At 48.4% G+C, this 144179-nt stretch overlaps 1 protein-coding gene across 1 annotated transcript; it reads left to right on the top strand.

The window, feature by feature from the left end:
* Positions 1–67521: 67521 nt before the first annotated feature.
* LOC100285792 (uncharacterized) lies at positions 67522–68947 on the top strand. The gene is given in 1 exon segment (NM_001158682.2): positions 67522–68947. A coding segment is annotated over 1 exon segment (1218 nt). The 5' UTR covers positions 67522–67650; the 3' UTR covers positions 68869–68947.
* Positions 68948–144179: the final 75232 nt, after the last annotated feature.

Genomic DNA, 144179 nt, shown 5'->3' with positions numbered 1-144179 from the left:
TTGTTGCAACAGTGCATGGCAATGTTGTCCTCCTTCGCCTGACGAAGCTCTTCAACATTCTTTTGAACTCTCAGCCGTTCGGTATCAGATATCTCACGTTTTGCCTGTTCGACATTGAAGTTTTCGGTGATTTCATCAAGCTTTTTCTCCAATCCTTCTACTTCGGATCTATGCAATCCCACTTGAATAGATAGAGAGCATATTCTAAATTAGCAATACGCTTCGCATCTGCTTCTTTCTTCTTTTCAAATTTCTCTATTTTTGCTCCACTTCAGAAAGACTAGACAATCTAGCTTCGCTAGACTTTAACCTTTCAACTAAAGAAAGCAGAATTTTGTCCTTCTCAAGGGCCTCATTCCAAAGTGATATAACTTTCGAGCGTAGGTTTCCAAAGGCTACCCGAGTGCTTTCATCTTCGGCATCTTTCTAGGCCTTCAAAGCCTTGCTAAGGATAAGACCCTAGCAAACAAAAAACATACAAATAATAATAATAATAAGTATTACCACAAACCGATTACCACAAAACCTGCCTAACAAAAATCAATAAATACAAAAATAAAAATATGTAAACCTTCAAGTTGTTATAAGCAAGGTTGTCTGCGAGTTGGTCCTTCGGCATTGCAGACAAACCAAGTTCAAGCTTCGGATAGCCCATTTTATCCATCATTTTCCTGCAAACATCTATCTCTTTGTTATCCGGTAGGCAATAAAGGAAATCATCTTTGTCATTTCCTCCGTATACTAAGGATCATCAGGGATATTTCACGTCCTTTACATAGTATTGCACTTCGGCAATTTGCTCTTCCGATAATTTTTCCCTGAAGCATGGCGAACAATGTATCCAAAATCATCTTGAGAAGACGCTTCGGGTATAGGTGATGTTAGCTTTTCTAGAAGACTATCCTTTGCTTACTCCACTGACTTAGATCTCGAAGGTCCAGCTTCAGCGCTGGTAGGAGAAGCACTTGCAGCAGCTACTTCAATCTTGTCCTCGGAAGCCTTAGTAGAAACAGGAGTTGGCACCTTCAAAGATTTCATAATAGCGTCCAGAACGCTGGCCATTTCCTTCCTTTCCTAGGAGTTGCTGCTGGAGTAGGAACTAACTTTGACAACCCCGTCATGGTTGGGGGACTCTGCAGTTTCTGATGCTCCTCTGTCTTCGAGCTCTTTGCTTCTATTTCTTCTACCGGAGCGACAGTAGCTTCAGCACTCGTAGCAGGTATTATCTCGAAGTCAAGGGGGTAGCTTTGGCACATTCAACAATTTCCATGTTGTCTGTACCAGGCACTTGAGCAGTCTTCTCTAAAGAGTGCAGCTTCGACCTACGAGTCAAAACTTTAGCTCTTTTTAGCTTTGACGAGGTGGAAGAGGTCGTAGTTGCGATTTTCCTATTTGCTCCTTGTTTCCGAGCGAGAAAGCTGTAATCAGGATAAATAAATCCAATCACATCAAAAACTATGTTCAGTCTCCTTTTGCCTCGAGCACCGAAAGCAGTGTTCATGGCTTCGTCCTCTGCCTTCGTATAAGCCCCCAAAAGCTCATCACTGGTCGCCTCAATGGCTTCAAGCCAGTCATCATTTGGCTCGTCAAACTGACTTCTATAATGATAGGTGTATTTCAAGTAAACCAGGCCACCTTTGTTGGAGCCAGCAGCGGTCTCCTTCAACATTTCTCAATCATTAACAAGAGGCCATACCTTAAAAGCAATGTGCTCCTGAACCAAATCTCTAGTGCCAATGTAGGTGCATACTGTGTTGAAAGCCATCAAACTTTCTTGTGTTTCATTTCCACCCGCGATCGAAGGCCTCCTGATACCGAAGCGTGATCGTATGGGGCGTTGGATTATGCCCTTCACATGCTCTCTCCCACTCAGATCATTTTTGACATAAAACCAATGCTTCATCCATGAGCCCGACCATTTTTTCAAAATGTTGGCACATGACACTTCACATCAGATCGATACACGAAGCTATAACATTCAAAGTTGTTATGATATTGCTCTTTCCCAACCGCCTTCGTCTAGTAGGACAATTCGTGAATATTGCAGAAGCAGTTGGCGTCTGGCTCTAGCCCTTAGCTCCTCATAGCCCAAATGAAAACTCCAACTTTAATCAAAGCCTCGGGAGTAAGCTAATTAAGTTATATTTCAAATGTCTTCAGTACTTCGACCAACATCTTATGCAAGGGAAAGCGAAGCCCAGCCTTCATAAAACTTTTAAATACCACCACTTCGTCTGCTTCAGGAAGAGGAACATTACTCTCTTTTCTGGCCCTCACTATAGATATATCATGGAAATATTTGCCCTTCATTGCTTCAATTTGCTCTTGCTTAACAGTGGATTTCCCAAAAACAACATGACTTGGCCTCCATGGCCGATCTTCGGCATCTTCGTTCTCACTCTCAACATCAAAACTCTCGCTGTCGCTTGAGTCCCCAGACAACCCAACTAACATTTTATCAATGATTTTCTCAACGCTGGTCCTCTCCATGGCTCCATAAAAACCAGCAAGCGCGGGGTCCACGCTCTTATTCTCTTCGGGCATTTCAGCGATGATTACAACAAAAAGCCGAAGCTCAAAAAACAATTGCGAGCGTAGAGGTAGAAAACTAAAACGACAAACACAACACAAAGCTTGATAGCACGAAAAATATTTTCAGCACAAGCCCTTGTATATATGCAAAGCACCACTGAGCGGTGGGGCCCGCAATGCAAAATGTTTCGCTATTCTAGCAAAGGGAAGGTGTTTTTTTGGACTTTCGGCTAAAGGCCTTCGTTCTTTTCGCAGTCTGAATTTGTTACAAAGAACCAAATTAATACTGCGAGGGGCTACTGTTGGGGGCCTTTCTCTTTCAAAGGTCCTCAAAAACACGGCTAACCATTTGCTTTCAGCATACTACTGAATATCACAGAGGCTTCGTCATCTGAAAAGCTTCGGTACAACACGAGAGGAGCGAAGCAAACTTCGTCTGACAAGCTTCATCATAGTGAAACAGGTAGACAACGTGGCTTCGGCACAACAAAAAGGAGGTACAATGAAGCATGCTTCATCAAGCAGGCTTCATCACGACGAAGCAATGAGACAATGCAAGGAGAAGGTGTTGTTCAAGTTATTAAATACAAATGGCGATGTTACCTTTGTGACATTATGTAAACTCTGTATGTAATCGTTGAGGGCATAAATGTAATAGCGTACGAACCCTTACGGTTGCCTATAAATAGATGAACAGTATCCATGTACTGTTCACGCTGATTGGTAATTGTGCTCGTGTCAGCACCTTCAAACAAACTGAAGGTATCAATGTAATATAAATTCTGTTAATGTTCATATGTATATCTTGAAATAAATATGTGAATGAATGAACGGATGGCATATATTGCCTCTATGAACTCTTATTCTCATGAATGATGAAGGTATGTCCTTCATGACCATCATCTGAAGATCGTTATATCCGAAAGGAGATAATGCTTCGAAAGACGAAGGTCCTTAATCTGTAACAATCGTGTTGCCTTGTTCTTGATTGACAACATTTGAGAACAAGTGACCAACAATCTCCTTCCTCACTAATTATAGTACCAAAGGCACATCTCATATACTCGGTTTTGGTCCTACTAATTCTAAATCCTTTTGACTCTAGTGTCTGACGCCATAACTCTAGCTTTCTATTTACTCCTTCCCAGTTTTCATCTACTAGAACTACATCATCAGTGAAAATACACCAAGGGATATCTCGTTGTATACCCCTCGTGACCTCATCTACCACTAAGGAAAATAGATAAGGGCTCAAAGCTGAACCTTGATGTAGTCCTATGTTAATCGAGAAAACATTTGTATCACCATCACTTGTTCGGACGCTAGTCACAACCTTGTCATACAAGTCCTTGATGAGCGTAACAAACTTTGTTGGGACTTTATGCTTATCCAATGCCCACCACATAATATTCCTAGGTATTTTATCATAGGCCTTTTCCAAGTCGATAAAAACCATGTGCAAGTCCTTCTTCTGCTCCTTATATCGCCCCATGACCTGTCTTATTAAGAAAATTGCTTCCATGGTTGACCTTCCAGGCATGAATCCAAATTGGTTCATGGTGACATGCGTCATTCCTCTCAGGCGATGCTCAATAACTCTCTCCCATAACTTCATAGTGTGGCTCATGAGCTTAATCCCTCGATAGTTGATACAATTTTGAATATCTCCCTTGTTCTTAAAGATTGGCACTAATGTACTCCTCCTCTACTCATCAGGCATCTTGTTTGATCTAAAAATATGGTTGAACAACTTGGTTAGCCAAATGATAGCAATATATTTAAGGCATTTCCACACCTCTATTGGGATACCATCTGGGCCCATTGTCTTGCCCCGTTTTGTCCTCTTTAAAGCTTCTTTGACCTTTGATTATTGGATCCTACGTACAAAACATCTATTTAAATCATCAAAGGAGTCATCCAATTGGGTGTCCAAGAATCAATTCATAAAAATGCCCAAGCAACTATTGTCTTTTTAGCTTCTTTATGCAAGGAGGAGTATATCAAAGTATGTGGTTCGAACAATACCAAAGAAATTTGGGATACATTAAAGATCGCTCATGAAGGCAATGACATGACCTTGATCACCAAGATGGAGCTTATTGAAGGAGAACTAGGGAGGTTCACCATGAAGAGAGGAGAAGAGCCACAAGAGATATATAACAAGCTCAAGACATTGGTGAACCAAGTGCGAAACTATGGAAGCACGAGATGGACGTCGTTTTCTAGTTTAGATCCTAACCTCGTAAACTTAATCTATGAGAACCCTAGGTACCACAAAATGATGCCCAAGGAAGTCCTTGGCAAGTTAGTGAGTCAACAAAAGATGGCCATGGAAGCAAGGTACATCGATGTCGCCACAAATGGGAGCCCCCACAACAACGAGCTGCAACCTATCGCCCTCAAAGCGACGAACAAAAAGGAGGCGCTCCCAAGCAATATGGCGCAAGTTGAGGCGGTCGGCCTCAACGAATAGGAGATAGCGCTTGTAATCAAGCGCTTCAAGACCGCACTCAAGGGGTGCAAGGACTTCTCTAACTAAGGAAAATCAAGGGGAAGTGCACCTGCTTCAAATGCGGTAAGAGTGATCATTTCATAGCCAACTGTCTTGATAATGATGACCAAGATCAAAGCAAGAACGCCAAGGGGAAAGAGAAGTCCTACAAGAATAAGAAGGGTGATGCACACATCGACAAGGAATGGGACTCAGATTGCTCTTCACCCGTCTCCGACGACGAGGGACTCGTTGCCTCCGCCTTTAACAAATCAACTCTCTTCCCCAACGAGCGTCACACCTATCTCATACCTAAGGAGAAGTAGGTATTTACTCGAGACACACCTAAGTATACTTATTCTAGCGATGAGGAATTCGATGATGTTGTAGATTATAGTTAGTTGTTCAAAGGACTAGATAAAATTAAAATTACTAAAATCAATGAGTTGATTGATGCTTTGAATGAAAAGAATAGATTAATTGAAAAGCAAGAGGATTTGCTTTTTGAGGAACATGATAAGGTTGTAGAAGTAGAAAAATCCCTTGCTTTAAAATTAAAGAAGAATGAAGTGCTTTCAAATGAGTTATCTTCTTGTGATTCATCTATTTATAGCTTTAAGACTGTAAATGATGATTTGAATGCTAGAATAGAAAAATTGAATGTTCAAGTTAAAAATGCTAATGATAAACTAAATAGAATAAATTTTGCTAGGGATGCCTACACCATTGGTAGACATCCCTCCATTAAGGATGGTCTTGGCTTCCAAAAGGGAGCCAAAGACAAAAAAATGCCATGAGGCCCCCAATTTCATTAAGAAAAAGGGGAAAGCGCCTATGGCTAGTAGCTCACATTCTTCTCATTTTAGCAAGAACCATGCTTACATTTATGCTAATGTTAGGAATGTTCGAGATGTGCACCATAATGGTGATGATGTTATGCATCATAATGATGTTTATGCTTCTCATGCCATGATTGCCTCTTCTAGTTCATCCAATGCTCATGGTAGAAGTAGATCCAATGTTTCTCATATGCTTAAGGCTAGGAATGCTTCCTATGTTCTTTATTGCAAGTCTGGTAGAGTAGTTGCTGCAAATGTGAGACTTAAATGCAAGAATGGTAAGAGTTGCATTTGGGTGCCAAAATAATATGTGACTAACCTGACAAGACCCAACTCTAGATGGGTACCTAAATCCCAAGCCTAATTCATTTTACAGGTTTATGCATCAAGGGGCTCAAGCTAGATCATTGATAGCGGATGGACAAACCACATGGTGGTACTTAAGTGCACAATACAAACCTACAAGAAATAATTGCAGTAAAATAGCATATATAACAATGATGCATAAAACCAGGGCTTGCCTTCAAGTGCTGGTGCTGCGGGGAGATCTTCTGTGGCTGGCTCGGGAGCAGGTTCCTGGACTTCCTCTAGCTCAACTCCTTGCTCCGGAATCAGCATCTATTCTCCACCAGCGAGGTTGCAATCTAACAAATGCAATATATATATATATATATATATATATATATATATATATGCTCATGATATGCAAAATGTTTATTGAGGATGCATGGTGAAGTGACACTAAGTTACTTAGCAAAAGTGAGGGTTTATACTTATTAGAATGAGCCTTTAAAGGAGTTTGCATTTTGGGGTCCATATTAAGTTTGACCAAAGGGAAAAGGATGGATTAATACTTATACTATTTTCCTTAAAATTTAGTTGAGGCTCAGATGGGTTTGGCTGAAATCACTTAATTAATATTAGTTAACCATTAATCCTCTTTTTCTTTTTTTCTATTTAAGCTTCTAAAGGGGTGATTTGAACATCAACCTTGTTTTAGAAAATTCCAAAACTTCTAAAAAATTATAGTGACTTCCTACTGGTTAAATTATGTTTTCCTAGGAATTTGGGGTCAAAAGAAATAAGGGTATACTCTAAACAAAAATATCAAATTCTAGGGCAGAGGGGGCACATTGCACTATAACCCCTATCTAGATGTAGCTACTGCCCTAATGGTTATTTTTCTTGGTATCTAGGTGCAATAATAGAGACTTAAGCCAACTTTCACCAAGTGATACTTAGAGGTATTTTATCTAGGGTTTTTCAAAGTTTAAAATTAAAAAGGCACTTATAACTAGCCTGCCGTCTGAAAAGTGTCAAACAACAAATTTAGGAATTTTCCTAGTTCTATATTAGCACAAGAGCAGCCATTCCCATAGTTGGGGTTGATTCTTCTCTAGATTTGTTTTCTCTGATTTTCTAAAGGTTTCTTAGTTTTACTTAATTAAATGGTGGTTCTACATTTATCCACTAGACTAGGGCTTACTATATTTTTCTCTGGTGCTACATCATCTAGGTATCCTAGGAAAAATATATTTGCTCTCTGTTTCTTATTTTATCTCTCTTTTTCATTTTCTAAAAGAATGGGAAGAAACATATTTTGGAGGATAAACCCTACTTAAACTTTTGAACTAGGGTGCTTAATATTTTTAGATGATGTAACTGTTAAACAAATACCTACTCAAGTTTTCTTAACCTTAGTGCAACAAGTTTTCCATTTTTCTCCCTTTCTTCTTATTTTAGGCAGTTTATTTGATTAAATCAAAGTCCCAAGAAAAGTATTGAATCATGGTGTTTAGTATTTTTTTGTTTGGAAGTTTACATTATAGAGAGCCTAACAAAATTGGTTTCACCCAATTTGGGTTAATATTTTTCAAGTTGAAGTTATCTTAAGAATAAATAATTTGTTTAATTTAACAGGAAAAAGGAAATCCAAATTGCGTCTAGGCCCCTTACTAAAGCTTAAACTCTTCCCACACAAACAGGTCCTCGGCGCACTATTCCTATGAGTCATGGTATTTGCAGATAACCTCCTGGACTTATGAACTATCCAACATGTGCTCCTCTTCTTCACCAGAACAGTGAGAGGCAAAGAAAGAGACGGCGAGGCTCACGGGTGGCGGTAGATCTCCGGCGAATGGTCGGGTGAGGCCGAGGGAGTCACGGTGAACACGTCGATGGTTGGCTTGTCGCCGGTGGTGACCAGAGGCGAGCTGTCCATGTGCGCGGGCAGAATGGCTCATCTGCGGCGCCTGCTCCGGCCGATCAGTGGCAGTAGAGCTCGACCCAATGGGTCGACGAGCTCCACGGGGTGTCGGTGAGGCCGAGGGCGCGAGGAATTGGACTGGGATGCTCCGTGCCGCTCGGACCACGATCGCCGGTGGGATCTCCCACTCTTGCGAGGTCGATTCCATGGCTCCGGTGCGGTACAACATCGGCTCAAGTGTGGGGAAGCTTCACGGGCTCTGGGGAAGGTGGTAGTGAGCTCAGGCTGAGCTGGGGGTTACTGGAATCGGCTGGCCACAGTGGCTGGCTTCTGGTGACGTCGGTGGGTGGCAGAGCTCCGTGTTCTAGAGCGCTCGTCGGTGGATAAGGCTCGGGATCGGTTGACAGACATGTAAGGGACGTGACTGAGGGGTGGTGTTGGCCTTATAGGCGTGGGGTGCGGGCGATCAAGGCAGTGGCCGACTGTCACACTTGGATTTAAGGGCGAACCCGGGTGCGTCTCAAATGTGTGCTAGGATCAAGTCTCACACATATGATTGCTCATGATTCATAAATCAATGTGACATCTTTACTATATAATAAGGGTTCTGTACAAAATAGCTAAATAATTACATCATACGATGACAACGATCCTCCGCAACCATAGTTGACTGGGACACGACGACCTAGACCTCTCACGAATTCATCGCGGTATCCTTCATGCTCCTCACCTTGGCGGTACCTGTCCTTGACCTGGGGGTGAGTACAACAAGAGTGAGATCACATACATTCATCGCTCAACAATTTGTCGGGAATAATGTGCATGGGCTCACTTATGGTGGGGCTCATGTGAAGTGTAAGGCTTTTAATAAGTTGGTCAAAATTTGGTCAAAGACATGTATTAAGTATAAGTGATGAGGACATCACTTCTATACACACAATGTATGGACCGATAACACGATTGCGTGCACGACAGCTAAATTTCCAGGTACATTCTACTCTAGTTAATTGTGTTTCAGAGCTTACGCTTGGGGCACTGGATGTTTTGATGATTTGGATCCTTGGAGAGGACCAGCAAGGATTTGGAAAAGGCTAAGGTGTTGAGGACCAGCAAGGGCGTCCACAACAGGAAGGAGATCAATTCCGACTCGGCTGCGACTCCATTACGGGTTTTAGGACCAATCTGTACTAAAATGGATGCCCAGGACGCATCCGGACTCCGATTGTGATGGACTTAATATGATTGGAAAGATAAAGAGATTATCTAACCAACCCAACTGGCCCCACCTTACAATAAGTCCAGAGTCAACGGGAATCATCAAAACAATTCAGCATTTAGATTCTGGTTTGATGCTACGACACCGTCTGTTGGCCCGTGTATCGTGTCGGAGCCCATTAGGGGCGAGACCAGGGGTCACACATGCCCTAATGCTCTATTCAATCAGCAACCGCTGCCACATTAGGGTGGGTTTTTCTTAGATTATTCCGTCATCGAACAGTATTGTCGTAATCGTCTTATGAGACCCCATCTCGTAATCAACACAGTTTTGGTTGCATTCTTCCTATTCTTGCTTGTGTTCTTGATTGCGCTTGCAGGGATAAGCCTTCGTAGCGAGGTCACTTGTGTGTCACGGGTGATAACCAACAGAGCAATGGTGTAGTAATTGCGTGGAACCATTTGTGAGAGCGTTGGATTATCAACGTCAAGATATCCACCCAATCAAGTTATCGTATCTCACGAAATATCGAGCCTCGTCCTCTATCAAGTGGTATCAAGATTCAGGTTACCCATAATGTATAATCTTACCTTTCGGTTCGTTTGTTCGTCTTATAACCCACAAAAAAACAAAAAACAATTACGATCTATTTATCCAGACCTAAAACCATCGCCTTAGCCTTTGCATAATTCAGTTTTGGAGTCCGCAGTTCTGAGTTCATGTCCTAGGTCAAGGTCTTGTTACTGGTTTAGATTTGTTTTGGGTCAATTTGGTCATTACCATCCGCTGCCACCCCACAAATTCAATCTTAATAAACCAATCCATCCACAAAACCGACCCCATTCACCCTTCATTTGCCTTGCTAACAACCCTAATTAGGTTGCTGGTTTAGATTTGTGGGTCAGTTTGGTCATCACCATCCACTATCATTCCACAAACTCAATCTCGATAAACCGACTCAATCACACAAACTGACTATACCCACAAAACCGATCCCCACCCTTCCAGCGCCTCGCCAGAAACCTTGATTCAGAGTCCAAACTTAAAATGGCCATAACTTTCACCTCAGAACTCGATTCAGGCCCATTTTTTCAAATCACACATAATTAAATCTTGCATTTGATTCTTTCCGGCTTCATCGGACTCGCCATTTCTAAAATCTCCAAATTCGGCTTGGAAATAGGAGTTCTCATTTTCCAAACATTTAATCGGATTTTAGGCCAAACTTGCAGAAATTCTAGAGGACACGTCTTTGTGCAAAAAAATCTAAAACTTGGTGTGTTTTCTTCTTATGTGCTGCTGCAAAATAGAAAAAATATTTAAAAAGGAAAAATTGCAAAAACGACTAGAGAAAAAATGAGTGAAAATAGAAAAAGAGAGCAGAAATACCAATGTTCTATGCACCTCTGTGATTATTTTGCTCCCAACTTGTTTTCTTGTTGTACCTAGATACTTGTTCCTCCTTCCTTGTGCCTTGGTTCAACTGTTCTAATACATTTTCTATTCCAGCAACTAGGACGAGTACTTGGAACACTTATTCAGCATTGCTATCTGTTACTGACTTGTTCAGTATTGCTATATTTAGTCAACCTTCCCAAAGCTTCACCTTTCTGTCGAGCTAAACAGGTACTCCTTTGCAATCACACTCATGCTCTTTGGACAGTCACACATGCTACGTTTTGCTATCTACAGTGCTGGTAAGAACCTTGTAAGAGCGGGGTGTAATACCCAAAAGTGTAAAATGAAAATATAGTTGATTTAAATATATGTTTTTGCTTCTATTTATTATAACATGTGAACAATCACATCAAAAATTATTAATTTACTAATGACACCTAAAGTAATTGGTGCATCATGTTGGAATTTATTTGTGTGTGCATATAATAATAAAAATCTTTAGAAAAACATCAATGTGCAAATTTGGGAAAATTTAAACCTAAATTTAGAAACTCTAGAATTTAGAGGAAGAGAAGAAAACCACTACACAAAATAGAGAAATAAATTTATAAACACATGAAGTCCTTCCCATACTAGTATATTCAATCAGTACATTTAAAATGGGTATAAGTTCACAATTAAAATTGAATTCAAATTTGAATTCTAGAAATTAAAGGAAATAAAACAAAACAAATAAAAAAAAGGAAAGAGAGAACTCCCGTATTGGGCCGAATCCTCGGAAACAGTCCACTACTTATTCCCTGCGTAGCCCAGCTCCCTCACCGCGGCACCGACAGGCGGGCCCATTTTGTCATTCACTTGTGGGCGTAACTCACAGCCACCGTGCGCTTGCGCCGACTTGTGGACCACTCTGGCAGACACCGTTGCAACAACGCCTTCACTGATCTGTGGGCCATGCTGTCATTACCTTCCTCACCGAGGGCATCTCGCAATAACCACGCGCAGCATGACCTGCGGATCTCGCGTGCGGAGTTTGGATGGTGGGTCAATCCCACGCCGACTTCGTGGGCGTGGGTGGCTATAAGTCACAACCTCGCAGAGCCGCTCCCCGTTTCTCCACCGCGCCTGAACACCGTCGTCCATACCTCTGGGAGAAAGAGAGTGCCAAGCGTCGCCTCGAGTGGATCCACCGTGCGTCGGAGCCAGGGTGTCTACGCGTCTGCCACCGGTGAGATTCATGTCCTCCGTGCCCCCCTTCCTCCCTTGATCATGTTCCGTCAGGTCAGATTCGTAGTCACCCAAACCGTGGCCCAAAATTTGTCGCCGGACTTGTGCTTCCACCACGCACCGCGGGTAGCGTCGTTCGGTGTTCATCTCCAGTAAGTAAACCTAGGGCTGGGAAAAAAGCTCGGGCTCGACGAGCTGGCTCGAGCTCGGCCAGGTTCGGCTCGGCTCGGGTCGGCTCGCGAGCCTTTGTCGAGCCGAGCCGAGCCGCATTTTTCAGCTCGGGAAACGACCGAGCCGAGCCGAGCCAGCTCGTGCGAGCTCGCGAGCCGCTCGCGAGCCGGCCACCTGGATTGGAACATGCCCGGCCGAACGGGCCTGTCAGCCGCCCAGCCCAATTTCGAAAGCCAGTCACTAAGGCCCAATGCCCTCCACTGGCCGAATTGAGAGCCAAGCAGCAGACCTACCGTGCCCCACCGCGTCTTGCTTCCTACAGCCGCCGAGCGTCTATCTCTCGCGTCCTGCGCCGCCGAGCGTCTCTCTCTTGCTTCCTGCGCCGCCGAGCTTCTCTCTTGTTCTTGCTTCCTGCCGCCCGCCAAGTCTTGCGTCCTGTCGCCGCCGGCCGGTGGTGGCCGACCCCAACTGCTCGACACCAAGTCCCCGACCTCTCTCATTCTTGCTTCCTACCGTAGCCGAGCAGGCGAGCACCGACGGGCGGTGGCCGACCCCCGACTCCGACTGCTCGATGTCGTCTCCTGGACGGCCCACCGACCCCGAGCCCCAACACCTCCGGCCTCTGCCCTCTACAGTGTTGTCGGCACGGCAGTCGCGCGACGCTCGGCCTTCACCCTCTGCATACTGCAGGCACTGTACGGTGGGCGTAGCAGGCTCGCGAGCCGGCTCGAGCCAGCTCGCGAGCCTCCATCGAGCCGAGCCGAGCCAGTTTCTCAAGCTCGTCAAATAATCGAGCCGAGCCAGGCTCGGCTCGTCACAACACCAAGCCGTACCGAGCCGAGCCGAGCCTAGCTCGGCTCGGCTCGTTTCCACCCCTAAGTAAACCCCAAGCCATGTTCACTTGTCACCCGCGATTGCGTAGCGCCCACTAGATTTGAGTTTAGGACGTTAGAGCACAGATTTCGGGAACCCGGCGATGGCGTCCGTCGTGGCACGGCGTGCGCCACCGTGTTCCTCCATCGGAGGTGGGGGAATGTGCTTTGCGCCGTTGGATCTTTTCGTAGCGGCTCAGATCGATCCTGGCGTACCGATTCGAGCCAAGGATGTCGGGACCGTTGATTTTTGATCGGGCGATCACCAGTTGACCCTCATTCACGTATGTTAGGATCTAATCGGGGCCATCGGATATTAATCGGACAGCTCTGGGTGAAGGATACCCCTTCGGGCAAGATAATTTGTAAAGAGCCCCTCTATTTTTGGCATATCAACCCGCGGTCCTGAAACGGTGTGCCTGAGTCTTGGGATTCTTTCGCCGAAGCCCCTGCATTTCCTAGTAATTGGCGCGCAGTACAGGGAGTTAGTGAAATCAGAGAAAATGATTTGGAAATGGAATTTTAATATAAAAATAATTGCTAGAATTTGTTTAATCCATAAAAAATTCATATTAAGTCCAAATTAGTCCATTCTAGATTATATAATTTTGTAATAATATTGTGCATCACATGGTGTCTCTGTTTTGACATGAAAATCGTATTAAAAAAATTTATCTCTTAATTAATCTTGTATCAAATACATAAAACCTTTGGAAATTCATAACTTAAAATCCATAACTCCAAAATTAATGATTCCTGTTCCTATGATCTTATTTTAACATGTAGATTATTAATATGTATTTTGTATACATGTTTGGTGTGATGTTAATTTCCTCTTTATATTGTGCTTGTTTTGTAATGTGGCGAGTAGAAGAGCCAGTGGCTGAGGATCTGGGTGTTCAACAGATAGAAGTTGCTGAGTAGGAGCTCACTGAAGGCAAGTTGTGCCCTTGACCACTTTTATTACCCAATAATGTCCTTTACAATCATTTATTCCTGTATATGTTTAATTTTGATGGGACCCAATAGGTCACCCTAGACTGTTTATCCTTTTACCTTGTTTATCCCTAATTCATTTGGGTAGTTTTGCTATTGCTTTATATGGTTTTGGGTTAATATTTCATTATATCCATGTTCCAATTATTCTGTTATTTTATTTATTTTCATGTCAAGATCATTATCTTTAATTGGAATATGGATCTTAACTTGAGAAACACGTGCCACCACAAGGGCGGAATGGGACGCCCTTGGCTGACTAACTAGGAAAGCTAGTGGAGGACTACCTTACCCGATAGGGGCAAGGGCAGTAGGGGAGTAGGCGTGTAAGGAGGTTCCGGGTTGATTTTGCTGCGATGGCGGTCAGACGGGGGATTCCTGCATTGCTCTTCCTAGAAACTGTAGCGGGTTTTCTAAAGCTAGTGGAACTAGGTAAAGGCCTCGTAGTGTTACCCTGCCTCGCTTCCTTGGTAGAGGTGTATGGGGCCTGCACAATCCCGTGTTAGATGGGTAACATGACTTGTGGGTACATGATACAACCTCTGTAGAGTGTAAAACTATATACTAGCAGTGCTCGCGGTCATTAGCAGCTCAGGACTCTCGCATGATTAAACTAAGTAACTAAATTCAATTTGACATTGGCATTGTATGGGATTATTTATTATTTTTCTTCTATTATTTCTATTATGGTTTGGTATTTACTTACATTTAGTAATTTTAATATAATTGAACAAACTTAATAAAAGCAATGCTCAGGTTTAACCCCTATTGTTGATCAGCCTTATACATAACATGAACTCCCACCTTTGGTGAGTTCATGCACATTATTTCCCACAACTTGTTGAGCAATGAACATATGTGAGCTCACCCTACTGCCTCACACCCCCCATAGGAGAAGAATATGTGGCCTAGGAGGAGCCGCACAACGAGGAGTTCGACTTGATCTAGATGGCATCTCCCAATCGACTTTATGGCGCCAAGGATGGACTTTAGATCGTTTTATATTTATCTTTTCTTTTGTAAGACTTCCGCTATGTAATAAGTACTTTTATGATATTGTGACATTTATCTCTATACACTCTGTTATTATATGTGTTGTCTTCTTTGGCGCATATATGAGATGCACCCGACTTTATCCCTTAAATCTGGGTGTGACAAAAGTGGTATCAGAGGAAATGTTGACTGTAGGATGAAACCTAGATAGAAATGGACAAAATCATTACCTACTTACCTTACTCTGATTCTTTCTATACTTATCGTGATCTTGTCTCACCTTTTGCTATTCTACTCTGATTATCCTTACCTTTTCTACTCTTAAGACAAGATGAATTTCACACCTTGGAATCCTACATTTATGAGCTTTTTAAGAGATAGGAGACCTAAGACAAAAATTAAAACTATTTTCTCTATTATAAAATGTTGGTTGATTATTGTGATGATAAATGCTTGATTTGCTTCTTTGAATGATTGAAATAGTATAGTTGGGCATCTTAACATGTACCACCATAAGGTAATGTATTAGCTTTAGTAGGTGACACACTAATCTACTTAGCTCATAAAACCCCCAAAGTAACATGCCTTGTAATTACCTACCTTGTCTACAATTCTTTCTTCCTTACCATGTGTTTCTAACTCAGATGGCCAATACCAGGAAGGGAGGAGGAATTGATCTACCCCCCAATCAACACAACCGGAGGGTACTTAGACAACAACAACAAGCAGAGATGGATCCTCCAAATCCTCCACCAACCGGGGCTCATCCAGCAGTTGCAGCCCAGATGCGGATAATGCAATAGATGTCTGATACTATGGTGGATATGCACACGCAGATGCGGTAGGAACGCCAAGAGATGCGCCAAGAGAGAGAAGAGATGCGGCAAGAGCGAAGAGTGCAACAGCAGCAAGCACCACTACCACCACCACCACCAGTTCCACCCCGGGACAAGCACCGGGAGTTCATGAGCCACAAGTCACCGACGTTCGCCAGCTCTCCAGATACTCTACAAGCTGATGATTGGTTGAAGTCTATGGAGAAGATGTTGATTATTGTACAGTGCTCTGACCAGGAGAAGGTTCTCTATGCTTCTGGTCGTCTTACTGGTCCTGCTGCTGATTGGTGGGATTCTTATGTTGCTGCCCACGATGCTGCTGATACTATCACATGGGCGGAATTTGCTACTCAGTTCAGGAACTATCACATACCTGTTGGACTGATGAAGATAAAGAAGAAAGAGTTTCTGTCGCTGAAGTAGGGGAGCATGTCAGTCAGTGAGTACAGCGACAGATTCATTCAGATATCCAGATATGCACCGGATGAAGTGGCTAAAGATGAGAGAAAGCAATAACACTTCATCGAAGGACTCAATGTGCCACTATAGTATGCACTGGTTGCTCATACATTTCCATCATTCCAGAGGCTGCTCGACAAGGCCCTAGCCATTGAACACAAGTGTGTTCAGCTGGGGGACATGAAGGGGAAGGCGATATCCCAAGGTTAGGGGAGCAGCAGCGTTCGCCCTCGCTACGTTCTACCCCAGGGTACACTAGTCCGCACTGGAGGAGGCCAGCGTCTAGCTCAGTACACACCACAGGGGACTCCACCGACTCGTCAGGCTGCCCCCACTGGCACCCCGGCAAAATTCTCAGGACAGAGTGCAGACACCACATGCTACAAGTGTGGTAAGGCAGAGCATTATGCTAATGTGTGTCCGCAGAGGATTGCTACTACACCCGTGCAGAACAAGCAACAGACTCCAGGATCTGGCAAGGGATTCTCTATTGCCAGGGTTAATCAAGTTAGTGCTGATGCTACTATTGAAGGAGCTGACATCACACTTGGTATGTTTTATATTAATGCAATTCCTGCAGCAATATTATTTGATTCTGGTGCTACACATTCATTTATGTTTGCTCGATATGCCAACACAAATGAGTTACCACTGCAAATTATGAAAACACCAATGGTAGTAATTACACCTAAAGGGCCTGTTGAGGCAAATTATATGACACATAGATTGACATTGACAATTATGGGAAGAGAATTTTGGGCTACCTCTATAGTGTTAGAGGAAAGCAGTATAGATCTGATCCTTGGTATGTCATGGTTAAGAAAGGCAAAGGTCGTTATACATTGTGCTAGGGGTACTATAGAACTCACCAGCTCTAAAGGAGAAAGATTTGAAGTAGAAATTACAGTAACTGCCTCTATCAGACCTGCTGTATTCCTAGTAGATGGGAAGTTTGTTGGCGACAACATCCGTGTGGTTAGGATTTTCTTGATGTCTTTCCAGAGGAGTTACCCGGGATGCCACCAGATAGGGAAGTTGAGTTTGTCATTGATCTCTTACCTAGGGCTGCTCCTATTTCTAAACGACCATACAGGATGTCCATAGAAGAGTTAAAAGAACTTAAGAAGCAGTTAACAGAATTACAGGAGGCTAGGTACATTTGATCGAGTTCCTCACCTTGGGGAGCATCAGTTCTGTTTGTACAAAAGAAAGATGGATCGCAAAGGATGTGTGTGGATTATAGATCCCTTAATGATGTTACTGTGAAGAACAAGTATATGTTACCCCGCATTGAGGATTTATTTGATCAGATGAGAGGTGCTAGGGTGTTCTCGAAGATTGATCTCCGATCGGGTTATCACCAAATGAAGATTAGGCCATCTGATATTCCCAAGACAGGTTTCTCAACCCGATATGGTTTATATGAATTCACCGTTATGTCATTTGGACTAACTAATGCACCAGCCTATTTTATGAATCTAATGAATAAGGTGTTCATGGAGTATCTTGACAGATTCATCATAGTATTCATCGACAACATTCTTATTTATTCCAAGAGTGATAGTGATCATGAGGAACATCTGAGATTGGTGCTACAAAAGCTACGTGATAATCAACTCTATGCCAAGTATAGCAAATGCGAGTTCTAGATTGATGAGGTGCCATTCCTTGGACATATCATTTCTAATGGTGGGATATCAGTGGATCCTGCTAAAGTCAAGGAGATAGTGGAGTGGAGCATACCCAGTACAGTACTGAAGTCCAGAGTTTCTTGGGACTTGCAGGCTATTATCGGCGATTTATTGAAGGGTTCTCTAAGATTGCTAAGCCTATGACCTCACTTCTGGAGAAGGGGAGAGAGTTTAATTGGGACTGAAAGTGCCAAGATAGCTTTAATCAACTGAAGTTGAGATTGATGTCACCCCCAGTGTTGGTTATGCTAGATCTACAAAAGGGATTTGATATCTATTATGATGCGAGCGGCCAAGGCTTGGGATGTGTTCTTATGCAATAAGGACATGTGATTGCCTACGCGTCTCGTCAGTTGCGGAAACATGAGTTGAACTACCCCACTCATGACTTAGAACTGGCAGCCGTAGTGCATGCGCTTAAGATATGGAGACATTATATTATGGGAACCAAGTGCCCAGTGTACACCGATCACAAGGGTTTGAAGTACATATTCACTCAGAAGGATCTCAACCTTAGGCAACGCCGATGGTTTGAACTCATAAAGGATTATGATTTGGAGATTCACTATCATTCGGGCAAGGCGAATCTGGTTGCGGATGCCTTGAGTCGGAAGGAACACGTCCATTCAGCTATTGTTGCCCAGCTACCCGATGAGATTGTTGAGGATTTCAGGAGACTCAACCTAAAAATTGTTGCACACACTGAAGGAGTCACCATTGAAGTGGAACCTACCTTGGAGCAAGAAATCCGCAAGGGTCAGATTGGTGATGCTAAAATACAAGAAATCAAAGATCTTATTACTAAAGGTAGAGTTCTAGAATTCATGGAGGATGAGCAAGGCACAATATGGTTCAAGAACCGGATATGTGTTCCGGAGATTGACATCCTTCGTGAGACTATATTGCAGGAGGCCCATGATTCTAATTACTCTATCCATCCTGATAGCACTAAGATGTATCAGGATTTGAAGCAGAAGTACTGGTGGTATGGGCTGAAGAGAGATGTGGTTGCACATGTGGCTATGTGTGATGTGTGTCAAAGAGTCAAGGCTGAACATCAAAGACCAGCTGGACTATTGCACCCGTTAAAGATACCCGAATGGAAGTGGGAAGAGATTGGTATGGATTTCATTGTCAGGATGCCTCGCACCCCGAAAGGATATGATTCCATATGGGTGATTGTGGATAGACTGACCAATGTGGCTCACTTCATTCCGGTCAAGACTACTTATAAAGGCTCTCAGCTAGCAGAGTTATACATGGCTCAGATTGTGTGTTTACATGGAGTACCAAAGAAGATCGTTTCGGATAGAGGATCATAGTTTACCTCTAGATTTTGGAAAAGCTTTCATGAGAATATGGATACAAGGTTGAGTTTTAGTTCGGCCTATCATCCTCAAATGGCTTCACTAGCCATGCTGACGGTGGATCGACGAGCTCCGGTGAGATGTACCAGGGTTTCAAGCGCGGTAGGGTTCAATCCAAGGTCACTACGAGTATCAGTAATGCATAAGGCATACAATCCTCACCTAGGTTTGTCTAGAGGAGCTATGGGTTGGTCGGTCGACGTGGACACTGCCTTCGGCGACGATCACCGAACGACACGACAGTGTTCCCGTTAATCCTGTGCCGTAGAGTTCAAGCGGGCAAGCGCATGAGCTTCACCATGATCTATAGACTGCAAAACACGAGTAAAACAACAATGACTGACCTTAGGAAAGGCTGACCACGCGGTTACACTGCTCGATGGCGCTGGTGACCACCGATGGGGAAAACCGGTGTTCTTGGCTATCGATGGTGGAACGACGGAAACAAAGGGTGGCTTGAGTGCGTAACGGAGAGGCGAGACTGAGCACAGGCTCAATTTAAAGGAAGTCACCACGACGGTGGGCAATTTGGTCGCTGACTCACGGCAGCGGTGACAGCCCGAGAAGCTCCACGTTAGCCTCAACGGTGTCCATAGGCCAGTAACGTGGCGGACTTACCACGAACCCTTTGCGGCGGTTCATTACGCGAGCTCCCAACCAGATGCGTGGATGGTCAGAGCGTCCGGTGGCTTACTACGACGGCGGTGGATGATTCACGGTGAGGACACGTGGTGTCCGTGGCTAGAGCGGTAATTCGATCATCGAATCCGAGCTGGAGATCTTTTTACCACGCATTGATCCACGTCTCGGCGGCACCAATCGAGGCACGACCTCGAATCACGGCGGCGGGACATTGGTGGCGAGCACACGGCACTTAGGATCTTCTTCAGTGTACTGTACCATAGCGATGTCCATTCCGCGCGCCTGATAGAGCGATTTGAGGATCATTTCTCTTCGGTTTTTGTTCAACAACTTATCAAGCCGACTATAGCAAAGTTGTTGTCCATCATATCAGCTTTAACTTTGTTATAGAGCTCTTATTCATACCTCCACTCGATCAAGCACAATTCAGCTCTAAAGTTTATCTAATGCCACTGTCAGTCTAACCTTCAGGCCAACATCCGATTGACAGCCCAACTTCTAGGCTATTTTACTCCAATTTATGTACAGCTCTAGGGCTTAATCACTTTATCAAACTTGAACTACGTACAATAGCTCTACAAATTTGTTGCAATGACCCATGACAAAATCTCCATAGATCAAAAGATACAGAGGTCTAAAGTCAACACCAAATTACTGTTTTTTAGAGTTAAACACTTGGGTGCCCTTGGGACTTATTTTGAATTTACTCCAATTTGTTCCATAGTACATGGAAATCTCTAAATACAAAAATTTCCTAGTTTTTGTTACTCTACAACTTTGATATATGCACTTTGGTCCAAAAGTGCCTAGAAATTTGAATTACCTCATAAAGCACTTAATTAGGGTTTTTAGGGTTCATATTAGGGTTGTAGTGTTCTAGGGTTTATGTGTCACTCCAAGTTTAGTATCTTTTGAACATTTCCACTAATCTATGAGTTCATACTCAAAATGCTATCTCACACACCCACATGATTCTAGTCCTTGGGTAAGCACCCTACCCTAGGGTTGAGGATCAAATTCAAGGCATCATATCACAACTTGTTTTGAAATTTCTACCTAGTGGATGCACTCTAGGTGTACCATACATAATGAAATGCTAGTGCAAATGATATCATGCCAAAGTTTTAGTTTTGGTAACACCAGGGGTGTTACAGTTAATAATACGAAAGCAACCGTTATGGAAGTAGAATCTACATTGGAGCAAGAGGTTTGTAAAGGACAGGAATCCGTTGAGAAAATTAAGGAAAATAAAACATAGATTAATTTGGGAAAAGCTCCTGACTTCACAAAAGATGAACAAGACATAGTTTGGTTTAAAAAGAGGATTTGTGTACCAGAAGTTGAACATCTATGCCAACTCGTTTTGAGAGAAGCTCATGATTCAACTTATTCTATACACCCTGGAAGTACTAAGATGTACCAGGACCTAAAAGAAAAATATTGGTGGTATGGTTTGAAAATAGATGTTGCTAGTTATGTTGCACTATGTGATGTATGTCAACGAGTTAAGGCAGAACATCAAATACTAGCAGGTTTGCTACAACCCATTAAAGTACCTGGATGGAAATGGGAAGAAATTGGTATGGATTTTATAGTTGGATTACCCCGTACCCGTGATGGTTATGATTCCATATGTGTTATTGTAGATAGGTTGACTAAGGTTGCATATTTCATACCTGTGAAGACCACATACTCAGGAGCCCAGTTAGCAGAACTGTACATGTCAAGAATTGTATGTTTATATGGTGCACCCAAGAAAACTGTATAAAATAGAGGAACCCAATTTACCTCACATTTTTGGAAAAGGTTACATGAGTCTATGGATACTAAATTAAATTTCAGCTCAGCTTATCATCCACAGACAGATGGGCAAACAGAAAGAACAAATCAAGTGTTAGAGGATATTGTCGGTACCCTGAAACTAGGGTACCCCTTACTACTGTATAAAGACGCAGTACCCACGCAGCTATCCTTAGTCGCATGGTAAAGGAGCTGTATGTGGGACCAGGCCATGACTCGCCCTAGCCTCGGGCGACTACTCTGGGCCAGCAACAACGCCTGACCCCACCACATGGGCGGGTCCGGGGCCGCCACGTGTCCAGAGAAAGTAATATACTCCAAGACATCAACAGTGAGTCCGGACCCCCATGGGAAAGTGCCGGACCCCTAGATATACAATCCGGACCTCCAAGTTTGGTCCAGGACCCCCACGTGTATGGACTGGACCCCTAGAATGGGATTCAGACCCCCTCATATGGGGTCCGGGCCGCCTATAGTAGGGTCCCAAGGTTTCAGGACAGAACACACCCAGGCCTTAATCAGGGCTCAGGCGGGGGTCCGGTGCCGACACGTGTCCAGACCTGGTCTGGTGGGATCCGGACCTATCCGCATACACTCCTGCTCCCCTCTCAGGCGGAGACCCGATGCTGCCACGTGGCATACTGCGCGCGGCATAAGCCAACGGGCGGAACCTGGCAAGACGCCTCTGGGCTACGCGTGCCTTCACATTCATTACGGATAAGACGTGCGCCTGTCCATTCCACTGACAGGCGGCGTGCTCAGTCCACGATACGTGGGTCGTGCAGTTACTCACACGTTACCATATCGAGGGCAATGACTCACCATTACTTGTACGTTTTCGAGAAAAGGGTTACTGCCTATCAATGCTGCATGGACTGCAGTCATCATGACTCCCGCTGATTACTCATGTGTTACTCTGTCAACATTAGTTATTCACATAATGTATTTCTTCCATTATGCTCCTGGGCCCACATGTCGGGGCTCAGGATCCTTGTATGTGCCTCCCTTAAACTATAAAAGGGAAGGCACACAGCGTTACAGGGACACACTCAATACAACTTACACATAGTGGAGGTAGGGTATTACGCTCTGGCGGCCTGAACCACTATAATCCCTCAAGTCCTCTTGTGTTCATCCGAAATTCACCATCCACCAGACAGGGAAAACGCTTAGGCCCCCTCCTCATCTTAGGATTAGGGTGGGTGCATTCCGGCACCTGCTGGAGGATTTTCCCTCCGACATTTGGCGCGCCAGGTAGGGGGCTTTGGCTTTAGGTTTTTCGCCTGTTTTTCTTGCTCGACACGATGGTTCAGATCGTCAAGCACCGCGACTTGTCTCCCGAGGACTTCCTGATGGAGGAAGGGGCAGCATCTTCCATGCCACGAGGCTCCAACCGCCCTGCGCCTGGTGCTGCTGCTATGCACGCTGCGCGGCAACACACGCCCATGCAGACATCTAGGACTCCATCAAGGGCTGCTCCTAGTCGGGCGTTGTCTACGGCTAGGGAGTTGCTGCGTAACCCTCCAAGTTCCACGGCATCGCCGGGGGCCATGAGGCAATGGCGCGAAGATGTCGACCGACTCCTCGGCATGGCTCATCCTAGCTCGGCCAGGTCTAGGCCTCGATCATTCCGGCGTCAACGCAAGGCGTCGACATCTGTGCGCTCACCCTCAGTGAGGGGTGCGCAGACTGACGACCTGCAAGCAGAACTCAACCGCAGGCGTGCGGGCGAGGATGCTCGAATCTCTCTGGAGAGGGCGCGTGAGCGCCGGTAAAACTTCGAGGGTCGCAACCTCAACCAAGACTTCACTGCGAGGGACGCCCGAATCCAGGCGTGTGTCCCATTGGTCGGTGTGGGCTATGCCGCATTAGCAGATCATCTCCACGTGGCGACTTGGCCACCCAAGTTCTGGCCACACCTGCCGGAGAAGTATGACGGTACGTCGAACCCGTCGGAATTCTTGCAGGTATACGTCACCACCATTACGGCAGCTGGTGGAAACACCGTTGTGATGGCAAGCTACTTCCATGTAGCCATGACCGGGCCGACCTGGACCTGGCTCATGAACCTTACCCCGAGGTCGATCTACTCCTAGGAAGAGCTCTATATGCATGGCTCACAGCGAACTTCACCAGTGCTTATCAGCAGCATGGCGTGGAGGCTCATCTTCATGCAGTGAGGCAGGAACCCGGGGAGACTCTCTGGGCTTTCATCTCTCATTTCACCAAGGTACGGGGGACTATACCTCGCATCTCCGATGCCTCCATTATTACTGCTTTCCGATAGGGGGTGCGTGATAAGAAGATGTTGGAGAAGTTGGCTACGCATGACGTGGAAACCGTCACTACGCTCTTCACTCTGGCCGACAAATGTGCCAGAGCTGCTGAGGGTCGTGCATGGCACTCGGCACCGCAGACCGGAGTTACCCAGACGAGCGGCTCAGGTGCCACCATGGCACTCAGCGCCGCAGACCAGAGTTACCCAGACGGGCGGCTCAGGTGCCACCACCCAGGGCGGTGGTAAGAAAAAGAAGAAGAACTGCGGTCACGATAGGCCACAGTCTGGTGCTCCAGTCGCTGTAGCTGTGGCTAGGGGCCAGGACGAGCGCAGCAAGCGCCCACGACAATAGGGAAGTGACTGTGGGTCATGCCCTGTCCACCCAACAGTCGCCAAGCGCCTCGGAATGCCGAGAGATCCTGAAGCTCGCAAAGCACATCAGCGAGCGGCGCGAGAAGGCCTCTAAGGATGGCTCGCCACCTCGACGTCGGCCTGGCAAGGAGAAGGTCAACGAAGGTGACGTAGCCGTGGGAGAACGGGACCTCGGGTATCAGGCCCCTGAGCAAGTCCTCAAGGACATCCTCACTGGAGACTCCGACTCCGGTGATGACAACTACCGCCGCAAGAAGCTGTACGTTATGTATGGCGGAAGCTAGGAGCTCACCTCCCGTAGGAACGCGAAGTCCCTATGCCGTGAGGTCCTTTCGGCGACCCCAGGGGTCCCGAAGGCAGCCCCACATCAACGGTGGCGGAGCACCACTATCTCCTTCGGGGCATCCGACTGCCCCGAAAACATGGCAGGGGCTGGTATACTACCAGTCATCACCGCCCCTGTCATCGCCAATATGAAGCTGCATCATGTGCTGATTGATGGTGGGGGTGGGCTCAACGTCATCAGCCACGCTGCGTTCAAGCAGCTGTAGATCCCAGGATCCCGACTGGGACCCTCTCGCCCATTCTCCGGAGTGGGCCCTCAACCGGTGTATCCCCTTGGGAGCATCGCACTCCCGGTAACATTCGGGACTGAGGAAAACTTCCGCACTAAGAACGTCCAGTTCGACGTTGCGGAGGTTAACCTCCCTTTCAATGCCATCATTGGCAGGCTGGCCCTATACCGGTTCATGGCCATTGCCCATTACGGGTACTTGGTCCTCAAGATGCCATCCCCTACTGGGGTCCTCACCGTGCGGGACGACCGCCCCGCTGCGCTTGCAGCTGTCGAGAAGTTGCACGCCCTAGCGGCAGAAGCCGCTCGCCCAGATGACGGGGGGAGGGACCCCTCGACTTCCTGTACCAAGACGCCTACCAAGGTGCCTAAGGTGCAACCATCTAGGGCAGACGACGTCCCCGTCAAGACCATCCGGTTTAGCGGGGATTCCTCCCAGACCACTCGCATCGCGAGCGATCTGGAGGAGCAATAGGAAATCGCGCTCATCGCCTTCCTCCAGGCAAATGCCGACGTATTTGCATGGGAACCGTCACAGGTGCCTGGGATCCCTAGGGAGGTGATCGAGCACCATCTGAAGATCCACCCTAACGCCAAACCGGTGAGTCAAAAACCTCGGAGACAGTCCATTGAGCGGCATGATTTCATCCGTAAGGAGGTCCGGAAGCTGCTGGACGCTGGCTTCATCGAAGAGGTCCATCACCCAGTATGACTGGCCAATCCAGTCATCGTTCCCAAGGCCAACGGGAAGCTTCGGATGTGCATCGACTACACCAACCTCAATAAGGCTTGTCCCAAGGACCCATATCCACTGCCACGAATATATCAAATCGTGGATTCTACTTCCGGGTGCGACCTTTTGTCCTTCCTAGATGCTTACTATGGTTTCCATCAGATCTAGATGTCTAGGCAAGATAGGAAGCATACCGCTTTTGTAACAGTAGATGGGCTTTACTATTATGTTGTAATGTCTTACGGTCTGAAAAACGCCTTACCAACATTTGTGCGGGCGATGAGTAAGACTTTTGGTGACCTGATTAGGGGTAGGGTAGAGGTATACGTTGATGACATCATGGTCAAGACTAAGAGAGGGTCGACCCTAGTGGAAGACTTAACCCTGGTCTTTGACAAGCTGCGGGCAACACGCACGAAGCTGAACCCGGACTAGTGCGTCTTTGGTGTCTCCGCAGGGAAGTTGCTGGGATTCCTGGTTTTGCACCGGGGCATTGAAGCAAACCCAGAGAAGATCAAGGCAATTGAGGCAATGAGGCCTCCGGCCCGCATCAAGGATGTCCAGAAGCTTACGGGGTCACTGGCCGCCCTTAGCTGCTTCATCTCAAGACTGGCTGAGAGGGCGCTACCTTTCTTCAAGCTATTGCGGAAGTCCAGGTCATTCTCTTGGACTGAAGAGGCAGAACGAGCCTTTCAAGAGTTGAAGCAGCACCTTGTGTCCCTACCAATACTGGTAGCTCCAGAGCCAGGGGAACCGTTGTACTTATATATTGCAGTGGCTTCAGAGGCGGTGAGCATGGTGCTGGTCGCCGAAAGGACGACACAACATCCCCAGGGAAGTCAGAAAGTTCCCCTAGGAGAAGGTGGTGGTCCGACCACCACGATATTGACGGAAGGCCAGGAGGTTGCGGACTCGGGACCAACTGCAGGGGTCCGAACCATCCAGAAGCCAGTCTACTACGTCAGCAAAGTCCTCCATGAGGCAAAGGCCAGGTACCTTGAGACGCACAAGCTTATCTATGCTATACTTGTTGCGTCCAGGAAGTTGCGCCACTATTTTCAGGCACACAGAGTTGTGGTGGTGACCTCCTTCCCATTAAGGGCCATTCTCCACAACTCTAATGCCACAGGCAACATCGCCAAGTGGGCCGCGGAGCTTGCTGAGTTCCAACTGGACTTCCAGCCTCGCCACGCTATCAAGAGCCAGGTCCTGGCTGACTTCATCGTGGAATGGACCCCTTCCCCGAGCGCTCATGGGGGTCCGGATCCCGATTCAAACCCCACACCTATGGAGCCTAGGGCTTCGGTCTTCACCGAGCCCCACTAGATGCTCTTCTTCGACGGATCTGCCTGCCAGCAGGGTGGTGGCGCTGGAGTGGTCCTCGTCGACCCAAGCGGAGATCAAGTGAAGTACATGGTGCACCTTGAGTTCAAGGCCACCAACAACATGGCAGAGTATGAGGCACTGATCTTCGGTTTGTCTGCGGCCCTATCCCTAGGGATCCGCCAGCTCCTCGTGAAGGGGGACTCCCAGCTGATTATCAAGCAGGTCCACGGAGAATGTAGCTGCAACGAGCCCAGGCTCGCAGCTTACCTCCTCCACGTAAGGAAGCTGGAAAAGGACTTCATTGCCCTGGAACTGCAACATGTTCCTCGGGCAAATAACTCAGTGGCAGATGAACTCTCCACGAGGGCATCAACTTGGGCACCTGTGCCCGAGGGCATCTTCGAAAGATAGCTGCTGAGACCTACCACCCAGCCTGCCGAACCGGGTGAAGGGGGCGAGACTAGCACCTCGAAGCTAGCGGTCCCGGTGGTGTTCCATCCGCAGAACCCACCAAGGATTTTGTGTGCTACAGAGGGTCCTGCCAACCTCTTAGCGCCACAACCAGTGGCTCAGAGTGGTCTCGATGCATGGATCTCTGAGATCCGGGACTACCTGAAAGAAAATATCCTTCCTGAAGACTATGTGACCGCAGAGAGCATAGTGCGGTTGGCTAAGTGATACACGATGGTAGAAGGGGATCTATACCACCGTGGCGCCAACGACATTCTCATGCGGTGCATCACCCAGGAGGAGGGCTGTGAGCTACTCGCGGAGATCCATGGAGGAGAGTGCGGAAGTCATTCATCATCCCGCACACTGGTTGGTAAGGCCTTCCGGCACGGCTTCTACTGGCCAACTACTCTCTAGGATGCAGTTGAGTTGGTAAAGTCATGCGAAGCATGTCAGTTCCATGCAAAGCAAATACACACACCAGCTCAGGCTCTACAAATGACTCCACCCTCCTGGCCATTCGTCATATGGGGGGTGGATATCTTGGGGCCATTCCCCAGGGCTGTCGGTGGGTACCGTTTTCTCTTCGTCGCTATCGACAAATTCACAAAGTGGCCAGAGGCTACCCCTGTAGTCAGTATCACCCAAGGTGCTACTGTTGCCTTCCTCAAGTCGATTGTCTGTAGATTTGGGGTCCCGAGCCATATCATTACGGACAACGGGACCTAGTTCAAAAGTCGGCTCTTCCAAGAGTATTACGATGGCATTGGTACCCAACTCTGCTTTGTGTCTGTAGCTCATCCCAAGAGCAACGACCAAGCTGAGAGGGCAAACACAGAAATCCTAAGGGGACTCAAGACACGCACCTATGACTGCTTAAAAAAGCATGGTGCAAATTGGGTCAACGAGCTCCCGTGCGTACTATGGGGGAACCGGACCACACCCAGCCGAGCTACCGGGGAGACCCCGTTCTTCCTGGTCTACGGGGCTGAAGCCTGCCTTCCCCCAGAAATCATTATGGGCTCCCCACGGGTCCAATCTTTCGATGAATCTATGCAGGAACAACTACGGCGTGAGGATGTGGACTTCATCGATGAACGTAGATGGCGAGCGGCGATCCGAAATGCACGGTACAACCAAGCGCTCAGGCGCTACCACCAGCGGTTTGTGCATAGTAGGGAGCTCAAGGTCGGGGACCTGGTCCTAAGGCGAGTACTGAACCGACAAGGGCTCCATAAACTCTCCCTCAGTTGGGAAGCACCCTTCAAGGTGATGGAAATATGACGACCCGGGTGTGTCCCCTTGCCACAACAGAAGGAGTACCTCTTCCCAATCCATGGAATATAGAGCATCTCCGTAAGTTCTACACATAAAAGCAAAACTGGGTGTTGGAACTTGCTCTCAATCGCAAGGAGGCCAACAAGGGTGAACAGTGGTGACGACAGGGTTACGTGCTAGAAGGCAATAGCTCTGTTAATCTGGCCTCTCACGGGCACTGTACAGGGGTATTTATAGGTACCTGAGCGCCCAGCGCCTTGTGCTAAGGACGCATGTGCCCTCAGCTACCTAGGTTATCCCTAGAATATTCCCATAAAGCGGGGTTACAGACTGTAATTACAGGGGTGCCTTTACAGGTTAGGCCCGTAACCGGCGGCGGCCACGCAGGGCCCGTTATAATGGGCCGGAACGCACGTGGGCCTCTGAACTGGATGAGGCCGCACTGTGGGATGACTTCGTCGACGGTCTTCGTCTGGTGCCGGTCAAGCGAAGGGTGTCCCTGCTTGTTCTGTCTGTGACCAGCGGTTATCAGCGAAGACTTCAAGCGAGGGGTGGCGCCTTTGCCTTCGCCCCAACATTTGCCCTCCGAGGGACCAGTTCGACAAAGTCACCTGGTGCCGAAGACGTCGCTAGATGGCGGAGACGCTGCCCTCGCTCGAAGTGGTTCCGCGGGGGTTTTTGATGTGACCGTTGATGGACGGCGTACTGTTGGATTGCGGGTTCCCCGAAGCGCCGCGCCCTGTCGGATTGCGGGTTTCCTGAAGAGCCACGCCCTGTCGGATTGCGGGTTTCCCGAAGAGTCGCGCCCTGCCTATAAAAGGGGGCGGGGGTCGGCGCTTTTTGAACTTCGCCTTTCGCGCTCCGTGAAAACCCTAGCCGCCCGCCGTCTTGCTGCTCGTCTGCCCGCCGTGCTCTTGTTCGCCGGAGATCTGGCTCGAGTGAAGCAGACCGCCCGCCGCCGCCGACGGTACGTAGCGATGTCGTCCTCTTCTTCTTCCGCTGCCGCTACGCCGCCGGCCGATTCCTCGCCGCCGGCCGCCGCCTCGTCTGAGGAGACGTTGAGTAGTTTGATGGCGGAGGAGTTGCACGCTGGCGATTCTGTTGATTTTGGCGTGTCGCGGATGACGTCAGCCCGCATTCAAGATATGCAGCGATTGGGCTACTTTGGCGGCGGAGTTGCTCGTGCTCCGGGGACGGAGGAAGTCCCCGAGCCGGAGGGTGAGTTGGTCGTTTTCGAGGCGTTCTTCGCCGCCGGTCTCCGCTTGCCTGCGCACCGGTTTGTTGGCAAAGTCCTGCGTAGATTCAACGTTCAAATACATCAGCTGACACCGAATGCCGTGGTGGCGCTGTCGAAGTATGTCTGGGCGACGACTTCGTACGGCGGACAGCCATCTGTTGAAGTTTTTGCGAAGTATTATTGCTTGCACTGGCAGAAGAGGATGATTGGGGACGAAGTTGCTCAGTTTGGGTCATGCACATTCACGCCGAAGACCGGCAAGACCACAATGCAAGTGGTGGAGTTCGTTCCATGCGCCCGCAACAAGTGGGGCAACTGGAATGAATTTTGGTTTTACGTTGCTGAGGGTACCGTCGAAGGCCATGAGGGACTTCCCGTGTCCGAGATGTGCTCTCATTTTTACTCAGCGTACCCGGCCTTTGAAGTGGCAGAGGAGGATGTGGACGAAGGGGCCCTTCGGTGCGCCGCCGGCCAGAGCAGTGGGCGCGATTTAGTTGAAGAGTTCGTGGCGTACAGGGTGTGGCCCTTGGCGCATGGCTGGGCGTTGGGCGAAGTGTGCCCTCGCCAGATGCCTTTTCACGGTGGAAGGGAGGTGCGGAGTCCTGCCTTCGCACTGAATCTGCGAAACCGCGACCCGGCCGCCTTTGTGCGTGATGCGGAGGATGGGGCGGTGCGGCTCGTGGGACGTTACGTGCCGAGGACGGAAGGCCAGCGCAGCTTTGATATCCGCGGGTCAAATGACCGTTTGAACAGGGTTTTCGAATTAAATCAATTGCCGTACGACGGCTATCCTGGGCAAGACGACGCGGACCGCCGTGGAAAGAAACCGGTGGTGGAGACTGGAGACGACCCTGCGCCGGCGGCCGCCCCTTCCTCCTAAGAGAGAAAATTAGGTACTGCTATGGGAGGACTTGGGGTGTCTGATAGTTTTGCTAGAGAGTTGATGAGGACGTGCGCGGCCCCGGGGGGAAGGATGTCTTCGCCCGAGCTCCGGGAGTCTTCGGCTCGGATGCTGAGGGTTACCGGGGGTTGCTGGCCTAGGAATGTTCCTATCCCCCGCGCGGCTGGCGAGGACTGTTTTACATCTCGCATGGCTCGTGAGTGGAGAGTTTTTCCTTACGGGCGGAATATTGCTGCTGTTGTGTCGGCAGTGATGGACAAGGATCGCCAAGGGGCAGCGCAAAAACGCCAGGCGGCTGTCAGGCTGCATGAAGCTAGGCCGAAGAGGCAGCGGGGGGCTGCGAAGGCTGCGGCCTCCGGCGGAGGCAAGCCACCGCTGGCAGCGAAGTCGGGCGCCTCTGCATCTAGCAAGGCGCCGGAGGCAACAGCGGGCGCCGGAGGCTCCAAATCGACGAAGGTGGTGCCGCCGGCCAGCGGAGTGGCGGAGGCTGCGAGGGCGGCCCGAGCGTTGCCGTTGTCGGGCAAACGTGTTGCCGACTTCGGCACCGACATTAATGTGGACGACTATCTTGGTGGTAAGTCGTTGGCTTGTTTTTTTTAATTCGTTGATGCGTTGCAGGGTCGGACGAGGGCCAGCTTGCTATAGTTGCGCCTGCCGCAGCGATCGCGACGGCTGCCATATTGCCGAAGGCGAGGGGCGAGGCCCTTGGCGCCAGAGGCGAGGTGTCAGCCATCGCGGTTGTCAGGGATGAGGCGGGCGCAGCGACCCGCCGGCTGAAGGAGGTGACGGAGGCGCTGAGTCAGGTCCGCTGAGCTATACTCTCTCCCTTACGTTTTTTGGGCAACGGCCTTACGTGTGCTCTGCAGGTGGCTGACTTCGCCAGCCGTACTGCGTCGGGGGCCCTCACGGCAGCTGTGTCTGCCGAAGTCGAGAGACTTCGGACGCAACATGCTGACGCTGTCCGTGAAAAATCGGCCTCCGACAGCAAGTGCCGTAAACTGACGGACAAGGTGGCCGCGCTGGAGAGGGAGAAGGCTGACCTCCGGCGCCAACTGGCGGAGGAGAGGAGGGAGGCCAACGAGGCCGTCGCCAAGGAGCAGGCTGCGCAGGCGGAGGCCAGGCTGGCGCGGGCGGAAGGCAATCTTGCCAGGGAGCGCGCCGAACATCTGCAGGAGCGGCTCACCGCCCTGGAGAGCCGCGTGAAGGGGGCCGAGGCCGCGATGCGTGCGGAGGCCGATCGGACGCGCACACAGCTGATGGATACATATCGTGAGCTGGGTGCGCGGACCGGTGACTTCGAGGTGCCGGACCGAGAGCCCGGGCTTCGCTGTCTGGAATGGGTGCGGGAGGAGCTGCAGGAACTCCCCACTGTCGTGGGGGGTTTATGTCGTACGCCTCCCTGGTCACCTGCGAGGGGGCGATGAACGCACTCTCCCGCGAAGGGTGCCGGCACTTTGAGGTCTTCGACCAGGCAGATGAAGATTTTGAGCGAGATGTCTATAAGGTCGAAGACCCCGTAGTGAAGGAATCCGCCGGGGCCCTCTATGACCGGATGTGGGGTCCGCACGGTCGTGAGGTGGTCAGGGAGCGGGCCGAGACTGTGAGGGCTCAGGTAACGTTGTCGTTTGTTTGGCGTTTTGTGGGCTGTGCGTGTGTTTGCTGAATTTTGTGTGTTTTGTCTTAGGCGGCGCGTGGCGAGCGGGTGGACGACTTCGGGGCGTTGAACAGCGCGCTGCCTGACCCGGAGCCGACCCCCGCGGAGGCCGTGCCTGGGGTCGCCCTGGAGCCAACCCCGGAGACCGCGGAAGGCGCACCGGATGCCCCCGCAGCTGCTGTGCCGAGCGCTGAAGATCCCGCAGAAACAACGGCGGAAGCAGCGGCGGAGCCAACGGCGGAGGCTCCCACAGCGTCAGGGCCTTCGCAGGTGGCGTAGTGGGTGTATAGGGTTGGGGAATTTTGGATAAGTTGCTGAATTTTGGTTGCTGCGCAGGTTCAAGATTTTGGGCCTGCGCACGCAACCGCTACTACTGAATTTTTGGCGGCTTCGACCGCGGAAGGTGGTAATGAATATGGTGGATCTGCATCTGAGTTTTTTGATTTTACTGACTCTGGGAGTTCGGTTGAGTGGACTGAGGAGTCGTCGGAGGAGGACTTGGACTATTTTGCGGCCTTGGACGTGGCTGCGGCGGAGGCTTCGCCACGCGCCGCGGACGCGCAAGATGTGCCAGGTCCTAGCACCGGGCGCCGACGACGAAGGGCGGTTGCAAAGCGTAGGGTTAGCACGGAGGAAGGGGCTCGGCTTCGTGTGAGTAGGGCTGGTCGGCAGGAACTGTTGTCTTTGCCGGCCGCCACGAGTACAGGGGAAGGGGAACTGCGAAGTCTTTTTGCGGGTGAGGAGCTTAGGATAATGTTATTTAATTATAGGGAGATGGGAATTATTCCTAAGGTTGAGCCGATGTAGAGTGTGGCGCCCTCGCTTGTATATGTGTAAAGGCTTGTTATGATGTAGTTGTGTGCCCTCGCTTGCCTGTGCCTGCGAAGGCGTTGTGTACTTTGTCTGGTATGTTTTGTTATGCTGTGCTGGTGCGACAGTATTCGCGGTAGACTTCGGCTTTTCCGTATTTGTTGTGCTTAATCCGGCTGCGCCCTTAGGCGACTTTTGCGTGGATAGTCTTCGCTGTAGACTTCGGTCTTCTCGCACTTGTTGTGCTAGTTTGGCTGCACCCTTAGGCGACTTCTGCACGGATAGTCCTCGCGGTGGACTTCGATTTTTTGCGCACTTGTTGTGCTAGTCCGGCTGCACCCTTAGGCGACTTCTGCACGGATAGTCCTTGCTGTGGACTTCGATTTTTTGCGCACTTGTTGTGCTTGTCCGGCTGCACCCTTAGGTGACTTCTGCACGGATAGTCCTCGCGGTGGACTTCGATTTTTTGCGCACTTGTTGTGCTAGTCTGGCTGCACCCTTAGGCGACTTCTGCACGGATAGTCCTCGCGGTGGACTTCGATTTTTTGCGCACTTGTTGTGCTAGTCCGGCTGCACCCTTAGGCGACTTCTGCACGGATAGTCCTCGCGGTGGACTTCGGTTTTTTGCGCACTTGTTGTGCTAGTCCGGCTGCACCCTTAGGCGACTTCTGCGCGGATTTGTCGCACGCGAGGGTGGCTAGCGCTTAGCCTCGCGGTGACCTCGAATTGGTCGAATGCCGAAGACCGTTGTCGTGGTCTTTTTTCGACACATGTTTTTGCGGGGGATTTTTCACACATATATTACATGGCTCCGCCTCGTTAAAAACCTCACCCCCCGGGAGGAAAAGAGTGCGGGCCGGTACAAGATTGTTTTTGGCGAATTACAAGGGCAGAATCGGCCCTGATGAGTCAAACAAAAAATTTGCGGAGGTTGTCGATGTTCCAGGAGTGCTCCAGGTCCTCGCCGTTTGGCGTTGTGAGCCTGTAAGCGCTGGGGGAAGCTTTCGTCTTGACTATAAAGGGGCCCTCCCACTTGGGCTCCAGCTTGCCCTTAGACTCCGTCCGAGCTGTTCGGACGAGTACGAGGTCCCCTTCGCTGAACTCCCTCGGGATGACTGTGTGGTCGCGCCATGCTTTGGTTTGGGCTTGGTATTTGTTTAGGACCTGTAGGGCGAAGACTCGGTCTCCGTCAATGAGGTCCTTTGAAGTTGGCTCATCCACGTCGGGGACGGCTGACGGAACTGTTCGCGGGGACCCATGCTTTATTTCTTGCGGGGTCATGGCCTCTGATCCGTATAGAAGGCGGAAGGGAGTAAACCCGGTCGCTCTGCACTCAGTCGTGTTTAGTGCCCAGACTGCCTCAGGTAACAAATCAGTCCATTTCCCCTTTTTTTCATCAAGGAGCATCTTCTTGACAGCTATGAAGATTTTCCCGTTGGCGCGTTCCACGACCCCGTTGGACTGCGGATGATAAACAGAAGCGAAGGCAAGCTTGGTGCCGATGGAAAAACAAAAATCCTTGAAGTCTTGGTTGTCAAACTGCTTGCCGTTGTCGACTGTTAGTTCGGACGGCACTCCGAAGCGGCAAACGATGTTTTGCCAGAAAAATTTCTGGGCAGTCTTTGACGTTATTGTAGAAACAGCCCTCGCCTCGATCCATTTGGTGAAGTATTCGACGGCGACGAAGGCGAACTTAAGGTTCCCCTGAGCGGTGGGCAGGGGCCCGACGATGTCCAGGCCCCAGCGCTGGAGAGGCCATGTATGGGCGATCAGCTTTGTATACTGCGAGGGGCTGCCTGACCGAGGAGAAAATTTCTGGCAGGCTTCGCAGGACCTTGAGACCCGGTTTGCGGCGCAGATCATTGCGGGCCAGTAAAAACCCTGGCGGATCACTTTGGCGGCCAAGGCCCTTGGCCCAGCGTGTGAGCCGCACGTGCCACTGTGGACTTCACGTAGGATCTGCATGCCTTCGTTTTCGGTGACGCACTTAAGCATTGGCTGACTGACCCCTTTCTTGTAGAGTTGGCCTTCAATCAGTGCGAAGTCCCAGCTTCGATGTCTGAGGCGCTTGGCCTCGCTGACGTCGGTTGGATGATAGTACCCTTGCAGGAACAGGGTTATTGGTGCCCGCCAATCCTCAGTCATGATTAGGTTGACTATGCGGTGGCCCTCGCTATCATTAGTTATTTGGAGCCCTTCGGGGCTCCGGACGGCTGGCGTGCCGATGATGTGAAAGAACACGTCGGAGGGCAAGGACTCGCCCCTGGCAGCGGCCTTGGCCAATGCTTCGGCCTCCTCGTTTTTGGCCCTATCCACATGCTGCAAAGTGAATCCCTTGAACTGTCTCTCGAGACTTCGGATGGCCGCGAGGTATTGCATGAGCGCGGGGTCTTTTGCTGCATAGTCTTTCTCAACCTGGCCGGCAACTATCTTGGAGTTTGTTTTGATGATACATGTGGTGACTCCGAGGGCCCTTAGCTTGCGGAGGCCGAGGATAACCGCTTCATACTCTGCTATATTGTTTGTGCATCTGTCGGATTCCAGAGCGAAGCTGAGGCGTGCTGCATATCTGTGTTTGACTCCGGCTGGTGAGGTGACGACTGCAGCGACGCCTGCCCCCGCATGGCACCATGCGCCGTCGCAATGGATAGTCCAAACCTTCTCTGTGGACGGGTCTGGCTGTGTTATTGGCCCAGTCCAGTCGACGACGAAGTCTGCCAGGACTTGTGACTTGATGGCTGTCCTGGGCTCGAAGCTGATGTGGTAGCCGGATAGTTCGGCTGCCCACTTGGCAATCCTCACCGATGCCTCCGGGTTTCTGAAGAGTTCGTCGAGTCCCCTGTCTGAGGTGACTCGGACCTTGAATGCTTCAAAGTAATGGCGCAGTTTGCGCGAGGACATAACGACTGCGTAGGCGATCTTCTCCAGCTCTGTCATGTTGCACTTGGACGGTGTCAGTACCTCGGAGACATAGTAAACAGGGCACTGTCTGACCGCACCCTCAATTGTCTGCTCCTGCACTAGTGCCGCGCTGACCGCGTGCGGCGAAGCCGCGACATAGAGCAGTAGGGGGAGCGAGGAGTCGGGGCTTGTGAGGATGGCCAGCTCCGACAGGTACTGTTTTAGTGAGGCGAAGGCCGCTGCTTGCTCCGGTCCCCAGGCGAAGTCTTTTGCACCGCGAAGTGTTTTGAGGAAGGGGAGACTTCGCTCGGCGGACCTGGAGATGAATCTGTTGAGGGCGGCCAATCTGCCTGTCAGACGCTGGACGTCCCTGGCGGACTGCGGAGGCGACATGTCTACGATGGCCTGGATCTTTGTTGGGTTGGCCTCGATGCCGCGGTGTGACACCAGGTAGCCCAATATCTTGCCCTGGCGAACACCGAAGACGCACTTTTACGGGTTTAGGCGGAGTCGTGCATCTCGCATGTTCGCGAATGTCTCGGCGAGGTCGGCGAGATGGTCCTCCTTATTCTTGTTGGCGACGACGATGTCGTCCACATATGTAAATATATTTCTGCCAACTGCCCTTCAAGTACTGTTTTGGTGAGTCCGGAGAAGGTGGACCCGGCATTCTTGAGTCCCTCCGGCATTCTGATGAAGCAATAAGTGCCGAAGGGTGTTATAAAGCTGGTGCTAGCCTTGTCTTCCTCCATGTATATCTGGTGATAGCCGGAGAAACAGTCGAGGAGTGACATGACCTCGCATCCGGCCGCGCTATCGACTATTTTGTCGATCCGTGGCAACGGGAAATTGTCCTTTGGGCAGGCCTTATTGAGACTGGTGAAGTCTATGCACATTCGCCATTTCCCGCTTTTTTCTGCACCATTACAACATTGGAGAGCCACGTGGGGTAAGCCACTGGCTCGATGAATTTAGCCTCTAGGAGGCGGTGCACCTCCGCCTTGGCGGCCTCTGTCTTTTCGTCGGACATTTTGCGAAGCCTTTGCTTTTTTGGTCGCACCGAAGGGTCAATTCCCAAGCTGTGCTCAATTATGGATCGGCTGACTCCGACCAGGTCGAGGGCGGACCAGGCGAAGACATCTTTATTCTTGGCCAGGCAGCAGAGAAGCTTCTCTTCTTCATGTGAGGTAAGGTCTTCGCTGATAGTGACTGTCTGCTTGGGCGTGGCCTGATCGAGGGAGACAGTCTTGGTCCCGTCTTGGCTCTGCAACTGTGCCTTGTCGTGCTGTTTATCGGTTGGGCTGGCGGGCGCGGGGACCTCGCGCTGGGTCGTGAGACAGTGCACGTTCCTCTGACCAGGCACGAAGTCCCGCTCTATGTTGCGCGCCGTCTGCTGGTTGCCGTAGATCGTAATAGCGCCTAGCGGACCTGGTATCTTCATACATAGGTACAGTCCGTGGATGGCAGCTTCGAACTTATTGATGGAGCCCCGGCCCATGATGGCGTTGTATGGATATACCATATCGACAATATCGAAGGTTACTTGCTCACTTCGGGCATTGGGTGCTACACCGAAGGAGAGGGGCAACTCTATTTTGCCAACGGGAAAGGTGCCCTTGCCGCCGAAGCCATACAACGGGTTGTCCGAAGGCTTGAGCAGGTTGTGGCTTATACCCATGCGGTCGAAGGCGTGGAGGAAGATGATGTCCGCCTGACTGCCGTTGTCGACTAGGACTTTGTGTAAGTCCCAGCCTGCCACGCTGCAATTGATGACCATAGCGTCGATGTGGGGGGCGCTGCGCAGGTCGACGTCTCGTGCGTCGAAGGTTAGCGGTATGTGGGACCACTTTGTCTGCACGACTGGGCCAGTGACGGCGACATGGTTGATGCTGCGGTAGTGGTCCCGCTTCTGCCGCTTGGTGTCGAAGTCAGTGCTGGACCCCCCTGTTATCATGTGAATGACTCCGCGATATGGTTGATCGGCGAAGTCTTCCTGCTTTGGGGCATGGGGGATGTTTTGATGTTGCTGGTGAGGTGGTGGGGGTGGAGGAGGTACGATTTGTACTTCCTGATGGTGTTGGTAAGCGTGGTGCGGTGGATGCGGGGCGGGAGCGTGGATATATGGCGGAGGGGGTGGCTGGTAATTATGCGCGACAATTCTGGGATTGTCGGTTGGCTGCGCCCTCGCCATTCTGTCTCTGGTGGCCTTCGTTTCGGGGCAGTCTTTGGTTTGGTGGGCGCAGTCTTCGCCGTGGAAAAGGCAGTAGAATCGGCACGGCGGCTGCGCGCGCCCTCGGCCCTTGCCACGAGTTCCATTTCCGCGGCCCTTGGGGGATATTCCTGGCGACGAGGGGGGTCAGCAGCGGGATGCTGGTTGGCGATGTTGTGCACTTGCTGCTGACTGCGGCCGTCTCGACCGGAGTCTGGCTGCGGAGTCCTCGTCCACGTGCGGCTGGACTGTGGGGCATCTTTGGGTTTCCGCTGTGACTCAACCTTGCGCTGGTGGAGCTCTTCGGATTTGGCATATTTTTCAAAGAGCTGATATAGCTCCTGGAGGTTCTTGGGTGGATCTCTGATACAGTGGCTGTAGAGGACGCCGGCACGAAGGCCACTGATGGCGTAGTGGATAGCGATCTGATCATCGACGGAGGGCAGCTGTGACTTGAGTGTTAAGAATTTGTGGTAATACTCCCGCAGAGTCTCCTTTTCCAACTGCTTGCAAAGCGATAGCTCGGCCAAGGCATCGGTGTCTGGGTGGTATCCTTGGAAGTTGAGCAGGAACTTGTCCCTGAGACTTCTCCATGAATCAATGGACAGCGGAGGCAGTCTGGTGAACCAGGTGAGTGCTGGGCCCTCTAGGGCGATGATGAAAGACTTCGCCATTGTGGCGTCGTCCCCTCCGGCGGATGCAACGGCGACCTGATAACTCATTATGTATTGCGCTGGGTCGGTGCTGCCGTTGTACATGGGATAGGTCCCTGCTCGGAAGTTAGTTGGCCAAGGCGTCACTTGCAGGTGTGGCGCCAGGGGACTTCGCTCGTCGAGGTAGTTGATCCCTTGGAATGGCGCGCCGTGCTGGAAGGTGTAGTCATGCTGGGGGAAACGCGGGTCTTCATGCTGTGCGCGCTGCTGGAGGGGTGGCTCTTGCTGCAGGCCAAGGTGGCCTTCGCGCTGCATCAGCGCGATCTCACGCTTGAGGTCTTGGGCCTTCTGCTCCTCGTCGCGTATCATTTGCCGCACTTTGGCTAGTGCGGACACACGCTGGCGCTTGGTCTCCAGTATCTCTTTCTGCCTCTGGAGATTGCGGTTCTTGAGGCGTAGGGCGCGCAGCTGTAGTTGTTCTGCCGCTGAGACGCCGAGGACTTCACCATCCTCGGTGAGGTCCGCGCCTTCCAGTGGGGCGAAGCCTGGGGGCGGCTGCGATTATCCTTCGGGCCCACAGGTGCGGATTGGGTGAGGGCGAGGGCCTTGCCCTTTCTTGCGGCGAGCAGTGCTGCCTTCGCAGCCTCGTCAGCCTTCGGGTTAGCTCTCTTGGGTGCCATCGCGGGTGGTTTTATCGTAGCCCGAACGGTGGGCGCCAAATGTTGGAACTTGCTCTCAATCGCAAGGAGGCCAACAAGGGTGAACAGTGGTGACGACAGGGTTACGTGCTAGAAGGCAATAACTCTGTTAATCTGGCCTCTCACGGGCACTGTACAGGGGTATTTATAGGTACCTGAGTGCCCAGCGCCTTGTGCTAAGGACGCATGTGCCCTCAGCTACCTAGGTTATCCCTAGAATATTCCCTTAAAGCGGGGTTACAGACTGTAATTATAGGGGTGCCTTTACAGGTTAGGCCCGTAACCGGCGGCGGCCACGCAGGGCCCGTTATAATGGGCCGGAACGCACGTGGGCCTCTGAACTGGACGAGGCCGCACTGTGGGATGACTTTGTCGACGGTCTTCGTCTGGTGCCGGTCAAGCGAAGGGTGTCCCTACTTGTTCTGTCTGTGACCTGCGGTTATCAGCGAAGACTTCGAGCGAGGGGTGGCGCCTTTGCCTTCGCCCCAACACTGGGAGGGTTGAGTTTTCTTCCTTTGTAACTAGGTTGCGCATATGTGTACGTCAATCCGGTGAGGTCCGCCCTCATAAGCCCGGTCTGTTGGTCTACACCCATGTATATCAAGTTATAAGGAAATGATTTACCCCCCAGATGTGCTTTTGTGATGGTTTTATTCTACTTCAGTTTATAAGCATTATCTTTTATCTAACCCACCCATACAGTTTCCCACCCTTGCTGGTATGATGACATCCGAATTGAGTAGCCAGGCTTGCAGTTCAAGACCCCTTTACTGCTACAGGGGGTCCGACAACCTGTGGACCAGTTCTAGAGAATGGGCGCTTGCCTCCTGGAGGGGTCCGAAGTTGTGTAGCCGCTTAGCATGGTTCTGTACCCTAAGCCTACACGCTCCACCACTCTGCAACGGGCACCCTAGTATTTGTAACTGTGATCCTGTGGGTCCGGTCATATGGCTTGGCTTCCCAGGCTAAATCCTGCAGGTCCTGTTGCATGAATCAAAGGATGGCAAATACCAGACGATGGGTCCTAAGGGTGTGCTCCTAACACTTCAAAGCCGAAGCTGTGTGTAGGTCCAGGTCCCAGTCCAGTAGTAGGTAGTCTCAAACTGTAGAGACTACCTCCTAGGGGCCAGACCACCAATTTTATCTTTGGTATACTGGTATCCAGCCTCGACACGTCGAGCCTACCTCCCAGGGGGCCAAGTACCAAGGGGAAGTTGATGACGCTACACACAGCAAGGACAAATAACATACAGATAAGTTTAAGTTCCAATGCTACCTCATTAGCGGTTCTTAGAATATCTTACAAAATCAAAAGTTATTACACCCGCTTCCTAGCGGAACCCTTGCTTTGTCTCTATAGATCGTCAGCAGGGTCGCGGTGGAAGCGCTCGGCCACCAGCTCCACGACGTCTTGTACACTCTCCCGGGCGACGTCTTCTGTGGCGGCTACCGGACCAGCGATAACCGGCGCCAAGGATATGGCGGGGTCGTGACTCCGGAAGCACGTCAGGACGTATTCAACCACCGCCCGGCAGAGCTTGCTGCCCTCTGCCTCTAGGCGGGCCCCGAGGATCTGATCCAGGCGCCAGAGGTGATCAGCGGTAGAGTCCAGCACCGGGAGCGCATCGGAGATCGACGCTGGCAGCTCCGACACTGGGATGGGGCTCATCCCTAGTGGCACCAGTGTCGTGCTTGCCTCGTCGGCCCACGCGGCAATATGCTAGACCCCGGCGTGGTGCTTCGCTTGGAGATCTTCAAGGGCCTTCCTGGTCGCCTCCATCGCCTGGGGACCCGGCGCCGCCTGCGCTGCTTTGAACTGGCGGATCTGCTCCTCCAGCTTCCTCTCCTTCTCCTTGGCTTTGAGCTCGTGCTCGGCTATCAGCTCGCCTTGCCAGTTGAGCATTTCTTCCCTGAAGGCGAGATCCGTCTCTCGCCTGGCGAGGTCTGTCTCCCACCTGCCCAAGGACTGCTCCTTCGCCTTAAGGTTCTCCTCGGCGAGGGCGGCATCGCTGTCCTTGCCCTCAAGCTCTTGCTGCCACTTTTGTAGCCTCTCCACAGCATTGACCTGCTGGGCCCGCTGGGCTTCCAGAGTCTGGTCCAGGGCACTCAGCTTCGTCTGATACTCTGTCATGATGGCCTCCCGCTGGGTCACGCCCTCCTCCCTCCTTGCCACCTTCTTTTCCCTCCGGGACGCCTCCAGCTCCCTGGTGCACGACTTCTGGAGGTCCCTGTTGTACTCCTTGTGGTCTCGCTCGAGTTGGGACCGCTCGGAGATGAACTGGCGGGACGCCGTCTTGGTGCGCTCCTCCAGTTGGGTGCGTCAGTCACTGAGGCGCTGGTGCTCAACCTCAAGCGCCTCCCACTCCCGCAAGATTGCTGCCCCAGTGTCACTAAGGACCTGGTGGGCATGCGACAGCATACGGGGGAGGGGGACTGGCGCAGCTTCTTGCTCGGCACACGACCGGAGTCGTCGCCCGAACACCACCTCCCTCTCCTCCGGAGCAGGCGAGGGGTTCGAGCTGGACGCGCCTCCTGCGTCACCCCCAGTGTTGGGAGTGGGCGCGGATCCCCCAGCTGGGACCTCCTCCGCCACTGTGATGCCGCCTGACGCTAGCGCCGCTACCGCCGGACCCCCGGCTGGGGCATGAGAAGCCGCTGACGCTGTCTTGGCAGCAGCTGGGGGCGGACTGCCAGCACCACTCTCAGCAGATTCCTGCTGCTGAGAGCCAGACCCGTCGGTGGGCCTGGTATCTGGCGAAGGGGGCGTGGCCTTGGGAGCAGCGGAGGAAGAAGCCCTGGAAAACAGACGATGGGTTAAGACTTGTCGGCATGATGATTAGGCTCAAAGAAAAAGGGACTACACTTACTTGGGGCCCTGGACCTTCCAGTGACCCTGGAAGCGAGGCGATCGCCGCTCCAACTGCTGTTGTTGTTGCTGCTGCTGGTGTCCCTGGGGGTGATCACCCCCAGATGGTGGTGGTGGCGGTGGGACCGGAGGACTGACGCGCCTCTTCGCGCCGTGGGCCTAGGAGCTGGCCTCCTTGGCCCCACCTGCAGTCCTCTAGCGCTTCTAGGGGGGCTCCAAAACGGGCGACCCGTCAGCGTGACGCATCCTGCGTCGCCTCTCCTCCTCCGACCCCCGGAGCTACCTAGGGCGGAGGCACCTCTTGCAACCCCTTTGCCCTTGTCCAAGGGACTAAGGGCCATGGCGGGATTGGCGCTGTGAGCCACACCGGCGGGCTAGGGACCTCCAACTGGTGCATCGAAGATCCGGATCCCACAGTGGGGGTCCCAGCCTCCGGTCTGGCGAACCGCCACGCCGCTGTCGTCAAGGGTCGGCAGCGTGGCCAAGATCGCCGTCCTTAGGCCTGGGTCGTCGCAGAGTGCTGGGATGTTCTGGGGGAGTATCAGGGACTCAGGGATAAAAGTTTCCCCAATAATCCCTCTCACCAGGACTGCCAGCTCGTCCTAGGAAAGATCGGTGCCCGGCCCGCGCTGGATCCTGCCGATGTCGTTTGGGCCGGTGAACCAGCAGCACAAGCGTAGTCTCTTCTGCAGTAGCGCGATCCGGCGCTTCAGGAGATCGCCGACCACGTGCATCGATGTCAGGCCGCCCGTAGCCAAGCCCTTGATCCTGTCCAATACGGGCAGGAAATCTGGCGAGAGGGACGGCTTGGTCCTCCACTGCTTGCGGTCGAGCGCTGGCCCATCGCTCGGCAGGATGAGGCGGTCGTTGGCCTCAGCGCTGGCAATCACCCAGTCGCTGCGCTAGTTTTCCCACCTCGCGCCGCCAAAGGTGGGGATGTAGACGACGGCTGGATCTAGCCTCATCTGGAAGTAGTAGGCACCGATGTGGTCCCTAGTCTTCCCGGACATGACTAGCACGAAGAAGTAGCGGAAGAGGGAAGTGCAGGGGGCCACACCTACGAACATCTCGCAGAGGTGGACGAAGATGGCTGCCTAGAGGACGGAGTGGGGCGTGAGGTGTTGAAGCTGAAGCCCGAACTCCTCCAACAGCAGTAGAAAGAAGGGCGAAATCGGCAGTGCCAACCCGCTGGAGATGTAGGAGGTGAACAACACGAACTCCCCGGCGGCGAGATCGCCGAGGGGGGCAGCGCCGGCACGGATTCTTCCGGCGAGCCCTGGCGCGCTCCACCCAAGCAGGCCACACACCAGGTTAAGCACTTCCTCAGACTGAAAGCGGTCAGGGTGACCAAACGAAGCCATAGCGTGTGCGGCGGCGCTGGCGTGGAGCAGAGGAGCACGAAGGCAAAGGGGCGCAGGCGATGGGAGAGAATGCGAAAAGGTAACTACGTCACGCGGGGTGAATCCTTTTTCAATGAAACCTAAGTCCTTGTTCAGGGAAACCCTTCCGTGCGCCCCTGAATTGCCATAGGAAATCTCGCTCGATGGGTATCTAGGACCCAGGCAGCCCAATCTATGACATGGGGGCCCGGGTCCACAAGTCATACAGTTTGTGTGCCAGATTTTGGGTGCGGAAAGAGCGAACCGCCGCACGCGTCTGTAGTGCGCCTCCATGGGGCCGCTGCAGAAGACAAAAGCTAATATTTTAAACCAATGCAGCAGCAACGAGGCGCCCCGCGCATGGCCCGACAAAACCACCAGGCGTGGGGGCTCGTGGGTCAGTCAATCGCGGGGACAGATATGGCAGTTGGTGTGACCGAAGGTGGATTGACAGTGGGTGCGTCGGCAGGCGCACTAAAACGACGCGTCAATCACCAATCAGGCCATGTTGAGGCAAAGTACAAGCTTTGGCCCCACCTGCAGGCTCGCATCCTCCCCTGAGGTGGGCCCGGGGGCCACTGTTGGTACCCTGAAACTAGGGTACCCCATACTACTGTATAAAGACACAGTACCCACGCGGCTATCCTTAGTCGCGTGGTAAAGGAGCTGTATGTGGGACCATGCCATGACTCGCCCCAGCCTCGGGCGACTACTCTGGGTCAGCAACAACGCTTGACCCCACCACATGGGCGGGTCCGGGGCCGCCATGTGTCCAGAGAAAGTAATATACTCCAAGACATCAACAGTGAGTCTGGACCCCCATGGGAAAGTGCCGGACCCCTGGATATATAGTCCGGACCTCCAAGTTTGGTCCAGGACCCCCACGTGTACGGACCGGACCCCTATAATGTGATCCAGACCCCCCATATGGGGTCCGGGCCGCCCACAGTAGGGTCCCAAGGTTCCAGGACAGAACACACTCGGGCCTTAATCAAGGCCTAGGCGGGGGTCCGGTGCCGACACGTGTCCAGACCTGGTCTGGTGGGATCTGGACCTATCCGCATACACTCCTGCTCCCCGCTCAGGCGGAGACCCGATGCTGCCACGTGGCATACTGCACGCGACATAAAGCAACAGGCGGAACCTGGCATGACGCCTTTGGGCTACGCGCGCCTTCACATTCATTATGGATAAGACGTGCGCTTGTCCATTCCACTGACAGGCGGCATGCTCAGTCCACGATACGTGGGACGTGTAGTTACTCACACGTTACCATATCGAGGGCAATGACTCACCATTACTCGTACGTTTCCGAGAAAAGGGTTACTGCCTATCAATGCTGCATGGACTGCAGCCATCATGACTCCCGCTGATTACTCATGCGTTACTCTGTCAACATTAGTTATTCACATAATGTATTTCTTCCATTATGCTCATGGGCCCACATGTCGGGGCTCAGCATCCTTGTATGTGCCTCCCTTAAACTATAAAAGGGAAGGCACACAGCGTTACAGGGACACGCTCAATTACACTCAATACAACTTACACACAGTGGAGGTAGGGTATTACGCTCCGGTGACCTGAACCACTATAATCCCTCGAGTCCTCTTGTGTTCATCCGAAATTCACCATCCACCAGACTGGGAAAACGCTTAGGCCCCCTCCTCATCTTAGGATTAGGGCGAGTGCATTCCGCCACCCGGCCGGAGGATTTTCCCTCCGACATATATGCTAAGAGCTTGTGCTTTAAAATATGGTAAAAATTGGGATAAGAGTTTGCCCTATGTAGAGTTTTCTTATAACAATAGTTACCAAGCAAGTTTAAAGATGGCACCTTTTGAAGCACACTATGGAAGGAAATGCAGAACTCTACTATATTGGAATCAAACTGGAGAAAGTCAAGTGTTTGGTCCAGAAATTCTCCAAGAAGCATAAAAGCAAGTACAACTTGTTAGAGAAAATCTGAAAACAACTCAATCAAGGCAGAAAAGCTATACTGACAATAGAAGAAGAGAATTAACCTTTGAAGTTAGAGACTTTGTGTATCTTAAGGTTTCCCCAATGAGAGGAATGAGAAGATTTAAAGTTAAAGGCAAATTATCTCCCCGATATATTGGTCCATTCAAGATCTTGAAAAGGAAAGGAGAAGTAGCATATCAGTTGGAACTACCTGACATTTTATCAGATGTACATGATGTGTTCCATGTGTCAAAACTCAAGAAATTTTTAAGAGTACCAGAAGAACAGTTACCCATGGAAGAACTGAACGTTAACGAGGACTTAACGTATTCTGATTATCTAGTTAGAATTTTGGAAACGTCACGAAGAATTACTTGGAGTAAGGTTATCAATATGTGCAAGGTTCAATGGAGTCATCATTCAGAAGATGAGGCAACTTGGGAAACAGAAGATGAACTCAGAGCAGAATTTCCCCAGCTATTTTTAGAAGTTCCTTAATCTCGAGGACGAGATTTGTTTTAGGGGACAGGTTTTATAACACCTCATATCCCTCAATTAAAATAATACATTAGTAGTCATTTAAAACTTAGTAGAGAGTAAAATAAAAAAAAATTAAATCAAGTTCTTGATCTCATTTGTCTTTAGAGAATAATTTTTTTGCTCATAATTGATTACTGATTCTATTTATAAAATCCCTTTAATGTGAAACCCAAATTATTAATATTTTGGACTATTGATCTAAAAATAAATATTTTAGTTATAAACAATTCTGGTATAATTATTATGATTTTTGGAAATATTAAAAATATATTTATTTATATTTCTAATGAATAACTTATTGTTTTTTAAAAAAGGACAAAAAGAAAAAGAATTCGAAACACTAACTGCGCTGGCCTAACCATCCCATTAGCAGCCCAATCGTCCGCCTCCCCCACTTCCCCCCTTTTCCTCACTTACAGGTGGGCCCCACCCGCGGCTCCTCTCCCAGCCGCCACTCGGGCGCGGGCGTGCCCGAACGAGCGTGTGCTGGTGCACGGTGCCACCACCGCCCCAACTTGTCCCGGTCGCTCGCCTCCCCGCCCCGGCTCGGTCATCGGCCACTCGCCTCCCCACGAACCAGAAATGGTCGTGCTTCCCCTTCCCCACTCCCTCTCCCCCATTCACTCCGAGAAACGGCGGGCGCCATTAATAGCGACCTCTAGCTCTCCCTCTTCCCCCAGTGCCCTCCCTCCTCCCTCTCCCTATAAAATCTAACCCCAAGCCCATGGAACCGGCCCCTTGCCGCCGAGCTCGCCCCTCTCCCTTGCTTGATGCCACCGTTGTTGTCCACTTGTTCTCAAATGCTGTGAATCAAGAACAAGGCAACACAATTGTTAAAGACTAAGGACCTTCGTCCTCCGAAGCATTATCTCCTCCTGGATATAATGATCTTCAGATGAAGGTCATGAAGGACATGCCTTAGTGATTTATAATAATCCATATAGATGATATATGTAATCTAATCATTCATACATATATGTATTTCGTGATATACACATGAACATTAATAGAAATTATATTACATTGATACCTTTGGCTTGTTCAAAGGTGTTGACGCGAGAGCAATTACAATCCAGCATGAACTGTACGGGGGTATTGTTCACCTATTTATAGGCACGGGATGTAGCCTAGGTAAAATTACATTTATAACCCTAATACACACACATGATCATAACATAAACTATTAGGGATTGACTAGTATTTTCTTCCTTGACCCATCACCATGTTTTAACCTTCGTCATGAATTTAAGCCAAAGTTATTGATCTTCGATGGTAACTTCGGCAATCGTTGTTATAGCTGTCAGATAGTATCTTCATCTCAAGGACCTTCTGCGGATAGAAGACCCTTAACAACTTTCATCATGTATCTTTGTTTATGACGAAGCTCCTGTAATAATCAACATTATACTAGAAACAAATGGTTAGTTATGTTTTTGAGGACCTTCAGAAGAGGAAGGCCCCCAACAGTAGCCCCTCACAGTATTAATTTGTTTCTTTACAACGAATTCAGACTTCGATATGAATGAAGGCCTTTAGCCGAAGGTCCAATAAAACACATTCTCTTCACTAGAATAGCGAATTGTTCTGAATCGTGGGACCCACCGATCAATGGAGCTCTGGGTATATATATTGAGGCATGCGCTGTGAATATTTTCCGTGCCATCTAGCTCTTTGTGCTGTGATTGCCATTTTAGCCTTCTTCTTTTGCGAGCGCAATTGTTTTTTGATCTTCAACATTTTCTGTGATCATCATCGAAATGGCTGGAGAAAAGCATATTGTAGACCCCACACCTGCTGGTTTTTATGAAGCAATGGCAAAGACCAACGTTGAAAAAAATCACCAATGAGATGCTGGCTGGGCTATCTGGGGATTCCAGTGACAGTGATAGCTTTGATGTGGAGGGTGGAAATGAAGATGCCGAAGATCGACCGTGGAGGCCAAGTCATGTTGTTTTTGGAAAGTCCAGTGTTAAACAAGGACATATTGAAGGGATGAAGGGAAAGTATTTTCACGATATATCCATTGTGAGAGCTGGAAAAGAAAGCATTGTTCCTCTTCTCGAAGCAGATGAAGTAGTGGTTTTTAAAAGCTTCATGAAGGCTGGGCTTCGTTTTCCAATACACAAGATGCTGGTTGAAGTACTGAAGATGTTTGAAATATACTTTTATCAAATTACTCCCGAAGCTTTGATTAAAGTGGGAGTTTTCATTTGGGCTATGAGGAGCCAAGGGCTAGAGCCAGATGCCAGGTGATTCTGTAATATTCATGAATTATCTTATCAGACAAAGGCAATTGGGAAGGAGCAGCACTATAATAACTTCGGGTGTTACAACTTCATGCCCCACTCTGAGGCAAGTTATCCAGTGCCAACATTTCAAAAGAAATGGTCAGGCTCTTGGATGAAACAATGGTTCTATGTGAAGGTGAGAGAGAAGATGTGAGGGGCATTATTCAGCATCCCATATGGTCACGCTTCAGCATCAGGAAGTTGTCCATTGCAATTGGGAACAAAGTGCAGGCGTGTTTAATGGCTTTCAACACAGTGTGCACCTACATTGGTACTAGGGATTTGGTACAAGAGCACATTGCTTACAAGGTGTGGCCTCTTGTGAATGATTGGGAGATGCCAAAAGAAACTGCTGCTGGCTCCAGCCAAGGTGGCCCGGTTTATCTAAGATACACCTTCTAATACAGAAGCCAATTGGATGAGCCGAATGACGATTGGCTAGAGGCTATTGAGGCAACCAGTGATGAGCTATTGGGAGGCTACACGAAAGCAGAGGACAAAGCCATGATCATTGCCTTCGGTGCTCGAGGAAAAAAGAGACTGAATAGAGTTTTTGATGTGATCGGGTTTGTTTATCCTGACTATTGTTTTCCTGCTCGAAAACAAGGAGTGTAGAGAAAAACTACCACTTCGACCTCTTTCGGTGCACTAAAGCCGAAGAGAGCTAAGGTCCTGACCCGTAGGTCGAAGCTACATCTGCTAGAAAAGGTTTAGGTGAAGTTTATTGAAAGTGTCGAAGTTGTCCCCTTAGCTACGGAAACAGTTCCTGCCATGCCAGTCGAAGCTAGTGCCGACCCGGTAAAAGAGCCAGGGCCAAAGGAAACAATAGAAGAATAGCCAAAACTGCTGAGTCCCCCAACTGTGGCAGGGTTGCTGAAGCTATCAACGACTACAACAATGACTCCAAGGAAGAGGAGAATGGCTAGCGTTTTAGATGTTGTTTTGGAATCCGTGAAAACGCCAACTTCTGCTTCTGCCGAAGCTTCTGGCGAGAAAATTGAAGATGCAAGAGAAGTGGTCACTGCAAGCGCTTCTTATATTCATGTTAAAGCGGGACCTTCGGGAGCTGCGTCAGTAAAGATGGTGGGAGAGAGTCTCCCAGAAAAACCCATGCCACCTATTCCCAAAGCACCTCCCAGGGTGATTTGAACTATATTGTTCGACATGCTTTGGGAAAACAGCTATCAGCAGAGCAACGTGCCGAAACACAACATTATGCTAAGGAGTAGAAATACCCCCAGGGTCCTTGGTATATGGAGGAGACAGCGAAGATGACTTCCTCTACTGTCTACCAGATAGTAAGGAGATCAATGTTTGCTATGAAATGATGGACAACATGGGGTATCCAAAGCTTGAGCTTGGTTTGTCTGCAATGACGAAGGATTAGCTTACAGATAGCCTCGCCTACAACAGCTTGAAGGTTTGCATACTTTGGCTTGTCATTTTGTAATTTTTATTATGGTGAACTATTTTTGTGGTAATTCTTATCGTTATTATTTATTCACTCTTTGTTTGCAGGGTTTAATTCTAAGTAAAGCTTTAAAAGCTCAAAAAGATGTGGAAGATGAAAGCGGCCAAATAGCAATTGGAAACCTTCGTTCGGAGGTCATAACATTAAGAAACGAAGCTCTTGAAAAGAATAAGATTCTGCTCTGTTTGGTCGAAAGGCTAAAATCTAGCGAAGCTAGGCTGTATACTCAAGCAGAACTGCATAGATCTGAAGTATAAGAATTAGAAAAGAAACTTGACGAAGTGATTGAAAATTTCAATGTGGAGCTAACAAAACGTGAGATATCTGATATAGAACGATTGAGGGTACAGAAAAATGTTGAAGTGCTTCGTGAAGCTAAAGAGGAATGCTACAAAATGTGCTAAGAATTTGAAGAATAGCTTTTCTAAAATTGGTGCATTTTCCTCAGAGCAGAACTTCATCCGCGGTGATCCTGACAGGGTTATCTGATGGATTAACAGTGAAGCCAAAGCTTTTGAAGAGATTCTCAGTGACAGAGGAGATTTGTGTGCCTTCGCTGGTGCTCATGGGGCCATGTCGGTCCTTGAAAAGGTTGGCTGCGAACATGCCAAGGCTGTGGTTCAGCCAGAATTTTCGCTCTCATCCGACGATATTAGAAACCCTTCGGCCGAGTCCACTGCACTAGGTGGAAAATTTTATTCCGAAGTATGACTGAAGGGTGGTCGAGAGATAGTTGATGAAACTATTAGAAAGAAAGAGAAAGAAATTTATGACGCCTTGGAAGAGGCCAGAAAAACTGAAAAAGCTGCTGAACGCGCTAGACTTATAGGTAAATCTTACATGACTTAGCTTCGTAAATTGTTTTAGCTTCGGTACTAACACACACTTGTATTTTGGTGCAGCTGAGCTCTCTCCCCCTCCGGAGCCCTAGGACCCTAAAGCTAATCCATCTCTGAAGGGGGCGCTCGATGTAATTAGGATTGCTAATGAAGCCGTTGATGAGGCTGTCAACAGATTACTAAACGAAGCTGCCGATAAAGTTTTAAAAGAGGATGCCTAGAACTTATTTGTTAAGACTTTAGATTCTCTATATACAATTTTTCTTTTGTAAGAAACACTTACCAACTATTTGTATATTTAATGATGTAATATATTTCTTTGTGAGGCGTGAAATCTTCGTACATACCGTTTTTTGAGCCGTAGGCGAAAAACACTTTCCCTTCTTTTCACGCTTCATAAAGAAAGAAAGAAATCCCCCTTCTTTGCTGAAGCGACTCTCAAGCTCTCGCCGTAAATATTGCATAAGAATACCATTGTTGAAGGTATAAACTCTGTATGAAAATACCTCTATCAAAAGCATGGATCTTGCTTTATTGACACGTTCTTTTATGAGTCTTTACCGAAGCTGGACTTAACCTCATGGGTTAGCCGGTATATTTGAAGGAGCAATTTTCCTTCTTTTTTCCTGTTTGTGTCAATGCAAGACGATGTATGATGCGATGTCATGCAATATGATGTGATGGTATGATGCAAATGACGTTGATGCACAAAAGATAAAAATAAGACCCTACATCCCCTTAGGAACGACTTTGGAGTCTCTTCACCTTTTACTTAGGTGGTATTTCAGCTTTGCATTCCCTTATGAACGACTTTGGAGCTAAGCTCTGCATCCCCTTAGGAATGACTTTGGAGCTTCTTCACCTTTTACTTAGGTGGTATTTCAGCTCTGCATTCCCTTAGGAACGACTTTGGAGCTAAGCTCTGCATCCCCGTAGGAATGACTTTGGAGCTTCTTCACCTTTTACTTAGGTGGTATTTTAGCTCTGCATTCCCTTAGGAACGACTTTGGAGCTTCGCCGCCCTTCCTGTTACACTCGATGGTGTAACCCGAGATTTCTTACAACAGGTCGAAGGTTGAACCTTCTTATATTGTCTTTGGGGGAAATATATAAAGACAGAAAAGTAAATAGTACATTAAGTATGAAAATTTTCTAATTGAGGCCATGTATTGCTTCAGTAAATATGTCTTGACTCAGGCTCAGTGTTGTTTACTGTGCGAGCTTCGGACTCTTCATGTGTGTCACGCTGTTGTTGCGCTTGGCAGTGCCCTTCTAGCTGCTGATTGTGGGTCAAAGTCGGTGCCACAGGTGGTGGTGGTGGTAGCGGAGCCCATGCAGCTTGAGAGTGACTTGCCGAAGCAACTGATGTTGTGGGCCGCTGGTTACCCACATACTCAGGAATGTATGGAGAATAGCACGAAGCAGTGTGCAGGACCTGCTTCGGCTAATTTTGCTGTGCTTTGGCTTCAGCTATTTCTTTTTGCTTCTAGATCGTGACTTGGCACGTCCTTTTTGTATGTCCCTTATCTTCCCCACAGAATAGACAGAATAACCTTCTGGGTTGGGAATCGAACCTTCCTCCGAAGCTTCTTCCTCCTCTGGCTCTCGGAGCTGGTAGCCTGTAAGAACTTTGTTGCGTCCCTGAAGAATGGGAGCTTTGCTGATGGCCTTGAGCATGGTTTCCCCTATCATCGCTTGAGCTGGTATTATGGATTGTTCTGACATGCCTAGGGTGGAGCCTTCCTCCGAAGCCCCTAGTCATCTCGTAGTATCTGTAGGCCTCTTCCCTTCTCTGCCGAAAGTCATTATTGGCTCTGATGTACTCGTCCATCGTCTGCAGAAGCTTTTCCAAAGTTTGTGGTGGCTTCCTGGCAAAATATTGTGTCGTCGGTCCTGGTTGGAGCCCTTTCATCATAGCTTCGATGACAATCTCATTTGGCACCATTGGTGCCTGGGCCCTGAGTCGCAGAAACCTTCGGACATATGCTTGCAAGTATTCCTCATGGTCCTGCGTACACTAAAACAAGGATTGGGCAGTTACTGGCTTGGTCTAGAAACCCTAAAAGCTGGTTACCAGCACGTCCTTCAGCTTTTGCCATGACGTGATCGTTCCCGGGCGAAGAGAAGAATACCATGTCTGAGCCACACTCCTGACTGCCATGACGAAGGATTTTGCCATGACAGCTGTGTTGCCACCATATGATGATATGGTTGCCTCGTAGCTCATAAGGAACTGCTTTGGATCAGAATGACCATCATACATGGGAAGTTGCGGTGGCTTGTAGGATGGTGGCCATGGGGTAGCTTGCAGTTCTGCTGCTAGAGGAGAAGCATCATCAAAAGCAAAGTTTCCATGGTGAAAGTCATCATACCATTCATCATCATTGATTGGACTTTCTTGACGAAGCTCTCTCTGTTGAGGCCTTTGTCCTTGGTCGTCTTGCGTGATATGACACATTTCTTCAGCAGCTTCGTCAATCTTCCCCTGCAGGTCAGCTAGCCGAAGCATTTTCTCTCTCTTTCTCTGCACTTGCTGGTGTATGGCTTCTAATCTCTGATTTCTTGGTCTAGCTCCTCCTCCTGCGGTGTTGGCCTGGTGGCCTTCCTTTTCTAGCTTTGGGCTTCTCTCAGAGAGAGAGCCTCTTGGTTGATGTCCAGCGGCTAAAGGGCAGCCCCTGGCGTTGTTGCCTTCTTCGGTGGCATGGCGAAGGTAAATGCTTGAGATGTTACCGAAGGTGGTCGTTTGAGTTCACCGGAGGTGGGCGCCAATGTTGTCCACTTGTTCTCAAATATTGTGAATCAAGAGCAAGGTAACACAATTGTTAAAGACTAAGGACCTTTGTCCTCCGAAGCATTATCTCCTCCTGGATAGAATAGATCTTTAGATGAAGGTCATGAAGGACATGCCTTCGTGATTTATAATAATCCATGTAGATGATATATGTAATCTAATCATTCGTACAAATATGTATTTCATGATATACATATGAACTTTAACAGAAAATATATTACATTGATACCTTTGGCTTGTTCGAAGGTGTTGATGCGAGAGCAATTACAATCCAACGTGAATAGTACGGGGGTGCTGTTCACCTATTTATAAGCACGGGACGTAGCCCGGGTAAAATTACATTTATAACCCTAATACACACACATGATCATAACATAAACTATCAGGGATTGACTAGTCTTTTCTTCCTTGACCCGGCACCATGTTTAACCTTCGTCATCACTTTAAGCCGATGTTATTGATCTTCGATGGTAACTTCGGCAATTGTTGTTATAACTGTCAGATAGTATCTTCATCTCGAGGACCTTTGGCGGAGGAGAAGACCTCTAACAACTTTCATCATGTATCTTTGTTTATGACGAAGCTCCTGTAATAATCAACATTATACTAGAAACAAATGGTTAGTTGTGTTTTTGAGGACCTTTGAAAGAGGAAGGCCCCCAACACCCACCGAAGCCTGACAACGCCACCGTCGGAGCTTGCCATGACCGCGCCCTGTTCTTGGCCACGCGCCCTGCTTGTCCTCGGTCACGCCCTGCACCCCAGCCGACCTCCCTATTCTTCGATTTCATCACTGCGCATGGCCCCACGAGCAATGTTGAAGACGACACAAATTTAATTAAATTTTCAAAATCATGTTTGATTTAGTTCATGATTTTGTAATGTTTTGTTTAAATTTGTATATACTGTGATTTGGAGATCATGTGGATGTTGAACGATCAATATTCAGTGTATGTGATGGATGGATGTCCTTTTATCTGTCACATTGTGTATGTTAATTTGTGTACGATTATTTTAGAATTTATGTTTAGAATGAAGAATGACAAGATTTGGTAGACCACATATTATTGACAAAAATACTAGATGAGTAATTTTACAGTTAATTGTGCTTATAATGAATTTTAGAGTTTAGTCGAGAGGTTTGTGCTCATAGGTTCATATACTTAATTTAGATCTACAAAATAAATAATAGAGTCTCTATTAACACTGAGATAATATAAGTAGTACCCATGACCACGATGATTTAATAGTGTTGGGAACTTGTTCTCAAATGCTATTAATTAAGAACAAGGCAACACAAGATGTTAAATGATAAAGCCCTTCGTCCTTCGGAACATTATTTCCCCTAGGATATAATGATCTTCGGACGAAGATCATGAAGGACATACCTTCATCATCGTAGTGTATGTTAAATGAAAGAGGAAACATATGAAATATAGAAAACAATATACATAATCATGTAACATTATTGATTTATTTTATATAATCATGGAAAGACAGGAATAATATTGAATTATAAAAGTACCTTCGGCTTGACAGAAGGCAAAAAAGTACAAGCGTGACACAAGAATGAATACAAGTCAGCGTGAACAGTACGGGGGTACTGTTCATCTATTTATAGGCACGGGATATAGCCCGTGTAAAATTACATCCATGCCCTTTACATTTGCTAATGACTTTAAGGTAATCCACCGAGGTCTAAATAGCCTTTTCCCTTTTAAGTCGGTTCCATTTTCTGCCGTTATGCCGAAGCTCCCTTGCACGTAGCTTCGGCGCTGCGTCAACCTTCGTATTGTTCATGTTTTTCACACTGTGTGGTTCTAATCCGAGTCCGAAGGCACCTGTTCATATATTACACTCGGGAAACATTGTTAAATCATGTTTTTGAGGACCTTCGGAAGACGAAGGCCCCCAACAAATAGTATAGTTAAATTGGTGGTTTAATTTATTACTAGAGTTATTTTACCTCTAGTTAACATGATGTAATTTTCTTTTAGAAAGAAAAGATAAAACTAAAAGTAGACACATGTTTATGGTAGAAATAATTAATTAATAATTAATCTATTTTCGTAGAGTTGGTTAAATCACTACATCTAAGTTATGTTATATAAAGTACTTTCATAGTCGAATTGCCATATAGCTTTCACTAGTGACTACCTAAAGTAGAATTAATATTTTATGTCATAGCGAATGAGATGGATGTCAATATGAGTAGACATATACTAGGGTTATGAATTAGGTTTTATTCTAGACATCTTCTTTTTATAAGTATGGTTTGTTCAGTATATGTCTATTCATGTAATGGTATATGCCTATTCATGTAATGATGTATGTTTATTTATTTGGTGTATGTTTTCTTTTTGTATGTATGATATGTGAATCTATATTAGAAGCTGATTTCATGGTAGAAGACCAAAATACGTTTGAAGACGATCCACAGGACACCTTTGACCAAGGCAAGTGGATTCTCCCTCTGCATTCCTGATTGTACCCAAATAATGCATACAATAATATTTACTTTTGGATATTTGCATAAATTTGATGGGTTTTGCCTAAATAAGATTATCTAGAAATACCAATCATATTCCTTGATTAACCTGGGATAAATATATGCTTAGTAATTGTGCTACTGCTCAACTTGATCATTGTCGGGTTGATTGGTTGGCCGGCCGCACGAAGCCGGGCGGGCGTGATCCTGGCTAGCCGCGTACTCGCGCTTTGGGAATACCGGCGGATGCAGGAAAATAGCTATAAAATGAATTATTTTGCATCTACTCGTGTAGCCCACGTATGCCACATACAGGTAACCAAACAGGTGTGGGTAACCATTCACATGGTATGATGTCACTCTTTGATGATACTATTGCTCCGAAAATGAAATCTGTATTATGATGATAACCCGATGGTTAAACAAGATCATGTTGTATTAAACAGAACATGGAGTGACCACCTAGGAAAACAGTGCAACCACGAGTTCTATCATGGCTATAACTTTGGTAAATAGCTTTATAGACTTAGTGCTTAGCAACCCTACCTGAAAGATGGGCAAGAGGGGGCGATAGTGGTTTGGTGGCAGCTCATGTTAACATGGGGTGGTAGTCTTGGCTAAGTTAACTCGCCTAGAGGGTCACCAATACTGATGTAGAAACCTTAGCGGGTGGCTTTGTATTAAGGATATTTTGTGAAAGGCTCATAATGGATCCCTAGCCATTCACCTCGGCAGTGTTTAAGGGTCCGTACAACCCAAGCTAGAGGGGATACATGGCTTGTGGGTAAAGTTGTACCACCTCTGCATAACGTAAAACTGATTTGTCAGTTGTGCTCACGGTTAAGAACAACCTGGACCCTCACATGATAATTGAACTTAAAGATGGAGAATAAATCGTGATCTGATGATTTTTAAATGGGTTTGCTTAAGTGGTTTCACTTAAGTGCTTTGAGATATAATCATATGCTTATGATTAATTAGGAATTTGGGATACACTTACAACTAGTAAGTTAGGCGTTATTAATAAAATATTGACCAACTAAAATGCTTACCGCTTAACCTTAGCCAACCTTGTTAACCTTGCATAATTCCTCCCACTTGCTGAGCCCCCACCATAAGTGAGCTCACCCCTTGCTAAATTTTTTATCAGAAGCTGATGAGGAAGACTGTGACGATGGTGATGATGAGTACTGAGTCTAGCGATGCTCCGGTCATCTTCCTGTGGGAGATTGCCCATGTTATTTCCACTGTACTTGGATTATGATACTGTTAAGACTTTTAAGTCTGGATGATGTAATAAAGTTATTATACTCTCTTTTACGCCTTTATTGCATTGTCTTTTGATATATTACACTTGTGACGTCAACATATGTGTGGGAAATGGATCCTAGCACACATATGCTACGCATTCGGTTTTGCCCCTAAAACTGAGTGTGATAGACAAGGAGGCTCTCAAGAAGAAGTACCTCCAGAAGCCCAAGATCAAGGAGCGTGCCTTCCTCGCCTCCCTCAGCGACCTCAACCACGACTCCGACGATGCATCATCTTCCCCGAGCTACGAGGAGTCTGACAGGCGAGTCGAGGACAAGCTAAACGGACTCTTCTTCCTCACTGACACCACAGGCGGTCTTTGCACCATGGAGCTTGGTGATGATGTGATGGACGGCGACGGCCAGGACATCGACAATGACACTACTTCTAAGGTACTACCTTCTGCTGATAATCTCGTCGCTGAGGTAGAAGAGGTAAACACTGCATTGGCGAGTCCGAATAAGTTGCTTAGGAAGGCTACTCATGAGAGGAGAGAGTTTAAATCCAAGTACGAGAGTGCGCATAGGGAAGTTGAGTATGCTTGAGCTTCATTCATGGTGCCCGACAAGACTGAATGTGATGAGTGTGCTCTTCACATGTTGAACATCACCACTTTGTAAACCAAGTACGGCACCTTGCTAGATGAGCATGATTAGTTGAGATCTAGGTCTAGCTTGTTAGGTGCATGCACTGCTTGTCCTAGCTTGTAGACTAAGCTAGCAGAGAGAGACACTAGGATAGCCTTGCTTGAGAAGGCTAGCTCAATGAGTGTCTCTGCACTTGCGAAGTGTGCACTCTATGAGGATTTGCAATCTGCTCTTGAGTCCTGTAGACACGACAAGACAAGATGTCACACTCGGATTTAAGGGCGAACCCGAGTGTGTTTCATATATGCACCAAGTAAAGATCCACATATACAATGACTCAGTGTATAGATCTAGGCATTGTCTCCCAGTCAATCATGTAGTGGAGATAGTTATCTTAGTTCGACTTATTTTATTATCAGTTATTTTGTAAGACATTCTCATTATGTAATAAAGATTATGACATTTGTCTCTATACACTGAGTCATTGTATGTGTGGAACTTGATCTTGGCACACATATGAGATGCATCTGGATTTGTCCTTAAATCTGGGTGTGACATTTGCAGACTAACTTCGAGGATGAGGATGTTGTTGAATTATCCATTCTCGAAGAAGCTCCTCTGGCGAAGATTGTCTCTAAGCCGAAGGAGGCTTCAACTTCGAGATTCTCTCCAGGCACTATGAAGAAGGATGAACGCATAACTTTAGTGATGAGTGTGTTATTTTGTTATGATGAGGATGAAAACGATGAAGACGAGGCTGAGGCAAAGGCTCTAAAGGGGACAATTGCCACAATGACTGTGGTGGCGAAGGATAGCGCGCTGCCCCATAGTGGCAACAACACCAAGCACTATAGAGCTATTTATGGCGTCCCCAGCGGCAACACTTTCACCCACCAAAGCAGCTGAGGAGAAGGTTTAATCTGCAAGACCTGCACTAGCAGATGAGAAGGGCAAAGGTGCCATGGAAACTGAAGAAGCTAAAAAGTTATAGAAGGTGATGTGTCTTTGGGAGAAGGTCCTTTTGACCAGGATTTGGGGGCCAACGATACAGAGTTCACCATTCAACTGGGAAAGTAATGGGTGCGAAGGAAATGGTCGAAGCCCTTGGATTTGCTGAACAGTTGGGGTATCCTTCGGGATCAACAATCTTCGGAGGAGGGCTGGACAACAATTTGTATTGCTACCCAGATAGCCAAAAAACATAGGCTTTCCCAATCTCGAAGTTGTGTTATCGACTATGCCCTTTAAAGACTTTTCTAAGTACCTTGCCTATACACACTTAAAGGTATAGCTTGAGGTGTTCTTACTGCTTCAGATTTGTTAGATCATTCTATGACTTAATTCTTATTTTCTTTTTGGCTTTGCAGGGGCTGATACTAAGCAAGGCATTAAGAAACCAAAAAATATCAAGGCGAAGCTGCCCATAAGGAAATCCTAAAGCTTTGGTTAGAGGTATCTGATCTTTATTTTGACTACAATGAAAAATAAAGGATGCTTAAAGTTCTAGAGAAAGTCTTTGTTGATAGTCAAAGCGAAGTCTAGAAGTTAACTGAGGAGAAGAATGAGGCCATGGAGCTTAAAGGGACTATGAATGCCAAAATCTCAGAGCTTGAAACACTGAACTCACAACAAGGTGAGTGCCTTATTGCGTTCAAAGATGAAATAAAACAACAAAAACAAGCTTACAAAGTAGAAATCAAAAAGCTGAGAAAGGAAGTTGCTGAAGCGAAGGTCAGCTTTGAACTTGAAAAGGTTAAAAAGGAGGATGCTATAGCTAAGAAGGATCACTTGAGTAAACTTATTGGGAACTTCCAAAGCTTGAAAGATGACTGCTTCTATGTGGCTACTAGATATAGCGAACAATTAGAATGTACCATCTCCTCTGTTGCAGAAAGGTCTTGAGAGAAGAATTTTGTTGATGGTGATATAATGGGGGCAATGAGGTGGATTTATGGTGAAGTGGGGGCCTTCAAAGGTGTGCTCTCAACTCGGGAAGACTACTGTGTCTGGGTAGGAGCCCGAAGCACTGCTTCAACATTATTAGGGGTTGGCTGTGAGCATATGAAGGCTTGCACATGCCCTAACTTCAAGATATCTTTTGAGAAACGTAAAAAGGTCATCTCTAAAGCTTCGGAGTGGCGCAAAAAATTCTTACTCGATGTATGAACCAAGGGAGGGAAAGATATTGCTATTGAAGAGTCTAAAAAGAATAGGAAGAAGGTTCATATTCACTACTTGATTCTTACTTTGCACTCAATCTTTTTAAAGAAATGTGTAATTAACATCTACTTTGTTGTAGGCACAAAGGGTAGCTGAGAGGGCTGCGACCATTAGGAAAGCTCTGCAATCGAAGGAGTCCGAAGGTGTGCGAAGTTGTTTTGTTTCATTGTTTTTTATCTATTTTACATGTGTGTATTAGTGACTTTTTTGTTTGTATTTTTGCTTGAAAGCTTCCCCTTCGCAGGCCATGGTCGAAGTTAATCAATCCGACGTGGATCCTGAAGCTATCGCTACTGAGGCAGCATATAAGACCCTGGATCAGCTTGTGATGAAGATTTGCAGGGATATTTATGAAGTGATTGGAACAAAATGAAACTGAAATCACAAACTCTTTGATTATAACATTGGATGTAATATAAGACACTTACTTGGTTTGCTATTTTTGCCTTTGTTATGTGTGAAATCAAAATCTCACATGTTTTGAGCTAGAGGTGAAAAACACCTTCCCTTCTTTTCACACATAACAAAGGCACTGATCTTCGTTATTATGCTTGATGATTTGAAGTGGTTTGAAAACAACGAAGCCTAAGGCTTTGACAAAACTTCGTAATCGTTCTGTTAGGAATTTCTTTGTGGTCTTCTTAACCCTTAGCATGTATTTTTGTTTCTAACCCTGCATTCCCTTAGGAACGAATTTAGAGTATTTTTACACCTTTACTTCGGTGTTAAAATATTTGACTCTGCATTCCCTTAGGAACAACTTCTGAGCCTTTTCTACACCTTTACTTTGGTGTTAAAATATTTGACTCCACATCCCCTTAGGAACGACTTTGGAGTCCTTTTACACTTTTACTTTGGTGTTAAAATCTTTTACTCTGCATTCCCTTAGGAATGACTTTGGAGTCTTTTTACACCTTTACTTTGGTGTTAAAATCTTTGACTCTGCATTCCCTTATAAACGACTTTGGAGTCTTTTTTACACCTTTACTTCAGTGTTAAAATCTTTGACTCTGCATTCCCTTAGGAACGACTTCGAAGTCTTTTTTACACCTTTCATACGAATGTCCTCAAATTTACAATAGCTTTTTCATTGCACTCGAATGTTCAAGCACACATTATTACATTTGCGAGTTTAATAGAAATATGCATCTTCGTAATGAGAAGGAAAGGAAATTGCAAAGATATGCAAAAATGCCTTTGGTGGTAGCTTCGATATTAATGACCCAGCCCCTCAAGCGTTAGTATATATGCTTCGTTTCCAAAAGCATGTTGTGGACGCTGTGTGCTTCGAAAGGCTCCCTTCTATCGTGCTGTTGCATGTCCTGCACTGGGAATTTGGGATGGCAACATGGACTTGATCATATGGTGGTGGACCTAGGATAAAGGAAGTAGATGGCGACCAACCACTGTGTATAGGATTACTCAAAGCATTTGAGGCTGAATGCTGTTATGGCTTGGGGACCTAGGTTGGACATATTGTGTGATGTAGGGTGAGTAGTACAAAGATGTACTAAACACCTCCTTAGGCTAGGATGTTCGAGCTGATGTAGCAGCGAGCTCTATTTGCTTCTAGATAGTTATTTGGTAGGTCCTTATTGTGTGGCCTTTATATTCTCCACAAAACACGGTGTACATTTTCCTTGGTTGTGCATTGAATCTACCTCCAAAACTCCAGCCTCCTCTTCCCCCTCACGGGGCTGGCGGGCGAAAGTTGCTTTAGGAGGATTGTTGCTTAGTACTTGATTGTTGCTGTTGACTTTATTGCCCCTAAGACTGAGCGGTTTTATCCTCATTTTGAACTGGTTTATGTATGCTTTGGACATATCTTGGGTGGAATTTTCCTATGAAGCCCAGGCGGTTTCTGCATACTTTAGCACTTCCTCCCTTCTTTATCAAAAATCATTATCTGCCCTTATGTACTCATCCATTTTATGTAGTAGCTTCTCCAGAGAGTGAGGGGGTTTCCTAGCAAAGTACTGAGCTACTGGGCCTGGATAAAGCCATTTGATCATTGCCTCTGTGACGATGGTCGTCTTGCACAGTTGGTGCCTGAGCCTTTAGGCTAAGGAACCTTTACACATAGGCTTGAAGGTACTTGTCCTGCTCTTGAGTGCATTGAAAGAGGACTTGAGTAGTGATTGGCTTGGTCTGGAAACCTTGGAAGCTAATGAGAAGCATATCCTTAAGCTTCTGTCATGAAGTGATGGTCCTTGGCTAAAGAGATGAGTACCAAGTTTGAGCCACACTTTTGACTGCCATGACAAATGACTTTGCCATGGGATGTGTCGGAGGTAATCTGTGATATCCTGGCCCTTGGGATGGTGATATCCTGGCCTAAAGTTTAATATAATTAATAGAGTATCCATACCAACGAGGTGCATCTTCTTTTTCGGAAGCCTGTCTCGTAAGAACCTTCAAGTTAAGCATGCTTGGCTTGGAGCAATTTGGGATGGGTGACCGATCGGAAAGTTTTCTCGGGTGCGCATGAGTGAGGACAAAGTGCGCACAATAGCCTTGTGTTGGTCTGTGGGAACAATATATGATCCTAGAAAGCTGCCAGAAGTAAGTATCGTCGGTCCGGGAGTGGAATGGGGTGTTACAAGTGGTATCAGAGCCAACCCTCGTGGTTTCACAGACATGTGTGGGTTAGGGGTTCGGGTATATGGTGCATGGCGCATGTGGGCCCGGAGTGGTCACATGGCATGACATATGATGACACTAGACATACAGACATGGTCAAGAGGGGAGGTTCCTGGATTGGGGTTGACCGACGAGGATGTCGGTCTTCTAAGGGGGTGGATTGTGATATCTTGGCCCCTGGAATGGTTATATCCTAGTCCAAGGCTTAATAGAATTAATAGAGTATACATACCAACGAGGTGCATCTTCTTTTTCAGAAGCCTATCTTGTAAGGACCTCCAAGTTAAGCGTGCTTGGCTTGGAGCAATTTGGGATGGGTGACCGTCCGGAATGTTTTCTCGGGTGCGCATGAGTGAGGACAAAGTACGCATAAAAGGGTCGTGTTGGTCTGTGTGGACAATATATGATCCTAGAAAACTGTCGGGAGTAAGTACCACCGATCCGGGAGTGGACGTGGTGTTACATAATCTCTATCTAGATGGCGGATAGCACCCGCCCTTATCCTAAGATGAGGAGGGGGCTTGAGGTTATCCTGTAGAGAAGAATGAACACAAGAACACACACGAATTTAGAGTGGTTTGGACCACCGAAGTGTAATACCCTACTCCATTGTGAGTTGTACTACTGATAGCTTGAGATAGCTTACGTCTCAGGGAGTCTTTTAGTGAATGTCCCCTTGCTTCGCATGTGCCACCCCTTTTATAGTACAAGGGAAGCACGTTACAAGAGAGCTGGACCTCGACAAGTGGGCCTAGTGTTCTAGTCTTAAACATATATAACATGGAGCTATAAGTGCAGCGATGACTAAGATCTCTTTCCCATCGTTCGCCACACGTATCTTTTGGACAGACATGTTCTCCATCCCATTTGTCGGCTTGAGCCCGTGGCGGAATGTTCCTGTTATGTTGACATTGTTGGGCTAGGAAGGCTGACGTGCACAAGAGTTATTATTGTTTAAATAATATTGTACATTGGATTTAAGTAAGAGAGATAAGGTTATTTAGCGATCTAAACCACTGGTTTTGATGGTGTGTTAAGTTTAGGTGTAATTTATTTGTTGGATTTAGTGCAGTTTATGAGTCTGGAGAGATTTGGTTGGGTAAGTTTTATAAAGGTTAAACTAGTGGATTATATAGTAATACAGAATAAAACAACACTTCATGTGCCCATTTAAAAAAACATTTTGACTGAGAGGGAACACTAATAACATACCAATCGCCATCATTTGTTTTTGGACATAATGTAATACTATGACACGTCGCGGATTAAACCTCCTAGATCACTCAAATCCATAATTCACATTAAATAAGATACTATAATCTTGTCCCAATGATTATATAGATTCAATCAAAATTTGCCTCCGCCTTCCAAAAAAAATTAAGTCAAATTATGCCTCAATCTCTACTATTCCTTAAGACGATAGTGTAGACTTGGCACAACCATGCCCCCACTCCATCCCCACCGTGCGATTGCCGATGGCCGATGCCATCCATCAACGCGTCCCCGCATCTCACCTGCCTCACGCCGGATCCACCGCCGGTCCTCATCCCCGAACGGCGAACAGCCATACGCACCGCCTCCGTCGGATCCGCGCCTTCCGGTCCTCATCCACGTCGCCCAACAGCCATGCGCGAGGCAGGCGCCGGATCCGCCGCCTCCGCTCGCCATCCAAATACAGGCGGAGGTACCTGCCCCATCCTCACATGGGAGGCGACCAGAAGCTTCTCTGAATACCTCAACACGGAACCGACTCGCCACCGCCGGCTGCCTTACCGCCTGAATAGCCCCAACTCTCGCCTGCCGCTGGGCCTCGGGCTTCCTCAACTTCAGCAGCAAGATGCCGAACCTGGTGGCTAGGCGGAGCAATGACACCGGCGTCAGGTCTTCAGCCTCGCCATGTGCGCGAGCCGCATCCCCATCCCGCCGTCGCCTCCTCCTCCGTCCTTATCCCGTGAAGTATGCAATAACCCCGTGCTTCGCACCTCCGTCCTCATCACGCGTCGTGTGGAACAACCCCCGTTTTTCGTGCCTGCCCCACACCCAACATCATCATCACCGCGGACTTCAGCGCACACGATTGGAGAAGATAAGCCCAAAAGAAGATAAATTACCATCCCATGCCCCGTACATCTACTGAGAGCAGAGGCGAGCGCAGCACTTGGATGCGGCGGGCGGCGGCGAGGTGACGGGCGAGCGTGCCAGCCTCGGCGTGCAGGCCGGGCGAGCGCGGCGCAGGCCTATGCTCCCGCGGAGCTCCTCCAGTTGCCGCTGCTTGCTGGCGTGGGGCTATCGTGTCGACTCGCGGTTCGAGATCCTGCACCGGAGCCACAACTGCGCGAGCTCGCCGACGCCAGCTCCCACGGACAGCGACGCCGATGTGTCATCCTCCGACTGTGTGGCTGCGGTGGTCGTAGTATTCCGCCTACGCTCGCCGTGCCCGCGGAGCTCCTCCAGGTGCTGCTTCTTGCAGGTGTGGGAACGACGGAGAAGCTGAGTGGCATCCAGCGAGGCGAAGAGCACCCACCAAGCATGTGCACTCCTTATCTCTCTTCCTTTCCTGCTATTTGGCTCTCCATATTCAGATCTATTTCTGTACTGGTTGATCTGTTTTTGCAAGGTAGCTAAGCAGTTTCGCAACTAACCATTTGCAGGGTAGCTAAACAATATGGTTGTTAACTGCAAATATTTTTTATAACAAGTTATATTGTATTATGCAGTAGATAACGATGGAGAATATCTTGTGTAATTGTTTTGCTAAATTCTAATAGACAGTGGTTGTAGCTAAAACATAATTATCTTGATATAAAGTAGTTTTGGCATTATGAGGGGGTCACATTTTGTGTTTCTATACTATATCATGTCTGGCGTGGTCACTGTTCTTTATGCCTTGAATCCTGATGGTTAAAATTATTTATACCTTTCTTGCATAACTACTTTATAGCGCTCTATTATGAATAGATGAACCATGTGATGTCTTTTTAATGTTCATATTCTTGCTCTGCATGACCCTTGCTCTGCATGACACTAGCTTGGTCTCTGGATCTTTGTAGGAATGCTCAATGTGGATGCGATGTCTGCAACAATTCTTGGCCTAGCGGTCCTATTAATGTCAAGGGTTGTCACATGGAAAGAGTGTTTGGCAGAGTCTGTGGCGTGTGATACACTTACATGGTCTGCGGCACATATAGCAATGGCTGGCTACCTCAATAAATATGGGTTCATCTCTTGGTTAAGTGAGACTGTTGTGAAGGCACACTCTTTTTTGTTATAAGCCTTGTCTCTTGACATTTATAGGGTTATGTTTTTTCCTTTATTTGTGAGAATTTTTGAGATGATCATCAAGCTCCACACCACGCTTGGCAACAAGCACCCATTGGCAACATGCAACCACCCATATCTGTTTGTCTATGGCATTCGATTCGATCAGCTCTCTCCCTCAACCTCCACTGCTTGGGTTGTGTATAGACTCCATATTTCTGTTTGATTCCTGCATTTGAACAACTTTATCCATACTATGCAGCTTTAGAGCTCAACTTCTTACTTGATAGTAGACCTGCAATTTGGATCCACTGTCGAGGAGACGAACTCATGAAAACTGATAAGGAACTTAAGAAACCTTTAAATGTATGTTGCAATGGAATATGACTACCTTACCCTAGGCCCACACATGCTTGATAAAGGTCACATTAGCATTGTCGTCGAGTAGTAGTCCCAACCACGTGGTGTTTGTTTCTATATAATCATTGTGCACTAACATTTTGTTGAACATTTTGTATGTCGTTGCAACGTGCCCGTGCGATGCCACGGAACACAAATTTATTGTACTCACGTCGCCCGTCGCCAGAGCCCCAAGTCCATTGGAGGGTCACAATTTGTGTTCCGTGGCATCGCACGGGCACGTTCCTAGTGAATTAATAAAACAGCAAGAAACATGAGGCCGGAAGTATGAACACTTTTCAAATGAGGGGACGAGGGATATTGGTCACTAGATTTGGATGAGTAAGGAGAAGAGTTATTCAGTGATATGAATTTATGATTTTGATGGTATGACAACTTTAGGCACATTTTTTTAATGGATTTAGAACTAGTTTGGTAATCCTATTTTTTTCAAGGAATTTTTATTTTTCTTTTAAGAAAATGATAATGTTATTTAGATAGTAGAGTTGCTAAACTAGCTTTTAGTGGAGTTTACAGATGTAGAGATAATTTGGTTGGTTGCGTTTTACAAAATAGCCGAGTGAGCATTTGTCCTGCATGGGCCCGCTTCTAAGCACGCCAAGGCCCAGTATTTTCGAATGATTTGCATCTCTCACCCCTGCCTTGCGACTGTACCGCACCGTCCAAAAAAACCCTCACCCACCCTCGACTCCCACTCTCGCCGCCGGAGTGAGGGGCTGAGCACAGAACCGGGCAATCCCCCCCCCCCCCCCCCCCCCCCCCACTCTTCCTCGCCGCTGCCAGATGCTCCGCCGCAGCCTCCCCGAGGCCGGGTCCTTCTTCCGCCGGCTCCTTGGCCGCGTCTCGAACGAGGGCGGGCTTGCTGCCGGCTCCTCCGCGTCTGTCCGACATTTCGTCGAACAGCTTGTAGGCGGCACGGCCCCGATCTCCCGCGTCCCCTCCGCCCTCGCCGTCGCCTCCGCGGAGCGTGGGACCGGAGGAAGCAACGGCGCTTCCTTGACGGTCCACTTCCTTCGCCACTCCTGCGGCCTCGAAGAAGCCGACGCCGCGAAGGCGGCCGAGCGCGTGCACCTCCGCTCCACCAAGAACGCGCACGCCGTGGTCGCGCTCCTCCGCGACACGCTCGGCATGCCCCCCGCCTCCGTCGCGCGTCTCGTCTCCGCGTACCCCGCGGTCCTTTCCTCGGTCACACTCGGCGCTAAGTTGAACTTCTACCTCCGCGAGCTCGGCCTCTCCTCCGCCGAGTTGCGCCGCTTCCTCCTCGCGAGCCCCCACCGCTTCCTCCTCGCGGGGATCGAGACTCGCCTGCGCCCCAACCTCAGCCTCCTCAAGGACCTTCTCGGCACCGAAGAGAACGTGCTCGCCGCCGTCAAGCAGTCCATGGAGCTCATCTACGACAACCTCGAGATCGTCCTGCTTCCCAAGCTCCAGGTGCTCCGCGAACACGGCGTCACTGAGGAGGTTCTCGTCAAGCTCCTCACCACCCACCCCAGGGCTCTTGTGCACAGGTCTACCCGCTTTGATGAGGGCTTGACCGCCATGAAGGACCTCGGGGTGAGTCCAAAGTCTGGCGCCTTCCCCTACGCCTTTGGGGTGTTCGCCAGAATGTACCAGTCCAAATGGGATCGCAGGGTGGAGAATTATGTCAGTCTGGGGTGGACCGAGGAGCAGGTCAGGCGGGCATTTGTCAGGCACCCCTACTTCATGACGGTGTCCGAGGACAAGGTCAAGAAACGCATGCAGTTCATTGCTGAAAAGCTTGGCTGGAACCCTGATGTTCTGTCGTCGTACCCGACTATTCTTTCCTTCAGCCACGAGAAGCGGGTACTGCCGAGGTACAGGGTGCTTCATATACTGGCGTCCCGTGGTGTCATCAAAAAAGGCATCAGGATGAGCCATCTGACAATGCCGGAAAAGAAGTTCAAGGAAAGGTACGTTGATAAGCACCAGGAAGAGATTCCTCAAGTACTGGAAGCTTATGGAGCAAGAACAGAGGCATGATGATTCTGCCTCAACTGATCAACTCTACATTGGAACAAAGGCACTGTATCCCTTGTCCTCAGCGGTTTGATTCTGTTGGGTGCTTTTCTTTCTGTTTTTTTTAGGATGCAAAGAACTCGGATTCACAAACTTTGTTGGCTTCACTGCTGATTTTTTTTAATAATTAGGCATTTCAGTGGTAACTATGCATACTAGTAAAACTATGGGGATATTGGGGTTGGGGATAACACTCATTCAATCAGCATGTTAAAACTAATAAATCCAGCCTGGAAAATTAGTTTGAAATAAGTGTCCTATGAAATGAATGATCAATGAAGCTGTAGAGCTCACACAGTGAATATGAAGTGATCATGCCATTAAAAAAGTGGTGTGAATCACTGAATTGGCATGGCTGAATATGAACAGTGTGCAATGCAGAATGTTATACTTGACATCTATATCTTCACAAGCACATCGTTTCTAAATAAGCCACAATTCCTTACATGTCTGACTTTCCACAATTCCATGTAGATTGACTGGATGCTGATCTTTGGGTAACAAGTGAATTATACTTGAGGAAAGAATATATGACAATGTTGATATGACTAAGGTCCTGCAAGGATCCATTAGCTACTAATAGCTAGCTGGCTCATAGCTAATTTTAGCTAATTTGGCCCAACTAGTGATATAATTGTTAGTTGAATAGTCAGTTAACAAATAGCTATACTATAAATTGGACTGGACCCCTCTGTATTCGAAGGAGCTAATTATTAGTAGGTAACTATTAGTTATATGAGTCCATAGAAGGCCCAAGTAAATGAGGTAACAAAATCAATAGTCTCACACTTTCTCCATGGAAATCAAAATGTTCAAGTCCTAGAGATTAAAATCATATCTTTCCTAAAGACAAAGGGCTGGTTTCGTGACCAATGATCACGAGAGGATCCATGTGGAAGAAATTATTTTATTATTCAATTTTGGGTCTGTTTGGTTGGGCTGTGGCTGTGAAAAAAGTTGCTGTGGGCTGTGAGCTGTGGAAAAAGCTGCTGTAGGCTGTAAGCTATTAAAAAGCTAAAAACCGTTTGGTGGAAACCACTAAAAGTCATTAAAAATTCTTCGATATATGTTTTCACAGAAAGCCACTAAAAGCAGGTCCAGGGGTGCTTTCAGATTTCCACTACGAGAAAGTCGTCTTTTAGAAAAAGCTGCTTCCTGGATCCAACCCTTTGGTTGGCTTTTGGCTTTTAGGGGGCAAAAGTCAAAGCCAAAAGTCAAACCAAACACACCCTTTGAATAGCAAGATGATTCCTTCCTATAGATCCCCTTGTGGAAACATCTGAACCATGTCGCTTCCTAGTAGAGTTTACCAACCAAAACAGACTATTAAATCCTTTGAAGAACCAACAGAAAAATGAGCAGGGTGTTGGAGTTTTGAGTTAGGTACCCATACATTGCCTACTCATTCTTAATTTGAACTCTAGAATGACCTGGTGCTTGGAGAGTGCAAACCTCAGACCATTCTATGCATATACGTGCTAACGTGCATGATCCACACCTCTCAAGCTTTTGCTGTGAGCTGATATTGGCTAGCCTATGTTGGCCCCTTATGATAAAGCCCTAAATTTCCTGTACATATGGCGCCGTGGAGCCTGGCATCCCGGAGACGCTTACCTTGCCGAGGATACAAAATAAGCATGACATAATTAATCTGGAATCTGTTCTATAGTACTCTCTCTATCCACAAAACATGTAATTATGGGTTTTGTACAAGTCAAATTAGCTTAGCTTCGAACATATTTGCAATAAAAATATTTATATTTGTGTCTCTAATAAAATTTGCTACAAAATTATGTCGTAATAATTTTTTTTGAAATAAATCAGGCAGGAGAGCTACCGATTATATTAATTAAAGGAGAAGTGGTCTCGACCAAACAAAACAACAAACAACAGACGGTTGGATTGAAACATCAACACGTCGACACCATACAACTCAACTCTCCGGTGGATTGAGACATCAAAACGGCACAACACTCACTGCCGAGACAAACACCAAATCCAAACCTAGGCAAATCGCGAGCTTCCAAAGCGATGCCTCCAAAGAGGAACACGACGCCACAAGCGTCGCCGCCGCTCGACCCTACAATCAAGGATTGCACCCTGGAAAACGAAGCACAGGGGAAGAGGGGTGGAACGATGATGCTTCAGTAAACTGCGTCATGTTGAGAACTACATTACCACGGATCACCAGATCCGCTCCCTTCCCTCCCGTCAGCAGTAGAGGCGCAAGAAGCTGTAGAGAACCCGTCTCCCTTCCCATAAGCACGACAGAGGAAACACACGAGACACATGATATAGGGTTGGGCATCTGGCCTCTTTCTGATCTATATCATATGAAGGGGTGTACATGTTCCTTATATAGAGATGTGAGAACCCTTAGGGGCAAAGTCGGTATTTGCCCGCATAACCCTAACTAGGGTTACTTAACACTCTCCCTTGGGCGAATACCGCAACCAACACATGCCTCTTTAAAACTCCCAAAAACCCAGTGGGAAAAATATGGAGAAAGAGTACATGGTGACGCAAATTATATTTGCACTTTGTTGCCTCATTAAAAACCTTATGTGAGAAACTTCAGAAAAACTCACTAAGGAAAAAGAGTACATCAAATGTCATCAGGACAAATTTCGATCTTCTGGATCAGGATTCCATCGAATCTTCTACAAGGGCTAAATTTAGAAATGTGCTCCCCCTGATCCTTACAAAACCGTATCAATATGGTACAACATCTTCTTCTGGAAGTATACGCACATAGAGATTTAGCAAACGGATTGCATATTGTTGCAAGGATTATATTAGGAACTTCACCTCTACTCTTTTCTAGGATATACGAGGTAAGTACACGTATCAACATAAACAAGCCACTATGAGTGATGGTGTTTGATCGACTGGATCTTTATATTTGATAGAAACTTCCATAAAGGTTCACATATTGATTATCAAGCTGATTCCTTCAGGGCATAGAATATGACATTTATTGTCTCACGATTGTGGTCAATATAAGCATTCGCTCCCCCTGACGATGACATCTGTCAAAGTCGTTATCCCTCATAACTCAAGCATATTCTTCAAGATATATGTCTCATTGTTGAAAGGGAAATGTGCCCTTGGGCCATTTCTAAGTATTTTGGTGATTAAGTGTCCAACACAAATGTTTATGTGTTAAACTATGCCAAATGGTGGATGATAGTCGCCTAGAGGGGTGGTGAATAGGGCGAAACTGAAATTTACAAATATAAACACAACTACAAGCCGGGTTAGCGTTAGAAATAGAAAACCGAGTCCGAGAGAGAGGGTGGAAAACAAATCGCAAGTAAATGAAAAGTGTGACACGCGGATTTGTTTTACCGAGGTTCGGTTCTCTCAAACCTACTCCCCGTTGAGGAGGCCACAAAGGCCGGGTCTCTTTCAACCCTTCCCTCTCTCAAACGATCCCACGGATCGAGTGAGCTTTCTCTTCTCAATCACTTGGAACACAAAGTTCCCACAAGGACCACCACAAATTTGGTGTCTCTTGCCTCAATTACAAGTGAGTATGATCGCAATGAAAGAATCAAGAAGGAAAGCACGATTGCAAGAGCCAAGCGACAAGAGCGACAAATAACACACGGATCACTATCTCTCTCAAATCACTAATCACTAATGATCTCTTTTCTCAATTGTGAAACTTGGAGAGAAGGAGGCTTTGAATGTGTCTTGGAATGGATTGCTAACTCTTGTATTGAATGTTGAAGGTTGGAATGCTTGGTTGAAGTAAATGGAGGTGGTTGGAGTTGTATTTATAGCCACCAACCACTTCCTAGCCGTTGCTCCATTCTGCTGAGCGCGGACGGTCCGCCCGCCTGGTCCGGACGGTCCGCCCCTGTAGATCAACGGCTGAAAACGCAACGGTCAGCAGTAACGGCTATATCAACGGCTATATTGCATTTAATGCGAAGTCAGATGTCAGATAAAGCCAGTCGCGGACGGTCCGGTCGTGCACCCAGGACGGTCCGCGAGGCCGCTATAATTCATTTTTCCGAACCCGTTACCTTTGGGTTTTTTCGGTTTCTCACCTACCGGATGGTCCGCGCCTGAGCCCGGACGGTCCGCGCATGGTCTCGGACGGTCCTTGCTTTTCCTTCGGACGGTCCGTAGTGCATACTTGGATTTTTGCATTGGTTCTGTCCGAGTGTCATCCTGGTGTTGCGGACGGTCCGCCGCAAGGGCCCGGACGGTCCGCGCTTGGCCTGTTTTTTCAAAAAGCTTCTCCTGTCCGGAATAATCTACGGTATTCCGGACAGTCGATTTAGTATAGTTGTAGATGAACCTTTGACACCTGTAGAACATATAATCTAGAGCAAACTAGTTAGTCCAATTATTTGTGTTGGGCAATTCAACCACCAAAATCAATTAGGAAATAAGTGTAAGCCTAATTCCCTTTCAATCTCCCCCTTTTTGGTGATTGATGCCACCACAAACCAAAGCAAATATAAAAGTGCATAACTGAACTAGTTTGCATAATTGTAAGTGCAAAGGTTACTTAGAATTGAGCCAATATAAATACTTATAAAATATGCATGGATTGTTTCTTTCATTCTTAACATTTTGGACCACGTTTGCACCACATGTTTTGTTTTTGCAAATTATTTTGTAAATCCTTTTTGAAGTTCTTTTGCAAATAATCAAAGGTAAATGAATAAGATTTTGCAAAGCATTTTCAAGATTTGAAATTTTCTCCCCCTGTTTCAAATGCTTTTCCTTTGACTAAACAAAACTCCCCCTAAATGAGATCCTCCTCTTAGTGTTCAAGAGGGTTTTGATATATCATTTTTGAAATACTACTTTCTCCCCTTTTTGAACACAATAGGAAACCAATTAATAATATTCTTGGAAACACGAAGTTTTTGAAATAGGTGGTGGTGCGGTCCTTTTGCTTTGGGCTCATACTTACTCTCTCCCCCTTTGGCATGAATCGCCAAAAACGGAATCATTAGAGCCTTTTTGAACTACTCTCTCCCTTTGGTCATAAATAAATGAGTGAAGATTATACCAAAGATGGAGTCCTTGTGCTCATGCTTTCTCCCTCAAGAATGGAGAGTGACTTGGAGCGACGGCGAAGGATGAGTTACGGAGTGGAAGCCTTTGTCTTCGCCGAAGACTCCAATTCCCTTTCAATACACCTATGACTTGGTTTGAAATAGACTTGAAAACACATTAGTCATAGCATATGAAAGAGATATGATCAAAGGTATGTAAAATGAGCTATGTGTGCAAATCAACAAAAGAAGTTCCTAGAATCAAGAATATTGAGCTCATGCCTAAGTTTGTTAAAAGTTTGTTCATCAAGAGGCTTGGTAAAGATATCGGCTAATTGATCTTTAGTATTAATGTAAGAAATCTCGATATCTCCCTTTTGTTGGTGATCCCTAAGAAAATGATACCGAATGGCTATGTGCTTAGTGCGGCTATGCTTGACGGGATTATCCGCCATCTTGATTGCACTCTCATTATCACATAGCAAAGGGACTTTGGTTAATTTGTAACCGTAGTCCCGCAGGGTTTGCCTCATCCAAAGCAATTGCGCGCAACAATGGCCTGCGGCAATGTACTCGGCTTCGGCGGTGGAGAGAGCGACCGAATTTTGCTTCTTTGAAGCCCAAGACACCAAGGATCTTCCCAAGAACTGGCAAGTCCCTGATGTGCTCTTCCTATTGATTTTGCACCCCGCCCAATCGGCATCCGAATATCCAATTAAATCAAATGTGGATCCCCTAGGATACCAAAGCCCAAACTTAGGAGTATAAGCCAAATATCTCAAGATTCGTTTTACGGCCGTAAGGTGAGCTTCCTTAGGGTCGGCTTGGAATCTTGCACACATGCATACAGAAAGCATAATATCCGGTCGAGATGCACATAAATAGAGTAAAGAGCCTATCATCGACCGATATACCTTTTGATCCACGGACTTACCTCCCGTGTCGAGGTCGAGATGCCCATTAGTTTCCATGGGTGTCTTGATGGGTTTGGCATCCTTCATTCCAAACTTGCTTAGAATATCTTGAGTATACTTTGTTTGGCTCAGGAAGGTGCCCTCTTGGAGTTGCTTCACTTGAAATCCTAAGAAGTACTCCAACTCCCCCATCATAGACATCTCGAACTTTTGTGTCATGATCCTACTAAATTCTTCACATGTAGACTCGTTAGTAGACCCAAATATGATATCATCAACATAAATTTGGCATACAAACAAGTCATTTTCAAGAGTTTTAGTGAATAAAGTAGGATCGGCCTTTACGACTTTGAAGCCATTAGCAATAAGGAAATCTCTAAGGCATTCATACCATGCTCTTGGGGCTTGCTTAAGCCCATAAAGCGCCATAGAGAGTTTATAGACATGGTTAGGGTACTCACTATCTTCAAAGCCGGGAGGTTGCTCAACATAGACCTCTTCCTTGATTGGTCCATTGAGGAAGGCACTTTTCACGTCCATTTGATAAAGCTTAAAGCCATGGTAAGTAGCATAGGCCAATAATATGCGAATTGACTCAAGCCTAGCTACGGGTGCATAGGTTTCACCGAAATCTAAACCTTCGACTTGGGAGTATCCCTTGGCCACAAGTCGAGCTTTGTTCCTTGTCACCACACCATGCTCGTCTTGCTTGTTGCGGAAGACCCATTTGGTTCCTACAACATTTTGGTTAGGACGTGGAACTAAATGCCATACCTCATTCCTAGTGAAGTTGTTGAGCTCCTCTTGCATCGCCACCACCCAATCCGAATCTTGAAGTGCTTCCTCTACCCTGTGTGGCTCAATAGAGGAAACAAAAGAGTAATGCTCACAAAAATGTGCAACACGAGATCTAGTGGTTACCCCCTTATAAATGTCGCCGAGGATGGCGTCGACGGGGTGATCTCGTTGAATTGCTTGGTGGACTCTTGGGTGTGGCGGCCTTTGCTCTTCATCCTCCTTGTCTTGATCATTTGCATCTCCCCCTTGATCATTGCCGTCATCTTGAGGTGGCTCATTTGCTTGATCTTCTACTTCATCAACTTGAGCTTCATCCTCATTTTGAGTTGGTGGAGATGCTTGAGTGGAGGAGGATGGTTGATCTTGTGCATTTGGAGGCTCTTCGAATTCCTTAGGACACACATCCCCAATGGACATGTTCCTTAGCGCGATGCACGGAGCCTCTTCAATGCCTATCTCATCAAGATCAACTTGCTCTACTTGAGAACCGTTAGTCTCATCAAACACAACGTCACATGAGACTTCAACTAGTCCAGTGGACTTGTTAAAGACTCTATATGCCCTTGTGTTTGAGTCATAACCAAGTAAAAAGCCTTCTACAGTCTTAGGAGCAAATTTAGATTTTCTACCTCTTTTAACAAGAATAAAACATTTGCTACCAAAGACTCTAAAATAAGAAATATTGGGCTTTTTACCGGTTAGGAGTTCATATGATGTCTTCTTGAGGATTCGGTGAAGATATAACCGGTTGATGGCGTAGCAAGCGGTGTTGACCGCCTCGGCCCAAAACCGATCCGAAGTCTTGTACTCATCAAGCATGGTCCTTGCCATGTCCAATAGAGTTCGATTCTTCCTCTCCACTACACCATTTTGTTGAGGGGTGTAGGGAGAAGAGAACTCATGCTTGATGCCCTCCTCCTCAAGAAAGCCTTCAATTTGAGAGTTCTTGAACTCTGTCCCGTTGTCGCTTCTTATTTTCTTGATCCTTAAGCCGAACTCATTTTGAGCCCGTCTCAAGAATCCCTTTAAGGTCTCTTGGGTTTGAGATTTTTCCTGTAAAAAGAATACCCAAGTGAAGCGAGAATAATCATCCACAATAACTAGACAGTACTTACTCCCGCCGATGCTTATGTAAGCAATCGGGCCGAATAGATCCATGTGGAGTAGCTCAAGCGGCCTGTCGGTCGTCATGATGTTCTTGTGTGGATGATGGGCTCCAACTTGCTTTCCTGCTTGACATGCGCTACAAATCCTGTCTTTCTCAAAATGAACATTTGTTAGTTCTAAAATGTGTTCTCCCTTTAGAAGCTTATGAAGATTCTTCATCCCAACATGGGCTAGTCGGCGGTGCCAGAGCCAACCCATGTTAGTCTTAGCAATTAAGCAAGTGTCGAGTTCAGCTCTATCAAAATCTACTAAGTATAGCTGACCCTCTAACACTCCCTTAAATGCTATTGAATCATCACTTCTTCTAAAGATAGTGACACCTACATCAGTGAATAGACAGTTGTAGCCTATTTGACATAATTGAGAAATAGAAAGCAAGTTGTAATCTAATGAGTCAACAAGAAAAACATTGGAAATGGAGTGGTCAGGGGAAATAGCAATTTTACCCAAACCTTTGACCAATCCTTGATTTCCATCCCCGAATGTGATAGCTCGTTGGGGATCTTGGTTTTTCTCATATGAGGAGAACATCTTTTTCTCCCCTGTCATGTGGTTTGTGCACCCGCTGTCGAGTATCCAACTTGAGCCCCCGGATGCATAAACCTACAAAACAATTTTAGTTCTTGACTTTAGGTACCCAAACGGTTTTGGGTCCTTTGGCATTAGAAACAAGAACTTTGGGTACCCAAACACAAGTCTTGGAGCCCTTGTGTTTGCCCCCAACAAACTTGGCAACTACCTTGCCGGATTTGTTAGTAAGCACATAAGAAGCATCAAAAGTTTTAAATGAAATAGTATGATCATTTGATGCATTAGGAGTTTTCTTTCTAGGCAACTTGGCACGGGTTGGTTGCCTAGAGCTAGATGTCTCACCCTTATACATAAAAGCATGATTAGGGCCAGAGTGAGACTTCCTAGAATGAATTTTCCTAATTTTGCTCTCAGGATAACCGGCAGGGTATAAAATGTAACCCTCGTTATCCTGAGCCATGGGAGCCTTGCCCTTAACAAAGTTAGACAAGTTCTTAGAAGGGGCATTAAGTTTGGCATTGTCTCCCCTTTGGAAGCCAATGCCATCCTTGATGCCAGAGCGTCTCCCATTATAGAGCATACTTCTAGCAAATTTAAATTTTTCATTTTCTAAGTTATGCTCGGCAATTTTAGCATCTAATATTGCTATATGATCATTTTGTTGTTTAATTAAAGCCATGTGATCATGAATAGCATTGATATCAACATCTCTACATCTAGTGCAAATAGAAGTGTGCTCAACGATAGATGTAGAGGGTTTGCAAGATTTTAATTCTACAACCTTAGCATGCAACATATCATTCTTAGTTCTAAGGTCGGAAATAATAGTATTGCAGATATCAAAATCTTTAGCCTTAGTAATCAGATTTTCATTTTCTACTCTAAGACTAGCAAGAGAATCATTTAATTCCTTAATCTTAGCAAGCAAATCATTATTATCATTTCTAAGATCGGGAATTGAAGCATTACAAACATGGGAATCAACCTTAGCTAACAAATTAGCATTTTCATTTCTAAGGTTGTCTATTGTCTCATGGCAAGTGCTTAGCTCACTAGATAATTTTTCACATTTTTCTACCTCTAGAGCATAAGCATTTTTAACCTTAACATGCTTTTTATTTTCCTTGATTAGGAAGTCCTCTTGGGAGTCCAAGAGGTCATCCTTTTCATGGATGGCACTAATTAGCTCATTTAGTTTTTCCTTTTGTTCCATGTTAAGGTTGGCAAAAAGAACGCGCAAGTTATCCTCCTCATTGCTAGCATCATCCTCATCACTAGAGGTTTCATATTTAGTGGAGGATCTTGATTTTACCTTCTTCCTTTTGCCGTCCTTTGCCATGAGGCACTTGTGGCCGACGTTGGGGAAGAGAAGTCCTTTGGTGACGGCGACGTTGGCGGCGTCCTCGTCGTCGGAGGAGTCGCTTGAGCTTTCGTCAGAGTCCCACTCCCGACAAACATGGGCATCGCCGCCCTTCTTCTTGTAGTACCTCTTCTTCTCCTTTCTTCTCCCCTTCTTGTCGTCGCCCCTGTCACTATCACTTGATAATGGACATTTAGCTATAAAGTGGCCGGGCTTACCACACTTGTAGCAAACCTTCTTGGCGTGATCTCCCGACATCACTTCGAGCGGTTAGGCTCTAATGAAGAACCTGGCTCTGATACCAATTGATAGTCGCCTAGAGGGGGGGGTGAATAGGGCGAAACTGAAATTTACAAATATAAACACAACTACAAGCCGGGTTAGCGTTAGAAATAGAAAACCGAGTCCGAGAGAGAGGGTGGAAAACAAATCGCAAGTAAATGAAAAGTGTGACACGCGGATTTGTTTTACCGAGGTTCGGTTCTCTCAAACCTACTCCCCGTTGAGGAGGCCACAAAGGCCGGGTCTCTTTCAACCCTTCCCTCTCTCAAACGATCCCACGGATCGAGTGAGCTTTCTCTTCTCAATCACTTGGAACACAAAGTTCCCACAAGGACCACCACAAATTTGGTGTCTCTTGCCTCAATTACAAGTGAGTATGATCGCAATGAAAGAATCAAGAAGGAAAGCACGATTGCAAGAGCCAAGCGACAAGAGCGACAAATAACACACGGATCACTATCTCTCTCAAATCACTAATCACTAATGATCTCTTTTCTCAATTGTGAAACTTGGAGAGAAGGAGGCTTTGAATGTGTCTTGGAATGGATTGCTAGCTCTTGTATTGAATGTTGAAGGTTGGAATGCTTGGTTGAAGTAAATGGAGGTGGTTGGGGTTGTATTTGTAGCCACCAACCACTTCCTAGCCGTTGCTCCATTCTGCTGAGCGCGGACGGTCCGCCCGCCTGGTCCGGACGGTCCGCCCCTGTAGATCAACGGCTGAAAACGCAACGGTCAGCAGTAACGGCTATATCAACGGCTATATTGCATTTAATGCGAAGTCAGATGTCAAATAAAGCCAGTCGCGGACGGTTCGGTCGTGCACCCCGGACGGTCCGCGAGGCCGCTATAATTCATTTTTCCGAACCCGTTACCTTCGGGTTTTTTCGGTTTCTCACCTACCGGACGGTCCGCGCCTGAGCCCGGACGGTCCGCGCATGGTCTCGGACGGTCCTTGCTTTTCCTTCGGACGGTCCGTAGTGCATACTTGGATTTTTGCATTGGTTCTGTCCGAGTGTCATCCTGGTGTTGCGGACGGTCCGCCGCAAGGGCCCGGACGGTCCGCGCTTGGCCTGTTTTTCCAAAAAGCTTCTCCTGTACGGAATAATCTACGGTATTCCGGACAGTCGATTTAGTATAGTTGTAGATGAACCTTTGACACCTGTAGAACATATAATCTATAGCAAACTAGTTAGTCCAATTATTTGTGTTGGGCAATTCAACCACCAAAATCAATTAGGAAATAGGTGTAAGCCTAATTCTCTTTCAGTGGACAAAGTGCAAATCAATACAAAAGTATGATTCTAGACTTAGTACATTGGTTTTTGTGTACTAACATATTTGTCTAAGTGCTAGAATCACAAAAAAGACAAATGGAAAAGACTTGGCTCGAGCAGCCAAGACTCTGCTCAGCCTGGGTGCACCGGACAGTGTCCGGTGCGCCAGGCTGGCTCTGGTGAAAAGGCTGCTCTCGAGAACTCGACGGCGGCGTACGACTATAATTCACCGGACTGTCCGGTGGTGCACCGGACTGTCCGGTGAGCCAACGGTCGGCCGTGCAATCCGCGCGTGACGCGTGGCTGAGCCAACGATCTGATGGGGGCACCGGACTGTCCGGTGTGCACCGGACAGTGTCCGGTGCGCCAACGGCTCCAATCCTTCAACGGTCGGCTGCGCCAGAATAGGAAAGAAATCTGCACCGGACAGTGTCCGGTGCACCAGTCGACAGAAGACAAGGATAACCTTCCTGGATTGCTCTCAACGGCTCCTAGCTGCCTTGGGGCTATAAAAGGGACCCCTAGGTGCATGAAGGAGTACACCAAGCATTCTTTGATCATCTCTAAGCACCAAGTCTTCATTCTAGCGCGTTTGATTCTTTGTGATAGCAATTTGAGCTCCTCTTGAGTTGAGAACTCCGTGTGTGAACTTAGAGCTCAAGTTGTGATTAGTGTGCGTGTTTGAGCTGTTGCTTTTGAGACTTGTGTGTGTTGCTTTTCCCTCCCTTACATCCATGCTTCTTTGTGATCATCATTTGTAAGGGCGAGTGTTGGGGCGAAGGCGAAGACGTCACCCTTCGCTCGAGGCCTTCGTCGTAGTCGTTGGTCCAACAGAGACAAGACAACGGGCAGGGACACCCTTCGCCCCTTACGGCATCGGACGAAGACCTGTGACGAGGTCATCCCACCGTGCGGCCTCGTCCAGCATGGAGGCCCACGTGTGATCCGGCCCATTGTAACAGGCCCTGCGTGACCGCTGTGCGTTACGGGCCTAATTTGTAAAGGCATCCCTGTAATTACAGTCTGTAACCCCGCTTTATGGGAATATTCTGGGGATAACCTAGGTGTCTGAGGGCACATGCGTCCTTAACACAGGACGCTGGGCACTCAGGTACCTATAAATACCCCCGCACAGTGCCCTTGAGAGGCTAGATTAACAGAGCTATTGCCATCTAGCGCGAGAACCATGTTTACGTCACTACACGCCCCCGTTGGATCCCCTTGCGACAGAGAGCAAGTTCCAACATTTGGCGCCCACCGTTCGTGCGACGAAAAAACCACCCGCGATGGCACCCAAGAAAGTTAACTCGAAGGCTGATGAGGCTGCGAAGGCAGCACTGCTGGCCGCAAAAAAGGCAAGGCCCTCGCCCTCACCCACTCCACTCACCACGAGGCTACTGAAGACGACGTTCTCCGCACCTGCGAAGACGATGCTCTCCGCACCTGCGGCCCTGAAGGACAATCGCAACCCCCCCAGGCTTCGCCCCACTGGAGGGCGCGGACCTCACCGAGGACGGCGAGGTCCTCGGCGTCTCAGCGGAAGAACAGCTACAGCTGCGCGCCCTGCGCCTCAAGAACTGCAATCTCCAGAGGCAAAAAGAGATACTGGAGGCCAAGCGCCAGCGCGTGTCCGCACTAGCCAAGGTGCGGCAAATGATACGCGACGAAGAGCAGAAGGCCCAGGACCTTGAGCGGGAGATCGCGTTGATGCAGCGCGAAGGCCACCTCGGCCCGCAGCACGGGCCACCCCTGCAACAGCGCGCACAACTGGAAGACATGCGCGAAGGCCACCTCGGCCTGCAGCATGGGCCACCCCTGCAACAGCGCGCACAACTGGAAGACCCGCGCTTTCCCCAGCGCGACCATACCTTCCCACACGTCGCGCCATTCCAAGGGGTCAACTACCTCGACGAGCGAAGTCCCATGGCGCCACATCTGCAAGTGATGCCCTGGCCCGCCAACTTCCGGGCAGGGACCTATCCCAAGTACAACGGCAGCACTGACCCAACACAATACATCATGAGTTATCAGGTCGCCATTGCATCTTCCGGAGGGGACGACGCCACAATGGCCAAGTCTTTCATCATCGCCCTCGAAGGCCCAGCTCTCACCTGGTTCACCAGGTTGCCCCCGCTGTCCATTGACTCCTGGAGAAGCCTCCGGGACAAATTCCTGCTCAACTTCCAAGGGTACCGCCCAGACACCGACGCCTTGGTCGAATCTCACTCTGCAAACAGCTGGAAAAAGAGACTCTGCGGGAGTATTACCGCAAGTTTCTTACACTCAAGTCACACCTGCCCTCAGTTGATGACCAGATCGCCATCCACTACGCCATCAGTGGCCTTCGCGCCGGCGTCCTTTATAGCCACTGCATCAGGGACCCGCCTAAGAACCTCCAGGAATTATATCAGCTCTTTGAAAAATATGCCAAGTCCGAAGAGCTCCACCAGCGCAAGGTTGAGTCTCAGCGGAAACCCAAAGACGCTCCACAGTCCAGCCGCACGTGGACGAGGACTCCGCAACCGGACTCCGGTAGAGACGGCCACAATCAGCAGCAAGTGCACAACATCGCCAACCAGCACCCCGCTGCTGACGCCCCTCGCCGCCAGGAGTATCCCCCCCAGGGCCGCGGAAACGGAACCCGCGGTAGGGGCCGGGGGCGTGCGCAGCCGCCACGCCGATTCTACTGTCTTTTTCATGGCGAAGACTGCGCCCACCAAACCAAAGACTGCCCAGAAACGAAGGCCACCAAAGACAGGATGGCACGGGCGCAGCCAGCCGACAACCCCAGAGTTGTCGCGCACACTTATCAGCAACCCCCTCCACCATACATCCACGCCCCCACCTCGCATCCACCGCACCACGCATACCAACAACACCAGGAAGTACAAATCGTACCTCCTCCACCCCCACCTCCACACCAGCAACATCAGAACATCCCCCACCCCCACACCCCAAAACAAGAAGACTTCGCCGATCAGCCGTATCGCGGAGTCATTCATATGATCACTGGGGGGTCCAGCACCGACTTCGACACAAAGCGGCAAAAGCGGGACCACTACCGCAGCATCAACCACGTCGCCATCACCGGCCCAGTCGTGCAGACGAAGTGGTCCCACGTACCGCTAACCTTCGACGCACGAGACGTCGACCTGCGCAGCGCCCCCCACATCGACGCCATGGTCATCAACTGCAGCGTGGCAGGCTGGGATCTGCACAAAGTCCTAGTCGACAATGGCAGTCAAGCAGACATCATTTTCCTCCATGCCTTTGATCGCATGGGCATAAGCCACAGCCTGCTCAAGCCTTCGGACAACCCATTGTATGGTTTCGGCGGCAAGGACACTTTTCCTGTCGGCAAAATAGAGCTGCCTCTCTCCTTCGGTGTAGCACCCAATGCCCGAAGTGAGCAAATAACCTTTGATATCGTCGATATGGTGTACCCGTACAACGCCATCATGGGCCGAGGCTCCATCAACAAGTTTGAGGCGGCCATTCACGGACTGTACCTGTGCATGAAGATACCAGGTCCGTTAGGCGCCATTGCGGTCTACGGCAATCAACAGACTGCGCGCAACATAGAGCGGGACTTTGTCCCCGGACAAAGAAACGTGCACTGCCTCACGGCCCAGCGCGTGGTCCCTGCGTCTGTCAGCCCAACCGACAAAGAGCACGACAAAGCACAGCTGCAGAGCAACGACGGGACCATGACCGTCCCCCTCGACCAGGCCACGCCCAAGCAGACAGTCACTATCAGCGAAGACCTCACTTCGCATGAGGAGAAACTCCTCTGCTGCTTGTCCAAGAACAAAGATGTCTTCGCCTGGTCAGCCCTCGACCTGGTCGGGGTCAGCCGATCCATAATTGAGCACAGCTTGGGAATCGACCCTTCGGTGAGACCGAAAAAACAGCGGCTTCGCAAAATGTCCGACAAAAAGACAGAGGCCGCCAAGGCAGAGGTACACTGCCTCCTGGAAGCCAAATTCATCGAGCCGGTGGCTTACCCCACGTGGCTCTCCAACGTCGTAATGGTGCAGAAAAAGAGCGGCAAGTGGCGAATGTGCATCGACTTCACCAGTCTCAACAAAGCCTGCCCAAAGGACAACTTCCCGTTGCCGCGGATCGACAAAATAGTCGATAGCGCGGCCGGATGCGAAGTCATGTCACTCCTCGACTGCTTCTCCGGTTACCACCAGATATACATGAAAGAGGAAGACAAGGCTAGCACCAGCTTTATAACACCCTTCGGCACATATTGCTTCATCAGAATGCCGGAGGGACTCAAGAACGCCGGGTCCACCTTCTCCCGGCTTACCAAAACAGTGCTCGAAGGGCAAGTTGGCAGAAATATATTCACATATGTGGACGACATCGTCGTCGCCAGCAAGAGCAAGGAGGACCATCTCGCCGACCTCGCCGAGACATTCGCGAACATGCGAGACGCACGACTTCGCCTGAACCTAGAAAAGTGTGTCTTCGGCGTTCGCCAAGGGAAAATACTGGGCTACCTGGTATCACACCGCGACATCGAGGCCAACCCAACAAAAATTCAGGCCATCATCAACATGACGCCTCCGCAGTCCGCCAGAGATGTCCAGCGCCTGACGGGCAGGTTGGCCGCCCTCAACAGATTCATCTCCAAATCCGCTGAGTGAAGTCTCCCTTTCCTCAAAACTCTCCGTGGCGCAAAAGACTTCGCTTGGGGACCAGAGCAGGCAGCGGCCTTCGCCTCATTAAAACAGTACCTGTCGGAGTTGGCAGTTCTTACAAGCCCCGACTCTTCGCTACCCCTGTTGCTCTATGTTGCGGCTCCGCCGCATGCGGTCAGCGCGGCACTGGTGCAGGAGCAGACAGTTGAGGGCGTGATCAGGCAGTGCCCAGTTTATTACGTCTCCGAAGTGCTAACACCGTCAAAATGTAACATGACAGAACTGGAGAAGATTGCCTACGCAGTCGTTATGTCTTCGCGCAAATTGCGCCATTATTTTGAAGCATTCAAAGTCCGAGTCACCTCAGACAGGGGACTCGGTGAATTGTTCAGAAACCCGGAGGCATCGGTGAGGATTGCCAAGTGGGCGGCCGAACTCTCCGGCTACCACATCAATTTTGAGCCCAGGACAGCCATCAAGTCACAAGTCCTGGCAGACTTCGTCGTCGACTGGACTGGGCCAATAACGCAGCCGGACCCGTCCGCAGAGAAGGTTTAGACGATCCACTGCGACGGCGCATGGTGCCATGCGGGGGCAGGCGCCGCTGCGGTTATCACCTCACCCGCCGGGGTCAAGCACAGATATGCAGCACGCCTCAGCTTCGCTCTGGAATCTGACAGATGCACAAATAACATAGCAGAATACGAAGCAGTCATCCTCGGCCTCCGCAAGCTGAGGGCCCTTGGGGTCACCACCTGCATTATCAAAACAGACTCCAAGGTAGTTGCCGACCAAGTCGAGAAAGACTATGCAGCAAAGGACCCCGCACTTATGCAATACCTCGCGGCCATCCGAAGTCTCGAGAGACAATTCAAGGGATTCACCTTGCAGCATGTGGACCGGGCCAAGAATGAAGAGGCCGACGCACTGGCCAAGGCTGCCGCCAGAGGCGAGTCCCTGCCCTCCGACGTGTTCTACCACGTCATCGGCACGCCAGCCGTCCGGAGCCCCGAAGGGCTCCAAATAACCAATGACAGCGAGGGCCACCGCATAGTCAACCTTATTATGACCGAAGACTGGCGGGCACCAATAACCCTGTTCCTACAGGGGTACTACCACCCAACCGACATCAACGAGGCCAAGCGTCTCAAACACCGAAGCCGGAACTTCGCACTGATTGAGGGCCAACTCTACAAGAAAGGGGGTCAGTCAGCCAATGCTTAAATGTGTCACCGAGACCGAAGGCGTCCAAATCCTCCGCGAAGTCCACAGTGGTACTTGCGGCTCTCACGCAGGGCCAAGGGCCCTAGCCGCAAAGGTGATCCGCCAAGGTTTCTACTGGCCCGCAATGATCTGCGCCGCAAATCGGGTCGCAAGGTCCTGCGAAGCCTGCCAGAAGTTTTCTCCTCGATCAGGCAGCCCCTCGCAGTTCACAAAACTGATCGCCCACACATGGCCTCTCCAGCGTTGGGGCCTAGACATCGTCGGGCCCCTGCCCACGGCTCAGGGGAACCTTAAGTTCGCCTTCGTCGCTGTCGAATACTTCACCAAATGGATCGAGGCGAGGGCTGTTTCCACAATAACATCAAAGACTGCACAGAAATTCTTCTGGCAAAACATTGTTTGCCGCTTCGGAGTACCGTCCGAACTAACAGTCGACAACGACAAGCAGTTCGACAGCCAAGACTTCAAGGATTTTTGCTTCTCTATTGGCACCAGGCTTGCCTTCGCCTCAGTATATCACCCACAGTCCAACGGAGTTGTGGAACACGCCAATGGAAAAATTTTCACAGCTGTCAAAAAGATGCTCCTCGACGAAAAAAGGGCAAGTGGGCCGATTTGCTACCTGAGGCGGTCTGGGCGCTAAACACAACTGAGTGCAGGGCGACCGGGTTCACACCTTTCCGCCTCCTATATGGATCGAAGGCCATGACCCCACAAGAAATAAAACATGGGTCCCCGCGAACAGTTCCGTCAGCCGTCCCCGACGTGGACGAGCCCACTTCGAAGGATCTCATCGATGGAGACCGAGTCTTCGCCCTACAGACTCTCAATAAATACCAAGCCCAGACAAAAGCATGGCGCGACCACACAGTCATCCCGAGGGAATTCAGCGAAGGGGACCTCGTACTCGTCCGAACAGCTCGGACAGAGTCCAGGGGCAAGCTGGAGCCCAAGTGGGAGGGCCCTTTCATTGTCAAGACGAAGGCTTCCCCCAGCGCTTACAGGCTCGCCACGCCAAACGGCGAAGACCTGGAGCACTCCTGGAACATCGACAATCTCCGCAAATTTTTTGTTTGACTCATCAGGGCCGATTCGCCCTTGTAATTCGCGAAAACAATTTTATTCTGGCCCGCACTCTTTTCCTCCCGGGGGGTGAGGTTTTTAACGAGGCGGAGTCATGTAATATACAAGTGAAAAATCCCCCGCAAAAACCTGCGTCGAAAAAAGAACGCGCCGACGGTCTTCGACATTCGACCAAAACAAAGTCACCGCGAGGCTCAGCGCTAGCCACCCTCGCGTGCGACTATCCGTGCAAAAAGTCGCCTAGGGGTGCAGCCGGACTAGCACAATAAGTGCGAAAAAATCGTAGTCTTCCGCGAAGACTATCCGTGCAGAAGTCGCCTAAGGGTGCAACCGGACTAGCACAATAAGTGCGAAAAAATCGTAGTCTTCCGCGAAGACTATCCGTGCAGAAGTCGCCTAAGGGTGCAGCCGGACTAGCACAATAAGTGCGAAAAAATTGTAGTCTTCCGCGAAGACTATCCGTGCAGAAGTCGCCTAAGGGTGCAGCCGGACTAGCACAATAAGTGCGAAAAATCGTAGCCTTCCGCGAAGACTATCCGTGCAGAAGTCGCCTAAGGGTGCAGCCGGACTAGCACAATAAGTGCGAAAAATCGTAGCCTTCCGCGAAGACTATCCGTGCAGAAGTCGCCTAAGGGTGCAGCCGGACTAGCACAATAAGTGCGAAAAATCGTAGCCTTCCGCGAAGACTATCCGTGCAGAAGTCGCCTAAGGGTGCAGCAGGGATAGCGCAACAAGTACGACGAATCGAAGTCTTCCGCAAAGACTATCCGTGCAACAATTGCTTAAGGGTACAGCCGAACGAAGCTTAACAAGTGCGAAAACGACTACACCAAACTGTCCGCACAAAGACCGACTACATGCGCACCAGACCAACACAACAAATACACCAGACCACGTACGTAACACCTTCGCAAACATAGCCGAGTGTGCGAAGGCACACAACCTCCTCATACAAGCCATTACACATGTACAAGCGAGGGCATCACACTCTACATCGGCTCAACCTTCGGGATAATTACCATCTCCCTATAGTTAAATAACATTATCCTAAGCTCCTCACCCGCGAAATGACTTCGCAACTCCCCTTCACCTGCACTCACAGCGGCCGGCAAAGACAACAGTTCCTGCCTGCCAGCCCTACTCACACGAAGCCGACTGCCGTCCGCCCCACTCACTCTACGCTTCGCAACCTCCCTTCGCCGCCTACGCCCAATACTCGGACCAGGCACAACTTCAGCATCCGCAGCTTGCGGCGAAGCCTCCGCCGCTGCCACATCCAAGGCTGCAAAGTAGTCCAAGTCCTCATCCGACGACTCCTCAGTCCACTCAACCGAGCTCCCAGAGTCACCAAAATCAGAAAACTTAGATGCAGACCCATCCGATCTATTACCATCATCCACGGTCGAAGCCGCCAAAAAATTAGTAGTAGCGGTTGCGTGCGCAGGCCCAAAATCTTGAACCTGCGCAGCAACCAAGATTCAGCAACATATCCAAAATTCCCTCACTACCCACACCGACTAAGCCACCTGCGAAGACCCGGCCGTCGCGGGACCCTCCGCTGTCGGCTCCGCCGCCACCTTCACAGGATCCTCAGCCCTCGGCGCGGCAGTTGGCGACGGGCCTCCGCCGGTCGCAGTGGCTGCGGGGACATCAGGAACGCCTTCGGCGGCTTTCGGGGGCGGCTCCAGGGCGGCCTCGGACACAGCCGCCGCCGGGATCGGCTCCGGCTCACGCAGCTCGCTGTTCAATGCCCCGAAGTCATCCACCCTCTCGCCACGCGCCGCCTGAGACACATCACACAAATTCAACAAACCCATACATAGCCCACATTCAACAAACACCAAACAAAAGCCAAACATTACCTGACCCCTCACTGTCTCGGCCCGCTCCCTGACCACCTCCCGACCGTGGGGGCCCCACATCCGGTCGTAGAGGGCTCCCGCGGATTCCTTCACCACAGGGTCCTCAACCTTGTAGATATCGCGCTCGAAGTCCTCATCAACTTGGTCGAAGACCTCATAGTGCCCGCACCCTTCGCGAGAGAGCGCGTTCATCGCCCCCTCGCAGGTGACCAGGGAGGCATATGACATAAACCCCTCCACGATGGCGGGAAGCGCCACCAGCTCCTCCTGTATCCACTCGAGGCAGCGAAGTCCGGGCTCTCGGTCCGGCACTTCGAAGTCAGCGGTCCGCGCGCCCAACTCATGGTATGAATCCATAAGCTGTTTGCGTGTCCGCTCAGCCTCCGAGCGCGTCGAGGCCTCGACCCTCTCCACACAAGCCTGCAGAGCGCTGAGCCGCTCCTCCAACTGCTCGGCGCGCTGCTTGGCAAGACTGCCCTCCGCCCGTGCCAAATTGGCCTCCGCCTGCGCAGACTGTGCCTTGGCGAGGGCCTCATTGGCCTCCTTCCTCTCCTCCGCCAGTTGGCGCCGGAGGTCAGTCTTCTCACCCTCCAGCACGGCCACCTTATCCGCCAGCTTGCGACATTTACTGTCGGCGGCCGATTTTTCCCGGACGGCGTCAGCATGTTGCGTCCGAAGTCTCTCGACTTCGGCAGACACAACTGCCGTGAGGGCCCCCGACGCCGCGCGGTCTGCGAAGTCAGCCGCCTGCAAGACACACATAAGGTCGCATCCCCAACGAAGCCGGCAAAAAACCGAAGTCTAGCTCAACGTACCTGACTTAGCGCCTCCTTCATCTCCTTCAGCCGGCGGGACACAGCACCCGCCTCGTCCCTGACAGCAGTGAGTGCCGGCATCTCGCCGCCAGCACTAAGAGCACCGCCCTTCGCCTTTGGCACTACGGCAGCCGCCATGGTCACCGCGGCAGGCGGAACAACAACAAGTTGGCCTTCGTCCGACCCTGCGACGTATCAACAAGTTATAAAAAAAACTCTCAAGCCAACGACTTACCAACAAGATAGTCGTCCACACTAATGTCGGTGGCGAAGTCAGCGACGCGCTTGCCTGTAACACCCTGAATTTGGGGGTATAAAATTTCTTTGCTCATATTCACAAATTCAGGTGTTACTTCTCTTTTCACACCTTTCCCCAATCTCCTCTTTCTCATTTCTATAGGAGAAGGGTGGTTATTCTTATTTGTAATTATAGTTTAGTAGGCTAAACTCCAAGGGAGTATGAAATGTTGCATCATGTCAAACCCTAAATCCTACTTTTGTTTGGTGCATAATTTTTAGAAAGGCTAATTTGAAATTGTGGCTTATTTGGATTTGAATCAAATAGAGCAAATAAAAAGAAAAGAGAAAACAAATGTCAGAATAAAAGAAAAAGGAAAAGAAGCCCGCTTCCCCCGCCCCCTCGGCCTTTCGGCCCATCAGGCCCATCCCGCGCGCGCGCTTTCTTCCCCCCCCCCTCTTCTCTCTCTGCCCTGGCGGGCCTGCCCGTCAGCGCGGCCGCCTTCTCCGCGCCCGCGCCCGCTTTCCTCTCTCTCTGCTCGCGGGCCCGAGCTGTCAGCTCCTCCGTCTTCGCGTAACCGCCGCCCCGGTCCGCGCGTGCCGCGGACTCCGCGCCCACGTCGCGCGTGAAGCTCGCAACCACCTCGCCTCGGTCACTTGAGCCCAGAGCCTCGCACGCCCTCTCCCCCTCCCTCATTTGCGCACCTGCAGACCCCTCTCCCACCTCCCCCGCGCTGCGCACACGCCAGAGCGCCGCCGCCATTAAACCGCCGCCGCCCGAGCTTGTTTCTCCGTCGCCGTTGGAGCCCCGCCGTGCCCTCTGCCACGGTGAGCTCCGCCCCGACGTCCGCAACCCGGGACGCGCTCCAATTGCCCCTCCCCCTCCCCGAATCACTCTGCCCGCGCTCACCGCCGTTCTCTGCGCAGCCGCCGAGGTCCGCCACCGTCGACTCGGGCTGCCGCCGCGTCTCCGTCGCCATCGAGGGGTCCCCGAAGTTCGCCTTGAGGTAAGGAACCTCTTCCGCCCCTCCCGTCCTTTCTATTGCCTCCCGTCGCGTTTAATTGCTCGCCGGAGTCCCTTAGCGCCACCGCCGAGCCGCTTCGCCGTGGGCCGCCCCCCTCCGGTGCCCCTGCCCCGACCTAGTCCCCACCAGAAGGCTCCCCGCGCCCTCCCCAACCTCCCCGACCGTCCAGGTCGCCCCGAGGACCCGCAGAGCCCCCGCGCCTCTCGCCTCCGGCGAGTTCTCCGCCGCGGGGACGAGCGCCGCCGCCTCTGCTAGCCGTAGGAGAGGACAAAGCCGGCCACCCAATCCCTGTCGTCCATCCCAGATCGAACGGCCCTGTTTCAATTAGGCCTAGCCCGACCCTAGCCGTTCGTCTGAGATCCAACGGCCCAGAGCCGTTTCCCCACACCCCGCCTCCCTGCCAGTTGGGCCCCGCCTGTCAGCCAGCCGCCCCGCGCTGCCCCGCCTGTCAGCCAGTCGCCCCGCGCTGCCCGCCCGGCCCCGCCTGTCAGCCGCTCAGGCCGCCGCGCGCTCGCGCGCCCGCCCGCGGATCTAATCTCGGGCGTTGATCCGAGATCCAACGGCTATTAGAGCCTGATACCCCTTCGCCCGCGCCTTTTCTTAAAGAGACCCCCGCCTTTCCGCAAATTAACCCGCCGTCCCTGGATTTTCACAGTTAGGGCCTCGGACCTTTTATTTAATTCAAACTAAGTATTTAAGGCATATTTTTTAATCCCTAATCTTGTAAAATCCATAACTTTGTCATATGAACTTCAAATTAGGTGCTTCAAATTGCAAAATGCTCATAGTATTTTTATCTATCTATTTAAACAATGTTTCCCTGCTGTTTTTATGCCCCAATTAATAGTTGATCATTAGGGTAAGATTAAGGTTATTGGAACCCTATTTAAGATAAATAGAAGATAGTGGACTTTAATAAAAGTTGGAGCACCTAAGTTTATGGACTTAAGCACCTAAGTTTAGGGACTTAAAACCATGTAATGATTTAACCCCACCACTGACTTAGACCTGATTAGTGGATAATGAATCACTTTGTGTAGTCCTCTACCCCAGACCTAGGGAACACCAGAGTGCCAATCCTTTTCTATTATGAACTTGTGATCTCTCTGCTGCATATGTTTGGTATATTGCTTTTGTTTGTTATTTCCCAAGTGCATAGTGTGAATGATTACTTTACGTAGACAACGGACAGTCTGTGTTTCCCGAGGAAGTTGCAGAGGAAGTCCCTGATCAGCAGTTTGGTGAAGGCAAGTGTCCTCTGACCCATTATGTCCTATCCACTTATAACTTACCATCCCGCATTACTTACTTGAAACCTAAGGATTGACTAGCTTTACACTTTACTTTATCCTTGCTGACCTTATGGGCTGTTATGGTTAGCATTCTGCTATTGCCTTAACTTAATCAATGAACATGATGAGACTATTTATGATACTGTTATCCTGATGATGTTGATGATCTTGTGATACTTTAGGGGGCTCAGGCTGTTTCCTGAGTACCTCTCCGTAAGGACCTGTTCGTTGAGAGACCACCCGGGATAACAGTGCAACCATAAGGGTGGAATGGGGTGCCCTTAGCTAAATAATTAGAGGAACTAGAAGTGTAGTTGCTTCGCCGTCGTGCCGTCAATGTGGTCCAGGCACAGTGCTTGTTCTGCCGAGGCTGGGTGCCGAGGTTCTTTCGTTTTGCTTTTTAGTCACCCTCCTGCGGGGAGAGGTACTGTGTTTATCAAACTGGAGAAACCTAACGGGCAGCTATGACCTCTAGGGAATCTTTGTAAAGGCTTCGTAGTGAATCCCTGGCCGTTCACCTTGGGAGTGAATAAGGGTCTTGCAAGCCCGGGCTAGAGAGGGAATCACGGCTCATGGGTAAAGTGTGCGACCTCTGCAGAGGGTAGTGAAACTGGTATATCAGCCGTGCTCACGGTTAAGAGCAGCTTTGGGATCCTCTTTGATTAGAGATACAAATGGTTCGAGATACAATGGTTCTATTTATGATTTTGGTTCAATAATGATAATGATGTTCCTCGATGAGGGAATGATTCACGGGTTAGTTATTGCTAAAACCTGGCTTCACTAATAATAAATACCTGACCAACTAAAAGCAACTGCTTGAGCCTAACCCCACATAAAGCTAGTCCACTTCAGCCAAACGGGGCATTTGCTGAGTACGTTGATGTGTACTCATCCTTGCTTTACCACCAAACACCAGGTTGTCCGCATTGTAACCACTGCTCAGGAGAAGACGAAGTCGTGGAAGGAGACTTCCAGGAGTTCCAAGACTACGACGAATTCTAGGTGTGGGTTGGCGGCAACCCCCAGTCAGCTGCCTGTGAAGGACTTATCTTTACTGTGTTTCGCTAGCACTTTGATTTAACTGTTAAGTTGATGACTATGTGGATGTCTATGACTCTGTGATGTAATAAGTTAATACTCTTTTATGTTATTATTCGAGCATTGTGCGATGATGTTCATTTATGTAATCGCTGTGTACGTGAGTTCTGATCCTAGCACGTACATAGTTCGCATTCGGTTTGCCTTCCAAAACCAGGTGTGACATAAGTGGTATCAAAGCCCGTGCTGACTGTAGGACCGCTGACCTAGAGTAGCACTGGTCGCACTAAGGACTATTGACCTTCCCTCTCACCTTGACCTCTGATGTTACTTCAAAAGTCGGTCACCTCGACCAACCCTATGTTTTACTACATATATATATATACTATATTATACCTTGTTAAAATTTTTATCTTGTTCTGTCTATGGTTTATGCACTTGTCATATTAGTTCTGTTCTTACTCTTGTGCTTACGGTGCCTTTTGTAGATGGCTCGCCTTAGACACACTGCACGTAAGTCGGTGATTCCTTTCCTGCCGTCTCGACTTGCGGAGCGTCCTCTGCGCCACACCGTGTCCGGTCAGTCGAGTCACCTGGAGAGACAGCACCACCGCCTGCGTGAGGAGCAGGAACGCCGGCGCCAGCACAGAGAGCAGCAGGGCTCTTCCTCCCCACCCCAGCAGGAGGTGGAGTCTGTGAGGCGCCGTTCCTCTGTTGCCCAGCTGGAGGTGCCCCCTGCACAGCCGCGGGACGTCCCGGTTGTTGGAGGAGCTACTGGAGGAGGTCCTGGAGGAGACCCCAACGACGACGACTCAGACCACAGCACGGAGTCCTCTGAGCCACAGGAGGCGGAAGGATGGGTCGCCCGACCCATCACCCGTGACGCCGCTCGCGGTTGTCACTTTCACGACGCACTCGACACCTTGCTGCGCCAGGCTTTGGACCGGCACACCTGGTCGATCGAGTATCGTTGTGTAGTCTACCAGCACAGTCGCGGGAGGTACCCGGACCGCTGGGAGGCTACCTGCCTAGTTCGCCGTCCGGAGGATGACCTCCGGGGTGCGGAGGCCGTTTCGGAGCACTACTCCATCTCCGAGAGGGACACTGCAGAGGCGGCTATGCAGGATGCAGCACGGCGTGCACTCTCCCAGTACTGTTCCTTGTTCGGTGGGGTGGCCGACGGTCTTAACCTTAGGTACTACCCCCGCCGTCCTACTGGCAGCACCGAGAGTGTGGTTGTCTCACCTGTTGGTGAGGATAACCCTAGGTTGAGCAGCACAGTCAACCTAGTCGCGGTGCTTAACACTGAGCTGGATCACTCTCTGGACGAGCTAAGCAGGGCTCAAACGGAGATTGCTGAGTTGCGTGCTGAGCTAGCAGAGCGCCGCCACCCGGAGGGTGGTTCTCCCGCTCCTGTTGGGACTCAGCACCCATACCGCTCGCCACCACGTGGTCACCACACTTATGGTTCCCCTGCCTGTAAGACCAGGATAGATCTGGATCCTTAGATCGTTAGCGTCGGAGTTTGTAATAATCCTTAAGTCAGATGTTTCCGTCTTAGGTAGTCAGTTTAGTTTGCTTACCAGTTGCTTCCATTTAGATTATTTTGCTTATCAGTTGCTTACATGCTTGTTATGATGAACTTGTGCTGGATTTGAATCTTTGTAATGACTGCAGCCAACATGTGGGTTTCCCCTGCAGTTTGGCTTAGCTAGTAATGTTAATGAAGTCAGTTGTTTAGTTGGGAAACCATTTACTTCTACTTTCCTTTTTATCTGAGAAGCTTTGTTGAATCATAATGAGGATCAGTGAAGCTCTTTATTCACTCAGTGTCATGAAGAATTCTGTATTCCCTTTTCTTATGCTGAAGGATTGTAAGATCAATGCTGATGTATGAATGTCTCCCACAGATGTCTGACAGCAGGCGCCGATGCAACAGGCGTGCTCAGCAAGAGCAGCATGCCCAGCAGGAGGAACATCAGAGGCAGCCTCCCCCACCACCCCCGATGACAGTGGAACAGATGTTCTTGATGCAGACTCAGGCAGTGCAGGCCATTGGGCAGACTCTGGCAGCCATGCAGCAGGCTCAACAGCAACCCCAACCCCAATTGCAAGTGCAGATGCCCCAGATGCCACGGGATAGGCGTGGCGAGTTCATGAGAGGGCACCCTCCTACCTTCGCCCATTCTGCCGACCCCATGGATGCAGAAGACTGGCTGCGCGCAGTGGAAAGGGAACTGCGCACCGCCCAATGTGACGACAGGGAGAAGGTTCTGTATGGTCCCCGCCAGCTAAGGGGAGCAGCCCAGTCCTGGTGGGAGTCCTACCTCGCCACCCATGCTGACCCTGAAGCTATCACTTGGGAAGAATTCAGCGAGAATTTCCGTCGGTACCATGTTCCAGAGGGACTAATGATCGTGAAGAAAGAGGAGTTCTTGGCTCTGAGGCAGGGACCCCTGTCTGTTAGTGAATACAGAGACAAGTTTCTGCAACTATCTCGTTATGCACCTGAAGACGTCAACACTGATGCTAAAAGGCAGTACAGGTTCATGAGGGGTTTGGTGGATCCCCTACATTACCAGCTGATGAATCACACCTTCCCCACCTTCCAGCACCTGATCGATAGGGCAGTTATGACTGAGAAGAAGCGTAAGGATATGGAAGATCGGAAGCGCAAGATGAGTGGACCCCAGTCCGGAAGCATCAGCCGTCCACGTTTCTCAGGCAGTTCATCTCAGCAAGGCAGGCCTAGTCACCCATAGGGATATCAGAATTAGAATCAGCGTCCGCATCAGCAGCAGTTTCAGAGGCAGTACCCACAACAGCAGCAGTATCGTCAGAACAGCCAGCAAGGAGGTAACCAGTATCAGAGGCAGAACAACCAGGCACCTCGCCTTCCTGCCCCCGCGACAAATCAGAGCAGCCAAGCAGCCCCAGCACAAGGAGGAGGCAGAGGATGTTTCCACTGTGGAGATCAAGGCCACTGGGCGATGCAGTGCCCAAAGAAGATGGCGCAGCAGCAGGCCAACCCCAATGCTCCAACAAGGCAAGGTGTACTGCAGCCGGCAGCAGGTAATCGTGGCCAAGCGTACAACTGTGGGAAGGTGAACCACTTGGAAGCCGAAGCGATCCAGGATGCACCAGATGTGGCAGTAGGTATGTTCTCAGTCGAATCTCATCCCGCAAAAGTGCTATTTGATACTGGTGCAACTCATTCATTTGTCACTGCAATATGGGTAGAAATGCATAACATCTCAGTAGAGGCAATGATGCCGCCCATGAGGATTAATTCGGTTGGTGGTAAAGTGCAAGCAGATAGAATATGCTCAAATATAAGGGTGGAAATAAGGGGATAGGGTTCCCCAGTGATCTAATAGTAATAGACACCCTTGGGGTAGATGTCATCCTAGGGATGAATTGGTTAATGAAATATGAAGCGAATGTTAGCTGTGACAAGAGGACCGTAACGTTGAAGTCTCCACTCGGAGAGAAAGTAGTGGCTGAGCTAAGGATGCCTAAATCAGCGGAGGGAGATTGTCACCAGATTTCAGTTGATAGTAAGGAGGCCAAACCGCTTGAGGCTATCAAGGTTGTGTCAGACTTTCCGGATGTGTTTCCCGAGGAGCTAACGGGTATGCCACCCGAGAGAAAAGTCGAATTTGCCATAGAGCTTATCCCTGGTACCGCCCCATTTCCAAAAGAGCCTATCGAGTGTCTGGACCAGAATTGGTGGAACTCAAGAAGCATATTGATGAGCTATTAGAAAAGATGGTACCAAAAGGATGTGCATAGATTACAGAGCCCTGAATGAAGTCACTATTAAGAACAAGTACCCTCTGCCAAGAATAGAAGATCTGTTTGACCAACTCAGAGGAGCCAGCGTATTCTCGAAAATAGATCTGAGGTCAGGCTATCATCAACTCAGAATCCGACCCTCGGACATATCAAAGACTGCATTCATCACCAAGTACGGGTTATATGAATTCACAGTTATGTCCTTTGGTTTGACAAATGCGCCAGCCTTCTTTATGTATCTGATGAACAGCGTGTTCATGGACTATCTAGACAAGTTTGTGGTAGTGTTCATCGATGATATTCTCATATACTCTCAAAGTGAGGAAGATCATGTGGAGCATTTGAAGATGGTATTGCAAAGACTTCGAGAGCACCAGTTGTATGCCAAGCTGGGCAAATGCGAGTTCTGGATACATGAAGTCTTATTTCTGGGTCACATCATAAACCAAGATGGGTTGGCAGTGGATCCAAAGAAAGTAGCAGATATCCTGAACTGGAAAGCACCGAAGGATGTTCGTGGGATCAAGAGCTTCATCGGAATGGCCGGATACTATAGGCGTTTCATTGAAGGCTTCTCAAAGATTGCTAGACCAATGACAGCGTTGCTAGCGAAGAAAGTTGAGTTTAAGTGGACCCAAAAGTGTCAGGAAGCATTTGAAGAACTGAAAAATAGATTGACTACAGCTCCTGTGTTAGTCCTGCCTGATGTTCACAAGCCATTCTCAGTGTATTGTGATGCTTCTTACACCGGATTGGGATGTGTGCTAATGCAAGAAGGAAGAGTTGTAGCATACTCATCTCGACAGCTGAAGATTCATGAGAAAAATTACCCCACACACGACCTAGAGTTGGCAGTAGTGGTTCATGCTCTAAAGACATGGAGACATTACCTGTATGGACAGAAATGCGACATCTACATAGATCATAAAAGTCTGAAGTACATATTCACCCAGTCCGAGTTAAACATGAGGCAGCGAAGATGGTTGGAATTGATCAAAGACTACGAAGTGGAGGTACATTACCATCCAGGCAAGGCCAATGTTGTCGCAGATGCTCTGAGCAGGAAGAGTCAAGTCAATATGATGGCCACGTACCCAATGCCATATGAGTTAGCCAAGGAGTTCGACAGACTGAGTCTCGGTTTCCTGAACAGTATACAAGGAGTAACAGTGGAGTTAGAGCCCACCCTAGAGCGGGAGATCAAAGAAGGGCAGAAGGATGATGAAAACATCAACAATATCCGGCAGCTGATCTTAGAAGGAAGAGGCAAAGACTTTCGAGAGGATGAAGAGGGAGTAATATGGTTCAAGGACCGATTGTGTGTTCCCGACATCAAACCCATTCGGGAGCTGATCCTAAAGGAAGCTCATGAGACAGCCTACTCCATACACCCTGGAAGTGAAAAGATGTATCAGGATTTAAAAAGGAGATTTTGGTGGTTTGGCATGAAAAGAGAAATCGCAGAATATGTCGCCATTTGTGATAGCTGTCAAAGAACCAAAGCAGAGCATCAAAGGCTCGCCGGATTGTTGCAGCCATTGCGGATTCCTCAGTGGAAGTGGGATGAGATCGGGATGGATTTCATAGTTGGCCTACCTCGTACCCGGGCCGGCTATGATTCCATCTGGGTAGTTGTGGACCGCTTAACAAAAGTGGCCCATTTTATACCTATGAAGACAACGTACACCGGAGCAGTGTTAACTGAGTTATACATGTCTCGGATAGTCTGCCTTCATCGTGTGCCGAAGAAGATAGTGTCAGATCGAGGAACACAGTTTACCTCTCATTTTTGGCAGCAGCTACAAGAAGCTTTGGGCACACATTTGAACTTCAGCTCGGCTTATCACCCACAGACAGACGGTCAGACTGAAAGAACTAATCAGGTCCTAGAAGATATGTTGAGAGCCTGTGCGTTGCAAGACAAGTCAGGGTGGGACAAAAGATTACCTTATGCAGAATTCTCCTACAACAATAGTTACCAGGCCAGCTTGAAGATGTCACCGTTTCAGGCACTCTATGGGCGGAGTTGTAGGACCCCGCTGCACTGGGACCAGCCTAGAGAGAGACAGGTGTTTGGCCCTGACATTTTGCTTGAAGCCGAAGAGAATATCAAAATGGTTTAGGAGAATCTGAAGATAGCACAATCAAGGCAGCGAAGCTATGCGGACAGAAGGAGAAGAGAACTGAGTTTCGAAGTGGGAGATTACGTCTATCTGAAGGTGTCACCTATCAGGGGAGTCAGAAGGTTCGGAGTTAAAGGCAAGTTAGCACCCCGGTACGTTGGACCATATCAGATTCAAGCAAAGCGTGGAGAAGTGGCTTACCAGCTCAACCTACCAGAAAGTTTGTCGGCAGTGCACAACGTGTTCCACATGTCGCAATTGAAGAAGTGTCTGCGAGTACCAGAAGAACAATTGCCAGTGGAGGGTTTGGAAGTCCAGGAAGATCTGACATACATAGAGAAGCCAACACAGATTCTGGAGTTTGCAGACAGAGTCACCCGGAGGAACACCATCAGAATGTGCAAAGTCAGATGGGGTCACCACTCGGAGGAAGAAGCAACCTGGGAACGAGAAGATGATCTGAAGGCCAAACACCCTGAACTCTTTGCTGACCAACCTTGAATCTCGGGGCGAGATTCTTTTAAGGGGGATAGGTTTGTAACACCCTGAATTTGGGGGTATAAAATTTCTTTGCTCATATTCACAAATTCAGGTGTTGGGGACCTTCGGCATCCGAAGGTCCTCAAAAACAGGATTTAACAGTATTTCTGGAGTATAATGTGTGAACAGGTATCTTCGGACTCAAGTCGGCATCACAGTAGACCAGAATAATACGAAGGTTGGTACAGCGCCGAAGGTGTGAGCAGGAAAGCTTCGGCGTGACAGCAGAAAGTGAAACCGACTTAAAGATGAAAAGGCTATTTAGACCTCGACAGATTACTATAGAGTTATTATCAACTGTAAAGGGCATGAATGTAATTTTGTATGGGTTGTGTCCCGCGCCTATAAATAGGTGAACAGTACTCCCGTACTGTTCACGCTGACTTGGCATTCGCTTTTTGCGTCACGCTTGTACTATCATCTCCTTCCAGTTGAAGGTACACTTGTAATTCAATGATATTCCTGTTTATATCTAATAATAATAGATAATTGTTTATGTTGTCTTTTATATTCCTTACATTTCATCCTTCGTCACTGTATGATGAATTTATGGAAATACGTCATTTATAACCTTCGTCCAGAAACCATTATATCCTAAAGGAAATAATGCTTCGAAGGACGAAGGGCTTTAACGATTAACATTTTCTATGTTGCCTTGTTCTTAACTCATAGCATTTGAGAACAAGTCCCCAACATTGGCGCCCACCTCCGGTGAACCCACTTCCACTCTTCGAGTTTTTTGAACACCTTCGGCGATCATAAACCTTCGTTATGGCGCCGAAGAAAGCTTCAGCGACTGGGGTTGCAGCTCTGCAACCACTGGATCACAATCAGGAGACAATCTCCCTTCGGGAGGCCCGAAGCCAGAAAAGGAAGGCTGTCAGCCCGACACCACCAGAGGACGAGATAGATCAAGAAATCAGAGATATGGAAATGCTTCATCAACAAGTACAGAGGAAGAAAGAAAAGATGGCCAGGCTAGCTGAACTGCAGAGGCAGATAGATGAAGCCTCTGAAGAAGTTCATCATCTTGCTCAGGATGAACAACACCGAAGGCCTCAGCACCAAGACCTTCATCAGGAGGGTTTTCCCAATGAAGATGACTGGTATGACAATTTCCATCATGGGAATTTTGTTTTTGATGATGCTTCTCCTCTGTCCGCTGAGCTGCAGGCTACACCTTGGCCTCTGTCCTACAAGCCGCCTCAGCTTCCCGTATTTGATGGCCACTCAGACCCGAAGCAGTTTTTGATGAGCTATGAAGCAACAGTATCTTCGTATGGTGGCAATGCTGTAGTCATGGCCAAATCTTTCGTTATGGCTGTCAGGAGTGTTGCTCAAACCTGGTATTCCTCCCTTCGACTAGGAACGATCACTTCATGGCAGAAGCTGAAAGACTTGTTGTTAACTAGCTTTCAAGGGTTTCAGACGAAGCCGGTCACTGCTCAAGCTCTGTTCCAGTGCACCCAGGATCACGAAGAATACCTTCAGGCGTATGTCCGAAGGTTCTTGCGTTTGAGGGCACAAGCACCAACGGTGCCCAACGAAATTGTCATTGAGGCCATGATCAAGGGGCTTCGGCCAGGACCATCAACTCAGTACTTCGCTAGGAAGCCCCCTCAAACTTTGGATAAGCTGCTCCAGAAGATGGACGAGTACATTCGGGCCGATAATGATTTTTGCCAAAGGAGGGAGGAGGCTTTCAGGTTTTCTGAAATGACCAGGGGCTTCGGAGGGAGGTTCTACCCGAGGCACGTTAGATCAATTCATAACTCTACACAAAATGATGATAGAGGGAGCCAACAGCAAAGGCCACAATGTTCCTCACAGGCTTCGGGGCAACAGCAAGGCTCCTTCCGACCACCAGCTCCAAGAGGCAGAGGCGCCAGGGGCTTCGGAGGAAGATTTGGCGATCAACCGAGAAGAATCTTCTGTTTATTCTATGGTGAGAACAAAGGTCATACCACCAGGATGTGCCATGTTACCATCCAGAAGCAAAAAGAAATAGCCGAAGCGACAGCACAACAGGTTTAGCCGAAGCAGGTCATGCACACTGCTTCGTATCATTCGCCTTACATCCCAGAGTATGTAGGCAATCACCCTGCAGTTTCTGTTGCTTCGGCGAGTCAACCTCAGGCTTCCTGGCAACAACCTCCGCCTCCACCACCGCTACAACAAGGCCAGCAGCCAGAAGGGAGCCAATATGCTCCACACCAAAGGGACTTCAGAGAGCAGTCCGAAGCTCGCACAGTCAACAGCACTGTGCCAGAGTCAAAGCATATCTATTGACAAATATCCTACCTTAATAGCAATCTTTTTCATTCAGTTTTATTTTCTGTAATAAAGGACTTTGTTCAGGTTTCATGTAAATAGTTTCGTTGATTCACACAAGGAAAATATATCTTCTTTACAGGCTTAAATTGTTGAAAGACGTGTGACAACAAAAAGGACCTTCGAACTATTGAAAATTCTTCGGAGTATCAAAAAGTCGTTCTAAGGAACGCAGAGTAAGTTTGCCGAAGTCACAAAAAGCCGCTCCAGAGGGAGCGCAGTGTAAGTTTTCTGCTCCAAAGTCGTTCCAAAGGGAATGCAGAGCATACAGCGAAAAGTCAACGCTGATACCGCCTAAGTAAAAGGCGAAGCGCGAAAAGTCAACGCGAATACCGCTGAAAGTAAAAGGCGAAGAAGCTCCTAAGGGAGGCTTACAGCGAAAAATAAACGCTGATTCCGCTGAAGTAAAAGGCAAAGAAGCTCCTAAGGGAGGCTTGTAAAAGATTATGTGTTTTATTGCAGGGATGCGTGTGCATCTTCGGAATAAGCATCGCCTCACATAACATAACATCATCGCATCATGTCGCATAGCATAAGCATCATACATCATGTTGCATATGGCACAAGAGGTGGACACAATATTAATCTACAGAAGAACGTTTTGAAAAAAGGGAAAAATCATACTGTCACAAGGAGATACATTATTGATCTTCGGAGGTGTAGCTTCGGAAAATATTTTCATGAAGCCTGGATATTATTCATCAGAACACTGGATATTGTTGAAAAATTCTTCTTCACGAAGCATGAAAAGAAGGGAAGGTGTTTTTTCGTCAAAGACTCAAAAGCGGTACGTATAAAGTTTCATGCATCGTAAAGAATTAAGCAAGAAAAAACAGGTATATTACATTCAGGGTTACAAAATGTTACAATATATTACATCTCAAAAGTTTTTACAATAATACTTAATCCTCTCTCAAAACGACTTCTGCAGCCTCGTTTAGGAGCCGATTGACGACTTCGTCCATAATAGCTTCAGCTATCTTTTTTATTTCGTCGTCTCCTTTCGGCTGAGGGTCCGAAGGGGCTTTAGCAGAATCTGAAGTAGAACAGGATACGGCTACATTGCTATGATAAATTGCAAACGAATCTTAAAACCTAAAATTACAGCACAATAAAAACTATTAGTTAATACCTAATTGACCTTCGGGCTCTGCGCTCTTCTCAGCAGCCTCAGCTACTTCTCTAGCATCGTGAATGCCCTTTTCGCTTCTTTGAATAATCTCTCGGGCCATTTCTCGGCCACCATTATCCCAGATATCGGTGAAAAATTTTCCACCAACCATGCTAGCTTCGGCCAATGGATCCCTTGCATCTTCGAAGGACAAAGCACCTTCGGATTGCGCTAGAATCTTTACATGTTCGCAGCCTTTTTTCTCTAAAATAGTGGCAATTCCTCTGGCACCCGAGAAGGCACATATATCTCCACAGCTATTTAAAATTTCTTCGAAGGCTTCAGCTTCGTGGTCGATCCATTCGATGGGACCTTCGGGATTGCCTCTCGTAAAGTTTTCCTCACTTGAGAATGCGCCGACCTTGGCGAAGCTAGCCCTTAACTTCTTGACACATTCTATAGATTTGTTATAGCATCTCTTCTTGGACGACCGAAGCTCTTCAACAGTTCCTTCTAAGTGATCTGCCCATTGGTCGCTGAGTTCTCGCTTTGTTTCTTCAAGTATACGTTCTTCCTTGGCTCTGGCCAGTTGTTTCCGAAGATCTTCAAGTTCGCGTTTATGAGCTTCAGCTTGACCTTTAAAAGCAGCTTCGTCTTCCTTTATTTTATTTATCAATGAGTGTAATATTTTATCTTTCTCGAGACCTTCGTTCCTCAGTTCAAGTACTTCGGAACGAAGGTTGCTCAGGGCTATAGTACACCCTTCGTCTTCAGCATCTTTCTGTGCCCTGAGGGCATTGCTAAGTATCAGGCCCTGCAAAGAGAAATATGTGTGTGTCAATAGGTTTAAACAAACGAAAAATTTTGGTCTCAACAAAAAATGCAAAGATTCCATTTGTTGCACCTTCAAGCTATTATACGCCAGGCTGTCGGCCAAATCATTTTTCGACAGCACTGAGAGCACGTCTTCCAGTGTTGGGAATCCGAAGCTCTTGCTCATCTCCCGACAGACAGAAATCTCTTTGCTGTCAGGGAGACAATACAAAAAGTCTTCTTCTCCACTGCCATTGAATATTAATGCCCCCTTTGGATACTTTAGTTTTTGGGCGTAAAGTTGGGCCTCTTGTTTTTCTTTTTCTGATAGTTGTTTCCCCGAAGCATGGCGAATAATATAATCAAGGACTTTGGGAGATGCTTCGGGGATAGCAGCACTGATTTCTTCAACAAAAGTTGGCTCTGCAATTTTTTCTTCTTCGAATTCCAGGGATTTTATTTTCGTGGGTTCTGAGGACCCAGCTTCGGCTTCAGTTTCTTGTTCTGGAGCCTTAGTATCAGAGATTTCAGTTTTTCCTTCGGGGATGACAGCAGTCTCCTTCGGAGGTGTGCTTGAAGATTTAATTGTCTCCAGAACATCTAGCACGTTGACCATTCTCTTCCTTTTCGGAGTCACTGCTGGCACCTTTTGGTTTTTTACTGCCTCAATATTTGCTGCAGGACTCAAAACTTCTGATGTTTTTGATCCCTCCGTTGCTTCTTTTACTTCTTCCATTTTTTCTGTGGACGGCGCTTCGGCCTTCTCTTTCGTTTCTGATAACAAAGTCTTTGATTGTTCCAATTCTATTTTTGTTGGCATTTCGGCCGTTTCTGTGACTTCTGGCAGCAAGGTTGGCTCGGTTGGTTTTTCAGCTTCGGTGGCCGAAGAGGTTTCTCCGGTAAACTCAGGCACCGAAGCCGGTTCAATATAGCGCGGCCGATGTGTGAGGACCTTTATCTTCTTTCTTTTCGGTTCTGGCTCGCTAGGAGCAGTTGCAGCTTCTTCTTTTGCAGAGGTTGTGTTTTTTCTCTTCTGCCTTCGAATGGGATAGCAATAGTCAGGGTAGACAAACCCGATTGCATCAAATACCCGATTTAGCCTCTTCTTTTTTCGGCCTCCGAAGGCTGCTGACATTGCAGTGTCTTCGGCCTTCGAATAAGCCCCAAGCAGTTCATCACTTAAATTTTCAATGCTTTTTAACCAGTCATCATCTGGCTCAACGAATTTATCTCCAAATTTAAAAGTGTATTTCAACCTGATAAGTCCACCTTCGTCGGCCTCTTTTATGGTTTCTTGTGGCATTTCCCATTTCTCCACGAGCGGCCATACCCTGAAGGCGATATGCTCTTGTACTAAGTCCCTCGTTCCAATAAAAGAACAGATAACGCCGAAGGCCCTCTGGCATTCTTCGGCAGCTTCATTCATTTCAACCTTCGGCCTCTGAAGGCCGAAGCTTTGCCAAATAGGGCGCATAATTATACCTTTGATAACTTCTCGTACTGTCAGATCATTCTTCACATAAAACCATTCTGTCATCCAGTCGCCGGGCCATCTCTTACGAAAGGTTGGCACAGGGCAGCTTGACCCGGACCGAGAAACGAAACTGTAGCAGCCAAAATTATTGTGATACTGTTCCTTACCCCAAGGTTTTGTTTCGTATGATAATTCGTGTATATTGCAGAAGCTTTTTGCATCAGGCTTCAGACCTTGGCTTCTCACGGCCCACACGAAGATATTCAGCCTTATGATTGCTTCGGGGGTAAGTTGGTGAAGATAGACTTCGAAGATTTTCAACACCTCCACGACGAAGCTGCTCAAGGGAAATCGCAGTCCAGCTTTCAAAAAGCTTCGGTACACTACGACTTCATTCTCTTCAGGGTGTGGGCACGTTTTTCCCCTTCGTCGGCCCTCACAATGGATAAATCCCGGAAATACCTTCCTCTCATGTTGACAAGATGATTCTCTTTGATAGTTGATTTACCATAAACTGAATGGCTTGGTCGCCAGGGACGATCTTCGGAGTCTTCACCACCACTGTCCACATCATAGCTGTCACTGTCACCAGTATCTTCAGACAAACCTTCCAGAATCTCCTTGGTGATTTTTTCTGTATTGGTCTTTGACATCGCTATAAGAAACCCCAAGTTTTTCTCTTCGTCCAGGCTCAGCTTCATCTCAGCAACAGTCTTCTTATCCTCAGACATCTTCGGAGACACTAAAAACTATTTTCAAAGCCGAAGCTTCAAAACTAAAGGCTTAACAAATCTTAGTGCACAAGAGCTAAAAATTGAGTGAGCGGGAGCAGTTGGCCAGAGAGCGTGTCAAATGAGTTTGCGGTATGACCGTATTTATACGCCAAGAGCGTTGAAAATTGAAAGACCCCGCTTGTCAGTGAATGTTGCTATTCTAGCAAAGGGAAGGTGTTTTTTCGGACCTTCGGCGTAAAGCCTTCGTCCATGTCGCAATCTAAATTTATTATTTTAAACAAATTAATATTGCGAGGGGCTACTGTTGGGGACCTTCGGCATCCGAAGGTCCTCAAAAACAGGATTTAACAGTATTTCTGGAGTATAATGTGTGAACAGGTATCTTCGGACTCAAGTCGGCATCACAGTAGACCAGAATAATACGAAGGTTGGTACAGCGCCGAAGGTGTGAGCAGGAAAGCTTCGGCGTGACAGCAGAAAGTGAAACCGACTTAAAGATGAAAAGGCTATTTAGACCTCGACAGATTACTATAGAGTTATTATCAACTGTAAAGGGCATGAATGTAATTTTGTATGGGTTGTGTCCCGCGCCTATAAATAGGTGAACAGTACTCCCGTACTGTTCACGCTGACTTGGCATTCGCTTTTTGCGTCACACTTGTACTATCATCTCCTTCCAGTTGAAGGTACACTTGTAATTCAATGATATTCCTGTTTATATCTAATAATAATAGATAATTGTTTATGTTGTCTTTTATATTCCTTACATTTCATCCTTCGTCACTGTATGATGAATTTATGGAAATACGTCATTTATAACCTTCGTCCAGAAACCATTATATCCTAAAGGAAATAATGCTTCGAAGGACGAAGGGCTTTAACGATTAACATTTTCTATGTTGCCTTGTTCTTAACTCATAGCATTTGAGAACAAGTCCCCAACATCAGGTGTTACTTCTCTTTTCACACCTTTCCCCAATCTCCTCTTTCTCATTTCTATAGGAGAAGGGTGGTTATTCTTATTTGTAATTATAGTTTAGTAGGCTAAACTCCAAGGGAGTATGAAATGTTGCATCATGTCAAACCCTAAATCCTACTTTTGTTTGGTGCATAATTTTTAGAAAGGCTAATTTGAAATTGTGGCTTATTTGGATTTGAATCAAATAGAGCAAATAAAAAGAAAAGAGAAAAAAAATGTTAGAATAAAAGAAAAAGGAAAAGAAGCCCGCTTCCCCCGCCCCCTCGGCCTTTCGGCCCATCAGGCCCATCCCGCGCGCGCGCTTTCTTCCCCCCCCTCTTCTCTCTCTGCCCTGGCGGGCCCGCCCGTCAGCGCGGCCGCCTTGTCCGCGCCCGCGCCCGCTTTCCTCTCTCTCTCTGCTCGCGGGCCCGAGCTGTCAGCTCCTCCGTCTTCGCATAACCGCCGCCCCGGTCCGCGCGTGCCGCGGACTCCGCGCCCACGTTGCGCGTGAAGCTCGCAACCACCTCGCCTCGGTCACTTGAGCCCAGAGCCTCGCACGCCCTCTCCCCCTCCCTCATTTGCGCACCTGCAGACCCCTCTCCCACCTCCCTCGCGCTGCGCACACGCCAGAGCGCCGCTGCCATTAAACCGCCGCCGCCCGAGCTTGTTTCTCCGTCGCCGTTGGAGCCCCGCCATGCCCTCTGCCACGGTGAGCTCCGCCCCGACGTCCGCAACCCGGGACGCGCTCCAATTTCCCCTCCCCCTCCCCGAATCACTCTGCCCGCGCTCACCGTCGTTCTCTGCGCAGCCGCCGAGGTCCGCCACCGTCGACTCGGGCTGCCGCCGCGTCTCTGTCGCCATCGAGGGGTCCCCGGAGTTCGCCTTGAGGTAAGGAACCTCTTCCGCCCCCTCCCGTCCTTTCTATTGCCTCCCGTCGCATTTAATTGCTCGCCGGAGTCCCTTAGCGCCACCGCCGAGCCGCTTCGCCGTGGGCCGCCCCCCTCCGGTGCCCCTGCCCCGACCTAGTCCCCACCGGAAGGCTCCCCGCGCCCTCCCCAACCTCCCCGGCCGTCCAGGTCGCCCCGAGGACCCGCAGAGCCCCCGCGCCTGTCACACCCGGTTTTGGAAGGCAAACCGAATGCGAACTATGTACGTGTCAGGATCAGAATTCACGTACACAGCGATTACATAAATGAACATCATCGCACAGTGCTCGAATAATAACATAAAAGAGTATTAACTTATTACATCACAGAGTCATAGACATCCACATAGTCATCAACTTAACAGTTAAATCAAAGTGCTAGCGAAACGCGGTAAAGATAAGGCCTTCACAGGCAGCTGACTGGGGGTTGCCGCCAACCCACACCTAGAATTCGTCGTAGTCTTGGAACTCCTGGAAGTCTCCTTCCACAACTTCGTCTTCTCCTGAGCAGTGGTTGCAATGTGGACAACCTGGTGTTTGGTGGTAAAGCAAGGATGAGTACACATCAACGTACTCAGCAAATGTCCCGTTTGGCTGAAGTGGACTAGCTTTATGTGGGGTTAGGCTCAAGCAGTTGCTTTTAGTTGGTCAGGTATTTATTATTAGTAAAGCCAGGTTTTAGCAATAACTAACCCGTGAATCATTCCCTCATCGAGGAACATCATTATCATTATTGAACCAAAATCATAAATAGAACCATTGTATCTCGAACCATTTGTATGTCTAATCAAAGAGGATCCCAAGGCTGCTCTTAACCGTGAGCACGGCTGATATACCAGTTTCACTACCCTCTGCAGAGGTCGCACACTTTACCCATGAGCCGTGATTCCCTCTCTAGCCCGGGCTTGCAAGACCCTTATTCACTCCCAAGGTGAATGGCCAGGGATTCACTACGAAGCCTTTACAAAGATTCCCTAGAGGTCATAGCTGCCCGTTAGGTTTCTCCAGTTTGATAAACACAGTACCTCTCCCCGCAGGAGGGTGACTAAAAAGCAAAACGAAAGAACCTCGGCACCCAGCCTCGGTAGAGCAAGCACTGTGCCTGGACCCCATTGACGGCACGACGGCGAAGCAACTACACTTCTAGTTCCTCTAATTATTTAGCTAAGGGCACCCCATTCCACCCTCATGGTTGCACTGTTATCCCGGGTGGTCTCTCAACGAACAGGTCCTTACGGAGAGGTACTTAGGAAACAGCCTGAGCCCCCTAAAATATCACAAGATCATCAACATCATCAGGATAACAGTATCATAAATAGTCTCATCATGTTCATTGATTAAGTTAAGGCAATAGCAGAATGCTAACCATAACAGCCCATAAGGTCAGCAAGGATAAAGTAAAGTGTAAAGCTAGTCACTCCTTAGGTTTCAAGTAAGTAATGCGGGATGGTAAGTTATAAGTGGATAGGACATAATGGGTCAGAGGACACTTGCCTTCACCAAACTGTTGATCAGGGACTTCTTCTGCAACTTCCTCGGGAAACACAGACTGCCCGTTGTCTACGTAAAGTAATCATTCACACTATGCACTTGGGAAATAACAAACAAAAGCAATATACCAACATATGCAGCAGAGGGACCACAAGTTCATAATAGAAAAGGGATAGGCACTCTGGTGTTCCCTAGGTCTAGGGTAGAGGACTACACAAAGTGATTCATTATCCACTAATCAGGTCTAAGTCAGTGGTGGGGTTAAATCATTACATGGTTTTTAGTCCCTAAACTTAGGTGCTTAAGTCCATAAACTTAGGTGCTCCAACTTTTATTAAAGTCTATTATCTTTATTCTATCTCAAATAGGGCCCCAATAACCTTAATCTTATCCTAATGATCAACTATTAATTGGGACATAAAAACAGCAGGGAAACATTGGTTAAATAGGTAGACAAAAGTACTATGAGCATTTTGCAATTTGAAGCACCTAATTTGGAGTTCATATGACAAAGTTATGAATTTTACAAGATTAGGGATTAAAAAATATGCCTTAAATACTTATTTTGAATTAAATAAAAGGTCCGAGGTCCTAACTGTGAAAATCCAGGGACGATGGGTTAATTTGCGGAAAGGCGGGGGTCTCTTTAAGAAAAGGCGCGGGCGAAGGGGTATCGGGCTCTAATAGCCGTTGGATCTCGGATCAACGCCCGAGATTAGATCCGCGGGCGGGCGCGCGAGCGCGCGGCGGCCTGAGCGGCTGACAGGCGGGGCCAGGCGGGCAGAGCGGGCGCGGGCGGCTGACAGGCGGGGCCAGGCGGGCAGAGCGGGTGCGGGGGTGTGGGGGAAGCGGCCCTGGGCCGTTGGATCTCCGGTAGACGGCCAGGATTGGGCTCGGGCTAATTGAAACGGGGCCGCTCGATCTGGGATGGACGGCGGGGATCGGGTGGCCGGCCTTGTCCTCCCCTACGGCTAGCAGAGGCAGCGGCGCTCATCCCCGCGGCGGAGAACTCGCCGGAGACGAGGGGCGCGGGGGCCCTGCGGGTCCTTGGGACGACCTGGACGGCCGGGGAGGTTGGGGAAGGCGCAGGGAATCTTCTGGTGGGGGCTAGGTCGGGACAGGGGCACCGGAGGGGGGCGGTCCACGGCGAAGCGGCTCGGCGGCGGCGCTAAGGGACTCCGGCGTGCAATTAAGCGCAGCAGAGAGCCATAGAGGGGAAGGGAGAGGGCAGAGGAGGTTCCTTACCTCAAGGCGAACCCCAGGGACTCCTCGGTGGCGGCAATGGCGCGACGACGGCCTGGGTCGACGGTGGCGGGCCTCGGCGGCTGCACGGAGGACGGCTGGTGAGCGTGGACAGGGGAAATTAGAGAGGGGGAGGAGGAATTGGGGCGTGTCCCGGGTTGCGGACGTCGAGGCGAAGCTCACCGTGGCAGAGGGCACGACGGGGCTCCGACGTCGACGGGGAAACGGGCTCGGGACGGCGGCGGTTTAATGGCGGCGGCGCTCTGGCGTGTGCGCGGCGTGGGGGAGGCGAGAGAGGGGTCTGCAGGTGCGCAAATGAGGGAGGGGGAGAGGGCGAGCGGGGTTCTGGGCTCAAGTGGCCGGGGGCGGGGTGGTTGTGAGCTTCACGCGCGACGTGGGCACGGAGACCGCGGCAACGCGCAGCTCGGGCGGCAGTTACGTGGGGACGAGGGAGCTGACAGCCCGGGACCCACGGGCAGAGAGAGCGGGGGAGCGAGCGTGGATGCGGGGAAAGCGGCCGCGCTGACGAGCGGGCCCGCCAGAGCAGAGAGAGGAGAGGGGGGGAAAGGCGCGCGCGGGGTGGGCCTGGTGGGCCGAAAGGCCGAGGGGGCGAGGTGAGTGGGCTTCTTTTCCTTTTTCTTTTATTCTGGCATTTGTTTTCCCTTTTCTTTTTATTTACTCTATTTGATTCAAATCCAAATAAGCCACAAATTCAAATTAGCATTTCTAATGATTATGCACCAAACAAGAGTGAAATCTAGGGTTCAACATGATGCAACAATTCATACTCCCTTGGAGTTTGAGCTAATAGACTATAATTACAAATAAAATAACCACTCTTCTCCTATAGAAATGAGAAAGAGAAGATTGGGGAAGGATGTGAAAAGAGAAGTAACACCTGAATTTGTGAATATGAGCAAAGAAATTTTATACCCCCAAATTCAGGGTGTTACAAACCTATCCCCCTTAAAAGAATCTCGCCCCGAGATTCAAGGTTTGTCAGCAAAGAGTTCAGGGTATTTAGCCTTCAGATCATCTTCTCGTTCCCAGGTTGCTTCTTCCTCGGAGTGGTGGCCCCATCTGACTTTGCACATTCTGATGGTGTTCCTCCGGGTGACTCTGTCTGCAAACTCCAGAATCTGCGTTGGCTTCTCTATGTATGTCAGATCTTCCTGGACTTCCAAACCCTCCATTGGCAACTGTTCTTCTGGTACTCGCAGACACTTCTTCAGTTGGGACACATGGAACACATTGTGCACTGCCGACAAACTTTCTGGTAGGTTGAGCTGGTAGGCCACTTCTCCACGCTTTACTTGAATCTGATATGGTCCAACGTACCGGGGTGCTAACTTGCCTTTAACTCCGAACCTTCTGACTCCCCTGATAGGTGACACCTTCAGATAGATGTAATCTCCCACTTCGAAACTCAGTTCCCTTCTCCTTCGGTCCGCATAGCTTCGCTGCCTTGATTGTGCTATCTTCAGATTCTCCCGAACCATTTTGATATTCTCTTCGGCTTCAAGCAAAATGTCGGGGCCAAACACCTGCCTTTCTCCAGGCTGGTCCCAATGTAGCGGAGTCCTACAACTCCGCCCATAGAGTGCCTGAATCGGTGACATCTTCAAGCTGGCCTGGTAACTATTGTTGTAGGAGAATTCTGCATAAGGTAACCTTTTGTCCCATCCTGACTTGTCTTGTAACGCACAGGCTCTCAGCATATCTTCTAGGATCTGATTAGTTCTTTCAGTCTGACCGTCTGTCTGCGGGTGATAAGCCGAGCTGAAGTTCAAATGTGTGCCCAAAGCTTCTTGTAGCTGCTGCCAAAAATGAGAGGTAAACTGTGTTCCTCGATCTGACACTATCTTTTTCGGCACACCATGAAGGCAGACTATCCGAGACATGTATAACTCAGCTAACACTGCTCCGGTGTACGTTGTCTTCACAGGTGTAAAATGGGCTACCTTTGTTAAGCGGTCCACAACCACCCAGATGGAATCATAGCCGGCCCGGGTACGAGGTAGGCCAACTATGAAATCCATCCCGATCTCATCCCATTTCCACTGAGGAATCCGCAATGGCTGCAACAATCCGGCGGGCCTTTGATGCTCTGCTTTGGTTCTTTGACAGCTATCACAGATGGCGACATATTCTGCGATTTCTCTTTTCATGCCATACCACCAAAATCTCCTTTTTAAATCCTGATACATCTTCTCACTTCCAGGGTGTATGGAATAGGCTGTCTCATGAGCTTCCTTGAGGATCAGCTCCCGAATAGGTTTGATGTCGGGAACACATAATCGGTCCTTGAACCATATTACTCCCCCTTCATCCTCTTGAAAGTCTTTGCCTCTTCCTTCTAAGATCAGCTGCCGGATATTGTTGATGTTTTCATCATCCTTCTGCCCTTCTTTGATCTCCCGCTCTAGGATGGGCTCTAACTCCACTGTTACTCCTTGTGTACTGTTCAGGAAACCGAGACTCAGTCTGTCGAACTCCTTGGCTAACTCATATGGCATTGGGTACGTGGCCAACATATTGACTTGGCTCTTCCTGCTCAGAGCATCTGCAACAACATTGGCTTTGCCTGGATGGTAATGTATCTCCAACTCATAGTCTTTGATCAATTCCAACCATCTTCGCTGCCTCATGTTTAACTCTGACTGGGTGAATATGTACTTCAGACTTTTATGATCTGTGTAGATGTCGCACTTCTGCCCGTACAGGTAATGTCTCCAGGTCTTTAAAGCATGAACCACTGCTGCCAACTCTAGGTCGTGTGTGGGATAATTTTTCTCATGGATCTTCAACTGTCGAGATGAGTATGCTACAACTCTTCCTTCTTGCATTAGCACACATCCCAATCCGGTGTAAGAAGCATCGCAATACACTGAGAATGGCTTGTGAACAGCAGGCAGGACTAACACAGGAGCTGTAGTCAATCTATTTTTCAGTTCTTCAAATGCTTCCTGACACTTTTGGGTCCACTTAAACTCAACTTTCTTCGCTAGCAACGCTGTCATTGGTCTAGCAATCTTTGAGAAGCCTTCAATGAATCGCCTATAATATCCAGCCATTCCAATGAAGCTCTTGATCCCACGAACATCCTTTGGTGCTTTCCAGTTCAGGATATCTGCCACTTTCTTTGGATCCACTGCTAACCCATCTTGATTTATGATGTGACCCAGAAACAGGACTTCATGAATCCAGAACTCGCATTTACTCAGCTTGGCATACAACTGATGCTCTCGAAGTCTTTGCAATACCATCTTCAAATGCTCCACATGATCTTCCTCACTTTGAGAGTATATGAGAATATCATCGATGAACACTACCACAAACTTGTCTAGATAATCCATGAACACGCTGTTCATCAGATACATAAAGAAGGCTGGCGCATTTGTCAAACCAAAGGACATAACTGTGAATTCATATAACCCGTACTTGGTGATGAATGCTGTCTTCGGTATGTCCGAGGGTCGGATTCTGAGTTGATGGTAGCCTGACCTCAGATCTATCTTCGAGAATACGCTGGCACCTCTGAGTTGGTCAAACAGATCTTCTATTCTTGGCAGAGGGTACTTGTTCTTAATAGTGACTTCATTCAGGGCTCTGTAATCTATGCACATCCTTTTGGTACCATCTTTCTTCTCTACAAACAACACTGGAGCGGCCCAAGGCGAGGTGCTTGGCCTGATGTAACCCTTTTCTAATAGCTCATCAATCTGCTTCTTGAGTTCCACCAATTCTGGTCCAGACACTCGATAGGCTCTTTTGGAAATGGGGGCGGTACCAGGGATAAGCTCTATGGCAAATTCGACTTTTCTCTCGGGTGGCATACCCGTTAGCTCCTCGGGAAACACATCCGGAAAGTCTGACACAACCTTGATAGCCTCAAGCGGTTTGGCCTCCTTACTATCAACTAAAATCTGGTGACAATCTCCCTCCGCTGATTTAGGCATCCTTAGCTCAGCCACTACTTTCTCTCCGAGTGGAGACTTCAACGTTACGGTCCTCTTGTCACAGCTAACATTCGCTTCATATTTCATTAACCAATTCATCCCTAGGATGACATCCACCCCAAGGGTGTCTATTACTATTAGATCACTGGGGAACCCTATCCCCCTTATTTCCACCCTTATATTTGAGCATATTCTATCTGCTTGCACTTTACCACCAACAGAATTAATCCTCATGGGCGGCATCATTGCCTCTACTGAGATGTTATGCATTTCTACCCATATTGCAGTGACAAATGAATGAGTTGCACCAGTATCAAATAGCACTTTTGTGGGATGAGATTCGACTGAGAACATACCTACTGCCACATCTGGTGCATCCTGGATTGCTTCGGCCTCCAAGTGGTTCACCTTCCCACGGTTGTACGCTTGGCCACGATTACCTGCTGCCGGCTGCAGTACACCTTGCCTTGTTGGAGCATTGGGGTTGGTCTGCTGCTGCGCCATCTTCTTCGGGCACTGCATCGCCCAGTGGCCTTGTTCTCCACAGTGGAAACATCCTCTGCCTTCTCCTTGTGCTGGGGCTGCTTGGTTGCTCTGATTTGCTGCTGGGGCAGGAAGGCGAGGTGCCTGGTTGTTCTGCTTCTGATACTGATTACCTCCCTGCTGGCTGTTCTGACGATACTGCTGCTGTTGTGGGTACTGCCTCTGAAACTGCTGCTGATGCGGACGCTGATTTTGATTCTGATATCCCTGTGGGTGACCAGGCCTGCCTTGCTGAGATGAACTGCCTGAGAAACGTGGACGGCTGATGCTTCCGCACTGGGGTCCACTCATCTTGCGCTTCCGATCTTCCATATCCTTACGCTTCTTCTCGGTCATAACTGCCCTATCGATCAGGTGCTGGAAGGTGGGGAAGGTGTGATTCATCAGCTGGTAATGCAGGGGATCCACCAAACCCCTCATGAACCTGTACTGCCTTTTAGCATCAGTGTTGACGTCTTCAGGTGCATAACGAGATAGTTGCAGAAACTTGTCTCTGTATTCACTAACAGACAGGGGTCCCTGCCTCAGAGCCAAGAACTCCTCTTTCTTCACGATCATTAGTCCCTCTGGAACATGGTACCGACAGAAATTCTCGCTGAATTCTTCCCAAGTGATAGCTTCAGGGTCAGCATGGGTGGCGAGGTAGGACTCCCACTAGGACTGGGCTGCTCCCCTTAGCTGGCGGGGACCATACAGAACCTTCTCCCTGTCGTCACATTGGGCGGTGCGCAGTTCCCTTTCCACTGCGCGCAGCCAGTCTTCTGCATCCATGGGGTCAGCAGAATGGGCGAAGGTAGGAGGGTGCCCTCTCATGAACTCACCACGCTTATCCCGTGGCATCTGGGGCATCTGCACTTGCAATTGGGGTTGGGGTTGCTGTTGAGCCTGCTGCATGGCTGCCAGAGTCTGCCCAATGGCCTGCACTGCCTGAGTCTGCATCAAGAACATCTGCTCCACTGTCATTGGGGGTGGTGGGGGAGGCTGCCTCTGATGTTCCTCCTGCTGGTCATGCTGCTCTTACTGAGCACGCCTGTTGCATCGGCGCCTGTTGTCAGACATCTGTGGGAGACATTCATACATCAGCATTGATCTTACAATCCTTCAGCATAAGAAAAGGGAATACAGAATTCTTCATGACACTGAGTGAATAAAGAGCTTCACTGATCCTCATTATGATTCAACACAGCTTCTCAAATAGAAAGGAAAGTAGAAGTAAATGGTTTCCCAACTAAACAACTGAGTTCATTAACATTACTAGCTAAGCCAAATTGCAGGGGAAACCCACATGTTGGCTGCAGTCATTACAAAGATTCAAATCCAGCACAAGTTCACCATAACAAGCATGTAAGCAACTGATAAGCAAACTAAACTGACTACCTAAGACTGAGACATCTGACTTAAGAATTATTACAAACTCCGACACTAACGATCTAAGGATCCAGATCTATCCTGGTCTTACAGGCAGGGGAACCATAAGTGTGGTGACCACGTGGCGGCGAGCGGTAAGGGTGCTGAGTCCCAACAGGAGCGAGGGAACCACCCTCCTGGTGGCGGCGCTCTGCTAGCTCAGCACGCAACTCAGCAATCTCCGTTCGAGCCCTGCTCAGCTCGTCCAGAGAGTGATCTAGCTCAGTGTTAAGCACCGCGACTAGGTTGACTGTGCTGCTCAACCTAGGGTTACCCTCACCAACAGGTGAGACAACCACACTCTCAGTGCTGCCAGTAGGACGGCGGGGGTAGTACCTAAGGTTAAGACCGTCGGCCACCCCACCGAACAAGGAACAGTACTGGGAGAGTGCACGCCGTGCTGCATCCTGCATAGCCGCCTCTGCAGTGTCCCTCTCGAAGATGGAGTAGTGCTCCGAAACGGCCTCTGCACCCCGGAGGTCATCCTCCGGACGGCGAACTAGGCAGGTAGCCTCCCAGCGGTCCGGGTTCCTCCCGTGACTGTGCTGGTAGACTACACAACGATACTCGATCGACCAGGTGTGCCGGTCGAAAGCCTGGCGCAGCAAGGTGTCGAGTGCGTCGTGGAAGTGACAACCGCGAGCGGCGTCGCGGGTGATGGGTCGGGCGACCCATCCTTCCGCCTCCTGCGGCTCAGAGGACTCCGTGCTGTGGTCTGAGTCGTCGTCGTCGGGGTCTCCTCCAGGACCTCCTCCAGTAGCTCCTCCAACAGCCGGGACGTCGCGCGGTGGTGCAGGGGGCGCCTCCAGCTGGGCAACAGAGGAACGGCGCCTCACGGACTCCACCTCCTGCCGGGGTGGGGAGGAAGAGCCCCGCTGCTCTCTGTGCTGGCGCCGGTGTTCCTGCTCCTCACGCAGGCGGTGATGCAGTCTCTCCAGGTGACTCGACTGCCCGGACACGGTGCGGCGCAGAGGACGCTCCGCAAGTCGAGACGGCAGGAAAGGAATCACCGACTTACGTGCAGTGTGTCTAAGGCGAGCCATCTACAAAAGGCACCGTAAGCACAAGAGTAAGAACAGAACTAATATGACAAGTGCATAAACCATAGACAGAACAGGATAAAAGTTTTCACAAGGTATAATATAGTATATATATGTAGTAAAACATAGGGTTGGTCGAGGTGACCGACTTTTGAAGTAACATCAGAGGTCAAGGTGAGAGGGAAGGTCAATAGTCCTTAGTACGACCAGTGCTACTCTAGGTCAGCGGTCCTACAGTCAGCACGGCTTTGATACCACTTATGTCACACCCGGTTTTGGAAGGCAAACCGAATGCGAACTATGTACGTGCCAGGATCAGAATTCACGTACACAGCGATTACATAAATGAACATCATCGCACAGTGCTCGAATTATAACATAAAAGAGTATTAACTTATTACATCACAGAGTCATAGACATCCACATAGTCATCAACTTAACAGTTAAATCAAAGTGCTAGCGAAACGCAGTAAAGATAAGGCCTTCACAGGCAGCTAACTGGGGGTTGCCGCCAACCCACACCTAGAATTCGTCGTAGTCTTGGAACTCCTGGAAGTCTCCTTCCACGACTTCGTCTTCTCCTGAGCAGTGGTTGCAATGTGGACAACCTGGTGTTTGGTGGTAAAGCAAGGATGAGTACACATCAACGTACTCAGCAAATGTCCCGTTTGGCTGAAGTGGACTAGCTTTATGTGGGGTTAGGCTCAAGCAGTTGCTTTTAGTTGGTCAGGTATTTATTATTAGTAAAGCCAGGTTTTAGCAATAACTAACCCGTGAATCATTCCCTCATCGAGGAACATCATTATCATTATTGAACCAAAATCATAAATAGAACCATTGTATCTCGAACCATTTGTATCTCTAATCAAAGAGGATCCCAAGGCTGCTCTTAACCGTGAGCACGGCTGATATACCAGTTTCACTACCCTCTGCAGAGGTCGCACACTTTACCCATGAGCCGTGATTCCCTCTCTAGCCCGGGCTTGCAAGACCCTTATTCACTCCCAAGGTGAATGGCCAAGGATTCAATATGAAGCCTTTACAAAGATTCCCTAGAGGTCATAACTGCCCGTTAGGTTTCTCCAGTTTGATAAACACAGTACCTCTCCCCGCAGGAGGGTGACTAAAAAGCAAAACGAAAGAACCTCGGCACCCAGCCTCGGCAGAGCAAGCACTGTGCCTGGACCCCATTGACGACACGACGACGAAGCAACTACACTTCTAGTTCCTCTAATTATTTAGCTAAGGGCACCCCATTCCACCCTCATGGTTGCACTGTTATTCTGGGTGGTCTCTCAACGAACAGGTCCTTACGGAGAGGTACTCAGGAAACAGCCTGAGCCCCCTAAAATATCACAAGATCATCAACATCATCAGGATAACAGTATCATAAATAGTCTCATCATGTTCATTGATTAAGTTAAGGCAATAGCAGAATGCTAACCATAACAGCCCATAAGGTCAGCAAGGATAAAATAAAGTGTAAAGCTAGTCACTCCTTAGGTTTCAAGTAAGTAATGCGGGATGGTAAGTTATAAGTGGATAGGACATAATGGGTCAGAGGACACTTGCCTTCGCCAAACTGCTGATCAGGGACTTCTTCTGCAACTTCCTCGGGAAACACAGACTGCCCGTTGTCTATGTAAAGTAATCATTCACACTATGCACTTGGGAAATAACAAACAAAAGCAATATACCAACATATGCAGCAGAGGGACCACAAGTTCATAATAGAAAAGGGATAGGCACTCTGGTGTTCCCTAGGTCTAGGGTAGAGGACTACACAAAGTGATTCATTATCCACTAATCAGGTCTAAGTCAGTGGTGGGGTTAAATCATTACATGGTTTTTAGTCCCTAAACTTAGGTGCTTAAGTCCATAAACTTAGGTGCTCCAACTTTTATTAAAGTCTATTATCTTTATTCTATCTCAAATAGGGCCCCAATAACCTTAATCTTATCCTAATGATCAACTATTAATTGGGACATAAAAACAGCAGGGAAACATTGGTTAAATAGGTAGACAAAAGTACTATGAGCATTTTGCAATTTGAAGCACCTAATTTGGAGTTCATATGACAAAGTTATGAATTTTACAAGATTAGGGATTAAAAAATATGCCTTAAATACTTATTTTGAATTAAATAAAAGGTCCGAGGTCCTAACTGTGAAAATCCAGGGACGGCGGGTTAATTTGCGGAAAGGCGGGGGTCTCTTTAAGAAAAGGCGCGGGCGAAGGGGTATCGGGCTCTAATAGCCGTTGGATCTCGGATCAACGCCCGGGATTAGATCCGCGGGCGGGCGCGCGAGCGCGCGGCGGCCTGAGCGGCTGATAGGCGGGGCCAGGCGGGCAGAGCGGGCGCGGGCGGCTGACAGGCGGGGCCAGGCAGGCAGAGCGGGTGCGGGGGTGTGGGGGAAGCGGCCCTGGGCCGTTGGATCTCCGGTAGACGGCCAGGATTGGGCTCGGGCTAATTGAAACGGGGCCGCTCGATCTGGGATGGACGGCGGGGATCGGGTGGCCGGCCTTGTCCTCCCCTACGGCTAGCAGAGGCGGCGGCGCTCGTCCCCGCTGCGGAGAACTCGCCGGAGACGAGGGGCGCGGGGGCCCTGCGGGTCCTTGGGACGACCTGGACGGCCGGGGAGGTTGGGGAAGGCGCAGAGAATCTTCTGGTGGGGGCTAGGTCGGGACAGGGGCACCGGAGGGGGGCGGTCCACGGCGAAGCGGCTCGGCGGCGGCGCTAAGGGACTCCGGCGTGCAATTAAGCGCAGCAGAGAGCCATAGAGGAGAAGGGAGAGGGCAGAGGAGGTTCCTTACCTCAAGGCGAACCCCAGGGACTCCTCGGTGGCGGCAATGGCGCGACGACGGCCCGGGTCGACGGTGGCGGGCCTCGGCGGCTGCACGGAGGACGGCTGGTGAGCGCGGACAGGGGAAATTAGAAAGGGGGAGGAGGAATTGGGGCGTGTCCCGGGTTGCGGACGTCGAGGCGAAGCTCACCGTGGCAGAGGGCACGGCGGGGCTCCGACGTCGACGGGGAAACGAGCTCGGGACGGCGGCGGTTTAATGGCGGCGGCGCTCTGGCGTGTGCGCGGCGTGGGGGAGGCGAGAGAGGGGTCTGCAGGTGCGCAAATGAGGGAGGGGGAGAGGCCGAGCGGGGTTCTGGGCTCAAGTGGCCGGGGGCGGGGTGGTTGTGAGCTTCACGCGCGACGTGGGCGCGGAGATCGCGGCAACGCGCAGCTCGGGCGGCAGTTACGCGGGGACGAGGGAGCTGACAGCCCGGGACCCACGGGCAGAGAGAGCGGGGGAGCGAGCGCGGATGCGGGGAAAGCGGCCGCGCTGACGAGCGGGCCCGCCAGAGCAGAGAGAGGAGAGGGGGGGGAAAGGCGCGCGCGCGGGGTGGGCCAGGTGGGCCGAAAGGCCGAGGGGGCGAGGTGAGTGGGCTTCTTTTCCTTTTTCTTTTATTCTGGCATTTGTTTTCCCTTTTCTTTTTATTTACTCTATTTGATTCAAATCCAAATAAGCCACAAATTCAAATTAGCATTTCTAATGATTATGCACCAAACAAGAGTGAAATCTAGGGTTCAACATGATGCAACAATTCATACTCCCTTGGAGTTTGAGCTAATAGACTATAATTACAAATAAAATAACCACTCTTCTCCTATAGAAATGAGAAAGAGAAGATTGGGGAAGGATGTGAAAAGAGAAGTAACACCTGAATTTGTGAATATGAGCAAACAAATTTTATACCCCCAAATTCAGGGTGTTACAGCGCCTCTCGCCTCCTGCGAGTTCTCCGCCGCTGGGACGAGCGCCGCCGCCTCTGCTAGCCGTAGGAGAGGACAAAGCCGGCCACCCAATCCCCACCGTCCATCCCAGATCGAACGGCCCTGTTTCAATTAGGCCTAGCCCGACCCTAGCCGTTCGCCTGAGATCCAACGGCCCAGAGCCGTTTCCGCACACCCCGCCTCCCTGCCAGTTGGGCCCCGCCTGTCAGCCAGCCGCCCCGCGCTGCCCGCCCGGCCCCGCCTGTCAGCCGCTCAGGCCGCCGCGCGCTCGCGCGCCCGCCCGCGGATCTAATCTCGGGCGTTGATCCGAGATCCAACGGCTATTAGAGCCCGATACCCCTTCGCCCGCGCCTTTTCTTAAAGAGACCCCCGCCTTTCCGCAAATTAACCCGCCGTCCCTGGATTTTCACAGTTAGGGCCTCAGACCTTTTATTTAATTCAAACTAAGTATTTAAGGCATATTTTTTAATCCCTAATCTTGTAAAATCCATAACTTTGTCATATGAACTTCAAATTAGGTGCTTCAAATTGCAAAATGCTCATAGTATTTTTATCTATCTATTTAAACAATGTTTCCCTGCTGTTTTTATGCCCCAATTAATAGTTGATCATTAGGGTAAGATTAAGGTTATTGGAACCCTATTTAAGATAAATAGAAGATAGTGGACTTTAATAAAAGTTGGAGCAGCTAAGTTTATGGGCTTAAGCACCTAAGTTTAGGGACTTAAAACCATGTAATGATTTAACCCCACCACTGACTTAGACCTGATTAGTGGATAATGAATCACTTTGTGTAGTCCTCTACCCCAGACCTAGGGAACACCAGAGTGCCAATCCTTTTCTATTATGAACTTGTGATCTCTCTGCTGCATATGTTTGGTATATTGCTTTTGTTTGTTATTTCCCAAGTGCATAGTGTGAATGATTACTTTACGTAGACAACGGGCAGTCTGTGTTTCCCGAGGAAGTTGCAGAGGAAGTCCCTGATCAGCAGTTTGGTGAAGGCAAGTGTCCTCTGACCCATTATGTCCTATCCACTTATAACTTACCATCCCGCATTACTTACTTGAAACCTAAGGATTGACTAGGTTTACACTTTACTTTATCCTTGCTGACCTTATGGGCTGTTATGGTTAGCATTCTGCTATTGCCTTAACTTAATCAATGAACATGATGAGACTATTTATGATACTGTTATCCTGATGATGTTGATGATCTTGTGATACTTTAGGGGGCTCAGGCTGTTTCCTGAGTACCTCTCCGTAAGGACCTGTTCGTTGAGAGACCACCCGGGATAACAGTGCAACCATGAGGGTGGAATGGGGTGCCCTTAGCTAAACAATTAGAGGAACTAGAAGTGTAGTTGCTTCGCCGTCGTGCCGTCAATGGGGTCCAGGCACAGTGCTTGCTCTGCCGAGGCTGGGTGCCGAGGTTCTTTCGTTTTGCTTTTTAGTCACCCTCCTGCGGGGAGAGGTACTGTGTTTATCAAACTGGAGAAACCTAACGGGCAGCTATGACCTCTAGGGAATCTTTGTAAAGGCTTCGTAGTGAATCCCTGGCCGTTCACCTTGGGAGTGAATAAGGGTCTTGCAAGCCCGGGCTAGAGAGGGAATCACGGCTCATGGGTAAAGTGTGCGACCTCTGCAGAGGGTAGTGAAACTGGTATATCAGCCATGCTCACGGTTAAGAGCAGCCTTGGGATCCTCTTTGATTAGAGATACAAATGGTTCGAGATACAATGGTTCTATTTATGATTTTGGTTCAATAATGATAATGATGTTCCTCGATGAGGGAATGATTCACGGGTTAGTTATTGCTAAAACCTGGCTTCACTAATAATAAATACCTGACCAACTAAAAGCAACTGCTTGAGCCTAACCCCACATAAAGCTAGTCCACTTCAGCCAAACGGGGCATTTGCTGAGTACGTTGATGTGTACTCATCCTTGCTTTACCACCAAACACCAGGTTGTCCGCATTGTAACCACTGCTCAGGAGAAGACGAAGTCGTGGAAGGAGACTTCCAGGAGTTCCAAGACTACGACGAATTCTAGGTGTGGGTTGGCGGCAACCCCCAGTCAGCTACCTGTGAAGGCCTTATCTTTACTGCGTTTCGCTAGCACTTTGATTTAACTGTTAAGTTGATGACTATGTGGATGTCTATGACTCTGTGATGTAATAAGTTAATACTCTTTTATGTTATTATTCGAGCATTGTGCGATGATGTTCATTTATGTAATCGCTGTGTACGTGAGTTCTGATCCTAGCACGTACATAGTTCGCATTCGGTTTGCCTTCCAAAACCGGGTGTGACATTGCCCGGCGGCGGCAACTCTCGGGCCGCCTTCGCGGCCTCCGGCACCCTGCTGGACGCAGGGGCAGCCTTCGCAGACTTGGAAACACCGGCGGCAGCCGCCTTCGCAGCCTCCGGCGCCCGGCTGGATGCAGGGACGGCCGACTTCGCCGCCAGCGGCGGCAGGCCTCCGCCGGGGGCAGTAGCCTTCGCAACCCCCCGCTGCCTCTTCGGCCTGGCCTCATGAAGCCTGACGACCGCCTGGCGCTTCTGTGCAGCCCCCTGACGATCCTTGTCCATCACTGCCGACACAACAGCAACAATATTCCGCCCGTAAGGAAACACTTTCCAATCACGAACCATGCGAGATGTAAAAAAGTCTTCGCCGGCCGCTCGGGGGATAGGAACATTCCTAGGCCACCAACCCCCGGTAACCCTCAGCATCCGCGCCGAAGACTCCCGGAGCTCGGGCGAAGACATCCTTCCCCCCCGGGGCCGCACATGTCCTCATCAACTCCCTAGCAAAACCATCGGAAACCCCAAGTCCTCCCATAGCAGTACCTAGTTTTCTCTTCTTAGAGGACGGGGCGGCCGCCGGCGCGGGGTCGTCTCCAGTCTCTACCACCGGTTTCTTCCCGCGACGATCCACATCGTCTTGGGCGGGGTAACCGCCATACGGCAGACGATTCAACTCAAAAACCCTGTTCAAGCGGTCATTAGACCCGCGAATATCCCAGCTACGCTGGCCCTCTGTCTTCGGCACATACCGACCAACGATCCGCACCGCCCCATCCTCCGCCTCACGCACAAAGGCGGCCGGATCGCGGCTATGCAGATCCAGCGCGAAGGCGGGACTTCGCACCAGCTTCCCACCATGGGAAGGCATCCGGCGAGGGCATACTTCACCCAACGCCCAGCCATGCGCCAAGGGCCAGACCCCGTACGCCACAAACTCCTCAACCAAATCGCGCCCGCTGCTCAGGCCGACGGCGCATCGAAGGGCCCCTTCGTCCGCATCCTCATCCGCCACTTCAAACGACGGGTATGCTGAGTAATAATGCGAGCACATTTCGGACACGGGGAGCCCCGGATGGTCTTCGACTGTGCCCTCCGCGATGTAGAACCAAAACTCATGCCAGTTGCCCCACTTGTTGCGGGCGCAAGGAACCAACTCAACTACCTCCATCGAGGTCTTGCCGGTCTTCGGCGTAAATGTACAGGACCCAAACTGGGCAACTTCATTTCCGATCATCCTCTTCTGCCAGTGCAGGCAATAGTACTTCGCGAAGACTTCGACTGATGGCTGTCCGCCGTACGAAGTCGTCGCCCAGACATACTTCGACAGAGTCACCACGGCATTCGGAGTCAGCTGATGGATCTGAACGTTAAATCTGCGCAGGACTTCTCCGACAAATCGGTGCGCAGGCAGGTGGAGACCAGCGGCAAAGAATGCCTCGAACACAACCAACTCGCCTTCCGGCTCGGGGACTTCCTCCGTCCCCGGGACACGAGCGACTTCGCCACCAAAGTAACCAAGTTGCTGCATATCTTGCACGCGGACCGACGACATCCGCGACACACCAAAATCCACCGTATCGCCGGCGCGCAACTCCTCCGCCGCCACAGTACTCAGCGTTTCCTCAGACGACGCGTCGGCCGACGGCGTAGCGGCAGCAGAAGAAGAAGAGGTCGACATCGCTACGTACCGTCGGCGGCGGCGGGCGGTCTGCTTCACTCGAGCCAGATCTCCGGCGAACAAGAGCAAGGAGGGCAGACGAGCAGCAAGACGGTGGAAAAGGCGGCTAGGGTTTTCACGGAGCGCGGAAAGATAAAGTTCAAACCGCGCCGCCCCCCGCCCCCTTTTATACATAGGGCGCAGCGCTTCGGGAAACCCGCAGTCCAACAGTACGGTGTCAATCAACGGTCATGTCAAAAACCCCCGCGGAACCACTTCGAGCGAGGGCAGCGTCTCCGCCATCTACCGACGTCTTCGGCACCAGATGACTTAGTCGAACTGGTCCCTCGGAGGGCAAATGTTGGGGCGAAGGCGAAGACGTCACCCTTTGCTCGAGGCCTTCACCGTAGTCGTTGGTCCAACGGAGACAAGACAACGGGCAGGGACACCCTTCGCCCCTTACGGCATCGGACGAAGACCTGTGACGAGGTCATCCCACCGTGCGGCCTCGTCCAGCATGGAGGCCCACGTGTGATCCGGCCCATTGTAACAGGCCCTGCGTGGCCGCTGTGCGTTACGAGCCTAATTTGTAAAGGCATCCCTGTAATTACAGTTTGTAACCCCGCTTTATGGGAATATTCTGGGGATAACCTAGGTGTCTGATGGCACATGCGTCCTTAACACAGGACGCTGGGCACTCAGGTACCTATAAATACCCCCGCACAGTGCCCTTGAGAGGCTAGATTAACAGAGCTATTGCCATCTAGCGTGAGAACCCTGTTTACGTCACTACACGCCCCCGTTGGATCCCCTTGCGACAGAGAGCAAGTTCCAACAGCGAGAGGCTCCAAGTTGTGGAGATTCCTCGCGAACGGGATATAGTGAAAAGAAAGAAACACCGTGGTATTCAAGTGGATCCTTGGATCACTTGAAAGGGGTTGAGTGCAACCCTCGTCCATTGGGACGCCACAACGTGGAGTAGGCAAGTGTTGTACTTGGCCAAACCACGGGATAACTCGCGTGTCTTTTGTGATTGCTTTTCTGTGATACTTGTGTTCACAAGAGCTCGCTATTTAGCCTACTAACACTTAAACAAGTTTTGTGGCTATAAGTTTCAAGTTTTTACAGGATCACCTATTCACCCCCCTCTTGGTGCTCTCAATTGGTATCGGAGTCGTTCTCTTCACGAAAGGGACTAATCGCCCGAAGAGATGGATTCTAAGGGAAAAGGGATGGTGATTGACGACAAGGAGAAGGAATTCTTCATCAATGAGCCAAAAGACGACAAGCCCACTGACTCAGCCTCAAGTCAAAAGAAGAAGGATGGAAAGAAGAAGAGACGCATCAAGAAGATTGTCTACTACGACACCGACGAATCTTCCTCTTCTTAAAAGGACGACGAATACGAGGAGAAAAAGAAAACGGTTAACTCGAACTTTTCTTTCGATTACTCTCGTATTCCGCATAATTCCAATGCTCATTTGCTCTCCATTCCACTTGATAAACCTCCACACTTTGATGGAGAGGACTACGGATTTTGGAGTCACAAAATGCGTAGCCACTTGTTTTCTATTCATCCAAGTATATGGGAGATAGTAGAAAATGGGATGCAATTTGATAGTTTGGAGAATTCTATGTTTATCAATGAACAAATCCATAAAAATACACAAGCTACTACTGTTCTTTTAGCATCCTTGTGCAGGGAAGAATACAATAAGGTGAGCGACTTGGACAACGCCAAGCAGATCTGGGATTCCCTCAAGACCTCTGATGAGGGGAACGACGCCACCATGCTCACCAAGATGGAGTTGGTGGAAGGCGAACTAGGAAGGTTCGCGATGATCAGGGGAGAGGAGTCAACTCAAATGTACAATAGGCTCAAGACCCTAGTCAACAAGATAAGAAGCTATGAAAGCACGAGATAGATGGACCACGACGTCGTCCGACTCATGTAGAGATGTCAATGGGGACCCGATACCCGCCAACCCGTGGGGAATTCCCCTATTAGGGTACGGGTATGGGACGAAAATTGTACCCATGGGTATGGATATGGGACAAAATCTCCACCCATTGGGTAAACGGGTATGGGTTTGGTATGCTAAGGTCCTTCACCGTCCTTGATCCTCATCTTGTAAATTCTATTCGTGAGAATACTAGGTACATCAAGATGACGCCCGAGGAAATACTCGGAAAGTTTGTAAGCGGGCGAATGATGATCAAGGAGGCAAGATATGTTGATGATGCATTGAATGGTTCAATGCCGATCTATGAGCCTCAAACTGTTGCTCTCAAAGCAACAAGTAGCAGGAAGGCGCTACCTAGCAAGGTGGCACAAGTTGAGGCCGCCGGGCTAAACGAGGAGGAAATGGCTCTCATCATCAAGCGCTTCAAGATGGTGCTTAAAGGTTGCAAGGAGCATCCCAACAAGAGCAAGGCGAAGGAAAAGCGCTCCTGCTTCAAGTGTGGTAAGATTAGTCACTTTATTGATAACTGTCCCGATAATGATAGTGATCAGGAACAAGGAAAGAGCGGAAAGTGGGAAAAGAAGAAGACCTACAAAAAGGCGAAGGGCGAGGCACACCTTGGAAAGGAGTGGGATTCGGATTGCTCCTCGTCCGACTCCGACAACGAAGGACTCGCCGCCTCAGCCTTCAACAAGTCGGCTCTCTTCTCCAATGAGCATCACACATGCCTCATGGCAAAGGAGAAGAAGGTAAATACTAGAAGTACTATTACATATGCTTCTTCAAGTGATGATGAGTCTAGTGATGATGAAGTAGACTATGCTAGTTTATTCAAAGGTTTATATAGAACTAAAATTGATAAGATCAATGAATTAATTGATGCCTTGAATGAGAAAAATAGATTGTTAGAGAAACAAGAGGATCTTTTATATGAAGAGCATGATAAATTTGTTGGTGCACAGAATTCTCTTGTTCTAGAAGTTAAAAGAATTGAAATGCTTTCATGTGAACTATCTACATACCATGAATCTATTTCTTATTTAAAGAGTATTAATGATGACTTGAATGCTAAGTTAGAAGTAGCTAATAAATCTAGCTGAGAGCAAGTGCCAACACTCATGTATTGATCATGTAGTAATTTGTAATAGGTGTAAGGATTTTAATGTTGATGATTGTAGTGAACACTTAATTTCCATTTCCAAATTAAATGATGAAGTAGCTAGTCTTAATGCCCAACTTAAGACTAGCAAGAATGACTTTGATAAACTAAAATTTGCAAGGGATGCCTACACTATTGGTAGACACCCCTCTATTAAGGATGGTCTTGACTTTCAAAGGGAAGCCAAGAACTTAACAAGTCATAAGGCTGCCATCCTCGCCAAGGAGAAAGGGAAGGCCCCTATGGCAAATAATAGTCAAAAGAACCATGCTTTTTATGTATCATGATAGAAAGTTTTCTAGAAATATTCATTATGATAGGAGTTACAATGCTTATGACTCAAATGTCATGATTGCTTCAAGTTCTTCCTTTATGCATGGTAGAGATATGACTAGGAAAAATGCCATTCATCATATGCCTAGGAAAAATGTCATTCATCATATGCCAAGGAAAAATGTTGTTAATCATATGCCTAGGAAAGTGTGTAATGGAGTTACCACTGTCTTTCAAGCTTGCAATACTAAGTTTATTCTTTCATATAAAAATGAAAAAGTAATTGCTAGAAAGGTGGGGGCCAAATGCAAGGGAGACAAGACTTGCATTTGGGTCCCTAAGGCTATTGTAACTAACCTTGTAGGACCCAACAAGAGTTGGGTACCTAAAACCCAAGACTAATTTGCCTTGCAGGTTTATGCATCCGGGGGCTCAAGCTGGATTATCGACAGCGGGTGCACAAACCACATGACGGGGGAGAAGAAGATGTTCACCTCCTACGTCAAGAACAAAGATTCTCAAGATTCAATCATATTCGATGATGGGAACCAAGGCAAGGTTAAAGGACTAGGAAAGATTGCTATTTCATCCGAGCACTCCATTTCTAATGTGTTTTTAGTTGAGTCGCTCGGGTATAACTTGTTGTCTGTTAGTCAACTTTGTAATATGAGTTATAATTGCTTATTTACAAATGTAGATGTGTCTGTCTTTAGAAGAAGTGATGGTTCATTAGCTTTTAAGGGTGTACTAGACGGCAAACTTTATTTAGTTGATTTTGCAAAAGAGGAGGCCGGTCTAGATGCATGCTTAATTGCTAAGACTAGCATGGGCTGGCTGTGGCATCGCCGTTTAGCACATGTGGGGATGAAGAATCTTCACAAACTTCTAAAGGGAGAACATGTGTTAGGTCTAACAAATGTGACTTTCGAAAAAGATAGACCTTCTGCAGCTTGTCAAGCAGGTAAACAAGTGGGAAATGCTCATCACAGCAAGAAAAAGATGACCACATCAAAACCCCTGGAGCTGCTGCATATGGACCTCTTCGGACCTGTCGCCTACCTTAGCATCGGGGGAAGTAAGTATGGTTTAGTAATTGTTGATGATTTTCCCGCTTCACTTGGGTATTTTTTTGCAGGATAAATCTGAAACCCAATGGACCCTCAAGCGCTTCCTAAGGAGAGCTCAAAATGAATTTAAACTCAAGGTGAAAAAGATAAGGAGCGACAACGGGTCCGAGTTCAAGAACCTTCAAGTGGAGGAGTACCTTGAGGAGGAAGGAATCAAGCACGAGTTCTCCGCTCCCAAGATACCATAGCAAAACGATGTGGTAGAGAGGAAGAACAGGACGCTCATCGACATGGCGAGGACGATGCTTGGAGAGTTCAAGACGCCCGAGTGGTTTTAGTCGGAAGCCGTGAACACGGCTTGCCACGCCATAAACAGGGTCTACCTTCATCGCCTCCTCAAGAAGACTTCGTATGAGCATCTAACCGGTAACAAACCCAATGTGTCATAGTTTCGTGTTTTTAGGAGCAAATGTTATATTCTAGTGAAAAAAGGTAGAAATTCTAAGTTTGCTTCCAAAGCTGTAGAAGGGTTTTTGTTAGGTTATGACTCAAATACAAAGGCGTATAGTGTCTTCAACAAATCATCGGGTTTGGTTGAAGTCTCTAGCGACGTTGTATTTGATGAGACTAATGGCTCTCCAAGAGAGCAAGTTGATCCTAATGATGTAGATGAATATGATGTTTCAACGGACGCAATTCGCACCATGGCGATTGGAGATGTGCGACCACAGGAACACCAAGAGCAAGATCAACCTTCTTCCTCAACAATGGTGCACCCCCCAACTCAAGACGATGAACAGGTTCATCAAGAAGAGGCGTGTGATCAAGGGGGAGCACAAGATGATCATGTTATGGAGGAAGAAGCACCTCAAGCCCCTCCAACCCAAGTTCGAGCGACGATTCAAAGGAATCATCCCGTCGACCAGATATTGGGTGATATTAGCAAGGGAGTAACTACTCGCTCTAGATTAGTCAATTTTTGTGAGCATTACTCTTTTGACTCTTCTATTGAGCCTTTCAGGGTAGAAGAAGCCTTGCTAGATCCGGACTGTGTGTTGGCCATGCAGGAGGAGCTCAACAATTTCAAGAGAAATGAAGTTTGGACACTGGTGCCACGTCCCAGGCAAAACGTTGTGGGGACCAAGTGGGTGTTCCGCAACAAACAGGATGAGCACGGGGTGGTGACAAGGAACAAGGCACGACTTGTGGCAAAAGGTTATGCCCAAGTCGCAGGTTTGGACTTTGAGGAGACTTTTGCTCCTGTGGCTAGGCTAGAGTCAATTCGCATATTGTTATTCTATGCCGCTCACCATTCTTTCAGGTTGTTCCAAATGGATGTGAAGAGCGTTTTCCTCAACGGGCCAATCAAGGAGAAGGTGTATGTAGAGCAACCCCCTGGCTTTGAGGATGAACGGTACCCCGAACACGTGTGTAAGCTCTCTAAGACGCTCTGTGGACTTAAGCAAGCCCCAAGAGCATGGTATGAATGCCTTAGAGACTTTTTAATTGCTAATGCTTTCAAGGTTGGTAAAGCCGATCCAACTTTATTACTAAGACATGTGATGGCGATTTATTTGTGTGCCAAATTTATGTTGATGACATAATATTTGGTTCTACTAACCAAAAGTCTTGTGAAGAGTTTAGTAGGGTGATGACTCAAAAGTTTGAAATGTCGATGATGAGCGAGTTGAACTACTTCTTTGGGTTCCAAGTGAAGCAACTCAAGGACGGCACTTTCATTTCCCAAACAAAGTACACGCAAGATTTGCTCAAGCGGTTTGGGATGAAGGACGCCAAGCCCGCAAAGACTCCAATGGGAACTGACGGACACGTCAACCTCAACAAAGAAGGTAAATCCGTTGATCAAAAAGCATACCGGTCTATGATAGGTTCCTTGCTTTACTTATGTGCTAGTAGACCGGATATTATGCTAAGTGTATGCATGTGTGCTAGATTTCAATCCGATCCAAGGGAGTGTCACTTAGTGGCCGTGAAGCGAATTCTTAGATATTTAGTCGCTACGCCTTGCTTCAGAATCTGGTATCCAAAGGGGTCTACCTTTGACTTAATTGGATATTCAGACTCCGATTATGCTGGATGCAAAGTTGATAGGAAGAGTACATCAGAGACGTGTCAATTCTTAGGAAGGTCCCTGGTGTCTTGGAGCTCTAAGAAACAAACTTCCATTGCCCTATCCACCGCTGAGGCCGAGTATGTTGCCGCAGGACAGTGTTGCGCGCAACTACTTTGGATGAGACAAACCCTCCGGGACTTTGGCTACAATATGAGCAAAGTCCCACTCCTATGTGATAATGAGAGTGCTATCCGAATGGCGGATAATCCTGTTGAACACAGCCACACAAAGCACATAGACATCCGACATCACTTTTTGAGAGACCACCAGCAAAAGGGAGATATCGAAGTGTTTTATGTTAGCACCGAGAACCAGCTAGCCGATATCTTTACTAAGCCTTTAGATGAGAAGACCTTTTGCAGGCTGCGTAGTGAGCTAAATGTCTTAGATTCGCGGAACTTGGATTGATTTATAGCATACATGTGTTTTATGCCTTTGATCATGTTCCTTTATGCATTTTGTTCATGGTGTTCAAGTTGTGCAAGAATCCCTGGACCTCAAAAGTCCATGTGTGAGTGATGCACATATTTAAGGGGAGATTTGCTACAACTTGACTCTTTGAGACTAACCATGTGCTTGAGTTTTCTTAAATTAGTCTCAAAGGTGTATTGAAAGGGAAAGGTGGACTTGGACCATGAAAGACTTCCACTGCACTCCGATGAGAGGGTAACTAACTCCAAGTTCATTTCCATACTCTTATTGCCTCTCTACTCTAAGTTGAAGATTTTGGTGAGGCAATGGGGTTTAAGGGCCAAAAATGATTCCGTTTTGGTGCTTGATGCCAAAGGGGGAGAAGTTAAGGCCAAAGCAAGAAATGGATCAGCTACCACTTGAGAATTTTGAAAATAGTAGTGGTAGATCTTTTGATTTGTCAAAATACTCTTATGGTCTCTTATTGTAAAAAATGGTCTCTTGTGGGGAGAATTGTTGATTATGGGAAAAAGGGGGAGTTTTTGAATCTTTGATCAATTTCTCTTGGAATACCTCTCTCTATGCCTCAACAAGTGAATTTGACTTAGAGATAGGAAATTGAGTTTGATTTGCAAAAACAAACCAAGTTGTGGCAAAGAATGATCCAAATATGCCAAATTTGAATCAAACAAATTCTTGTTCTCATTTGCATTGATGTTGCACTTCTATATGTTGCTTTTTGTTGTGTTGGCATAAATCAACAAAAAGGGGGAGATTGAAAGGGAAATGTGCCCTTGGGCCATTTCTAAGTATTTTGGTGATTAAGTGTCCAACACAAATGGTTATGTGTTAAACTATGCCATATGGTGGACAAAGTGCAAATCAATACAAAGGTATGATTCTAGACTTAGTACATTGGTTTTTGTGTACTAACATATTTGTCTAAGTGCTAGAATCACAGAAAAGACAAATGGAAAAGACTTGGCTCGAGCAGCCAAGACTCTGCTCAGCCTGGATTGCTCTCAACGGCTCCTAGCTGCCTTGGGGATATAAAAGTGACCCCTAGGCGCATGAAGGAGTACACCAATCATTCTTTGATCATCTCTAAGCACCAAGTCTTCATTCTAGCGCGTTTGATTCTTTGTGATAGCAATTTGAGCTCCTCTTGAGTTGAGAACTCCGTGTGTGAACTTAGAGCTCAAGTTGTGATTAGTGTGCGTGTTTGAGCTGTTGCTTTTGAGACTTGTGTGTGTTGCTTTTCCCTCCCTTACATCTGTGCTTCTTTGTGATCATCATTTGTAAGGGCGAGAGGCTCCAAGTTATGGAGATTCCTCGCGAACGAGATATAGTGAAAAGAAAGAAACACCGTGGTATTCAAGTGGATCCTTGGATCACTTGAAAGGGGTTGAGTGCAACCCTCGTCCATTGGGACGCCACAACGTGGAGTAGGCAAGTGTTGTACTTGGCCGAACCACGGGATAACTCGCGTGTCTTTTGTGATTGCTTTTCTGTGATACTTGTGTTCACAAGAGCTTGCTATTTAGCCTACTAACACTTAAACAAGTTTTGTGGCTATAAGTTTCAAGTTTTTACAGGATCACCTATTCACCCCCCTCTAGGTGCTCTCAATTGTTCATCTGGAATAACGAGAATGGATGAGGTTGGGGTGCTAAAATGTTCTATCTTACACCACAATTTATACATAGTTGTGCAAAGCAAGTAACATGTCCTTCTATAGGACTTTAGGGGATAATATAGTTGCAATAGTACATATTCTAAATATGACACATCGCTACAGGCGTTCATCCATTGCAACATCTATGATGGTGTAACAAAAGTCCATCAAAGATAGTAATCCATCAGTGATTTTTCATGGATCAGATATATCGTTATAGTCTGTCATTCTAGCACAATGGGGATATTTTGCCAGTAACACCTAAACCTTATAGGTTTCTGCCATTGGGGCTTTAGAGGATACCGTAATTTCACATCTAGTGGAAAATACCATGAGTAAAGATAGTTGAATGCACATGTGCTTATTCGATGAACTTCAAGTCCTTTAGTACCTCATCTTATTCTTTTTTGGGTCTGTATGGGTCTTTATCCCTTTATTGGGGTTATCAAACTTTGGTGTTGAACACAGACTTTGTTTCCTCTTGGAAGGTTCCAGTTGGGAAATATAATCTCAACTATGAGATATTCTCTCTACACTGGAGAGTGGTCATTCCTCAGGAATGCATTATCCGATATGAGATTTATATGTTGCATATTTATAAATCAAAGATACGAATCCTCATAGGATCTCATGATGGATCTTCAGAATCCTATTAACTGCATATTTTAATTCATGCCATTTGCCAGATATATTACATAGCAGAACAGTGTTTATTCAACACATATGTGGGATGGGTCTCTCACAAGACCACTTGAACCATCGTATTCACCACACATTATTTCAATAGTGCCCATAAATGTCCGAACTTCAAGCTCACGACTTTCATTTTGCGATTATTGGTTCAGCCTCGATTGCATTTATCAATGACCCGATAAGAGAGCTTAAAGCACTCATGCCTAGGACTTTGTTTTGAATTCCTTTGCAATCTAGAGAGGCAGGATAGGTGTCGACACATTTGTCTCCCACATTTAATAATGATCTCTGTCATTTCCCAAAAACGTAGGATTCATTGTTCCGTATTCCCAGCACAGTGATATTGCGCGCTTTGCTAGGAATTTCATCATCAAGATGAACCTCTTCGCGAGCAAATCACCAGCAGGGCGAGTTCACCGTAGGAGAGTTATTACAGACCACATGAATCTGCAATCAGAACATATGCTTTGACTAAGACCAACGGATCATATTCGCAGGTGTCCCCGAGAATAGATCAAATACCAATAAGTCAAATATGGATATTATATTAATCCCGGGTATATCCACATCTACATCAGTTATAAGCATTCAGACCAATATGGTTACTCCTCAACGATTTCTGGCAAACTCCATATACACAGGAGTACACACCGAACGACAGGTTCAGTTTGGCTTTTATGCGTTTAATAGAATATTGAGGCATTATACTATATGGGCATTCCTCCCCCTAATACGGAGATGTTCTAAAAAGCATACAGATAAAATCCCCAACCATAATCATCCAGTTGTGGCCAATGTATGCTATTGTGATGATTTATTTGGGAAATCTTATGCACATTACAGATAGGGGTTTTATGCAGTGAGCTTTGGACTTAGATTAATGTAGTGGCATGAATACTACATATTTGTCCTTTAACATGAAGGGTTAGTCTCAACATCCAGCGAGACACACAACAACAAGTTGCTTCGTAGTTACAATTCTACCAACTTATTGTTATTATTACCAAATGCATAGTCAATCATTATGATTTAGACTAATATGCACAACACTATTTTATCCATAAGGATCCTTCAGGGGCTCATGCATATCATTCATCGGTTGGAGCCATTAGTTGACTTCAGATCAACAAGTAAAATGACCATTAGGGTCTAGCGCTCACAAGGACATTCACTGGTTGTATTGTGCTTTGAGGCACATAGGAAAAATATGTGTGTTTATATTGGTAGTAAAGTGCACGGCATCAGGCCAATGCTGCCAAGCAGAGATTTTTATGTGCAGAAATGTATAGTCCAGCTCGTTTTATCATTGCCCATGGTTTACCCAATTACTCATACCGTTCTGAAATTGGGTATCGATTTATGCAACATTTTTAGGTATAATAATTTTGAGAGAGAACTTATAACAATAATTAATTATTTGTGGTGTTGCCAGTAAGGCAAACATATCTCCTCTTATTATATACCAAATTGTTCTGTATAACATTATTTCGATCTCTTCATTGTTCAGCAAAAAGAGAAGCTTTGGAAATGAACAGACAAGGCCAAGAATTCCTTTTATCTGGGAACAATCATCTGATTCGTAAGCTTTCGACAAAGCAAATGGAGATAACTGATTGGCAAGAGCGAAAGAAATACCAATATCCGTCTGGGACTTATCTTCAACATCAGATAATACTACTCTCATACGAAGGAGTCATCAGGACTAGGGAGAATACAACAGGTCTCCATAAGATCTTTATATTTCTATCACAAATTACCATCACTGACAGTATTGCGGTCTAGAATTGTGGCTCTTCCAACGCAAAGAACCAAGGACAAATTAATGCCTAATGTAGCTTCAAGCTCTGTGGTGATGTGGGATTCCATGGCTATTTTTGTACTCTTCTTACTTCTGGTAGATCATATATAGATTATGGTAAGCATGCCAAGGAGTGGAATACAATGTAGTTCTGCTACATAAACCCTAGATATATGTCTATTCAGAATCGACCTTTACCATTTGGTTTATAGAATATACCATACCAGTCAAAGGACTATCCCAAGTCAATTCAACGACTATAAGTATTTAAATTCTGAGAGATATATACAACACAAGCATAGAGGTCCTAGATAGGCCGAGTAAAGTGGTTCGACGAGAACACACAATATTTTTTCACACCAACATAGTGAAAATTTTCTCAGAATAACCTATGCTCGCAATCTCTGTGTTGCTAGGGGTTACATGCCCTTTTATCTTAGAATTTGCTTCATGTCATTCAGCGACAAAGAGAGCAATGTGTTGCTAGGGGTTACATGCCCTTTTATCTTAGAATTTGCTTCATGTCGTTCAGCGACAAAGAGAGCAATGTGTCAACAACTAGTTGAGCAATATATGACTGAAATTTCTAGCCTTTATTCATTTGGCAAGGTCATATTGCTTACTAATAGAATCCCAATTTGTGATGTCTTCTGTGCCAAAAAGGCTTTCATGCAACATATTATATACCTTCGGGTTACTTCGAGTAAAACTTTATGCATGAGGAGAGAGCAGAGAATTAACTTATCTGTATTTTATTGTATTTCAGTTTAATTTCCTAGATGTCCAAGCTATATAGAGCTTGATATAGTTGTTGTGGCCACTTGGCGATATATATAAATATATGATGTCACACAACACAATCAAATAAAATATAGAACCAAACAAAATTATTTATGAAGGTTGCACATAATGTGATTTCATGGGCTTGAACGACACACCACAATCCACGCGAGTATAAGCTCTAGCGTCTGGTGTCAACGCGTGTGCGGCCATCAGGGCTACAACAACACATCAATCCTTCGTAATAAGCGCAACAGACACAATTTTGGCTCGGTAATCGGGGTACACGATAAGTCCACACAACATGCGCAACAGACGTAATTGTGGTTCGATGATCACGGCAGACAAAGAGTGCCTACAGGGCATGCGAAAAATACGCGACTCACCGATGGCGGTTCGACTCAACGGGAGCTGTCCGATTAAACGAGAGTGCTACATAGCAATCACATGACGCAGCCAAATTCGTACGACAAAAATACTACGTCGTGTTGCCAGGGCGTAGCCAATGCTCAGCTAATGCCATAACTCAACCGATTAACAACACAACCTGATCGGCATGTTCGAGTACCCACTATACAATTTAATCGCTCGACGTGAGTACAAAAGCTCAACATAATATAAATATTTAGAGCGGTTTAAGTATGCATAATCTAGACTTTACATGCATTTTAATATTTTTCTACTAAATATCTCCTACGAGAAATAAAAGCAGAAAAATGAACACCAAAATTAATGCATGAGCATAACACATCAGGTGTAAGGATATTTTCTCATATTTAATCATTCATGATTAAGGTAGAAAAACATGCAAACGTTTAATAAAGGATCAATCAATTAAACGATATCATTTAATAAAGCACAAAGGATAAACGTCGCATGCTGCCATGCACATGCAAGCGATTTTTCCTTCCAGATAAAAATGCGCCAGGCCGCCAATAGCTTTCACTAGCCACTCGCCTCCATGCAGTCAAAAGGAGACCCGAGAACGACGCCCCGTCAACATGCATTAGCACCGCGCGGGCGCTTCCAGCGCGACAAGGGCGTGGGCAATCCATCGGACGGCGACGCATGGCCCCGCGGCCGTGCGCAGCTTGGCACTCCCCAGAGCGGCGACGTGTGGCCTAGCATGCCCACCAGCGGTGGTGAGCAGAGGTCGGTTGGCCCACTCGAGCGCAGGAGTGATGGATGGACCTCCGTCTCGGTGGGTGCGGCTGCTGGCGCACCTCACGGTCCATGCGCAGGTGCGACTTCTGACGTAGGCGTGGCCCTGCGCGGGCGTGGGCGCGCCTTTCGGTGCGGGTACGAGCACAGCACCACGACGACACTGGCAATTCATCACGCATGGATCACAACTCGTGCACAACAACAGATTAAGAACAGTAAACATACCGTTCCATTACGTAGAGGAAAAATCGAAGCCTGTCGCGTAGGACAGTTCGTGTAACACCCCTGGTGTTTATCGTCTGCTCGACAACGAGTATGGATTTAAGCACGTAATATCAGTGGATAAAATGAATGCTAAATTTTAAACATCTTCGTCTATCACGATTTTAATATCGTATCTGTTTCGTCGGTCGCGAGTTCGACATCATTTTTATCTATCCGGGCTCTTCCGAAATTTTCGTGTTGTTCGGAACATCGTTGTTCCAAAAATCGGTGCGTCCGATGATTATTTAAAATTCATCGCTCGCGCAAATACAAATTTGGAAATTCAGTCCGATCCTCCGATTTCATTTCAAACAAATTTATTTTGAACTCAACGACAGAAATGTTCAGAGCAAAATAATCTAAATCGCGCACTGTCCGAGAAAAATCATGCGTGAGATTATGATCCTATTCGTTCTTCAGCACGCTATTGTGGCGACAAAATCATGCGTGAGATTATGATCTCATTCGTTCTTCAGCGTGAGATTACGATAGCGGATTTGGTTTCGGCTAATTTTAGTCGAATCCCACAGAGCAAATTATCGAAGACGAAATCAGTCTTATTCGGGCCGTCGTTTCTCGCCGGATTCAAAACTTCGGATATAAATAATGGGTAAAAATTCATCTAACTCCAAAGTATTCAACAAATCAAAACTCTGTCCAATTATTGTTGTCTGTGTCATTTTTTTCGATCCCTGACTATATCTTTTAGACTCATCTACTAATATAAAAAAGATCTGTGATTTTCGGTAAAAAATGGAAAAAGAAAATATCTTCTTCTTCCTATCCTACCACCGCTCCCTCCCTGATTTTCCTCTGACCACGCGCTGTTCTTATCCCTGCGCGCCGACCATTTCTTCCGTGTGCCATGGAGTTTCTTCTCCCTGGCCAGCACTCTCTCTTCCTTCTCTCTGGCCGAGCGCGCCTGGATCTTCTCCCTCCCAGGCGTTCGGCAGCTCGGCCGCTCGTTCCTCTCTGCTGCTCGCAGATTCCCTCTTCCCCCAGCTCCGCTCGTCCATGGCGCCCCTCCCTCTGTTCGCTCGCGTGCAGCCGTGCCCCTGCGCTCGCCCAGTCTCCGCGCGGCAGCTTTCCTCTGCCGGTGCCCAGCCTGCGGCCCCTCCTCTCTCTCCCTCAAGCTCTCTGTGCGCCGAGCTCCCTCTCCGACGGTCGTCCTCGCCTCAAGCTCCCTCGGCGCTCTCCCTGCTCGCCTGCGCACCTTTCCCCGGCGCGAGCTCGCGCTCTGTGGAGCCCGGTCCTTCCCTGCCGCGCGCCGAGCCCTTTGCCGTGCCGAGCTCCTAACCATGGCGCTACTGCTCCCAACCGCGAGCTCGCCGAGCTCTGTCCTCTTCCATGGCGCCCAACCCGTTGCGCCACGACCCCCAGTCCTCTCCCATGGTGGCGCGCGCATCCTCTGCTCCCTCCCGCTCGGATCCTCGCCGCGCGGCTCTCTGGTGCTCGCCCCCAGCCCCAGCCGTTCCTCCTCCTGTAGCTCGCCCCTGCGCGTGCGTCCTCTCGCGTCGTCCCTGCGTCGCGCGCGCGTTCCTTCCTGTGCGCGCCAGCAGCCGCGTCTCTCTGGTGTTTTTCCCTGCGCGAGCATTCCGTTCTTCCTGCGCGTGCCCAGCCGAAGTCCCCTGCACGCGTGCCTGCGCGCAGCTCGCGCCCCTGCTCGGACTGCGTTTGCCCCTGCTGCGTGTTGTCGAGCTCCTCTGTTGTGCGTGCGAAGCTCTCTGCTCGCCGTCGAATCGCCTGCTCGCTGTCCGTGCCGTCGAGGTTCCCTCACCGTGCGCTCTGGCGTCGGCTGCCGCCGATTCCGCCATTGAACTCTCAAGCTCGCCAACGCTCCAGCTCGCTGTTGTCGCCAAGTCCGAATATCACAGCTCGTTCTAGTGGCCGTGAATTCTTCCCTGTGAGTGCGCGAGCTCCTCTACTTGGCCCGTCGTCGTTCTCCAGCACCTTACCGCACTCGACTATTAGTCGTCATCGCTCGGTCGCGCGACAGGCTCACTGCGTGTCGTGTGTCGCACATCCTAGGTCCTCGTCGTCGCGTCGTTCGCTTTCGCACTGTGTGCAACAACATCGTCATTTTCCCTGTCCAGTGCTCGTGCGGTTTCCTGCTCACCAGCGCGCCTCTCGGCTCGCTCGGCCTTAATCCCCATCGCGTCGTCGACCTCGCCGGTTGTCATCGTTCGTCGTCGCGTCGTGTGTGCAGCAGCCCCGGATCTATGCAGCTCTATATATGTCACCCTCCCGTATCGTCGTCAAGCCCGTCGAACCTCGTCCTTCCGTGCTCGACCTCGTCGAACCCCGAATCCCGGACGTTAGGCCAAAAATAAGCGAGGTCCGTGTGCATCGCTTATCAAGTGCTCGGTCAAAGAATTTAATCGAAGGTCGTCGTCGTTCGTGCATCCTCAAGAAATCCTAAGAATCAGGTGAAGACGAAGCTAGCCTGGTGATATTCACCAGACGCTCGACAAAGGCTCGAACAAGTCGTCGATTGTCATCCTCGTCTACGCCAAGATCCGAGAAGATTAGGCGCAGAAGAAAATAAATCAGTCGCGAACGGAGAATTCTCCATGTGGACAAATAAGAAGCGCGATTCGACGCAACACTCACCCTATTTTCGGTGAAATGCTGAGCTGATAGGCGTCGTCGATTTCGTGGTTTCAAGTTGGATTTCATAAGGGTAAGTTGATTCGTATTCCACTCAACTAGGTCTACAAAATAGATTAAATAGAATTGTTGGTCACAATAAATGTTATTAATTTAGCATGCGTATATTGTGATGATCGATTTAGATAAATCAGTAGATCAAGTAATTAAGATACACAGTTTAAAGAGTTAATAAAAAGCTAGGAATAAAAATAGATTTTCTAGTGTTATTATGTCAATTTGGTTAATGGATGAAGTCGATGCCCTGCTTAATTAGTCAGCTTATTCTAGGTTTGGTGTTTAATTCGTTGTCGTATAAGTATTATTTAGGTTTGCGATATTCCTCCTTATATGCATACATGTGCATTATGCATATCATTCAGGTACGTTAATTAATCACGTGATGCGAAAGATGAGCCAAGTCGATCCCAAGTGCGGGCTAATCCACAGGATGAAGCTGATGGACCAACCTGAAGATGGTTAAATCAAGCAAGTGCTCGGTCGAGGGATACTCGTCAAGTGGACGTCGCCTAACAAACACTAACCTAGTGTTATTCAGGCAGGCCCCGGTGCTTTTGCCACCTCCTTGTGTTTTAAAATCTTTATCACCTTCTTTGATGCATTAGGTGATAGGAGGTGTGTGCTAAACCGTTGATGCATTTCCTTCCTTGAAAATTGATTACCCTTCCTTGATACCCGTTTTGAAAAGAATTTTATGATGCTTAGCCCTGCTTTAGCAAACAAAAATGTTTTGTTTTAAAATAAAAGTGATGCTTCAGTGGGTGGGAAGTTTTTGAAAATAAAACTTGATGGTGGATCCATCACAACCGTGATGGGTTCAACATCGGAAAAGATGTACCTCTGCTAGGTACTAGACTTTGGGTTGAAAATAATAAAGCTGAGACCGGGTGGTTGACTTGCACGAGAAAGGAGTCTCGATGTAGTGTCTCCGTCTGAGTCGATTAAGGACTATCTCGATGTAGGCCTGCTGACCGAGGACCCTTTAACTGGTCACATGCCTCATCATATGGGTAAGCTTTGCCTCGGGCAGACTAATACCAGAATAAGATAACACGCAATGGGAGTGGAGAGATGACGAGAGTAGTATGTACCCTCCGTGGCAAGAGGCTGGACGGTGGTGTATCTGTGCTCTCGGTTGGCGTGAACCTGATCTGATCTTAAGAACCCCGGTGGCGAGTTCACATATGCAAGGGTTAAGTGCTATATATGTCGTGTGATTGGAGATCCTCAGCTGAGTATAATCGATTCGGATTGTCGTAGCTTCGCGGACATGAAGACTTGGTCACTGACTTACAAGTAGCATTCCAGTGAATAAGAAGGGTTGATATGAAATTGGCTAGTATAGGTCAAGTGATTGAACTAGGGTAGAAAGAACTCTAGATGCAGGTAACTTTACTTAACCTGACAAGTAAAAATGGATTTTTAAGGATCCACTCATAGTAAGCTTTTCTGCAAAACAGAGTCTTTGATTCTTGATAAGCCATACCTTGAATCCCTCTAGCCAGCAATACCCTTGAGAGTCTTTTCTTTAGTTGGGTAAGTCTTGCTAAGTAATTCCATACTCAGGGTTTTATTCCCTGTTGTTTTTCAGGTTATAGTTTTGTGCTGCTGATGATGGCGTTAAGTGCCAGTGGGCTTGGCCTTCTTATAAGTCTAAGTAACCCTCCTAAACTTCTTATTGAGGATGGTCCCTTGAGCTAGCATATACTTCAAAACTATAAATAATTTATAACAGTTCCAAAATTATTTCTTTGAATCACTTTTGTAACCACTCCGATAAATACAATGTAAACTTGTTGTAACTTGTAAAATTTGGTAATAAAATTCCGCTGCAAGATGTTGGTGTGTGATTTGTGTTACTTAATCTTGCGGTTCTGGTTGTTAGTGGTTTATCCGAGGTCCTTGGGGCACTCGAACAGGTCCTGTTAAGTTATCTGGTGCACAGGCATAGCTGTCTGAGGTCTTTGAGACAAGGGCAGGTGCATGTGGGCCCAATAACTTGGGAGGTTCTGCCACAGCTGGTATCAGAGCAGGATTAAGTATATACTGTCACATACGTAGTTTCAAAACAAAAGTTTTGGTTTTGAAAAACCTATTTTCAACTAAACACATTGTTTTGCTTTGAAAAACAGTTTTGAAAAGCTATAATGCTAGCGACATCCTCTATTAAACCCTAAGTTAAGGACTATCAGGTGGCTTAGTTCAAAACCACTAACCCACAACCGGGGGTATTGCATACATGTGTAATGTTATTTTTGAGGCCACTCAGTTTTGAATGGATCGACGCTCAGGTAAGATGAGATGTGAGAGCATGACCGAACAAATGTCGGTCTAGGGAAGAATATAAAAAGCGCTTGATTATATACATGTTCCACATATGTATATATGAAGGCTGCGATGTGGAGTAATTACTTT

Source organism: Zea mays, chromosome 4 (assembly GCF_902167145.1).
Source record: "Zea mays cultivar B73 chromosome 4, Zm-B73-REFERENCE-NAM-5.0, whole genome shotgun sequence".
NCBI lineage: Eukaryota > Viridiplantae > Streptophyta > Magnoliopsida > Poales > Poaceae > Zea > Zea mays.
This window is presented reverse-complemented; position numbering and strand designations above follow the sequence as displayed.